This window comes from Scleropages formosus, chromosome 2, assembly GCF_900964775.1.
Source record: "Scleropages formosus chromosome 2, fSclFor1.1, whole genome shotgun sequence".
NCBI classification, from domain to species: Eukaryota; Metazoa; Chordata; class Actinopteri; order Osteoglossiformes; family Osteoglossidae; genus Scleropages; species Scleropages formosus.
In genome coordinates, this window is record NC_041807.1 from 15,246,730 (window position 1) to 15,368,625 (window position 121,896).

Here is a 121,896-nt window from a genome sequence, read left to right on the forward strand (position 1 = left end):
GTGAGTGAATAATGCACCATCTTTTTCCGAATGAGCACGCGCTCTAATCACAACACATGAAATCACACAACACACATTGGAATGTCCAGCATTTTGCTCACCTAGATGCTGTAACATGACGATGGAATAAAAAAATAATTTATTCCGAGAACGAAAGAGAAACTTATTAAAGGTTAAGCTGTTAGAAAAGTGGTGCTAAATGGCAGATCCTTTCTGTTACAGTACCTAACATGTGATCCAGTCTAAGCCAATCACCATCATGATCCATTTTACTGTCCTTCCATTGCTACGTTTGCAGGTGTAAATAAAGATGGCAGTGCCGTCCCATCAATCACGTCCTCCGTAACACGCTGAGGTACAATCAATGGGCGTGTGCATATGTGCGTTGCGAGGCCTTGCTGCATTATCGGAGCTGATCGCTGTGCATTAGCATTACTGATATGTGTGCTCCGCAGCATTATGGGGAATTAAGTGGCTGACTATCCTAAGCTCCGAGAGCCCTAATTAAAACAACACGTCTCAGAGTGACGGGAGAGTAACGGAAGGGTTTAATTAAATCTGAAAGACTGCTTATTGGACAAAAGCGTTTCATTAGGTTCAGTTACTCCTGCGGTGAGACTGACACATTTTCGGATGCGGTGATGCATCCACGGTGGGAAATCGGTTGATAAAAACTTTTTTGTTTACCTTCGATTTCCAGTCTTAATTCCGAGATCCGCTGCATTTAGATAGATGTCTATGCCAGAAGCGTAACGTTTTTTTTTTTTTTTTTTGACCCTTTCGTTCTTAGCCTTAACCCACCAGCAATATACCTCCTGTGATATGACCCAGCAACCTTTTGGTTATAAGTCCACACTTCTTGTTGATGCCCAGTTGTTGATTATTCCAACCCTCCTCACTGATGCTGCACTGAGAGTGAAATGACTTGGCGTCTTTAACCAGCGGCAGTAAAAAAGATGATTGACAGCTGGAACTGACGAGGGGAAGTATGCAGAGCAAGAGCGGCTGGCAACAGAGTCCTGGTGTCATGGAGTCCATTTGTACCTGCGGAACGCTGAACACTTCCCTGACACAGGGATCTGCCAGAATGATTCACAGTCCCCTGAAAGGACCGTGCTGCAGCTTAGCCCGCCCCACCCTCTGCTAAAGGTGCTAAATTTATCTTCTCTCCAATGTGATGAATTAAGTGCCAAGGTGAATTTTAAATTCCAAGACGTTTCCATCCAGTCAAGTGGACTATGGCCAAATTTCTACCATTACCCTCCTTTAATTGTGAACGGGTTGTGTCTGGGTTGGGGGTGCATGTTCCACGTAGATTCATGGACTTCCTGCTTTAAAGATGTTGGAGTTGTGCGTGGTCCCTCTCACCCCTGCATGACACAACACAGTTTGCACTGTTCTGCTCGTGCCACAGCTGATGTTTGCCTTACTGTGCAGAGGGTGTTAAATCAGACAAGCGCAAAGTCACCTGAATGTACACAATGCTCATTTGCATATCATTGTCCTTGCATCTTGCCAGCTGAACTATTGAAAAGTGGTCTCAGTTTCAGAAGGCGCCATCATTTCTCCAGAAGACAGATCCTACTGGCAAACCAACCTGGCAGCTGCTATGACATCAACATCACATCGCTCATTCCGGGAGTGTAATCAAGACCGCCACAGAGACAAACGTGGTTGTCGTGCTAATTACCATTTGTCTGGCACTGGGAGATGAAACCTTTGCACATAAGCCGCTCGCCAGTTAGGGTGGGGTGGAGGACTCCAGACATTTGACAAACGGCTGGCTAATAGTAATGCAGTTATCTCCTTGAACTCCCAGAACTCTTCAACAAAAGTATAACATCAGAGCATCCTAAATGACCATTTCAAGTGCAGGTGTAATGCGCTGGGTCCTCTTATAATACACTCTATGTGCTGTAAAAGGTAAAAGGTAAGCTTGAATTAACCGTCATAGTGATGTGATTGATTTGGCCAGGTAATTGCAGCCAGGATAGTACCTGGACTGAAATGGATTTATTCCCATCCACACGTTCAGTGCTTTTCAGTGCATTTTAGTACTTAGACTTCTGTGTTTTTGATGTAGTAGCCTATCAGGGAATTCATGAAGTACAAAGCCTCTGCCTCTTGGTATGCAGGAGGTAAAACATATTGCTGTCTGGACATCCCAGCTCTGTCCTAAAACGTAATTACACATGTTCTGAGCGACTGACTCTCTCCTTTTATGGCAGGGGTGGGGTGCGCTTTATTTATTGTTGATGGCTCTAGCTGCTCTGGACGGCAGGTGACAGGCTCAACAAGAAAGGCAACATTCCTGGCCCTCGGAGGGAGTTTTATAAGTTTTTTCTGTAGATTCTGCTCAGCTTATTCTGCAGGAAATCAGCTTGGACTTCTCCAGACAACTGGCCTGAGAGCCTTGCTGCTTTACCAGCATGAATGTTGTTATTGAGGACCACTGCAGAGAGACAGACATCTGCGGTTCTTTTGCCAGTTATTTACCAGGTCCCATGCACTTTTGGTCTATCATCTGAATTTTCTACTAAGTAAATCAATCATCAAACATTGATAATATGAACAATGCGGTGCCTTTTGAAAGTACTTGCCTCCTGCCCGGTTTTCTCCATTATTGGGTATTCTTTCAAGCAAATGTTTTCAGTGCTAGAGCCGTTACTTATCATTAGAAAAAAAAGGGTCCCTAAGTGATTAAATACCACAAAATTGTCCATAATAATTACTTTCACTCATACATTTGTTAAACAAATTATGTAATACCCAATACCCTTTGTGGAAACGGTAATTCTCCCAGGAATCAGTAACTGTTTACACCACCTTTAGCAGCAATAACTGCAAGTAGTCATACCGTTGTTGATCACTCTTTCAGAGCACGATAAAGGAATTTTCAACACCTGCTCCAAGCAGAAAAGCTTCAGCTTTGTGATACCTATGGGTTTTGTCAGAACATCGGTGGGGTGAAGGTGTTTCTAAAACTCTGCATTTTGCTCTTCACCTATCTTGATGTAGATTTGTTTGTGTCGTTCAAATCAATGTCCTGATGTATGATTCAGCTGTACTTCAGCTCAGTGCATGGACAGATGGCATGACATTTTTCCGTAGAATGCTCTATTGAAAAGGAGAACTCATGGTTCTTTCAATGGCAATATATCCTAGCCCTGATGTTCCAAAGCATCCCCAAATAATGGCACTACCATGAATGTGCTTCACCCTTGATAGAAAGTTATTGTAGAATGTGGTGTTTTCGTATTTTTCCCAAATATAATGTGTCCGCTGTTGACCAAAAGGTTCAGTGTTTGATGCTTTTGTTCATAGTACATTGCTCCAGGACTCCAGAGGATTATTTAGCTGCATTTAGTGAAAAATGAGGTTAGTATTCTTGGTCCTCATAGAAAGTAGTTCTTTTTGCCTAAAGGTTGTTGATATGTGTCCTCTTTCACCCAGTGCCTTTCTGATGATTGAATCATGAAGGCTGACCTTTGCCAGGGCGAGAAAGGTCTGCATTCATGGCCTAGATATTGTTAAAGGGTTTTTTGGCTTCCTGGGCAACGTTACACTTTGGTCACATGTCGGCCGCATGGTCACTGTTATCCCAGATGTTCTTCTATGTTCTTACTATGGTTTAGTAAAACTCTAGAACCCTAAGTATCATTTTTCCTGGGTTGAGTTTATAAGGGGAGAAACTTTTACACACCTGAAGGCTGCCAGTTTCATTACTTTTCACACAAAACAAATGAAGGAAGCATTAAAATTTTCTGTCTTTTTTCTTCGTAGTTCTCTCTATAGTAATGCAATCCAAGGAAATATCATGCCGAATTCACTGTGAAAATTATCTCAATACGCAAAAACTTTTTTCATGCCAATGACACTGTATTAATCAGGGTTGTAGAGTTAATCCTTGGCTCTCGCTCTTCTCAAGAAGAAGCTTTCTGGGAGGTGACTTGAAAGGTGACATAGTAGCCATGACCTTTTTTGCAGGATCCTCTATCCCTTACACTGGTAGATCCGGTCCCTTTCCTCTCTTAGGCTTAGTAGCCCTTATTATCCAAAGGCTCCTCCACACAACCATATGGCAATATTTCAGAGAGATCCAGGTGAGCCAGTCAGTAAATTCCCATATGTGCATCTCTCTGGCTGAGAATGCAACTTGGCTGTATCATGGAGCTACGTACTTTTACAAGCTTTGAGAAAGAGAGGATATTGATATTGCTGAAAATCTGGTTCTAGCCTTTGCACTCCTGTCTGTACACATGGGGCCAAATGTGAGAGCATGAGCAGGCTAAAATCAGAAACCACTACATGAAGCTGAAAAGCTTTTTGGATTGCACCTATCGAGATCCGTCTTTCCAGGGACTTGACATTTGCTCATCCGGTTTTTTTTTTCCAGGTATGAAATGCCCAAAATAACATCATTGGCAGCAGTAAAATATTAACCATTCACAGACCAAAAATTCTTGGTTAATTTGTGCTTCATAGTGATGTGCACCTTGTCAAAGATGTAATGATGTGTATCCTGCTGAAGGGAGGCTGTAATGAAGATCTATCCAGGTATTAGCCAGTCATCAATTGACTGCATGTACTGGAGTGACCAGGGTTACAAGCAGCACAGAGTCATGTGTTCAGGTTCAGTAGGCTGACCCTGTTCAGCCCAAGGGCATGCTGTCTTTAAACAGCACGTTGCTCTTTCCGATCCACGTGCCCACTCGTGTTTCTGTTTTCAATTGACTCACTTTCAACACACCTTCTCATGCATGATCCTGTTTCCAATCTATAAATCTCATCACACTGCTCATGTTTACGACCGAGACACTGTTTCCGGTCCACACAAGTGGTGTCCAGCTGATACACTTACCTCACGCATGTTGCTGTGTCCTGCCACTATACCTCACTGACATGTTAGTTTTAATTCAACGCGTTTTTCTCATTTGTGTTTCCATTCCCTGCCCACGTGCCCCACTTTAGGTGAGTTCCTCATTCCAGTCTACACACCTAGCAAAGCTCACTGGTGACTCTGAGAACACATACCCAATAACTGCATTTCACTTGACTAAATCATAGTAAAGGATCTGAGCAGCGTGATTGTTTCTCCCCTGAAAGAATGGCCAGTTATGGGCTTACGGTTTGCTTGTCTAAGCTAATTTTTTCCTCTGCATTACACTGCGTATCGCTGTCCATCATAAGTAAAATTCACCAAAATGAAAAGGAATTATTTTGGCATTTCTAAAAGCCAAGTGGGTTTTAGTTTTGATTTACGAAGTGCAAAGACTTGCTGAATTACAGCCCAATTAGCAAACATCAATAATTAGAAACTGCGGGGGATGATTCAAGGGCAAAAAGAAACAGGTTAAAGGTTAAAAGAAAATAAAGGTTAAAACACTTGTCTCATACCTCAAGGGGACAATCACTTGACCCAGTGTTTCCAGATGAGGAGTCCTTGGGACACAGCAATCTGAAGTACACACACACACACACACACATTTTCAGAACCGCTTGTCCCGTACGGGGTCACGGGGAACCGGAGCCTACCCGGCAACACAGGGCGTAAGGCCGGAGGGGGAAGGGGGCACACCCAGGACGGGACGCCAGTCCGCCGCAAGGCACCCCAAGCGGGACTCGAACCCCAGACCCACCGGAGAACAGGACTGCGGTCCAACCCACTGCGCCACCGCACCCCCTCCAATCTGAAGTATTAACTTGAAATTTTAGTTTACGGGGAATAAAACTGATTTTCTTTGCTAATGCTGATGTGTTCAGACAGAAATTAATTTCAGGACATTACATGATTTTTTCAAATAGGTTCTGTGAACCAGCATTCATTAGTATGATATGTGCTTATTTCTAGGTGCCCAATTTTGGAGGAAAATGTAGGCCACTGGGGGGGGGGGGTGTGGGGACATGATGTGGTGTGGCATGGCATGGTGTGTTCAGCTGGTGCCTGCTGTGTAGCAGGTCTGGGGTTCAAGTTCTGCTTGGGGTGCCTTGCAATGGACTGATGTCCCATCCTGGGTGTGTCCCCTCCCCCTCCAGACTTGCACCCTGTGTTTCTGGGTTAGGCTCTGGTTTGCCTTGGGACAAGCGGTTGTTGACTATGGATGGATGGATGTAAGGCAGTGAGAGCCCTTTAGGCTGTGATGATGTCCTCATTGCACAGGCTGTGCTTTGAGGGCTATTGTGGAATCTGATTAAATGATATTGCACCAAAGAGTCTGGGAAAGGGGGTTGATGTGCATCAAGTCAGCTGGAATCCCCATGCGTGAGATAGTGAAAGTCATTCCATCTTTTAATTCATTTCCTAGCTGCTGTTGGGGAGGCTGGTTTGTTAGGTTCTCATTTGCCAAGAATTTATGAGCATTGATGGAAAGTTGGACAGGATATTTTTTTTTCCTGCAGTAAAGCAAGTCGGGTGGTTCGGGAATGCCAATGTTACAGGAAGTGCTGGACTGACAAAGTTTTTTTCCTGCATTTATTGGGTAATTAAATCCTCTGCTTGTCAGAAGCAGACACAAACATTAAATTTGCTTCAATCATTTAGCAAATGGTCAAGGAGCACTTGAAAAATTTAACTCGGAGCAGAGCTGCGTGGTTCCTTTACGAACACTATCGCAACCCTCGCCAGTATGACATTTGCAGATTAATGGACTACATGCGTAAACATTGGATTCTGAAGGTGATCAGCAGCAATTTAGACAGAGAACTCTATACCCTTGGCGCTCTCCTCTTTGCTGTTTCTCAGTAGGACAAGTGAGGGAGGTTCTCCGTTGCATTTTAGTCGTGTGTGAAATGAATAACTATTAAGGCTTATTTTCCCCTCGGCTGACCTGGACATCGATAAATAGCCCACGTCTCCTTCAACACTTTCTGACGATGTCATCAGTGACGCTTTATTTCAGCGTCTACGGCCGCTGGAAGATTTTATCAAGCTTGTCGTCATGTGAATGCTGAGGAGAAACACCAAAGAGTTCAGCTGAAATGAATGAACAAACATTTTGCACGTTGAATTCGAAAACCCCAGTCAAGCAAGGATTTGGCTGTGGCATTTACTTCATAAACAACACATATGCTTGGTAGTTGGTTAGCGCTGCCCTTTCCCATCAAAAGGTAGAGACGACAGAGATTTACCCGTAGTTTACTTGCATGGTACTCCTGCAGGTCCTTTTCATACAAGGCAGAACTGAAAGTGAGTAGTGCGTCTCTGATTTACAGGTCATCGTTCGTGCTCAGCGCTCCGACTTGCTCTTCCGAAGGGAGCAAAATGAAGTCACGGAATAATAATGTAAATTAATAGGGCTGTGTTCATTCTCCTTTCTCAGCTGCTTTTATGATTCTTTCGAAAGTTTGGCAGATGCCAGTCTGCTGCTAATTACAATGCATCTATTCTGACGTCGGTAGGAATCTCCTGCCGTCACGGAAAAATTCTGAGCAAATGTGCTCCGTGCGCCATCTGAACCAACGGACTCCGATGCCTTTTATGTAGTGCGTACACAGACCATCACGTGTAGAAATCCATCAATACGTAGAAATATTAATCCCCATACATGCCAGCTTTGTGTATTCATCTATCGACATGAAAAGCAACCTTTGCCTGGCAACTCATGTGTCATTGCTGAGTTACAGACACTTTCTGTTTTCCCTAAACCAATCTGATTATCTTTAACACTCGAATTGGTTTTTTGATTTTGCAGAGTGGCGGCAGTGGTTTTGAACTCACAGGGAGTGAACGTGCGATTGAATTTAGCGAACGTGGCCGAGATGGAGCCCCTTGCTGGGCTCATCTCCACCCTCGGTGAACAGTGCCTCTAGGAGCAGCGGTTCAGCGACCTGTGAAGGCCTGCTGATTCTGCCAAACCCTTGTTGCCGTGCGCACGCACAGGTGTGTCAATTCACAGGTCCGCTCGGTTGTCCTCGCGCGGCCCGTGACTAACGCTTCTCGGCCGTTACGCGTCCCAAGCGCTCTTACGGAAACGCAGAAATGGGCGTCTGACGTTCAAGAGCCCGTTCTCTTTTTAGAAGGAGCGTGTCGGCTAAATACGAACTTAGTCGCCACTTTGCGTTCATTCTTACAGAAGATAGATTGAAATGTGTATGGCGTTATGCAGTTCTATTCAGTTTTTATTTTTAGTAACCATCTTGGTCAGGATCACACATTTCTGTTTTTGACATTTTTTGACACCCTGCAGTGGAAAAAAAAAATAAGGAAAAGTCTAAGTGAATTTCAACATGTAAAGGAAACAGTTTTAATTATGTAACAAGTATACACAGCACTTGAGTTTCCAGTTGTACACTTCTGCCACCTGCTGGCCAGTTTTATAAAGCTCCTGAGTCCCATTGACTTGTTTTGCTCAGAGTCCCATACTACAGTATATGGACCATAGGACACACACACACACACACACACACACAACTACTATGTGTGCATGTTCCTGGGGCAGTCTTGGTCAAAAAATTGTCTACTAATCATGGACTGATTTAAATACCTTTTAGCTATAATGCCATTTCCTTTGCAGAGTAGTGTGGCTGTCATCATTTACATCACATCTGATACATGAAATAATATCTCTTTCTGCCACCAGTGGAAACCTTGTGTAATTCAGTCCATTCATTTCCATTATTATTTGTCTAACACCTTTCTCCTTGATAGCTTGTAATATTAGGTGGAGTGTATGTGCACGCAGGAGTTTGGACCATAACCCCACCTGCTAGATTGCACCTCAGGAGGACTCAAGCCCCAGGTGCAGCCAACAAAGCCACAAGTCTAAGTGGACTTTGGGAGAGAACTGGCCTAACAGCGGAATGATGTGGGGTTAAGTTTGTCTTTTCAAGGTACGTGAGTTTTGTTGCAACCAAAATCATTGTTCTTTGACGGTGCACTGTCTGTGCTACTTGAATAAATTTAAAGTCCTCCCAACATCTGCTGCCTGACACCTTGACACATCTGGACAAGACATGCACAGTGGTAGGACATGGAAAAATACAACTGGGATTTAAACCCCAGACCCTCAGCCTGAAACTTGATGGCTTTAGCCACTGTACCAGCTGTTGACCTCCTCAGCATCTCAGGCACACTTGTGTCATGTAATTTACCCAGTTCGTATTTTGTCTGTTACTCATTTCTTGGCACTTAAAGTGACTGGAATTTGACTGCAACACAGTATCATGCACCTGCTATAGTTTCAGGTTTGAAATTAGTCATCAACTCTTTTCTAATAAGTAAAGTGTTGTGGCATCACTGCATCTGAAAGGAGGTTTGAGAACATAAATGAAAACACAACTGAAACCTTGCATTTGACAGTAACACGGGACATGTCACTAGTCAAATTGATAAGAAGCTCAGTCCTACAGCCACCTCTCTAGTGAGCACAGGGAATAGAGGCCATCATGTTGAAAGGTGACCAAACTGTTTAAGAACTATGACAAGACCCAGCAGCCAGCTGGAAGGTCCTACTCATGTCAAGCTCAATGAACCAGAGAATTTATCCCAGAATCCCCTGCAAAAACACATGTGTCACTGACTCACTCCCTTACCTTATTTGAATATGTCACATCATTGCAAAAAAAAAAAAAACAGCATAAAGTTTCGCTCCACTGAAACAAGCACTATGAATGTAAGCCACCCTGAGACATACTCGGGCACCAAGATGAACAAAAAATGCTGGAGCTTAAATATTGCCTTTCCACAGTCGACAGAAATGTACAAAGTGACTGCCTGATGCACCCATCAGCTCTGGTGACAGACAGCCCTTAGAAGCTGAAGGATGCGTGGGGATTAATGGCTGTTGCTGCAATTCCAGTGCTTCACCACATCTCTCAAGCCTCGTTATTGATAGTGCATCATGAACGCAAGCGAGTTCCTGATCTTTACCGCATGAGGTTAAACACAGCTACCCTCTCCTTTGGCAATTGCAAGGTAAACTTTAAATGGGACAGACATCCAGTAAATCTAGTTAAATGGACATGTGCCTTATCTAATGTGAATATTAAAGTAGTGGTAATGGTGCGGTGAAAGGAGGCCAACAAATTGAAGAGTATGTCTCACCTATGGAACAGGGCAGTGGAAAACACAATCTTATCAGCACCAGATACAGGGTTCCTTGATACTGCTGGTTGCCGTGAGCAGAAGATGTGGAAGGCAAGTGATGCACCACACTAGAACCACCCCTCCAATGAGAAATTCAGATGGGAGTCAGGTAGCAAAATCATAAGAAGTGTTATTTAATTGTTCCAAACCTCCAGACAAAAGTACACAGCATGCAAGTAGTGAAATGTTTCAACAATCAGATGAACAGTCCCAAACCACCAACTCCAAGAAGAGATTAAATGTCAAAAACACCCAGATACACAACACTAGTTACAAAAAAAAAAAAAAATTCACAAATAAATACAGGATTAAATTTGTTAAAGTAGTTTCTACAGAAATGTTCTAACAACAATTAAAAAGCCAAGGTGGCGATAAACTTTTTTTTAGAACTCCCCAACATCAATCCTCTTGTCACGGAACTTGTTCCTGGCTTTTGTCCGAGCTTTGAACACAGCTGCGTTGTACAGGTGCTGGAGAGACAGGGAGAAAACAGCGTCACTAGTGTGTAGTTCCAGGTCCAAACTGCCTCCAGTTATGCATCCAACTTATCGTAGAAGACAGATTACCCTTTCAAAGCGGGAGAATTTCATGGCCTTCAGTGCAGCTGAATCAACCATCAATGGTGGGCCAAGCTGAAATACATCACGTATGAATTCGTTCGCCTGTGGAACACATGGTAATTAGAAAAGCAGTTAAGCCACATTTTAGAAAATCATTTATGCATTGCACTAACGTAGAAAAAGGTGTAAACCACGAAGAGTAGGGACACTACTACCCACCTGCAGGTGATAGTTCATTCCCGACCCGACATATTCCCGGAATGTGTCGTACATCCTCTTCCTCACCCAGCTGTTGATGTACATGCGTTCTGTGCCAAAACGGATTGTCTCTGTCTGGAAGTCTCCCTCCTGTTACGCACAAGAGGATGTATATATCAAGATGGTGCTCGTCTGACACCACCCTGGATTTCAGCTCCCGGAAACTCACCTCAACAGCCCTCAGTACATCCCTGAAAACAGACCTCTGCTTCCTCTTGTCTGTTTTGGCTCGATGCTTGTTGCAGTCAGTGGCCAGAGAGCTTAGCATGGCACACAGCATCCCCAGGTTCTCATACTCAAACTCCTAGAGGGAGAGAGATGTTACATCTGCTCTGCACAGCAACAGAGCCTCATCATAATTCAGAGTACGGCCCGGCAAGAGCTGACTCACAGCGTCCAAGTCCCTGGCCAACTCAAAGAGCAGGGCGATGGTCTCCCCGGCAGCGATTCTCATATTCACATCGTCACACTCAAGCAGACTGGGAAGCTTCGGCAAGTGTCTGAAAAGCCCGTGACACATAATTACACACCGAAAAGGAGAAAGGGGGGATAGATGCAGGAAGAAACCTGAGGACACCCAACAGGTGTGGGTGGGTCAGAGCCGTACTTGTTCAGAAGTCTCCTGACTTCAGTGCCAGAGCAGATGGTCAGCAGCAGCGCCCAAGCCAGCAGGGCTTGAGTGTGAAGCACGGTAGTTTGGGGGCTGAGCGCTACACGTGTCCCATCATCCCTTGTGTAGGACTTGCTGAAGAGGCTCTCCAGGCATTCCATAGTGGCGTACACATCCTAACGTGTGCAACATCACAAGGCAGGCGTCATTTCAGTTAGACGGAGGCAGTGCACGTTAGAGACTGCGGGCCTCACTGGCTACAAGTGGAACCTGGAAAACACTGCTAAGCTCAACATCAGCTAATGATACCTGCAGAATAATGGAAAAAGGCTGACATCCTCAAGTGGGTACAGTTGTCATACCTACATTGGAAGTGGTGTAAAAGTTTAGAAATATTCTATGACTAAATTGGCAAAGGGGGGGAAAAAAAACTGGACTTTTAAACAATGGGTCTTAAGATTTAGAGCAAGATTAACAACTAGGCAGCAGTGAACTAGTGCAGACAGTGGGAGGAGCTAATGGGACACTCACAGAAAGCACATCACTTCATTGACACTGTCCCTGCCCCCCACCCACACCTCTCGCTCAAACATATCCTGCTTCCAGGTTCAACAGTATAAATTCTAGTGCTCACTATCAGCATATGCTCACTTAAACTTCTTACTTGAGTGATTTATGGTGCTAAAACCTGCTTACAATCATTTACTCATTTATACATATGGCAATTTTTCTGTGTCTGTTCATGGCAAGTACCCTTCTCAAGGTTGCACAGAAGGATGTGGGTTTCAAACCTGGATTCTACTGACTCCACCACAGAAAGGAGTATGAAAGGGTGGGGGATGCCAAAGCTGCATTTGCTAAGTAAAATTTACTGTTTCATTATTGTAGAGAATAAAGAAAACATGTTAAAACGTGCACTGTGCTTACCAATGTATCATTTTCAGCAATCAAACTGCAGATGCCCAAACTTGCTGCACACTGAAATAAAGTGTGAGGAAACACATGGGAATTTACTGGGCAAAAACATTCCAGGTATGACACTAGAGTTTAAAGTATAAAACTGACACTGCTTTAGCCAAAACAGTGCACTGCAGGAAAGCAGAGACACAGTCCAGTACCATGAAGAGTAACTGACAGCACACTGTGATAGCACTGGAGTAAGACAAGGGTGAAGAAAGTCTCACCGCTTGTCTGGCCTGAACGTTGGCAGTCCCGTCAGTGAGGATGTTCCTGAAAATGGGCTTGAGCGACTTGAACAGCTCCTCACTCTCCAAGCCAGAGCCCAGCTGGATGCACAGGAGGCAGGCCAAGGAGGCAGCGGCTCGTTGCTCGTCCCCCTTGCCTTGGAGGACAGTGGGAAGGCCAGGTTTGAGCCAGGATTTAATGAAACCATTATCTACACGCAGCACAATGCTGACTGTTGTGACACAGAATCAGACATCTTTGCCATCTTATTCACCTTAAATTCAACAGAAACACATCAACTTTAACGCAAGCTTGCATCGCAGTACAGCTGTGGCCAGAAAGTGTAAGGGTGGCAATATAACTCAATTCACTCAAGTTACAGGTGCAGAAAGCTCATTGATGGCTACAGGAAGTGCTTGGCTACAGTGATTTTGACCAAACTCACTAATACTACATCTTGCATCTGAATGCCAATGCCATTTCCTTATTTATAAGGATACATTAAATTCTGAATTGAAAGCAAAGGTTCTCTAACGGATACACTATAATGTGCTCGATGGGGTCAGCTGGTGCTGTAGTTTACATTTACTTATTTAGCAGACTTTTCTCCAAAGGAACTTCCAATTAACTATGTAGTGTTATCAGCCCCATCACCTTGGTGAATAAGGTGTCTTACACTGTTAGATACACTACTTACACTATGGCACTCATCCATACATCAGTAGAACACACTCCCTCTGTCACTCACTCACTATGGGTGAACCTGAACAGGATGTCTTTGGACTGCGGGAGGAAACCCACGCAGACACAGGGAGAACATGCAAACTCCACACAGACTGAGCAGGGATTGAACCCATGTCCTCTTGCATCACCCAGGCACTATGAGACAGCAGCGCTACTTGCTGTGCCACCATGCTGCCCAATTAGTCAGAGTTATTGCCTCTAGATGCAAAGGTTGCTGATTCAAATCTGGCCTACTGCTGTAGTACTCTTGAGTAAGGTACTTACCCTGAATTGCTCCTGTAAAATTACACAGCTCTATGAATGAGCAAATAATTGTAGGTATCCCAAGTCACTTTGGAGAGAAGCATCAACTTGAATAAATGTATGATATTAAGTGACATATAGAATACTTTGGTTAATTTCATTTTTAACAGGAAATTGAGTCATTTGCAAAACGTGTAAACGTGAAAATCACTAACATTGCAAACTTTTGTGTCCAGAAACATTTTCAAATGAGTCATGTTACTTATTAGAGCAGAAGTAACTGTACATACGATGTATTTTAAGGTTTCACCTTTCTTTAAGCAACGTTCTATGCCGTCAGTGATGGTCATTCTCCTCTCCAGTATAAAATCATACAAGATCTTCGTTGCCAAAGCAGTCTTCAGGCTGTCCAGAGCACTCTGCCTGGTTTTAGCACTGTTGGGAGAATGAGACGGCATCATTATTCAAACTACACCAGTCACACCGATTATTTATCCAACAATAAACTGTTAGCCAGCTGTGAAGTAAACACTGGATGGGATTCCAGTCCATTGCAGAGCAGTCCCACACACAAAGGACAATCTGGAGTCACCAGTTCTCCTGAAAGGTGAAGGCACCAGTGCTACCTGCTGTGCCACCATACTTATTATTGGTGCTGAAACTTAAACATTTAATACAAACCAGCAACAAAGTACAATTTTGCTTGATTCAGTAACGTTAAAACCCTCTGCCTCAGTGAATTCAACTTGCCTTTTGTCCATTGTGCCATCTATGTATTCCTGCAGCTTGTAGTGTAAATCCTCTTGGGTTGCATCATCTCCGGTCTCCCCTGTACAGAATGAAGCAGAGACCTAGCATGTATACATTCCTTCTCCCACTGCGAAACACAAAAGGCTGTGCTTTAACTGAGGTGAGCTACAATCACCTCACTGCAGGACAAACAGCAAGGCAGAGGGGCTCATGTTTTTTCCTGCTGATGCGCTTGCGCCGCCGTCAACACACCGAAGTGGCTCCGACTCGAAAGTAGAGGAGGAAGGCCTTTGCAACAGTTGCCATGGCAGCAAGCGGCGGTTCCTCACCTTCGTCCGGCACGCTAGCCCCATCACTGAAACTGCTGCAGTGGCTGAGCGTTTCCACGGAGACGTCCTCGTCGCTGAATGGCTGCACAGCAACATGCTGGCCACCTGCCCCCCAGGGAAAGGAGAGGGAGGGGTAGGAGGAAAAAAAAAAAAAAAAAAAAAAAAAAAAAAGGGGCATGTTTTAGCACAAGCACATCTATAAATACAGGGGTCCAGTGTTCCCCGCACAGGACACACTGCACTGGCAGGTGAGAAACCTGCATCACTCACCATGTGAGACAGGGCAGCAGAGGGATGTGGACACCAGTGTCCAAGGCAGAGGATCTACCAACTCGAAAAGGTCACATAAGCTCGAATGCCAGCAGCAACAATACACGAGCCTGTTGGAGACACTGCTGCCAGCTGGGAGCGCACGCTCCACTCCCACACTATCATAATGACTATGACCACTGTGTAAGCACAGCTGGCGGCCACGTGCCACCGGCAGTACTCTCCGCACGTGCTAGAGGAACAACATCTCAGCAATCGCCTTATTCGTAGTACAAACACTAGGCCATATTCGCGGGTAACACAAGCGCCTGTGCTGTGCGGGACAGACTGTGCGCGCGGCAGGGGGGCACAAGCTGCTCACGTGGCGGCCCGGTGCCCAATAGATAATGCGCCGTCTAGCTGCGGCGCGCGCACAAGCCTCGCGCACCGGCCCCTGGCGCGAGAGAGGACACGTCACTGTGCCGCGTGTCTCCGAGTGGACAGGCTCGAGAACGGGGCGTTAACCCCTCACTTACAAATGACACGCCAGCGGCCGGGTCACTTGAAATCACAGGATATATTGAAATCATAACAATACATAATATCTGGGTTAAGAATTGTTTTATTAGACTGAACTGCACTAGTTCAGATGAAGCGGGCAATATTATTTTCAACCTGCGATTTGAAAATACACCTTCAACTTGACCTCAAATAACCTATGCACACTGACTGACTGACTAGTCCATTATTATTATTATTATTATTATTTATTATTATTAATGAAGCATGAGATTTCGGGACTTTCCAGCTACTACTTGAATACCTACATGATCATCATGTACATCTTTTCTTCCATATCATAGCGTATCCTTCGCTACAGAACAGATTTACTCTTTTTAAAACCATCTGATAAGAAAAACAATATTGATTCTATACTGGAGCGACCTAAAAATTGAGTCTTGTTAAGATATTCGTGAACTTAAGGTCCAGAGGCTTAAATTTAGCTAAATAAAATACAGGCCACAAATACTGGGAATTGTAGTGTCCTTTACGTGGCCCAGTAGTCCATTAAAAGACGTTTCATTATCATAGAACTACAAATCCCAAGATTGCTCGCGCGCCAGACATTATCTTGACCAGTCACAACCAGTAATCACCGTCCCCTTCCTTACCTCGCTTACTTCTTTTCTTCGACCGTGGCATTTTCTTACAAAATATTCAACGATACGAAAGAAAAGGAAAAAAAAAATCAGCCAATAGACGACCAGTTTTTACTGTAATCTCTATTCAAATAAAAAATTTCAAGCAGCCCTGATGACGGATAAAAATTGAAAGTGTTCCCGGTAAAAATCTGTGAACCAAACCGACACATTTTCCCTCTAACAGTAGGGCTGAGGCGGATGCCGCTGGCACCTAGGTTTTATACGGCTGGCGTCACATGTGAAAGTGGGCGGTTCTTCGCGAGGAATCGCCCAGTGTCGTCGCTCGCAGCGCCAATCCCATTAGAGGGAACCCATGTGTTTATTGGCTGCGGACCGCAGCGGTGTGACGTACGACCAATACGTTCTTTCTCACGTGGAACCGCCCTGCGTCAGAGACTGTCAAACCAATAACGTAGTTCCGTCTTTTTATTGGCCGTTGACCTCGCTTATGCGACGCCGCAAAAATACAAGTTCCCTCACGTAGGAAGCGAGTCAAAAAGCGGAATGTAAACACTTCTTGGTAAAAAAGAAAAAAAAAAAAAAAAGATCTCAGTAATGATGACATTATGTGAAGTGCCACTGGGCGATTTCGCGGCGAGGCATCGTCGCAGAATGAAAGGTTTTATTATATAACATAAAACAACGGTTTATTATGTGAAAAGTGAAAAATGATGAACACCATTTGAATTTGGCATTTGATTTGTTGGCGGTGCGGCGTTACTGTAAACCTGGGCGGCGCTGCTCCACGTGCAGAATTGGCGGGGCCCAAACACCCCACCTATCCTGTAACGTAGGCTACGGGACTCTTTTTTTATTTGGATCGAGAGACATACTTGTTGCAGTCTAAATCATCATATCAGCTATTTTAAAGCCTAGCTAAGCACCGTTTCCGAGTGTAGAGTTAGGGTTTTTCCTCAGAATGGCGTGTCGGGAAACGCAGTTGATGCAATTTGATGTAAAGGCACCGCCACTAAGAGAACCCGCTAGGAGGGAGTGCGATGCACGTCTGACCAATCGAATTGGTCGGCGAACAAGTTTACGTGTTGCCATGGCAACTTTTCCTCCTTTTAAGACGTGCGCAATTACGTAGGGGGTACCTTTGATGCTCTAAGTCTTTTTTAAACTGCGCAAAATTATTGATATTATTTAAAGTATTACCCTATCTCCAGACAATCTGAGAGAAAAGGGGAATTATCATAACTTTATGAGGGTGTTTGGCACACAATTTCTTCCAACTCTCCAGACAATTTGAGAAAAAAAGGGAACTATTATAACTTTATGAGGGTATTTGGCACACAATTTCTTCCAAATATTCATATGCTCTACGGATGTCAATTAATGCCCTTTTTATTGAAAAATTAATGGATAAAAATGTTTAACAGTTTAAGTCTTTGGAACAGAAACACCAAAGGAATCAGGGCATCACAGTGGTGCCTCACAGCATCAAGGCTATGGGTTCGGGCACAGAGTTCAGTGTTCGCTCAAAATCTGTGTGGAGTTTGCACGTTGTCCCCATATTTTCGTGACCTTCCTCCAGATTCCTGCCACAGTCCAGAAATATGCGTGATACGAGTCACATGAATTGGTGACACTAAATTGCTCTTAATGGGCACGTATGTGGGAGTGAATGAGTCATGCAAATGACAGTATGACACGCGGTATGTGTGTGATTGTCCTGCGATGGAGTTCTTCATCTCTTATGCTTCCAGGATAGGCTCTGGACCACCACAACCCTACAATGAATAATTAATTAGTGACCAATTAATTAGTTTACCAGAACATCAACAATTCCTAATCACCTTCCTAGTAGTTTCGAGATGCATAGAAACATTTGTTACATTGCAGGAGTAGTTGTGTAAAGGACTGATCCGGGCATGATCTTTATAGTGCATGAACATTTATACCTTACATGAAAGTAAGAGATGATGGGCAAAGTGAGTCTGGAAGAGATGAATTTTAAAACCCTTTTTAAATGTGGACAGAGATTCAGCAGTTCTGAGCAAGAGGGGGAGGGCGTTCCACCGCAACGGAGCCAGAACTGAAAACCTCCGTGCCATACCTTTGATGCGTGGGACCACCAAGCAGGCAGATGTGGAAGAGCATAGCAGTCTGGTTGGCGTGTAGCAAATGATCAAGTCTTGCAGATTGCTGGGAGCCATTCTGCTGATGCTTTTGTAGGCCATAACCGTGCACTTAAATTTGATCCGGGCAGCTATAGGAAGCCAATGCAGAGAAACGAGTGAATGAAAAGGAGAAACGCGAAATGTAAAAGTCACATGATGCAATGGTGGCGGCCAGTGTTCCTGCCTTGCAAGGAACGGGTAAAGAAGAAGGAATATATAGTTTAATTGGCTACGTTTGTAGGCTCTCATTAGAGCTTTGGGAGAGAGCCGCACAGACACCAGCACTTTCGCTTGTTATTTTCTGAATACGAAATCAAAGATTAAAAGGGAACGGTTCTCTTGTTAAGGCCTCCTGTTTGCAAAGGCCAGGAAACGGGAAGGTTAGACATGACTGAGCCTCTGGCAGCCAGCACGCAATTTGAACATCGTCTTTCTCTCTTGCTTGCAGCAGTTGGAGGATCCCTTGTAGTTTAATTCAAACGTCATAAATATTCATAGGTTTGAAGACCTTCTTTTATGCCTTTTTGAGCAGATACTTTATAAAGCTTGGAAACGGCAGTCCATGCCCTCAGATGTAATGCATTGCCTTGCTGAACCTCAGCGCTTACACACCTGCTGCAGACTTATCTCAGAGTGATATGTAATGTCCTTCCAGCTGAACTAATGAATCAAATCTAGTGCATTTCATCTGGGACAGGCTTAGAATTTTAATGATTGCAGATCAGGGGCAAACTGCCTGATACTGAGGTTTCAGTTCAAGAAGCATTCAGGCTTACAAGGTTCACCTTGAGGTATTTTAGAACGTGCTATGGTTTGCTGAGTGTTCTTGCGTTCTCCTCAGGCCCGCGTGAAACTCGCCATGAATCCTGGAGCCAAGACCGTGGGAATGAACTTTAAAGTAAATATTCACACAGGCAAACATACTGTCCGTAGGAAGTGACTGCAGCTCAGAGCTGATGCTCAACAGTTCCGTGCAGCAGCTGGAGAAAGCGAGACTGTCATTGATGAGCCTCCTGTGTGACGCACGATGCAGGATGACGCACACAGCACTAGGTGGCGCCCTCATTCAAAGTACAGTGATCACCAAGCTCCTGATCATGGGTGAGTTGTGTGCATATACAACTGGAATTCAACCGCTGACGGAGAGGCATTAATTATTGAGTCAATATGTTGCATCCATTGTCATGATTCGTTCAGGGCCCCGGGGTCTCTGCGATAGATAGGAATCAGAATAAAGCGCTAACAGGGTTAGACTGAAAAGCGGTGGATTGGCTTAAAAACCTCGCCAACCGATAACGGACCACAACTTTGCCTGAGGTCCGCAGGTGATCTGCGTGTAACTGCAGAGGAGTCACGCCACCGTGGTACGGAGTGTATGGGAAGGGGAAGCTGATGATGCTGAATGGAAGTAGGACATGAAGCCTCAAGGCCCTAAAGAGGGAACACTGAGTGTCCCTGTTGGCTCTGAGTCACCATCCAACCCACTCATCCCGCACTGACATAACGTGGCCCTTCGTCATTCCACGGCCAGCAGCAGGTACCAGCTATGGACACATACCAAGCGAGGAGCCTTTCCATCTAAATATCCACCCACATAATTGCATGAAATGATAAGTTGCTGCATGAAAATGGGCAGCAGCTGAGCACCATGGTGGTTTTGTTTGAATCCCAATTCACATCCTATAGCACTGAGTGTTAGAAGGCACTTTTTTTCCATTTCGTCTGGACCTTGTTCACAGATGGGGAGCTGCTGTCACTTCTTGCGTGCTGCTGCGGTTAAGACGGCCCTCGCTGGGTCGGATTAGACGGGACAGTAAGTGTGACCGTTGTCTGCGCCACGTCAAAGGTTGTGAATGAAAATAGCAGCGAACACGAAGCAGCAGGAAATAAACTGCCGTTTGCGGAAGGGCCACAAAAGCAACACCTTTACCAAAGCGGACGTCGTCTGTGGGCCGCTGTCTCTGCCGAGAACTCGAGTGTGTCACTGTCTGGCAGGAGGGCTGCTTGGCTGCTCTTTGTCCTCCCGTTGCCAAATTTCCACCGCCTCCTATTCCAAGACTTTCAATCAGGGGTGTTTCTGAAGTGAGAGCAGCACAATGCGTTCCATTTCCTCAAACTCCCCCGTCTTCAGAAATTCCTTATTTGTTGCGGGAGGGAGGAAAAGGGAACATGTTGGCACGCAGGCTTTATGAAACAACTTCAGGCTTCTATTTAGAGTTCATTTAAATGACAGCCAGAAGCTGTGATGCCAGCTAGTTGCTATTCATCCTATTGAACTTGGGGGAATAAATCCTGGTGTAGATGTTTCGCCATCGACGCTTTTGATCAAACAGGCCATGGGATTGGATGCTGCTGCGAAGCTTATCAGCAAACAGGACCGAACCAAGCGACGGTTGGCTAAACTCATATGCAGCACGTTAAATTCGAGAGGGGCTTCGTGCCTCCTTCTTCAAATGAATATTTCATGTTAAAAATTGCGAGGACTTACAGGGCTAAGCTAAATCTGCTTTAATCATTCTTTTGGACCAAAAGCTTGATCTAGACACATGGCTGAATCAATGAAGTTTGTGAGAATCAGTACTATTGAGCTCATTAGGCATAAAATTGCAAAATTACAGCATATACAGGAGATACATAATTAGCAAATGTATTACTTCTTATCTAGACTCTCAGTGTTTTTACTCCTGGATTATTCGAGATGGGAAATTGATGGTCATATTCAAGGTAACAGTTGTACCGCATCACGCGGTTCTCACGGACCTGTGGAACGTTCACACCTGATCTACTGTCCATTTACTGTCCACATGAGGATGGCTCTTTCCAGAGTGTTCCAAGGAGGAGCAGGCCTTGGGCCCGTGTTATTACGCGTATGAGCGGTCGCCTCTGTCGGAGAGCACAGACATTGATTTGAGCACTTTTATTTAGTGTCCTTTGGCTGCGAAAGCCTCATCTTTCAGACAGAAGGGCCAGACTTCACTCCACTTTGACGGATGATGCGAAAAGCAAGGCAGCTACAGGGTCTAATAAATGGGCAGCTGGATGGGAAAAGAGTTTCCAAGTTCTGCTGCTGTTGTGTAACACAGCGCTGACAGATCCTACCAAAAATATTTCTGAAAGTGCTAGTATGTGATCACATGTGGTTACAAAAACAAGGCTTTTCAGTGTATTCTTGGGCTCTGATCACATCATAGATGCTGACAGGACTGTTAGTCCAGCTCAGGCAGAAAAAAGTAGAGAGACACTGTGACTCCACAGAGTGGAAGCCGCTGTGACCGATGTATGCACGAGCTCCCGTCAGTTCTCTATGGTATGATCGTGTCTAAACAATAAAGTCCCTCGTGGAGTAATGGAGAGAATGGTTTTGCACCTATCCCTGTAATACAGGACCAGTTTAGAACATCTAAGAACAGTTAAGAACAACATTAGGACTGGAAAAATTCCCCTAAAAACAGGAATGTCATTTAACATTCCTACCCCTTGCTTTCACACTTTCCTCAGGATCTTAGCTGTGGTCCCAATTCATGATCCTCTAGTTAGTCATCACGAGGCATCCCGAGAATGTTGTCTGCAGCAGCAGCAGCAATTGCTGCCCTGCTGATGGTACAATTTATGAAGCAATCGAAGGAAAAACACACGGCGGTTATTGGGAACATGGCATCAGATACTAATGTCAGTGAAGATTCCCAATAACGCTGTGGGATCTGGGCTGGCATTCCATGCGTTGCTCAGCTGGAGTTATGGACTAGGGGTTTAAATTACAGTGAGCGTGTGGTTTTGGGGAGCTGAATACAGTTCTCGTAACATACCCATCATGCACGTTCTTTCGCTGATGTTTTTGCAAACGAACCCTTCCACCTAAAGGTCCTTTCATGCGATACTTAGGCCAGCGGCCTTAACGCAAACAACATGAGTTGATGCAGAACGTTGTTCTTGGCGGCGCATCTTTCTCGTTGAGCCTTTTGGTCAAGCTTCGTTCGATGATCCGGTTCTTCTGATTGCGCGCTTAATCCTGCAGGAGCCGTCAAGGTTTTGCGGCAGCTTCCGGAACTTGCGGGAACATCAGAAGTTTTTGGAACCCCCATTATGTCACCTGCAGCGCAGCAAAGCGAAAACATGTTTCAGTCACGTGTTAGAATCGGTGTGACATCGTGAAGAAGAGCCCGTTTAAACTGTACAAACTAGGCTTTATTTTCCTTTGTCTCTAAGACGTGCACTGAAAATATGCGGGAAAAAATCCCCTTGAAATCCCCAAGATGCGTTGTTTCCCGTATTTTCTGCTAATGGCCAGACATCTCCGTTTAGTTACAAAATACATACCGGAATCGCTGTCAAACACAGGCGCATAAAAATAAAAAGTGAAAGCCCGCATTCTGTCATCGGATCCATATAAAAGTGGATGTTTGTTTAAAGAGTTTATTTTTTTCATATTACTGTCTCTGGCATAAGGTGAGTTGTCCTCTAGAAGTTGCTTAGCAACCTCTTTGCCTTAAAGACTGATTCTTAACAGTTATTGCCTGGATGATTTTCAGACCCTTAGTGCAGATCCCTCATTTTTCACTTTTACTTGCCTCTGAAATTGTTGATAAAATTGTTTCGGAAGAGCCAACGCTATATTAAATCTGAATAAGCCTGCAGGCACCTGGGTGTCGGTAAATCAGCGGCAATATTCTCAAAATCTGTAAGCACGGTTGTTGATATTTGGGAAACAAAGTTCTCATATTTAACTCACCCAGTTTTCATTACAAAATACAAAAGTTAAATTTGAAATAGACTGTAATGAAATTGAAAATCCACTATAATGCTGCATAATAATGTTACAGCGTTATGAAGTCCAAGTCCTTTTTATTTCTAATATGTATTTAATCAATGTTTAATGGCTTGTTGACACAATTTTTTTTCTGTTCTTTTCACAGCGGCGGAGTGTGAATCTCATGGCGTTAATTGTGTCTCGCAAAGCATCGCTGCACTAATCTGGGACAGCAGCAGAAGAAGGACAACGGAAACCACACTGGTGAGAACAGTGTGTGGTGGCAGCGCATGAACTGGGCCACGGAGCTCAGAAATGCGGCAGCTGGAGCAGGGAGGGCGGCGCGGCGCGGCGTGCACGTGGTTCGGTGATGGGAGCGACCCCCTTCCGTAGCGGTCATGCGCGAGAACGTTGACGAGAAGACCGGGGACGCCTACCCCCGGGTCCCTCGCCGGGACACACTCGCGCTCAGGGACGAACGCGTTCGGTCAAGTTTGGACACGAATCTTCGTACCTGGGTGAACTGGTAAAGTGTGAAAAGTGAAGGCATCGTGGGATCGGATCCAAAAGGGGCCTTTGCAAGGGTTTCAAATGAAGAACAGGGAAGGGAGGAAGGACTGTTTTGTACCGCATGGTCAATGCTGGGGCAAGATGGTTAAGGGCAAATAAAGAGGCATTTAAAGAAAGAGTGTGTTCAGCAGCAGGGTAAATTGAAAGGGTTTTGCTGGATAAGCCCTTGAGCACCTCTTCGCGTGTCGGACAGCGGCATGGAGTTATTTAGAGACTCCATCTCAATAAGTGCCATTTAACCTGCTGCATGATGACACACAGTCTATACACAGGTGGCACAATGTGGCACCAGTGCTCCAGCATCACACACGCACACACACACACACACACACACACACACACACACACACACACGCTCCTCCTCGACACAGTGACTAAATCAGGCCAAGATCGCTCCTGAATCTTCTCCTGCTACATGCTGCTCTCCAGGAAGCAGAGCGAGCTGCGCCGACAGCACCCCTGCGACGGCCCTCTTTGTGTCTTCTCCACTTTTCAACGCTGGTTTGTTTCAATGGCCATCCTGAAGAGACAAGGTTCATCGTTGCTGCGCAGTGCGGCTCCAAGCACCGGGAGCAGATGAACGTGTCAAACTGCAGATCCTGTAATCATATAAAGATCTGAGGGGGGGGATGAGGGGAGACAGGAGACATGTAGAACAAGGGCAAGAAAGACAAAGAGGAAGAAAGAGGGAGACAGCGACGCAGGCAGCCCTGAGCAGTATTTAAATGAAGCTGGCAGGAAAAGGCTCAGCTGGGCCTGGATCTCGACGTGCGCGCGCCCCGTACGCTCTTAGCACAGAGGGAAAGGCACAGTGTGCCTTCGACAGGCCGGTCCGGGACCTTCCTGTCCTCCTGCTGCCGGTCCACACGCTGTCACTGTGCCCTTGAGCAAAGTGCTCTGGTTCATCTCCGGCTCCTTTAAATGTGAGACGAGAAAATGCACAGGAGGCACGAAAGTCCCTTTGCACGAAGGCATCGTGAGTAATATACATATATAAAATAGGTGAATAATCCACGTTGTGTTGAAAGATGCACAGGAATTTCTTATAATGCTGCTTTGCTGATCACAGAAACCGCAGCTGCCTGTTTTTTTTTTTTTTTTCCCCTTCTCCAAAATTATTATTAGAATTAGGAGGTGTTGCATTTTTCAGACTGCATGAAATCCATCTGATGTGCTTTGTTAGCTCAGTTACCTCATGCACTGTCCCCAAGTTTCTGAGCAGTCAATAACATGATGGTTGTTTTTACTGAAGGTACCTGACGCAACAATAAAATATATATATTTTTGCTGAGATACTGACTTAAAGGAGGAAACTGACTTGCTGCTTTCGCTTTTTCCAGACTGTCTGTACTTCTGCTGGGTGAAAGGGGACTTTAATGCCATTGACTCTCAGCATGACAATTTAATTCAATCCCCTCAACCTATCTTTTGAGATAGATAGATAGATAGATAGATAGATAGATATATGGAATATGCTTTATTGTCCCATTTCTGGGAAATTTGTCTTGGACAACCATGACAAGAGAAAGAAAAAAGATAGATAGATAGATAGATAGATAGATAGATAGATAGATAGATAGACTGCACTACAAGCTCACAAGCAGCAAAGTGACAATATTCCATTGGTTTTTCCACTCGGTTCAGCATCTTTTGTTCTCGGCAGTAAAATCTGTCATCTCTCCCCAAATTGGATCCAATGGCACAAGAGCTCTGTAAACTCATCCGCGAAGCAATACAAGAGATGGACTAACACGGTGTGGACAGCTGATTGCACCATGAGGGTAATATACCCATGACCTGTCACGGTCACACCGCTATACTCGGCAATACAAATCCGTGGATGACCAGTGTCTCCTTCTGTGCTCTTTCGCCGACTGCTTCCCTACAGCGTTAAAACGCCATGCAGTGGTGCTGTTACGGCGCCCATCAACACTTGAGATCTATCCCCGGCCGGCGGCGGACGGTGCGAGTCTGTCGGTGCAACACGGACTAAGTTACTAAGCTACATCGGGCGACAGCTGCGAACTCCAGAATAATACATCTTAAATTAGAGGTCATATGCGAAGCGGTTTTGGATCCCAAGCGGCACACTGAACAGAGCTCAGTGTGGCCCTGACAGGCACCATTTGGTCACCCTGATTTCAGAGTCTGTAGGCTGCAGCGTCACCCGTCTGTCCGTGTCGCTCAGGCTGAGGGTTCGGGGTTCCACTACGGGCTTCGACCGCATCACAGTAGCCCTGCAGGGACAAGTCCAGCTGAGCCGTCAAATGTTATGTCCTATGTATGTACCGCACGAATTTTCCTTCTACTCACAGTTCTGCAACTCTCATATACATATATTTACGTATGCGCTCCCATGTGGCGATTTCACACGTATGCTAATACACACACAGCTTTGTTTTGTTTCCATGTGTACGTGCTTGAACGTGTTTTGACTTCGCTGACAGCTGACAGGTGACGTGTGACAGGTGACACGTGACAGGTGACAGGTGCTGGAATGTTTGTGCAGGAACCATGCTGGCATCAGGCCCAGGTGTCAGGTGTGTTTGTATGTATTCAGCAGGCCTTTCCTCTTCCCTTTGTTCTGTTCCCTTTGGGTCACATCAACCAGGATGATGGAATGAACCGCAGTGGCGGAACGCTCCTGCTTTTCTTTGATCTGTTTCAGAAAAATGCTCTGTCACCGGATCAACACCAGCGGAGCTGAAATCCAAGTCAGGTTCTCACATGTTTCAGAGAAATGCAGGACAATACAATAGGGTACAATAACTAATAAAGGTGTGATACCTCTCTGCTCAGCCTAATCGATGTGGCCCGAATCTCTTTGTTTTTTTGGAAATTGCTACAACCGTTTCTCCCGAGCAACACCGGGCGCAGGGCCGAAGAGGGAGGGGACACGTCCTGGACAGGATGCCGCTCTGCCACAAGGGACCTCAGGCAGGGCTCAAACCCCAGACCCCTCACATAGCGGGCACATGCCAAACCTGCCGCGCCACCACGACCCCCTGGCCTGAATCGTAAATGAGCTAAATCATCCCAAATGACAGGTAACGGATGGGATGCACAGTCCTTCTAAATGAAATGCAAGTGTCTGGTGACTTTATGGTGACTTTGCGAGCCGTAGGCCGTGTCACGGCGATGCCGAATCCGCCGCTTCAGCTGTCTCTTTTTTTCTGCTCCCAAAAACGCTGCAGCACAGCGGGGTTCTTCCGCTCCGCCGATCAGCGCGCAGCGAGAGGCACGCCAGGTAAGAGCGGGTTCGCGGCGGCTCTGCGGTTTGCAAGGCATAAGGGCGGAGCGAGGTTGTCACCCCGGTTATAAAAAACAAAGTGCTTCACCCTGTTTTGCTGGGGCACTGTTGGTTGCGAGGGGCGTGGCCACAGAGGCAGCGCTGCACCTTACCACTTACCGCTCCACCTAAAGCCTCAAAATAACCGAAATGAGGGGTTTCGCCACGGCCGTCATGCGCAGGCAAATGCCCTGCGACGGGCACTTGCTCTCAACGTGTCATTTTCTCAGAACGAGCGTTCCGCCCGCCACTTACCCACCGAAGGCACATTTTGGGCCACAAGCCTTGCGTCTCCTTGCTGTTTAAGGTAACGGGTTAAAAATATTCCCTAAGAATAATGCGTTCAAGTGAGCGCACAGAGTAAAGGTACTTCTGGCTTCCTGTCGCCGCTTCCAAACGTGCCGTCGTTCATTATTGAAAAGTGCGCAATCAAAGCGTGTTTATTGCGCGTCTCTGCTCTGCTCGGAGCTCGGAGCTCGGCGCAGTATCTTGAGATTTACAGAGGTCCCCGCTTTATCGATGAACAAGAGAAACATGAAAGCAGCACAATTACCTCGTGAAAAGTCCCGCGCCACGCTGAGCGCCTCAGAAGAGGTATCAGCGCTGCTGCAAACTCGAGCGGTAATTGGCCCTTCCTTGCTGAGAGTGATTGCGTATTCATAGTAAACTGTTCTGTATATTGGAAAAACAGGTTTTAAAAAAAAGCAGAGCTCTTTAAAAGCACATTGAAACACTCAGATGCACAAGCAAGGCTCTCATTTAGCAGATTTTGCTCGCGGAAAGTAAATCGAGAGCCGATCTCTTATTCACGATTAACGCGCCAAATCGTTGGCGCCGTTCCTCCGCACGCTGCACCTCGTAGGCTTACTGCAATTTCATCCGCATGGAGACACCAGTCATCTTCCTGACCTGCTGCACACCTGGATCTGTCTTTCAGGACCTGGGAAGAGGCACTGCACGCTGGGTTTTCCTCCGCCGGGACACTCGCCCTCAAGGTCAGGAGGCCGGATCGTCGCTTAGCTGCAGGGTAACGTCACGCTAAAATGCTCAACCGACAACCCCCGACACCACCCCAGACCCTCACCACCAGCTTCAGCTTCAGTCCTAACCCCCGGCCCTGCCCCACAACCCACCATAAGTCGTCAGAAGATGCCATTTCCTGTGATGTTTGGGACTACGAGATCAAAAGCAAAGCTGGGGACTTTGACAGATGAAAACCAGCTGCGTTTTTTTCAACATTGCTCAGCAGCAGAGGGGCCTTTTGTAGTTTAGGGCAAATGGAATAGATTTGGAGGGGGGTGCGGTGGCGCAGTGGGTTGGACCACAGTCCTGCTCTCTGGTGGGTCTGGGGTTCGAGTCCCGCTTGGGGTGCCTTGCGATGGACTGGCGCCCCGTCCTGGGTGCGTCCCCTCCCCCTCTGGCCTTACGCCCTGTGTTACCGGGTAGGCTCCGGTTCCCCGTGACCCCGTCTGGGACAAGCGGTTCTGAAAGTGTGTGTGTGTGTGTGTGTGTGTGTGTGTGTGTGTGTGTGTGTGTGTGTGTGTGTGTGTGTGTGTGGAATAGATTTCATACGAAGGGCGATACGTTTGGAAGGAGCGCCGTTTGTAGGGCGCCTCTAAAGAGAGCCGACATTGTTTGTTCTTCGCTGCAACAGTCCCATCAAAATCCCATTACTTCCACTTGAGTGGAGTTTGGGGGACAATGATCATCGGTTACGGCGAACAAGCTGCGTAAACACTGGCAGCACAGCCTGCGACGCTCTGATCGGGTCCAGCCGGAAATGCGGGACGCTGGTCACTCTTGCAGCTGGATTGTAACTGTTAATTGTGACACAGACACACGCGCCCGTACTTGGATGACAAGCCGGTTAAGCGTGCACATTTGATCAGGACCACACGAATACACAAGCGGTTTATTCAACAGAGAACCAAGTCTGAACTTCACACGAAATTCATTTCCCAAAACAAAGCAGCACATGGGTATACACGCTCCACACTTTGAGGCAGCAGAAACACACCGGTCTGGGTGGGATGCCCGCTGGCTGCTGTCTGCTTCCTGCGGCTCGGAGATCGTGCCGAAGTGAGCCGTTTCGGCTCACGCACCGCCACCGCCTCAGCCATATGGCAGCAAGCTGAGCCGGCGCTACCTTATGGCCCGTGCAGAGCGTTTCCGCTAGAGGCTTTTATGCAGATCTTATCACTTCACAATGAAGTGCTCGCAGCTGCTGGTCCCCCAAATGGAAGGTTGTTCGGGGCTGTGTCGTGTTTACATGCAGGAACATTGCCTCGTGGACCGCTCTGACTCAGCCTCACTTTCGCACATGTTCCGTTATCCGGGTGACTCCGCCCCCAAGATCCCGAAGACACACGCGGAGCAAGGAACCTGCTGCCTGAGCTCCTGAGTGAACGACCCCACATGGCGGCAACATGGCCAAGTGCTGTCCGACAAGAACACGTTTATGGAGGTGGAACGGGGAGCCTGATGGCTGGAAGAGCAAAGGGTCACCATCACTCTGATGACCTGCAGGGCCCCTCCCGGTATCCAGAATCAGGGAGAAAGAGGCTTCCACTCACCCCCGCCAGACAGCATGGTGAATCTTTAATGGTGGCATTCGCAGATATATCATCACCCACTGCTGGCCTCATGATTCATTCATTGGCGAGAGGCCACTGAGCGCTCCGGCACCCATCAGAGAAAAGGCGCAGGAGACCCCGGCACACAAAAGCCCAGACATACGCGCACACACATGCCGAATTTCACATTCTCACCATAGAAATTTACAGAAGAGTTCCACATGACTGTAGACGTCTTTGTACAGCGGGTTTGGGGCGTTTGCCACAGCAGTGTCTGTCAGGGTGTCTTTTGTGTGTCACAGACTCTGGTAATTTGTCCTTCTACCAGACAAAGTTCCAAATACACACAGATGGCAGCTGAGAAACAGCACCCCTCTCCCCCAGCATGTGAGGTGTAGCCCACTGGCTGAAGAAACACCAGCTACACACACTTGCGAAGCACATTTCCTCAGTGCTGTGTTGTCCTACACCCTCATTCATTCTTTACGCTCTTCCTGCAGTGTGTCTGAGTAGGACATGCAGGTGGGGTTGAAACCTGGGGTAGGTGGGAGGTTTTGGTTTCGGTTCTCGTATCATTTCCTCAGCGAGCGCTTAGTCATGCCACATGCACACACTAACACCGTTAGTGGGAAACTGAATGCCATGTACGGGGCAACCACACAAACCGGAGACCCGTCGGCCAGTCGGAGGGCGCAGACCACAGGGTCTCTAGTGTGCTTTGTCCACCCGCTTAACAATTTATACCACTGCTGATTCATCTGCTCAGTCACATACACACACACACACACACACACCATCTGAAACCGCTTGTCCCATGCAGGGTCGCAGGGAGCCGGAGCCTAACCCAGCAACACAGGGCGGTAGGTTGGAAGGGGAGGGGACACACCCAGGACGGGATGCCAGTCCGTCGAAAGGCACCCCAAGCAGCACTCGAACCCCAGACCCACTGGAGAGCAGGACCGGGTCAAACCCCCTGCGCCACTGCACCCCCCTCTGCTCAGCGACACAATGACAATAAATCATACATAGTTACATGCCGTGGAAACGAGGTGAACCAAAACCCTGCAACTGTTCCGTATTACACCGACTTTATGTATATTTTTTTCTGAGGTAGAAATACAAACACAGAGAGACCGATCTAAGGAAATGAAGACCATAGTCCAGTTACATGAATCAAACCTGCCAGCGGACACACAAATGACAGGACTGAAAGAGGTCCGTGCCCACCGCCTTCCCACGCCTCTGCCTGTTCTCCCAAAAACATGCATCACACATGACAGAAACATGCAAAAGACATGTTTTTGTGCAAACGTGCCAACCTGGTAAACGACACTCAGTTCCACCTGCACATTCATCAAGTGACATTTGTGCACCTCGACACATCAGAAGGTTTCAGTGGCAAACTGTGTTTATTTAGCTGTCTAATTTACTCAAGAGACCCCTGAGCCATGAACTCCCCCACCCCCTTTTTATACCAAAACCCTTTCATAGATTCCTATGCCTTCCTCTGAATTTAATTTCTTCAAAGCAAAAGCAAGGGGATTAATGGAAGGTGCATCTGTCAAACTGCATTGTTCAGCTCTTTGATAAAAGGCATACTGTGTAATACTGCAATACACATACTCACGAAAGCATCTCTCCTATGTGAATTCTGTGTGTGCTCTGCTGTCATATGCATACATGGTAACATATGAACGTGACCTGGCTACATCACTTCCAGAGAGGTGACACATTGTCACACACACATTTATACAAAAGTCACAATCTTAGGGGAGCAGAAGCTCATGTAATGTTTAGGGTGCTAACTTGTAACCTGACCGATTTTGGTTTGAATCCCAACTCCGACTGTGGTACCATTGTTGGAGATTCTTACCCAGAACTGGATCAGTGCATTTATTCATTTAGCTGAAGCTTTTCTCCAAAGCAACTTACAATGTTAAGGTCACGATTATTACACACTTACAATCATCTACCCATTTAAAATTTATACAGCTGGGTAATTTTACTGGAGCAATTTAGGGTAAGTACCTTGCTCAAGGCTACTACTACAGCCAGAGGTAGAGATCAAACCTGCAACTAAAGGCAGTGGCTCGAACCACTACACTACACTACCAGCTGTCCACACTAAGAACCACCATGCTGTTTAAACGTCATAAAATCATTGTCTTATCAGGTTGACTAATTACATTAAATATTATATGACTGGAGGTCTGTCCATTGACAACCTGGCTCATGAAGCCCGAAGGTCGTCGTGGTCGTAGTCTTTGAGCGGCTGTCAGCGAAAGGACTACAAGTCCCATGATGCAGCGCGGCTCCGCCGTCCGTCCGCGGCAATGCTATAACGGGCGGCGCAGCGCAGCGCAGCGGCTCGCTGTCAGAACAATGACTCCCGAGCGGAGGAGAAGGTGCCTGCGCTGAGGATGCGCTGCCTCCCGCGCGCTCTCTGACAGCAGCCGCTGCTTTCGCGTCCTTCCCTCCACGCGCAAGCCGTAAACATGTGGATACCGTCGGAGCACGAGAAATACGGCGTGGGTGAGTGTCACCCCCGGTCACCGCGAAAGTGGAAAAGTGTGCGCAGCGCGCACCACCACGGATGAACTGAAGGTGAAGGATGGAGATGCGCCCCGTAGCGGTGGAATGAGGGGCGCTGGGGTTCAGGGCGGACTGACACATGGGGCTCAGAGCCCATGACTCATGAGGATAAACTGGTTAATTGTCAGTATTGGCGGAAGAATGAATGTCACTGCGGGTGTCTCCGTTCGTAAACGTGTTTATCAATATTGCCGCGTGAAGTCAGACACGAGACGAGTCTCAGCTGAGCGGAGTGTGAGTGCGATCACACACACACTCCTCGTAGCAGTTTTTATTGTCGGCTTAGTGTGTGGTGGGTGGTCGCTCTGTTTGCCCTCCCTTGTTCTGTGTTTGTTTTGTGTGTGCGGGGGGTCCTGCAGGGTTGCAGTGCGGTGAATGACACTTTGAGCTCGGGAGTCTGATGGTGATGCGACAGCTGGGTAAAAAGAGGATCTTTCACGCAGCAAATCCGTTCCTTCCTGTCTTTTTCCCTCACTTTTCCGCGGCGATTTGCGATTCCCCTCCATTGAACCGAGCGCACTGTGCCGAAGAGCCCCACGGAAGCGTGCGTGGAGTGTGTGTGTGTGTGTGTGTTCTGCTGTGCTCTGCTGGATGAGCCCTGTGGCTTGTGCAGCATCAGCTGTTGGGACAAATGAGCTCTGTGATCAGATGCTTTTCCAGGAAAATCACAGTCAACTTGGCTGTGATTTATGGGGCTTATTGTGCTGTTGTGCCGAACTGGGTTTCAGCCTCTTCAGGCAAAGCAAGAGTGAGCTAGTGAGTGAGTGGATGAATGGATGAAGGGCCACATTTCGGAAGCACGTGGACTCTGGTTTCATTTGAAAATGTTTTGTCTTTGCCCACCTTTCCTGGAGGCAGCAGGTGGCATAGCGGTTAGAGCTGCTGCTTTTGGGCTTACAGGCGAAAGGTTCGAATCCCTTCACCTATGCGGCATTGCTCTACTAAGTACCACCCAGCTATGTATACCATGGTAAAGTGTTCTGGCGAAAAGTGACAGCTGAACAATTAAATGTGTTTGGAATTTGCTCTGTTACGGATGCGAAACTGAGCAAATTCAGAACGCGGTGGTTAATCTTGTGGTAATAACTGCTGTTTCACAATCTGAAGGTCCTGGGTTCAAATCCCCCCTCCTGCTGTAGTACCCTTAATCAAGGTACTTATCCTCAACTGCTACAGTAGAAATGCCCTGTAGTCTACATGAGTAAATCAGTGTGAAGTTGATAGTCTAATGTTCTCAGTTGCCTTGGAGAAAGGAGTCAGATTTAAATTAAAAAAAAAATGTGTAGCAATAGTTAAAAAATTGTTGTAAGCCACCCACATGCAGTGCAGTCAGCTTTGTCTGAGGAGTCCTCTGGCATTCTGCTCTCCAGTGTCCTCCTTTCTGTCGCTTTTGTCATGTTGTGTTTGTGCTACGTTTGCGAAACATCTCCCTGGGAGACTCATTCATTGTCTCCCAAAGGCTCTTATGCATTGTGCTGCACCTGAATGTGGTGCAGATACACCGGTGCTGAACTGTAACAGTAGAAGAGTCCCGTCTGCAGTTGCTCGCAGGCTCAGTTCCCCACCGGGAGCTCGTCTTTGTGAGGGGAGGTGCGCGGAGCTCTGGGTTCGATGGGATTCGCACAACCTGGCAGGAAACTTTCGTTATAGTGTGTCTGCAAACGAGATGCGTCTGCTATTCGCCCCCCCCATCACAAATCAAAAGCGATAAGGTCCAAGGTCCGTTTGAGTCCCGGCTAGTGGTAGACAGGTCGGAGAGCGGGGGAGCAGACAGCTGCAGCGAGGTTCACAGCCAGGTACCGAAGGAGTTGCTGTTGGAGCGGAGTTCATGTGTGTAAATGTTGAGTTGCTCTCTTTGAAAGCGTTTGCTGTGCGTGTGAATAAGGAGATCAGTACTAACAGGAAATGTGGCAGTAGGGCGCGGAGAGGGTGTGGATGTGTGAGTGCAGAAGGACCTTGATTTTACAGGGTTTACTGCAAGAAAGTGGATGCAAACTGCTGCATGAAGCTGGTGCGTGGGGGGTGGGGGGTGGGGGGGGGGGTTTGGAGCCCCAAGTCAGAATGTGTTGATACAAGGAGATGGGACCCAGAGACCTTCTAGACAGACTTCTCCAGACAAGGACACATAGGGGTAAGAACGAGCTCATAATATGGGACAGCTGGTAGCGTAGTGGTTAGCGCTGCTGCCTTCGGACCCAAAGGTTGCGGGTTTGAATCCCACCTCTAGCTGTAGTACCCTTGAGCAAGGTACTTACCCTAAAATTACTCCTGTAAAATTTACCTCTATAAATGGGTAAATAATTGCAAGTCGCTTTGGAGAAAATCATCAGCAAAATGCATGAACGTAATGAAAATAATGCTCACTATAACAAACGTCAAAAAAAACCGCACTGGGATGTAGACAGTGTGCTAATTTTCAATTCCCTTCATTTTTTTTTTTTTTGTTCATTTTGACTCTAGTTATGTTTGTAAAGATTTATTCCAAAGGGGAACCCTTTCGTGAGAACATCGTGCGTAAATGGCATTGTGCCTTCGTTAAGGGGATTGTGGATCATTATCCTGTTCTTAGGCAAACTCGAAATAAAAGCTCCCGTTGTGATGGACTTGCTTTGTGCAGCCTCCGCATCTCCTTTTGTGGCGGTTCATTCTCGTGCATAAAGTACCCAGGGAATGCAAGAAATATTCCCACGTTCACGTTTGCGTCTGGCTGTTGATATTTTCGGCTTGTCGTCACAAGATTACCGCGCACGGGGGAGACGTTCGTCTTCGCACGTTTAATTTTGGGAAGCTGACGCCATGTGACAAAATGCGGCGGGAAACCAGCTTCATCATTCATGATTTTTAATTATTGGGAAAGTATTGTGTCTTTGAACCCCTTTGCGCTGCAACGGTTCCTATGCGACATTAATTAAATATTGAGCAGGAACTAATTTCACCTTCTCAGGGATAATACTCATGAAATTGGGGATTTAACACAACCACTTCACTGACACCAAACAGTATGGGGTAATTTGTGAAGGTCTGTAATAAAATATTGTTCCACATTTTCCTCTCTAGATTTCAGCAGCTTTTCCTGCTTGTTTTCAGAAATTGCAGGAAAAATGATTTTTCATTATTGATCATCTGAGACCGTGGCCCCCGAAAAGTATCCAGCTGGGGAACAGTTGAGTGGACAGGATTCCAGGCCCTTTTGAAAAAGGATTGAAATGTCTGTTTTCCTGCGAAGGAATACATGAGTCTCGGTATGTGTGAGAAATAACCTAAAGGCAGATTTTGCTTTAGTTTTACTGTTTATTTACAAAAGCCTAGTAGAGAATATTTCCGCGTATAACCTTCATTCTCAGGAAAATTGATACACTATCAAACGCATAATTAATTTGGTGGTTTTGCTCGGGATAGAGCTGAGAACATCAGTTTAATTTTGCGTGAAAGAAAGACTAACCCAGCAGGAGCCGAATTAGGATTGCGATGACATCGCACGAGGAACCGACACCGGTTTTAAACGGGTTCTTGGTCGATAGTTTGGCATTTCCAATTTCCCATGTTTTTTTAATTGACTTTTAAGAGTTGGGGATTGAGGAGAGTAGCAACGTTTTTTTTTTTTTTTGTTATTAGGACCCAATTGAGTAAAATTGTCGAGGGATCACATCCACATGTGACAGGACATGACGTCACTGGAGTGGGGTGAGGAAAAGGTTAGAACTGAGTGGGCACTGAATAGTAATTAATACATGATTAATAAGGTAAATGAAGGTACTGGGCAATCAGTAATGATAAATTGCATGAGCTCAGTGAGGATAAGCCGTTAAGACGGCTTGGTTTATTAATGATCGAAGGGGCGACCGTCACTGGCTCTCATTTGTAATGTAAGTGCAGCCAGTAGATATGAGGTTCTGTACCCTTTCCAGGACTGGATCAGCACCCTACCCCCGTCTTGGCTGCCACTCCTCTGTCCCAACGGGGCGCTCCAGATGTCCAAATCCCAGTTTTTGTGCTTTTCAGAAAGTTACTGCAACAGTAGGCCACAGACCCGGTACCGAACACAGAATGGGCGGGGGGGGGGGTCATATCCCTTAGATCTTGATTGATCCAAACATGTACCCCTGTATTCAAGCAAAATTCCCCTGAATGCTATTGCTAATATTATTGTCCTCCCCCCCCCAAATGTCTCTGCTTACAGGACCGTTTCGTTTGTAACCAAAAGGTCGTGGTATTAAACGCAGAGGTGGATTGTGGAACAAGACGCTGGTGCCCCGTACCCTGCTGTCCCTGCGCGTGCCCCGGCCGCGGTCCGCTGGGTAGCGCCGAGCGGCTGAGAAAGATGCGTGGCCTCGGACCGGGAGCAGGTTCCGTGCACCGGGAACACGGGGTGGGGACGGGGCCCTGCGGGGACACAGTCACCAAATGAGTAACAGTTCATATGACTCCAGTGTGGAACGCTTCCACATGTCTCCCGCTGTAAAAATAAAACAAGACCTGCTCCTCCTCATCCTCACAAGACCGTGCACGGCATTATGTCTTTTTTTTTTTTTTTTCTCCCCCCCCCCCCAAGTGCAGCCTGGGAGTGACATGGTGTAATATTCTCAATTTAAATGACAGAAACTCCCAGCATTTCCATGTTCTGTGTGGAATTTCAGTAAATAAGCAAACGGAACGATCGTCTCCTCTTTCCTGTTGAGAGGCGTAGAGGAGCCAACCGATTCTGTCGTTTCTCACCGCGAAACATTGAGACAGATGCCTCTTAAAGGTGTAAATAAAACATTTTCCTTACTGCCAGGGGCTTTGCTTTCCCCTTTGCTAAATTCCCACAGATATTGAATGGTGGCTTTTGTTTTTTTTTTTTTTTTTTTTTTTTAAAAGGTCACTCGGCTCACGGTTATTTTTCCTGAGCCCTTCGTTACACCCGGAGGTGTCCGGTTGAGGCTGGGCCGAGCGCGCCGCGAACCGCTGGGGGCTGTTGGAGGATCGCCCACTCGCGGTGAAGCGGAGTTACAGGGTAGGAGCCCGTTGCACGCCGGGAGGTGTCGGGGGGGCCCCCTTCCCTGCCCCCGGCTCGTGTTCGGCGTGTCTCGGCAGGAAGCGGGAGGTCGTGGGGGCGGAGTGCTGTTGCTGTGCCGTGCCGCGATGGGGGACGGGGGGTACGGCCCCCCGGGGACCCGAGGCATGTTTCCCAAGGCCTTGCGGCTGGTAATTGCATCTTCATCCATTGCCCTGTTGCGATCATTAAGGAATAATCCCAAGCGGAAGGAGCTGGAGCAGTCAATAGTGACCCCCCTCCTCCCCCCCAGGGGAGCGAGATGGCCACCGGGGCGGGGGGAGCTAATTGTGGCACGGTTGTCGGATGCAGCCCATATGTCCCTGCGTCCTTTTACTGCCTTTTTTCCCCCCCCGCACCCTGAAGATTTTAACTGAAAAAAGGTTTTTATGAAGGCGCGGAAGCCGTGCGAGGGGTGTGCGTTCGTGCAAAGGCTGCTTAGCCTAATTCGCGTCGCTCGGAAAGACGAGGCCGGCCTTTTACTGTCCCGTCCGCATGCCCGTCACTTTCAGCCTTATTGCCGCAGCCCGTCGTGATCCTGCTCTTTTGTGTCAGTCGCTGCCTGGTTTGGGTGCTCAAAGAACCCACTTTATTGTGGATCTGTATGAGCCGTGTAATTTTTTTCTTTTTTTCTTCCCCCCCCGCCGTAGAAATGAGCCTCACCATGTTTTCGTTGAACTCGCAGTTGCAACCCGTGTTTACCCTGCCCCCCCCCCCTCCTCCAATGGCCTGACCTTTCATATTAGTGAGACGGCAAATCCCGTGGCAGTCGGCGCACACACAGTCTGATGGCTCTTATCAAGCTCACGTGTTGGCTGAAGCGCACCTGGGTACCTCTGCTGACGGGCAGGATGGGGAGAGGGGCCCTGGAGAGGGTCGGTGTTCGGGCAGTTCGTCCACATCTGTCCTCGCACGACTCCAGGGTGGACCTTGTGTCGCTTCACGAACCTGGCGATGCATGTAACCCGCAGATCCGGGGTTCGTCTCGCCCAACCACCTCCGAATTACATGAGTTGACTGAAAATCCTGGAGTCCTCTTACAGCTTCGGTACGTGACAAACAAGTCGCCCCGCTTTTCAGAAGGGTTGGTTCCTTTTCACAGCAAGCTTGTTTGGACATGGGCTGCTTCGCGCACTTTGTACCGTTCCGTTTCTGATACCTCGTGCTTTTCTTTGCGCTGCATGCGTCCTACTGTGAGGGGGTGTAGTGGCACAGTGGGTTGGACCGGGTCCTGCTCTCCGGTGGGTTTGGGGTTCGAGTCCTGCTTGGGGTGCCTTGCGATGGACCGGCGTCCCCTCCCCCTCCAGCCTTGCATCCTGTGTTGCCGGGTTAGGCTCCGGCTCCCCGCGACCCCGTATGGGACAAGCGGTTTCAGGCAACGTGTGTGTGTGTGTGTGTGTGTGTGTGTGTGTGTGTGTGTGTGTGTGCGCGCGCGTTCTGCCATTATATTTAGAAATAAGCGTTTCACCACACTGTTTTTGCTGAGAAGGCCAAAAAATGGAGAAATGACTTCATCCGTGTTTCTGATTTTTGGTTCCGTACGAAGAGCGGGGGCGTCGGATGTGTGGAACTGGATCTTCTTGGAGCTCAGCTCGAACAGGACTGTTATCCTTTTTAGACATTCTTTCACCTTGTGATTCCTTTTGGCTTTGAGATACCCCTGTGCTCAACAGCTTCTGTTGAGGAAGCAGATGAAATCTGCAGATCTCTATTCATTTAGCTGATGCTTTTCTCCAGAATGACTTAGTGTTGTGGTTGCAATTATTTACCCCTTTACATCACCAGGGTAATTTTACTGGAGCAATTTAGGGTAAGTACCTTGCTCAAGGCTACTACAGCCAGAGGTGAGGCTTGAACCTGTAACCTTTGGGTCTAAAGGCAGTAGTACTAACCACTATGCCACCAGCTTCCTGTTTGGCATGAGGCTGTCAAATTATATATAGGCATCGTTGATTTACAAATTGTATTTGAAATTTCAGTATAACGGCTCTTGGATTTTGATATCTGATATTTGCATTTGCAGAACAAAAAAAAATTTGTATGTTATTTAGCCGACGCGTGTCCAAAAAAAAAAAGCTGGTAGTTTTAGAAAGTTGTTCACAATAAACACGCCATGCTCAGTGGATCCCTCTGTGGTTTATTGCTCACGCTTTCCAAGAACTGATCAATTTAAAAGAAATTTGGGAATTACCCATGAGCAGTAAGTCTGTTTTGTATTGTTCTGAAATCATGGCTGTATGTGTTTTACAGTGTTTTAGTGATATCTGGGAAAATATGTTGAGGTGTTTTTTTGGATGGGCTGGGAACACACAGTTGATTTTTGCAATTTAAAATCATGGTAAATTGGGTTCAAGTGTCAAATTTTGATATCTGCACTTTTTTTCAGGAAGGGATTAACTGTAAACTGAGCGATGCCTGTATTTCCAGCTGTGTTCAATTACAGGTAAATAGTATGGTAATGAGGACAGTGATGACAGTGATGCTTTTTAGTGCTGCAGTACAATCGGTCTGAATACAAAAGCATGGTGACAGTGGAATACATGTGGACAGAGTGAGGTGGATTACAAAGCTCTGGACCTCATGTGACGCCGGTGGAGCTGCACGAGTGTTGACAAGGCCACTGGTGTGTGTGTGTGTGTGTGTGTGTGTGCGCACGCGCGCGTGTGTTTTTTTTTTTGCCTTGGGGGTCATAGGTGTGCTTGCACTGATTTTCATCACATAGATGCTGTTCAAACAAGGGAGCAAGGTCCAGACCACAGGATCACTCAGACTGATCTTCTGGTATCATCCGGTTTACTTCACTTTGCGTCTGGGGTTCTTCTACTTCGTTCTGGAGAGTTCCGGCCTCGGACTGGAATCGGTCTTTGTGTGAAGCGAGAGGTCACTGCAGTGCAGATTCACGGGAGGGCACGCTGATGCTCATTGGCAATGTTGTGCCGGAGATGGGAGCAGTCGCTATGGCAGCCGTGATGCTTGAACCCCACCCACGTAGGGGGTGAATAATCAATATGCGTAATAGACGACGGAAGCGGTTTGCAAATTCGCACGCTGTACTGCTGCTCAGGCTCATTTTAATTCTCTATTTGCATTTTATTTCTCCCCACTGACCCTTTACCTTCATCGATTGTAGATTTTTCAGTGGAGCTTTCCATGGTGGAGATGTGCCCCCCGAGCATCTATTGCACCCTGGTGGTTAGACGGCATATTGAACGGATTCTTCGGAGTAATAAACCCATCCAGTGCTGAATCTGTGTTTCCAAGCTGCTCCGAGCCACCCGCCACGAGGACCGGCAGCACGGCCGCGTAGGTTATCTTGGGGCCTGCGAGCTCTTGGCAGCCAAGATTAATGTAGCCGGCAGGCGAGGTGCTGGCGGAGGCACCGATTGGCCCCGTCCCCAGCTCCCAGCTCTCCTTCCTCTGCGGACGGGGAAAAGAACCAGGCTCAGGGAGGAGGTCACCGTCCCCATCGCTGCCTTTCCATTTGCTCTGCTTTTTGCTCTTGTCAGGAGCACCCTCCACGCCTTATCCGGTGTACTAACACATCTGGAATCATCTGAGAGTTGAGCTTTTGCTTGAACTAATTCTGTTCTCTGGGGACCAGCAGCAAGGATCCATCTTGGGACTTAAGTCTGTGGCCCTGTGCTCGTGCTCTTTAACCGCCACGCTGCCCGTGTTGCCGGTGCCGTGTTGGTCTGGCCTGGTCCTGCCTCTGATGCTCCAGTTCTTGCTTTTCTGCTTTGATCAAGTGAGACGGAACAGGATCTGAGGGCGAAGCTGTTTCCCATTGTTAGAGTTCCTCTTTGCTGCTCTGCCGCCATGAATATTCATAAGCGTGAGGTGTTGCATGGGGATGTTATCGTGGCATCAGACACATCGGCCGCCCCACGGAGAAAGCAGGCCAGCCTCCAGGTACATGAGGAATTCAGGTTTGTAACGGCGTGAAGAAACCGCATTATGACTTTAGCTAAATGCACCCATCCCTCGCCCAACAGGGTTAATTTGTTCCATGAATTCACCCTGTTAGGCAGAATCCTGTTGCAAGGGGTCGGATTACCGTTCTTGCTTTCGGGAAGAATAACAGGTTCCCGGATGGAGAAATATGTCACAGGAATTGAGGAAAATACCAAAAGGTGATTTATTTATTTTTTTTATTTATTTATTTTTTTATTTATTTATTTTTTAAAGGCAGGGGGTGCGGTGGCGCAGTGGGTTGGACCGCAGTCCTGCTGTCCAGTGGGTCTGGGGTTCAAGTCCCGCTTGGGGTACCTTGCGACGGACTGGCGTCCCGTCCTGGGTGTGTCCCCTCCCCCCTCCGGCCTTACGCCCTGTGTTGCCGGGTAGGCTCCGGTTCCCCGTGACCCTGTAAGGGACGAGCGGTTCTGATAATGTGTGTGTGTGTGTATTTTTTAAAGGCACGGCTGTGATAATGCTGACGTATTTTTTATTAACTGTGATTTTTCTTCCCCTTATTATCCGAATCTTTAAAACTGATACTATAAAGTGTGAAGGATGGTGAATAATTTTCTTGTACACTCTTGTCACTTTTGGACTGTGCTCATAAGGCACACGAGAAATGTAGTATATAGGATTCACTTAAATTTTTTATTTTTTTAGTGCTCTCTTCCTTCTCTTTCTACCTGCACTTTGTTCTTTGTCATTTTTTCCTCATGCTGAGAATGAGACTCTTGACCATTGAGAAATACTTATACTTTTGCCGTACAAATCCAACAAATTTTCACCACCTGTTAGCTTGTGCTTTATTTTTAAAAATTGTATAAATGGAGCCAGATAATTCAGACTTTGCAATAATATTCAGCTTCTTTCCATGTTTAGTGCACTTAATGCTTTTTAACTTGTCTTTTTTTTATATATATGTAAAATATATATATATATATATATACTGTGTATATATAAATTTTTATTTCTTTATTTTTTTTTCTCCCCCCCCCGAATTTATCCTTATGTCTTCACAGCATTTCTTAAGAGACTTTTGTATAATTTTTCCCCTGGATGTTTATGATAACAAGAGCACTGTCTTTCACAGGACAGATAAGAGGCACTGTGTAATGTTTCACGCTAGGTTATCTTTATTTCATCGCTAACTCTAGGCTTTATTTACGAAAGTGTATGGGCATTTGTGTTTATAGAAGCTGTTTATATGAGTAATAATAATTACATGCATATACAGTTAATTTGTGAAAGTGAGTGTTGAATCTGCTGATTTAGTTGTGAGTTGTTTCCCGTGATTAATGTTGTGATTGAGACTGTCTGTGCGGAGGTTGGATGGATTTTGTTATGTAAAAAGTGTAGCATCTACATGCTTTTCAGAATGAAAGACGGAGTAGGCAGTGAATAAAATACCTGTTGTGGAAGTAAAACGACCTTTTAACTGAGCAAAAATACCTTTGTACTGAATAATAAGGCCATAACATGAAAAAAATGTTTCTGGTTCTGATTCATTCCTGAAAACCGACTGAATATCTGAAAAATCAGAATGAAATGATGTTTTCCATTGTTTTTCATGGGAGTAAATGCCAATTTGATCCAGCGCCATTCCAAGTTCACCCCAGAATTACCCTTAATGATGCCTAATATGGGAGGGCTTGGCCTGTGCCCACCGTGTGGCGAGTCTGGGGTTCGAGTCCTGCGTGGGGTGCCTTGCGACGGAATGGCGTCCCACCCAGGGTGTCCCTCCCATCTTCGGCTCTGCGTCCTGTGTTGCCAGGTTAGGCTCCGGATCGCTGCAACCCTTCTTGGGACTAGTGAGTGAGAGTTGCCTAGTATAATAAGGGAAGAGTAGACCTTAGTTCTAACCTTGGTAAGAACAGGTCCTGCACTGCCAGGTGTGCATCATCATGGGGTGGGAGGAGAGCCGAGCGGAGCAGGAAATTCACCGTCAAATGCTGACTGGACCAGCGTTCGCGATCACTCATCACAGTCATTAGTCATGATTATTAGTCACGGTCGTTAGTTACATCATTAGCGGTTAGGATTGCGATTGCGGCACCGGGGCTACTTGATTCCGGTTGACTGGATTTTCAGTCCACTGCAAAGAATTGTGGGATGTTCTGAGTGGGCAACATGGGTTCAGAGAATACCTTTTCGCAGCTGATTTGTTGAAAGTGTTATGAAAGGGTTGGTAAAGTTATGCTTCAAGGTCAAATGAATGTGAGAGATCCTAGGTGGTGGTCAGGCAATGAGGGTTGGGGTTGGGGTTGGGGTTAGGGTTAATGAGTCCTTCTAGCAGAACATATAGGCACTGTTTGGTTTTTGCTCAGCGCCGTTGTTTAAAACGCTCGATTCGTTTTCCGGAAAGAGCCCCCAGGAGCTGTTGTGTTTGACTGGAAAGGCACACGCTTTGTCTGTGCTTTTAAAAGCCTCCTTAATTAAGAAATTCAGCAGAGCCTCCTGTTAAACGTCCCACATTTTCCTTTAAATAGTCTTCTGGGACGCTTCCCTTCGGAAACGCGTATCTGAGCGAGAGCTTATTTGGCCTCTATCGGAGATATTTCGTAAAAAAACGTTCTTTTGCAGACTTTATATAAACAACCGAATTGTTTGAAGAGGTTTGCAGTTGTTTACGCTACGGCATCTCCCTTCCTTTCTTAACACGAGCTTCAGTTGGCCCTCTTTTTAAATCCCGCACAAGGTTAAGAGGGTCGCGGAAGATCACGATGGTATTGCTGCTCCTGTCCTTCGCCTCGGAGCTCCGTGGATCAACAGGCAGCCGGGCGGCTACGGCCACCGCCTTGCAGTTGAAAGTCCCAGGTTTGAAGCCCACCTCCTGGTTGTAGTACCTTTGGACAAGATACTTACCCCGGCTTCGACACAGTGAACTACGCAGCTTCGTGAATGGCTTATTCCCTCTCGGTAACTTCTAGGCAAACCTAAGTTGATTTGGAGGAACAGTGTCTGCTAAATGAGTAAATTATTTATTCTACTGTTCGGGAAGTGCAGTACCCCGATAATGCGATTTAACATTATTAACGTGGTATTTGCAGAGTTCTTTTGTCTTTTTTATTTGCAAGTGCTGTAATTGTTTAAAGACGAAGGAAAGTGGCTTTCTTCGCTCCGCCCTGTCCGATATTCTCGTGTAACTTGGCTGCGCCCTTGTGAATAATCGAGCTCGGAGCACTTGCCCGTTGCGGAAGGCCAAAACAAAGAGCGTGAAGCACCGTCCCGGTAAAGTGCGGTCATTATGACCGGCTTTGTGTCCACTGAACAACCAGTGAAAAGCAGACCAGAGAGGGACTTTGGAGAGCTCTCTTAGTTCTGTCTTTTCAAAGTGGCACATGGATGTTCTGTAGTGGTTTTACCTTTATTGTCCGCCCTCGTTTTGAGCTTTGGATGCAGCACGGCATTGTTCAAGAGGCTTGCGATTCAGTGGCGAGGTCCGTTTGTCCGATGTTTTTCGGCCGTAGGTAGGTAGCCTCCTAATGGACTCTTGATGAATATTCATGAGCACAGCTCAGCTGTGGAGGTGCAGGTGGGTCTCGCGAAGCTCTGAGGGACAACAGACGAAGCGGACGAGGTGAAAAGCCACCCGGAGAAAGTAATTCTGATTCGCACCGAGTAAAATCAGCCTGCGATCGTGACCGGTTGAGTCGGTGTTTATCGTAGGCTGTCGGTAGGTTACGGTTTCGGGGAAGGCAGCTGGATGGTTGTTTTCGTTTAGCGATGAGCAGCCGTGCTCTGAATGACACTTCCCATTTCAGAGAGCCCCGGGAGACGTTACCCATCCACTCCCTCGCCCCTCCCCGCTGCGCCCCCAGCTCTCCGCTCCTCATTTCCTCATGCGCGCAGGGGGCCTCTGCGTGATTTCATCACCCCCTTCGTTTCCGTTGGAAGCGATGCTTTACATAGGATTCTGTTTCGTGACTTCGCTGCTTAGCCAGCACTGCTTCTAGGAATCTCCGTAACGTCTCTATTCCTATGGAGCTCGATTTTACCGGAACGGTTTCGGGTTGAGTGACTTGCTCGTAGGGGGTGCGGTGGCGCAGCGGGTTTGGCCGGGCCCTGCTCTTCGTTGGGTCTGGGGTTCGAGTCCCGCTTGGGGTGCCTTGCAATGGACTGGCGTCCCGTCCTGGGTGTGTCACCTCCCTCTCTGGCCTTTCGCCCTGTGTTGCCGGGTTAGGCTCTGGCTCCCTGTGACCCCGTATGGGACAAGCGGTTCAGACAGTGTATGTGTGTGAGAGACTTATTTGCTACTGTAACAGTAGAGGGCCGCACCAAGCTTCAGGTCCACATCCATGTACTAAACTTCTGTATGGGGGACAGCTGGTAATGTAGTGCTTAGTGCTGCTGCCTTTGGACCCACAGGTTGCAGGTTTGAATCCCACTTCCAGCTGTAGTACCTTTGCAATAGGAGAAATTGCCCATCTGTGTAAGTGCATTAACGTTATAAGTCGCTTTGGAGAAAAGCGTTGGCTGAATGAATAAAAATGTCATTTACATGCATCTTCTGCTGCCTCCAGTGACTAGGAGTGTAGCCAGTAGGTATCAGAGACATGTTTGGAAGCCGTACAATCCTTCAGAAAGAATCATTGCAGAAGAGCCAAAAAGAGACGTTCAGTGGCCAGGAGCCGTGAGACAATGGACAGGCGTAACTCCCGTGTAACGTGGGGTGGGCACAGCCGGTAACTCCCACAGGCGACCCTCTTTATTGTGGAGAATAATAGGATGAGCCCTAAATATGATTACATGTGGGACAGCCATACAAAGGGAAATGTGTTCTCTGGTCTATGCTTTTTATTGTTTCTTTCAAAAGCTCATTTTTAATGAAGCGCTAAACAATACTTGTGCCATGTAGTGCGCAAATGTGTGAGTTAACGTCTCCGTGTTGAATTCTTTGAATCGAAAGAGAAATTGACAGAATGGGGGATGTTTATCCTGCATCTCTGTGTATTGACGTGTGCTTGTGTTATACATGTACGTCTGTTTGAGCTTAAAATTTTACTCTTTCCGGCAGTTATCATGTTAAACATTAGAGTCTGAATAAGATCCTATCATTGATTTCCTCCCCCCCAACTGTTTCCCAAAAGTCATTGTTATTCGAGCTTGAATTACAATTGCTGTCCCAATATTGGTTTGTGTAAAATTTTCACTCTAATTGGAGACAAAGCACCTAAATGGGCAAGCAAGCATGGGCAGACAGTTGTATTAATTCAGTTAATTCAGAGCCTTATTAAACGTTAGCGGTCCTGCACACAGTTGACAGCTACAGTTATCTGAAATTCGAGGGCTTTTGGGATGAAAACGAAAGATTTGCTTCTGAACCGGTGGCGAAATTGAAGTCCTCGGTTGAAAAATCAGGAGGCACGTTCTACTGAAAATGATCACCATTTGAGTGATGGGCTTCCAGTAGGGCAATTCTGGGAAATTTCACATGGAATTCCATAGAGATTTCTGACCTGCCTTAAGGAGTCGATAACAATAGCGAAGGAGACAGGCTGAGCAGCAGTCTACCTTTAAATTGACCGCTTTGCCACCCCCAACGGAAGCGGCGTGCTCCGTCCGCCTTGCTTAGTCAACGCTGCAGTGGTCAGGTTTGCTTTCCCGTCCTTACGAGAGCAGTTTGTACCTGTAAAGGAACTGTAAGGCAAATTCTCTAAAATCAGAGACTTAATTGCTATTAGTTTCCAGTGTCCCTCAGCCCCAAAATCGACATCCATTTATGCAAATGTCTCACCAAATCCCATTGAATTGGGCCCCATTACTTGAGTGGTTAACGTTAGTTATCGTAACGCAACATACGGTAGTTTTTCCTTCATGAATTCCTCTACAGTGCTGTATGGCTGTGTACCTGGGCTTGTTCAGCTCTTTCGTAGCTGAACGCTCGTAAAGAAAATAGACATACATCATACTCAGTGTTCATGTATTAATTCGACTTTTAATGCGAAACACCGAAGAAGGAAAAATGAAGACAAAGAATATACACGTATTAATTACTGAACAAGTTGCTGTTGCTTGGACCGTTGATGAAAGGGCCGTGATTACCGGCACTGTAATGGGTAACGCTGGCAAGCAAGGCTTAATGGGCACTGAGAACTTACCGCAGTGCAAGCCAGACTATAACTGTGAAGAAGGCGTAGCTTTTGGGAGGTGTACGTGGACTGAAGGTGGATTTCGCACGACACGCTTCATCAGCCGAAGTCAGGGTATCCAATGAAACTCTACATAAAGTGGAACTCTCTTAACCTGAATTGCCATGTCTAGGGGTATGACTGCTTAGCCAGTGTTGTGTTGACAACCTTAAGCTGGAATGATTGCGAAAATAGACTTGTTTGTTGAGTTTGTTGGAGGGCGTGGCGGTGTGGGAGGTTTGGGGTTCGAGTCCTGCTTGGGGTGCCTTGTGGCTTGCGTCCCCTCTCCCTTCGGCCCTGCACCCTGTGTTGCCGGGTTAGGCTCCGGCTTGCCGCGACCCCGCTCGGGCCAAGCGGTTGCAGATGTTTTGTGCGTTCAGTTTTGTTTTGAGAAAGCAAATTCCAACCCGTATGATTGTGTCTCGGGCTGAGCTTGCAGGATCGTTTGTTCCTTGTCTTTTCCATCTTCCTGCGTTGACATAATGAGTGCGGAGGGTGAAAATAATGAAGCCTGAATGGATTAAATTTCAGCGCTCGTGAAAATGACGGTGTCCCTTCGAAAAGGCACAGGAGTGGCGAGACTCCTGCGTTGTCATTGTTTGATGTGATAGCTATTAAAATATCACATGTTCCACCTAACAGCCCCCTCATTTCCTCACATCTATATCACTCGTTGGTTACTGCAGAGTGGGCAGTAAACTACTTGACATGTACAGATACATGGCTCCAGCATATAATTGGACTTTTAAGGGGGGAAAAAACAAATCTAATTCTGAAAACCTGGTCTGTAAACTCACCTTTTTCACTCTCACTTCGCCCAAGATCTCTCAAGCTCATTATGGTGTAAAAGTTCATGCAGCGTAACTTTATGATCATGCCCAGATAAGCCTTTACGCACAGCCGCTACTCCTGTATTGTATGTAAATGTTTGTGTACCTTATAATAAATTAAAAAAAAAATTTAGTACGAAGGTTGTCAGGATTCATCTATCCTGTGTTTTGTGCACCTACTTGATCGATGAACATCGGTGCATCAAGTGGAAGGTAACAAACTAGGTTTACTTAAGAATCACATGTCTGCAGCCATGTCTCTTTCTCCTAATGTAATGCACAAATTTGTATTTTCGCTGAGATGTACATTGTATTGGAGAAAAGCATCTGCTAAATGAATAAATGTAAATATAAACCAAACCGACTAGTAGGTTGAACAAAACTGTGCCCGTGATTTTGCTTCTTATGCAAACACAAGTCTTTGACCGTTCCTCTTCATGGATAATGCAGGCTATTCTTTTTTTTTTATGTTGTAAAAATTAGTTTTACTGAACTCTGTATAGATCACCTTTTTGAAGTCATGGATATTTGTATAGGAAGCAAAATGACTGTATTCTGTTTGCTGTTATGGATATTTAGAATGAGCAATCCTTTGAGTTATTCACCGCTTTCCTAGCAGCTGAGAATCAGATTTTCAGTCTTATATATTTGGTTTGTTCTTTTCCAGCCTTTTCAGAGCAGTTTTCATTTGAATGTCTGTCTGCATTACAGACGTACTATAGGATTTAGTCATGAAAGGCTGTGAAAAATTGATTCTTCATGTAAATAGCTGGGAGGTGCTCCAGCGCTACGGTATACTTAAAAGCTTTCAGCTATAACAGTACTGCTGTTTCTGCAAGAAAAAAAAAAAAAACAGCTTATCCATTTAAATAATGCCTCACATTATAAAAATCCACACATAGTTAGAATTTCAAGGTTTTGGAAAGGGGCACGATCATTTTCGGGTTTTGGAATCGGGTGCAGCGTCGAGGTTTCGCTCCAGCGTTGCTGGTGTGTTACCTTTTATGGTATGGTGCGGTCCACGCGCTCCCCGTTCAAGCTGGGGAATATGAGCCGCTGTCAATTTTTGCGGTGGAATTTTGGTGAAGGGCCTGCCAGACACCCCCCGACCGCCCCCCCAGCCGCAATGTGGCCTGATGCCATAATCCGCTTCACACCAGTTGCCCTAATCCTGTGTAGCCTCGAGCAGATATCAGCATGATACCATTATGGCTCATAGTGACGACGTAGTTTCGCAGCATCGGCCGGGCCTCACCTGCGAGGCAACGCCAAAAAGCATGGAAAATAAAGATAAATGGGCAAGAAGAGGAGCAGCTGGACGGGCTTATTGTGCTGCTGAGGTTTTTATATTGCATACTCTTTTCTTTCCTGCAATGTGGGAAGTAATAATAATGACAGATCTAAAAATAGTAGTACGAATAACAGGAAGGGGGAGCTGGTAGCGTAGCTGTTAAAGCTGCTGCCTTTGGAGCCAAAAGTTGCAGGTTTGAATCTCATCTCTAGCAGTAGTACCCTTGAGTAAGGTACTTGCCTAAATTGCAGCAGTAAAAAAAATTACTCCCCTGTATAAATGATAAATAATTCCAAAGTTGCTTTGGAGAGAAGCATCAGATAAACAGAATGGGGCTAATAATAGCACTGGTACCACTAGCGATGGTGCTGAAGAGAAGATCCGTGTTGGGCCGTAGGACGCGTTACGTACAGGTTGGCGGCAGGTGTTCAGTCTTGACTGCGAGGGGATGACATGTGGATTGAAGGCCTTATCCTCTGAATCTTTTCGAGAGGACGCCGAGATATAAATATGTCGGCAGCCTTGCACGAGGGTCCTTTGGGCTCTTCCACGGGTTGCCTGAGGAGACTGCAGTCTAGACCGAAATATCCCCAGGTGAAGCGGTTCTACGACGGAACGCAGCTGTTTCCCTCGCCGTATCATCTCATAGCTGAATTAGCTCCGATGGGCTGGGTTTGGGGTGTTTTTTTCGGCTATTGTTGTTCGGAGAGGATATGCCCAGGAGATGAGCCTTGCGTGGAGCGGGAGCTGTTCACCCTGAGGCTGAAGCCTCACACTCTATTTGTTTTCGGGTAGCACCGATCGCAGCTTGTTAAAACTCCACCTTTATCTACCTTGAGGGAGAAGAAACTCCTAAATTGCAATTTTTTTTTTTTTTTTTTTGGTTTCTACTTTCGCCTCCTTCCTCCACATTAAAGAATGGTTTTGCTCTCCTTATTGAAATTTTTCTCACTCCTTACACACTCTCTGGCGCATGAGGAGACACACACTTCGCTGCTTTTCTGTTCCCTTTTACCCCTTCAACATTTTTTGTTACATATGCTTTTAACTTGTGCAAAAGGCTTGCCGAAAACCCAGCTGTGCAGTAAAATTGGGCCATTTTCCCCCCCCAACTTCCCTCGCACTGCTGCCTAACTGACACTTTGACTGCATGCGAAATTTGCCGCGTGCAGATCTCGCGGTCCTGCCAGTCTAATGCGGAGCATCGAGACAAGACTAGCACCTCTCCGATGATGCCGTTACCTTGCTATGGGGGTGTTTAATGTGTGCAGCAGTGCCCGACTGCAGACGGAAGCACTATAATGTGGTGCCCTCCTGCTATGAAGGATTACACCAAAATGTTGCACGTTAGGGTTAAGGTCACCTAACCCTAACCCTAACCCTTCCTATCGGTCTTTTTTAGCATCATCTCCTGATGGGTGGAAAATCAACAGGACCTTCAGCCAAGCATGCCCTAACAGTCCTTTGCCCAGTCACGACAGAGTTAAAGTGAACATGTTTTAGTCAAATGCTTTAAGGTCAATGACTAATTTCAGCACTTTCCAGAAAGCCTTAATTTTAAAACCTGTAGTACCATTCATCACTGTTCTTAAGTCATGGAACAGCATACTTGGAGAGATGCTGATTTATTAATTTGCTCCAAGCAGCAGTGCAGGCTGACTGGTTTCACAGCTGCTGGTTTGTCCTGGGGTTTCTCTGCGGCTGGCATGGGATTCGGCCCACCTTCCGGAGCCTCGGCCGTCCTTGGGAACTCGGGGTGGTTTGGAGCCTGGGGAGGGTGTTACGGAGCGAAATGCCCGAGCTCAAAGCTCGACGCAGGAAAGGAGAAGCATTCTGAAGCATGCGTGTGCGGTCATATTCCATCACCGTGGTCTAATAAAATCCAGTAGGATGTTTTGTCAATTTCGGTTCCGTTGAATGACCTTTGTTTCCGCCTCTGTTAACGGTCTTTGCAATCCTGTACATCCTGTGGATTTACTGAGGAAGACAAAGCTCAGATTTAAGAACAAACTGGGGGAGAAAAAAAAAAAAAGCCGTGTATTTCTTGATCCAAGTCGCAGCACCACACCCTGATGGTACCCTGTAACACTGTAGGTTCTTTACTTAGTATAAGCTCTGGCTTTTGGATGCCAACAAATATGTCCCACATTTAGGGTTAAAACCAGATTTCTGTCTCCACCCATAACCTCAGAGCAAGTAATTTCTGAAACAAAGAAATGGCTAAACCAGCTTCACAGCGAGCTCCAACAGTTTTCAATGGCTGTGATGCTGTGGCGTAACACTGGGAAAGAGTAATGTTGTACACTACATTTACAGCTATTCATTTAGCAGACACTCCTTTATCCAAAGCCACATATGACTCAAATGAAACTCAACAGAAGTGCATTTCACCTACAGACTAAAAGATATAGACATGTGATTGTCAGTCAGTTTGTCTGATGCCATCGTTTACACCAGCACACACTACGTGGGGAGCACATATAGAATTTATATGAAACACAAAGGTAATTTTGCTCGACAATGTAATGCAACCTTATGGGGTTAGATAAGAGGTCCAGACAGAAGTGAGTCTGAAAGAAGTGTTTTGAGACCTTTTTGAAAGCTAAGAGGGATCCAGGAGTTCTGAGAGAAGATCATTCCTCCACATTGGGACCAGAACCGAGAACCTTCGGGTTTCTAGTTTTGGACCTCTCCTGTTATGGGACCACCGAGGAACCATAGCTGGAGGAGTGTAGCGAGTGATCAGGTCCTGTAGATATTGGGGCGCAGATCTTTTGGTGGTCTTTCCAGGGCAAACTCAACTTGTGCAGCAGCATATCAGCTGGAGAGGTTTGGTGGAGGAGCCCAGGAGTCCAGATAGGAGCGAGCTGCTGTGGTCCAGGTGGGGTATCGCCACGGCGTGGACCAGAAGCTGTGTAGAGTTTGACCATTTCTGCCACTTCACCTTCACGACTGACACAGTGTTCCGGAAAGCGGTCATGGTTTCAACCCCACATCCGTTGCGTAATAACCTCAAAAGCAGTCGGTCCAGGACTGTGAGCGGAGAGCAGTGACCCAGTTGCGCCCTGGCTAGACGCCGTGGTGTCTGGTAATTCCTGGGCACAGGTGCGCGACCCGACAGCAAACTCTCACCGCCATGACACGGACACATTTTCATACGAATCGGTGGCTGCGTAATCCAGACGTCCTTAACAAGATTCATTATGACCTGAAACAACATCTTCGGGTTGGAAAAAAAGATGGTAAGAAGTGAGATGCTGATTAGTCGATGTGCTGGGCTGGGCTCAGCAGCTCCTGCAGGCGTTGACAGATGTGCGCACCTGAGCGGGCTGGGCCCTTGACCCATCCTTGTGCTGGTGTGGGCGCCTGCTGGGCTCATCTCGCTAAGGCTCGGATTGAAAGGTTTATCCTGCAGCTTTGACGCCCGGCCAGAAGGCAGCTGCGTTTGGAAATGAGGAAGTTGCTTGACCGTAATGGGCTTTACACAGTAATCCACTTAGGAGACCAGTGCCGATGTTTGTTTGTTTTGACCGCCTCGTGAACTGTTTTTTTTTTTTTTTTTTTTTTTTTTTCTTTTCTCCCCCCCCCAAGTTTCTGTGTGACCAGTGATCAGAGTGACTTGCCCCATAAAGGCAATGTCTTTCCTGAAGGTGACATTATCCATAAACACGGCAAGTCCTGCCATCACTCGCAGCAACAGAAAGGACTTGGATTGATTAGCCTGTTGTGTTTATCGCTGCCTTTTTTTTTTTTTTTTTTTTAAAAAAAAAAAAAACCACGATGGAATATTAAAATGACCACTCAGCAGTATCATGCACCAAAGCACTGAGCAGCTTGTACCTGTGTGCGCGAGCTCTGATGTGGGTTCAAATCCGGCTCAATCTCTGTGGCATTTTGCGTGTTCTTCCTGTGTTTGCGGTTAATTCCTCCAGGCGCTCTGGTTTCTGCTCAGCGTTCAAAGGCACGTGTTTCAGGTGAATTGGTCACTCTGAAGTGCGTGAGGGAATGAGTGCATGTGGTTGCCCTATGATGGACCGCTGCCCCATTCATGGTGTACCCTACTTCACACCCTTCGCTTCTGGGATAGGCCACTGCGACCATGTACTGGACGAGCATTTATTGGCGATGGAAGGGTGTACCTGAGTAGGTTTTTTTTTTTCAATATCCCTAAAATAACCTGAGGATGTTTCTTTTCTCAGTACGATGACACGTGTTCTGGACGCAAAGGTGTGGTTTGCTTCATATCACTAATCTGCTCGCCCGCGACTTTCTTCCGCTGTCATTTCCGTTGCGTACTGTACAGCGGGCAGGCGAGGGACGAGTCTCGCCGGCGGCCGCCGTGTCCCCGTACCGTCCGCGGTGCTCGCCCGTGCCGAGCCATTGTAGGAACTTCATTAAGTCAGGAGGGCCGCAGCGAATGAGTTCCGCTCCAGTGACTCTCCAGGCTTCTGCTTTGTAAGGTTTTCCTCCCGTGGGCAGGACAGCGGGACCGCGATGCTCCGTGTTCAAGCGAAACGGCCGAGTCTCCCCGCAGACCCCCAGGAGGAGGAGGCATCGCCGTCAAGGGGAACGGCGCCTTTCTTATTCGTCGATCTGCCGCCATGCTTGTTTAGACCTTTTCCGTACTGTGGCAGGACAGTCCACGCGGTCCTTTTTGACCCTCCCTACAGAGAGGAACCGCGGTCCCCGGTAGGTAGTGTTTTGTCGCGGGTGCCTTTTCTACACGAACATCTCAACCTCGAGCTTTGGCCTGCAGCTCAATCCACATTTTCGTTTTCGATCAGCCCCCGACGTACGGACGGGCCGCAGAACGGGGCATTTGACATCCCCGGCGAGTCGAACGTGACGAGGTCGGAGTCGACGGTGAGGACAGGACTGCCGTTGGACGTCCTCGCGCGCGTTTGAGCTGCACGGACGTCAGAAAGGGGCACCTTGACAGCGCCGCGGATGGCGTGCCGTTACCTGCGCTCGCGTGATGAGCGGTCCTGCATCTCGGAGGGCTGTCGAGCTGTCCTTACAAGTCCGGCGTCCTTAATGCGATTCAGTTCAGTTCGGTTCATTTTTACAGAGCGCTCTTCTCACACAGTGACACAGAATTCTGAACAAAGGCATAAGACAAATAAACAAATAGTTGGCTATGGACTCAATAATTAAATTATCCATGTAGTTATTAAAGCTGTAAGCAAGGCTACCGGCCATGGAGGAAGGGAACAAAAAAAACTCCTAACCGAAAGTGAGGGGAGGGGGGAAAAAAACCTCTGGGGGTCCAAGTGTCAGTGCCCCCCTCTCCACCCCCTGGGGCATTCTAGATTAAAAAAAAAAAAAAAAGACTCAAGTCCATTTACAACTAATAATAACATCGTAGATTTGTATTAACTTGATGTCCCAGTTCACACAGGTATCTTTCGTCCATCATAGCAGGTGGTCATCAGCTTCGGTCGGCATAGGATGCTGGTATGACGGCTGGCCGGCTTCCTCGGTTCTTATCGTTTACATTTACGTTACTTCATTTATCAGACACTTTTCTCTAAAGCAACTTCCAACGAACTCTATGTCGTGTTATCAGCCCACACACCTTATTCACCGCGGTGACTTACACTGCTAGATACACTACTTACACTGGGTCACTCATCCATACATCAGTGGAACACACACTCTCTCTCTCTCTCTCTCTCTCTCTCTCTCTCTCTCTCTCTCTCTCTCTGTCACTCACACACTTATCGTACGGAAACGATGCCGAACAAGAAAAGAAATTTTTAGGAAATAATGACTTAATGAGATTGGAGCTGTTAATGCAGAGGGGAAGAAGCACAGACAAGAGGAATTGCACTGGTTTACATGCAACCGTTGTGTCCGCAGGCGACCGGAAAGGAAGGGCTGGAAAGCCGGTGCGTGACGCGGTGGCCCTACTCGTTCGTCCTCCGTGGGCCGATTCAGTTGAACTCGTTTACTCGTCGGCGGTGTCTTGCATCTTTCGGGGTATTACGAGACGCTTCGGCCTCGGACCGATTCCAGCCGAACGCTTCCAGCGATGACGCCGCGCTCCGGCAGCTGGAAAGCAGAAGCGGCCCTATCGCTGTCCGCGGTCCGCCAGCTTCCTACCCAGCATCTGTCGCCTCTTTTGCATTCGCGTTTCCGGCCCGGCGGGTCTTTTGATCGAAGGCTGCAGGGATGTCCGCGCGATCCGTCCGTCACTTAAATAGCGGTGGTCAGGCTCGGCGGGCAGGGCGTCGTCATTCGTGTCAACTGGACACCTGGTCAGTGAAATCTTCACCGCGGGGGTGAGGGACCGAGGTGTGGCCGCCGCAAGGATGCGTAGTGGTGCTACGTGTTTCTTGTGTTGTGTTGAGGCCTAAAGTGAACCGCTAGAAATCGCCTGCAGCCTGCGTGTGTGTGTTTGTTCTCTTGCTCTGTTTCTTTTTCCCCTTTCTCGTGCTCTCGCTCCCTCTGGTTTCCCACACAGCGTTACAGGCTCGGGAATTTGCACTTCAAGGCGCGAGTCGTCTGCGAGCAGCCGGTGCCTGCGGTTGCCACGGAACACGCCATCGCCTTGGTTACGGGAGGCAGAATGTTCATTTCGGAACATGGCACCTCCGGTTTTCTGCCGCGATGTTTTGCATAAAGGAGGATGAAACGGGGGAATCGAATAATGGAGACTAAAAAAAAAAATTCCGCCGTTTACTTGTAAAACGCTCCGTGTCTATCTGGGATCGCGAAACGCTTTTCTCGGTGCCGTTCTGAAGATTTAAAACATTTTTACGTTCAGGAAGGCCCGCTGGAACCAGACAGGTGTTTTTACGCTTTCTCTGCAGCCGGTCCACCCACCCGCAGCCCTTACGCTGCACTGATGACTTTCAAAGGCTGCTCATCCCCCTGCCGACAGCCCACGTTGCCCCCCCCCCCCCCACTTCCGTTAGTCACCTCTGCGAAATCCAGGTTTCATTGTGTTCTCCCAGGCCGGCGGGTGCACGTGGGCGCTAACACGCAGCAATCTGGCCGTTCTGGCTGAACAATGAACGTGCTCTTCACCCGCCTTCAGACCCGTCCCTCCCAGCCGACGCCGGAGGAGAAGATCTCGTTCCCGGAGTGGGATTGGGGCCACAGGTCATCCCACTTCGCTTCTGGGCTTGTGGAGAAGAGGGCCTGGAGAGGGTATGGTTCACCTTCCCACACGGCTCCTGCTCCCTCCCCCACCAGCTCCCTTCTCGCTCCCATTCTCAGGCTGACCGGAGTGGATGTGTTACCGTGCTGGACTGAAGAAACTGCCCGTTTTGCAGCTTTTTGGGTTTTTTTTTTTTTTTTTGAAATACCATCTCACTGCGCAACCTTTTTGCTCCCTCATACTTCTGCTGCACCTGCCTGTTGCATCGTTGGCCAACTGAAAGTACAAGGGGTGGCAGACGCCCTGGCGTGGCATCCAGCGCCCATGGACAGGCCAGCAAGGTTTTATTTGCCCGTGTTCTGCAATTAAATATACAGCCGTGGTCAAGGGATTAGGATGCAGAGGGAGGTGGAGAGCACGTTTGCTGCGGAGAGTCTGACCCATATCTCTGCTTAATCTGAGCCACTTTTTTCAAACTGTCTTTTTACTTTTTTGCTGTGATGAGGTCTCTCAATTTGATTTTCAGTACATAAACATAGGGGGCGGGGTGGTGCAATGGGTTGGACCGGGTCCTGCTCTCCAGTAGGTCTGGGATTCGAGTCCCGCTTGGGGTGCCTTGCGATGGACTGGCGTCCCATCCTGGGTGTGTCCCCTCCGCCTCCTGCCTTACACCCTGTGTTGCTGGGTAGGCTCCGGTTCCCCGCGACCCCGTATGGGACATGTGGTTCAGAAAGTGAAAAGTACATAAACATTTGCATGTACAGTAAAATTCCTTCTTTGACCTCCGTTCTCTAGGTAGGCTGTGGCACCCCAGTACCGCGGGAATATTAATATTACGTTCGGAATGTGCTCGTGCATGGGTAGCGGCATGCGGTTGCGAACGTGCTGCAGGGAAGCGCTGCCGTTGTACCCTTGGGCAAAGTACTTAATTTGAAATTTCATCATAAACATACATTTGCATAAATGTGTAAAGTCAGTAAATGATGCCTATTAGTTTTTATACTGCAACGGAAGCTGATAAATGAAGACGTGGTGCAGTTGGATAATGTGGAGGAAAAATAATGACTCCGCACACCCCCTTTCTTCTTGTTCTCCTTAATTTTTCAATTGAATATGGCTCTGGACTCATCCAATGGTAGAAGGGGTAGCTGGTGGCCCAGTGGTTCCCTCTACTACCTTCAGACCCAAAGGTTACAGGTTTGAGCCCCAGCTGTAGTACCCTTGAGCATGGTCCTTATCCTGAATTGCCCAGCTGTATAAATGGGTAAATTATCATCAGTAGCTTAACACTGAGTTGCTTTGTGGGAAAAGTGTCAGATAAACGTAGAATGCTGGTGTTTTTAACGTGCATCTGTACGTCTCGAGGAAGGCTAGGGTTCGAAGCGCAGCGTTTGCGCTGCCATCCTCGACGCACTCCTTCACCTTAAGGCCGACGGATGAGTTGCGGATGTGGACCGTTGCAGTGGTCTGGGTCGTTGAGGAGATGCGTGGGAGGGAAGGGCTGGGCTGTTGGCCTGTTATTAAACCGACGGCGCAGGAGCATGTCGAAGCTCCGTGTGTTTTGCTTCCCGTTCCAGTCGAAGCTCCCGCTCTGACTTTTGCTTCCGTGGATGGCCAGCCTGCTGAAGCGCATCATCGTTTCCCTAGATACCGGCCATGCGCGAGGTGAAAGGCCGTCAGAGCGGCACGCTTGTTCTCCCCTCCCGTTCGCGGAACGCAACAGACCGGATCGGTTTCGTGGGTCGGGAGGAGGCCCGCGTGATTGCGGCGTTGCCGAATCGGCCCTCGTATCCGGACCACACGGGGAAAGCTGGGAGGTCAGCGCTCGCCGTGCTCTTACCGCGGCAGTTCGAGGTGACGGGTTCGACGGGCGGCGGAGTATGCGGTGAGGTCACTTTGAGAGAGGAGCTCACGATTGCCGCACTCGAACGCGATGCTCGTGCGGCGTGCGGTCGATCGTCACCGACACTTTGCGTTCCATACGTACTTCATGAGAATGCACGGTTGAGTACGCTGTTGGGGCTGGACGGTATTTCTCCCTTCGTTCTGATGTTCGACGTTCGTCTTTCCAAACTGGCCATGGGAACGTGGAATCGCCTGCCTTTATACGCGTTCCGCGACGCGAACGTCGGGGGGCGTTCCGGCCCGTCGCGGGGGGTCGAAGGCTCCCGAGCTCGTTCCAGCCCTCGTGAAAAGCGTGCGCTTGGTGGATGTTTAGCCGTGCCGCCGTTTCCTTGCCCGTTTTCCCCGGCCGTGGTTTGAAATGCTAATTAAGGGTCCCTGGAGTATAGACGCGGACCGAGGGGTGGGGGGAGGCGCTGTTAGCGGGCGTCGCTCCTTATTAAATATCACTTACGCTTTATTAATTGCTTGGATTGCTTTGCCTGATGTGGGCTGGTTTGGTGTGATTCTTCATTTACAAGCGGGAGCGCGCCGCAGAGACGCGCGGAGAGCGAGGCCCGGACGCGGACCTCCAGATAAATAATTCAGGTTTATTTGCCGTCGAGGTCAACAGAACCTCCTCCCATCACCAGCCATGAATTTGCATGCTAATGACTGTATGAATAATGCATTATTTTGCAACTGGGTACAGCGGGGGCTGTCAGTATAGGAGTGTGAGAGAAGAGGTGACATTTAAACGAGGTTAAAAGCAGTTTTACGACACTTTTTGGAATACTTTTTTTTTTTTTTTGCACTTCGGGTTCTGTGCTACTGGGAAAAAAAAAAAAAATTACCGTGGTGATGTATTCTTTGTTTTCTGTGGTCATGTTTCATATGGGACAGCTGGTAGCATAGTGGTTAGAGCTGCTTCTGTTGGACCCAGAGGTGGCAGGTTTGAGTCCCACCTCTGGCTGAAAGACCCTTGAACAAGGTACTTACCCTAAATTGCTCCAGTAAAATTATCCTGCTGTTTTAAATGTGTAAATAAGTGTAGGTCGCATTGGGGGGGGGGGGGGGGAAGTATGAGCTAAATGAAAATATAATATTCCTATCATAAGCGATTCTGTCAGCACGTTGGAGCCTATTGCTGTATGCAGCACTGATTATTTGTTCAATTACTGTTTCCCTGTATGGTCTCCACATCTCAAAACCATAAACATCCCAGAAGAGCTTCGACTCGTTGTGGAAGTCAGCAGCCGAAAAGGGGGAACGCAAACGAAAAAGATGTCATGCGAAGACAAATATTCATGTTAAGAATATTTTATCCACCATTTTTCATCGTAAGTAAAACATCAATGGGAGAACTAAATATTGACTTAAGAGTCGCATCCTTCTTAAGACATGTTTCTCTGAGCTCGTGCCTCGCTGTAACGTGGCCGTATCGTTTACGGGCCTTTAAAGACGTCACGGGTCCGCAGATGAGCCGCGCCCGACCGTAAGAGGCTTACTCCGGCAAATCGCTGCATCATTTTTCAGTCTTTGAGTTGAAATCTATATGTAATCCTCACTGGGGTTCCCCCCGTGGCGATTCCAAGCGCGGCGGCGTCCCCTCCGTGGAACCCGAAAACGATCGCTTTCGGGATTAAATTTCGTAACGAGGCGCTGGTGCATGCCGCGGGCGCGCGAACGCGATGCCGCTCGGAACGCTTCTGCCAGTAAGAATTTGAGAAGTTGGCTGGTGGGGTGTTGTCGCACCTTGGATGCGAGGCTCTCGTACCTGTGGGCGTGTAAAGCATCCTCCTGTCCCTCTCTTGTGGCTGGCTGATGGAACATGACAGCCTCTGTAGCAGCACCCCTCAGATCCTTGTCCCATGAGAGCTCGTTCGAGGATGGGAACTGTAGGGATGAGCAAGCACGGCCTTTAATCAGCTCTCTCTCTCTCTCCGTGTGTGTGTGTGTGTGTGTGTGTGTGTGCGCGCGCGCGCGCGCGTGCACGAGCAAGTGCAGGCAGCTTCTTGGCCTTTCCTCGCCCTCCCCATGAGGCAAGCACGTGGTCTCCCTGCCGAGCGAGAGCACCTTCCCGGCTCCGTCGCGGTCGTAGCCACGCCACGGCTGCGTGCAGACAGACAACAGCTGGGCTCTGGATTACCGGGACGGATTGGCGAGCGCTGCCGCCGATGAACTTCCTGCTCGGTGAATTCTCTCGCAGCCGTGACAGCAGCTGCACATGTGCTGCAAACGGCTCTGTGCTTTGCCCCATTAAAGTGTGAAAGTCGGATCGCGCCGCAGGGCAGACGGCGCCGGAGTCAAAGCCGGACAGTGACCCGAACCTCTCCGGGAGCCCTGGCCGTCGTGACGCGCTTCAGCGAGAGACGCACGGGTGATGGACGGGCGGGGGGAGGGGCTCGCTGTCGGGCTGGCAGGTTGCGCTTGGGCAGCAGGCCCTGTCCACTTTCATTCGACATCTCGCAGATGAGAGCTCTGCGCCGAACGGAACAGCGCCGGGTCACTGATTTCGGGTTGCGGTGCATCGTGGGTAATCCTCCCAGGGCCCCACCGGCAACAGCGAAGGTCCTTTAAATCTGAGATATAGTTGCGACGAAACCTGCCGTCTGGTTATTTCTTTTTTCTTTTCTGGGCTTTACAGCTCGCTGTGGTAAAATTTACGGTAATTTTCAGGTGAGGTACAGGTATAGATTCCATTGCCTTTGAAGTGTGCAGTGGAACCGTGTGAACGCAGGATGGCCCCCCCGTGGCCAGAGGATGGACGTCGCCCTGAAGCTCACCCTCCTGTGCACGGGTGTCCGCTGTGATAAGGCTCCAGGTCGACTTCGCATCAGCCTCTCCTTGCTTTTTAAGTGTACGGCAATGGGAGCGGGCCGGTACGTGGTTAAAGGGAGCCAGGGGTCAGGACCAAACATCCTGACCGCACTTGTTCACCAACTGCCCAACTGGGGGACGTGTCCCATCCGGTGCCCTTATATTGGAACGGTTGAAAAACGGCAATATCTAGTTATGTTAGTAAAATGATGGTGGAAGTACCAGCAAGTCGGACGCACCTTGCCTCTTTGGAGGGTATAAACGCTGGGAGAAACATGCAAACACCGTCTTCCCTGAGCAGGACTCAAACACTGCACTCACTGGTGTGCTGTAAATTAGTGCCATAAAATGGGTGGCATGGTGGCAAAGCGAGTAACGCTGCTCTCTCGCAGCACCTGGGTGGTGCGAGAGGATGTGGGTTCAATCCCTGCTCAGCCTGTGTGGAGTTGGCATGTTCTCCCCGTGCCTGTGTGGGTTTCCTCCGGGTGCTCTGGTTTCCTCCCACCCTCCAAAGACATGCTGTTCAGGTTCACCCATAGTGTGTGAGTGACAGAGAGAGTGTGTTCCACTGATGTATGGGTGAGTGACCCAGTGTAAGTCACCGCGGTGAATAAAGTGTGTGGGCTGGTAACATTACATAGTATTCAGTGTAAGTTGCTTTGGAGAAAAGTGTCTGCTAAACAAATAAATGTAAATGACATGTTACGCATAAGAAATGAGCAAAATGGAAATGAATTAAAGAACTTAACACATTTAAAAATTTCATGTACTTTTGCATGATATATAGTGCAAAATGTACAGTAAAGACCAATAGGATATTTTTTTAGGCCCTTATTTGCAAATGACTCATGAATATTAAAATGATTAATTGTACACCTGTAAGGAATGCGCCACCTGTACGGAGGCCAGGATTACTGGTAGGTCGCGCAGATCCGGTCCGAGACGGAAACGTTAACGAATACCTACGAATGAGGGAGAAGGCTAGAAAGAGCCAAGCGAAAGCGGTCCAAAGATGCCATGGTTTGTAAAGCGCACCTCACATGCAACCTTAACCACTCAATGACTATATTTGAAATTCTTCAGCCTCTAACCCTATAGAGTAAATTGGTAAAACCAGGTTCTTACCTGCTACATAAATATGGTAATCCAGTATGGTCTGACTCGTTCCCTTTTGATGAGAAGTGCCTAGATGGCCTTCGAAAAGCCAATAAAAAAAACGCGCGCACACACACACACGTGTATATATATTATATGTGTATAATATGTATATGTATATAATATAATGTGAGCATCCTGAAGTCCAGTACTTCAAACCTCCACCTTCCTCGGGGCATCTGTGGGCTAACAGGTGTTGTGTGTTTTGCGTTTCAGTGCTGGCCAGTTTCCGCGGAATGGGTCAGCATGGACTGCCGCTGGAGATCGGGGACACGGTTCAGATTCTGGAGAAGTGTGAAGGTGAGTCGCCGGACCGTGACGCGGACACCCGTGCGCAGCCACAGCTGGCAGATGAAGAGGAGATCCAGGGCACTTCACACACACACACTCTCTGCGCTCTTCAGTGGGTCAGGGTTAGGGTGTGTTTCCGCGCTGTGTTTTTTCCCGTCGGCACTATGCTGGAAGAGTACCGTCCTCCTGGGGGCGGCAGCACTGAGGCCCGGCTTTGGCACTGACACACTTAGTGGTTTCGGCTTCCTCTTCCCCGTGACTTTAAAGCCACCGCAGCGGAGCTGGAAGCAGTACTTCTGCAACCAATCCTTTATTTGATTCTCTTCGTGAACTGAACTAGGGGCTAAATTAGCTCGTCGCTGTCAACTTTTTGGACTAATTGCGTTCCGTCACAGCGGCGGAGCGGTCCTGCCGGGGCCACTGCTGCTGCTGCAGAGCCGTGCAGTGGCTGTAATGAGGCGCGGTTTGTCTCCCGTCCCTCTGCCTGGAGAGCTGGGTTCGGCTCCGGCAAAGTAGACATTTGACGGGCCCTGTCCGTCGGCGCTGAACTCTCCAGCGGGGCGACATCAAAGCCTCTGATACTCGGCTTGGCGAGCGCTGACGGTCGGCTGTGCTGTCGACAGCCTCTCGATCTCGGGGGGGGGGGGGGTAAATGGAAAGCGGAAATCCTCCTGTAATTCACTGTGAGACAAATGACAGTAATGCAGTTTTTTTTTTTCCCCCTCTGAATCCCAGGGTAGAGACAGGTAGTGCAGTGTAGCATTCAGTGGGGATTAGAGCTGCTGCCTTTGGGCTCAAAGGACCCAGGTTTGAATCCCAATCCTGCTGTTGTACCCCATGAATTGGTATCATAAAAGCTGCCCAGCTCGTGCAAATTTTTATAATGTGAATGGGCTCTTATGGGGGAGCGGTGGCGCAGTGGGTTGGAGCGGGTCCTGCTCTCCGGTTGGTCAGGGTTCGAGTCCCGCTTGGGGTGCCTTGTGACGGACCGGCGTCCAATCCTAGGTGTGTCCCCTCCAGCCTTACGCCCTGTGTTGCTGGGCTAGGCTCCGGCTCCCCGCGACCCCGTATGGGACAAGCGGTTTCAGACAATGTGTTGGCTCCTACAGTGCTGTGAAAAAGTAATCCCCCCCCCCCCCGTTGAATTGTGATTAACCATGTTTTTTTGGAAAGCTGAGTTAAATTTCACTTGCCACACCCAGGCCCGATTACTGCCAGACCTGTTGAATCAAGAAATCACTTAAACAGAACCTGTCTGACAAAGTGAAGCACGCTAAAAGATTTCAAAAAGCAACACATCACGTCACGATCTGAAGAAATTCAAGAACAGATGAGAAACAAAGTAATTGACATGTATCAGTCTGGAAAGGGTTACAAAGCCATTTCTAAGGCTTTGGGACTCCAGTGAACCATGCTGAGAGCCATTATCCACAAATGGAGAAAACTTGGAGCAGTGGTGAACCTTCCCAGGAGTGGCCGGCCTACCAAAATTACTCCAAGAGCACAACGACGACTCATCCAGGAGCTCATAAAAGAACCCAGAACAACATCTAAAGAACTGCAGGCCTCACTTGCCTCAGTTAAGTTCAGTGTTCATGATTCAACAATAAGAAAGAGACTGGGCAAAAATGGCATCCATGGGAGAGTTCCAAGGAGAAAGCCACTGCTGACCAAAAAGAACACAAAGGCTCGTCTCACATTTGCCAAAAAACGTCTTGATTATCCCCAAGACTTTTGGGCAAATATTTTGTGGACTGATGAGACAAAAGTTAAACTTTCTGGAAGGTGTGCATCCTGCTACATCTGGGGTAAAACTAACACAGCATTTCATAAAAAGAACATTATACCAACAGTTAAACATGGTGGTGGTAGTGTGATGGTGTGGGGCTGCTTTGCAGCTTCAGGACCTGGACGACTTGCCATAATTGATGGAACCATGAATTCCGCGCTCTACCAGAAAATCCTGAAGGAGAATGTCCGGCCATCAGTTCGTGACCTCAAGCTCAAGCGCACTTGGGTTTTGCAGCAGGACAATGATCCGAAACACACCAGGAAGTCCGCTCCTGAATGGCTCAAAAAAAAAAAAACTAAATTAAGGTTTCGGAGTATCCAAGTTAAAGTCCAGACTTAAATCCGATTGAGATGCTGTGGCATGACCTTATACAGGCCGTTCATGCTCGAAAACCCTCCAATATGGCTGAATTAAAACAATTCTGCAAAGAAGAGTGGGCCAAAATTCCTCCACAGCGATGTGAAAGACTCATTGCCAGTTATCGCAAACGCTTGATTGCAGTTGTTGCCGCCAAGGGTGGCACAACCAGTTATTAGGTTTAGGGGGGCAATTACTTTTTCACACAGGGCCAGGTAGGTTTGGACAGCTTTTTTCCCTTAATAAATGAAATCATCATTTAAAAACTGCATTTTGTATTTACTCGGGTTATCTTTGTGTAATATTAAAATTTGTTTGATGATCTCAATCATTTAACTGTGACAAACATGCAAAAAAATAAAAAAAAATCAGGAAGGGGGCAAATACTTTTTCACAGCACTGCATGCTACATTTATTCATTTAGCTGAAGCTTTTCTCCAAAGCGACTTTACAATTATTTATGCAACTGGGTAATTTTACTGGAGCAATTTAGGGTAAGTACAATGCTGAAGGGTACTACAGCTGGAAGTGAAATTTGAACCTGTGACCTTTGGGTCCAAACATAGCGGTTCTAACCAGCTGTGCCGGTATAAATGGATAAATCGGTGTAAGTAAATGTTTTACTCTGTCTGCTCACTGTCAATAATATCTCCCCCCAGCTTCATTCACGTTGCTGTGGGATGTGGAGGAATGAGGATTGCAGGGTGTGTGAAGCGCATCCATTGAGCATGTCTTTAATTCTCTCCAGGGTGGTACCGCGGCTTTATTCTGAAGAACCCAAACGTGAAGGTGGGTGACCTGTTCTTTTCGCTTCTTTCTTTTTTTGGGGGATTTAGGAGGATCTGTGCTTTTCCGGGAATCTGACCCCAACCTGTGGGACGGGGTCAACAGAGCCTTATGAATTCATGAATGTGGATAGTCTTTTGGCTTTTGAAATTGTCGGGTGCGCGCAAATACACACGCACCCCCGTAAGTACTGTGGCGTTACACTGATATTGGCACATATGCACCCCACATCTGCCCGTACAGGCAGCACGCTGTTTACCTGCGTTCAGATGCACAATTGTCATCGGTTAACCGGGTCACTGTAATTGTTTAACTACTTTGAAATAATCAGCTTGTGTGTCTTCCTCCTGCAGGGAATTTTCCCATCAAGCTACGTTCACTTGAAAAATGCTCACATAAAGAACAAAGGGTAGGTAACAAACCTCTAATGAGGAAATGGGTCTCATTAAAACTGCCAGTCCGGGTTAGGGTTGCTTGCGCCGTTGGATCGAGGGTCGATCGAGGCCGCGACAGAAGCGATGTTTAGCGCTTTTTGTCTGCGGCTTACGTTGCGTGTTCCCGGCTTCCCCGAATGCCGGATTGCTGTTTATTTATACACGCGTAATGAGAGGGCACGTAGTGTCTGCTTATATTGAATTTTTTTTTTTTTTTTCCTTCATATTTGAAGCTTTGTTCGCGTGGCCTGCGTGTGGGAGGGCTGTGTGCTGTGATGGGCGAAATAAAAAGTGGCGTCACTTCCGTTCCCCATCTGACCCCCAGGCAGTTTGAGACCGTGGTCCCTACAGAGGATTCTGTCATCACGGAGATGACGGCGACTTTGCGAGACTGGGGCGCCATGTGGAAGCAGCTCTACGTGGTAAGTTGGGGGCGGGGGCGTGGCCTGGATGTGACCACAGCCGCCACCCGTCAGCCCAATCGCAGATTCATAAATGCGACGCAGTTCCCGCGCCGGTCCTCACCGTTACCTCCACGCTCAGGGTGGTGGTACCTGAAGTGTTTCGTCAACGCTCTTGCTGTGCTGGAATGTTTTTTGTCAAGTGGTTGTGTGCTTTTGAGCATGCGCGTTTGGCGTGTGTGACCCCCCCCCACCCCGGTGAGCAAACGAACCTCCCCGTGTCTGCAGAAAAATGAGGGTGACCTGTTCCACCGCCTGTGGCACGTGATGAACGAGGTGCTGGACTTGCGCAGACAGGTGCTGGTGGGGCACCTCACGCAGGATCGCATGCGGGACGTCAAGCAGCACATCACGGCACGTCTTGACTGGGGCAACGAGTGAGTGTGACGCCCACGCGAGCTGGTGGCGCCGCTCCCCAGCTTCAGGCCTTCACTGCACAGTGCTTTGTGATGAAGCCTGCTTGTTGTCCCGGGACTGGTCCCTTGGCATGATGCTTGAGTTGCTCAGCTCTTCTGCCAGCCTTCTGAGTTGCTGATGTCATTGTTCTTTCTTTGATAGACAACTGGGTTTGGACCTTGTGCCAAGGAAGGATTTCAGTATGGTGGACCCAGATGAGATCAGCGTCACGGAGTTATACAAGCTGGTAGGTGGATCGCCATACAGAGAGGCGGCATCGAGCTGCGGAATCTAGCAGATGTCAGAGTTCACAAAGCTGGACGGTCTGGCAAGGAGTTCGCTGCGATACGGATGTGCGAAATACAGGTGGATCGACGTCGGCGAGGCTGGGATTGGCGGGTCGCAGTAGAATAGCGGGCCGAGGGCCGGTTTATGCCTCTGCCTCCGTCCAGATGCCATCTGAGAGCTGCGTGTTTCCATGGCAACCGTGACGAGTAACGCCAAGTCATCTCGGAAGCCAGACGCCGTCAGTGTAATTGGGGGAACTTAGTCCTGCTGGCCAAACAAAAGGGTACGAGATGAAAGTGGAAATGGGTTAGATCTACGGTGCGAGTCCAGGCACGGGAGCAATTTGGAGGAATAGGGCTGAGATGAAGAAAAGCTCTAGCGTCAGTCGCGGTTGCAGAAGGACCTTTCTTCCGGCCGTGTGGTTTTATTTGCCGTGTGCTATTATGCACTTAATGAACTGGATTACATTACGTTTGGCTTCGAATAATGTTGCAGTGCTCATTTTTGTTTTCATTTAGTCTGGGTTCATATGTGAAAGATGGCCCCTCTTTCTAACTGCGTGGTGTCCCCCGTTATTTTGGCGTAAGTTTGTCACTGTAGGAATGTTAATGACACGTGATATGGAGCCGAACAAGTGGAGGATCGGAACGGTGCCGATCGCCGTCGAAAGATGCCTCAGGCAAAGCGGTGGGGGGGGGGGGGGGGGATAAATCCGTCCGAGCCGAATATAACTGGCCCTGTGGAGCAGAGATAAGGTCCGCTGGGTGCAGGGGGAACGGAGTTCAGCCTGTGGCGCGGCGCAGCGCAGCCCCCTTTCCCGTGTCCTGGAGGGAGCGTACTTGGAAAGCTGTGCTTTTCTGCACCGGCCTGTTCGTTCCATGGCAACAGTGGTATTTGACCTTGCTGCGCAGACCACTGAAAATCCACCCCGGTCTCCTCCGTCACCCAGTTAGCATGGCGTAAACTCCTCGCCTTGGCAGACCCCCGGGAGCCTTCCGGACAAGGCTTTCAGAGTCTGATGCGCCGTGACTTCACGGGCTCACAGAGGCTCGGTGCATTAACCGCAGCCTTTCACGGTTGGGGGGGTTGCTTCGCCGGGGTTCCGACCGTCAGGGGTGCGAGGGTTTCTCCCTGCTCCTCCTTGCCTCCACCAATGGTTTATTCAACACATCTGTACCACGTCCACCAGTACGGGGTGACAGGAGGGTGTAGAAGCAGGACCGCTGTGGTATTTACTAACCCTGAAATTAACAAGAATATATACATTTTTAAGCACACACTTTCTGAACTGCTTGTCCTATACAGGGTTGCGGGGAACCAGAGCCTAACCTGGCAACACAGGGCGTAAGGCTAGAGGGGAGGGGACACACCCAGGACGGGACGCCAGTCTGCTCCAAGGCACCCCAAGCGGGATTCGAACCCCACACCCACCGGAGAGCAGGACCTGGTCCAACCCACTGCGCCACCATGCCCCCCAATCATTTTTAAGCAAAAAAGCCGATTTCTACTGGAACGCAATAGATGTGTTCCTGCAAGATCTCGCCCTATGGAAATGCATCCAATAAATATAACGGGGCTTATGGGGACAAAACGGTTGGGGGGGGGGGGTGGACCTCTGAAACCCTAAACGATCATGTCAAAGTAATACCAACTTTAATAGCAATCCTAATAAAAGTGTTGGCACAGCTAAAAAAAAAAAAAAAAAAAAAAAAAACACGTTACATTCATAATAAATGAATGCTGCAGTAAACGTGGGACTTGACATTTTAAAAAAAGCGAAGATGGCTCGAGCATAACGTTGACTCCTTCCAGCCAGTTACGCAACCAATATACCACGTTCTTGCTTCCTCGTTTTCAGTAAGAAGGAAGACGTTGTGAAAATAACAGGTAAACGGAGGAGAGCCTCGCGATCGGTGCTTCGGGAACGCAGCACGTGGGAGAACTGAGCGTCGCGTGCGTTCCTCCGCGGCTCGCTGCGTTCAGCTGCGTTGCTTTTAGTTCAGCCCATTTACTCGGTGACGCAAAACATAAACATGTTTGGGTAAACCAAAGGAAATCGTGTGTAAGGCAACACGGCTTTTGCGTTACGCTGACTTAGTTCCGTTATCCGCGCATCCTACGGGGCAGCTGGTAGCGAAGTGGTTAGAGCCGCTGATTTTAGACCCCAAAGGTCGCAGGTTCGAGCCTCACATCCAGCTGTAGTACCCTTGAGCAAGGTACTTATCCTGAACTGCTCCAGTAAAATTACCCAGCTGGGTGAATAAGCCAGTAGCCTCAACGCTGTAAGTTGCTTTGTAGAAGTGTCGGTTAAATTCATATACTGTATGTATGTAAATATAAATTATTCATGCATACACAAACAGGAGTGCTGTAAAAACCTACCCTCCTGACATCGATCCTCGCGTCTTAATTTTTTAAGTGAATTTTTTCGGGAGTGGCAGTAATTGGTTCAAAAAGGACATTTTTTGGGTTCCATTACACATTTACTAATTTTGCTGACACTAAAGTAATATACCCATTTATATAGGTAATTTTACTGGAGTAATTTAGAGTAAGTCCTTTGCGCAAGAACTCTTCAGCTGAAGTTGAGATTCAAACCTGTGGGCCCACAGGCAGCAGCTGTGGTCGCTGTGCTGCCAGCTGCCCAATATATGACCACGCAATTCGTTAGAAAATGTTCTTGAAGATGTATGAAACTACGGTGTGGGTCTGCGTGGGGCGCCATCCACTCAAGAGGGTCATAACTGCAGCAAATCAGATTTCATAACCTTGTAAGAACGGCATCTGAACCAACGGTCGGTCATTAAAATGCAGCAGGACTTTCTTGCTTTCTACAGCCTATTTCTGGGAGTTTTGATGCTAATTTCTGTTCAGCCCCGTTGCATTGTGGGTAGCGATACTGCGCGGTACTGCAACCTGTCTGTCTCTCTGTTCATCCTCTGTCCTCCTGCGTGGACAGATGGAGCACAGGCACCGGAAGAAGGAGATGCCGGTGCAACCCAACACCCATCACCTGTTTGTCCAGGTGAAGAGCTTGGTGAGCTCCAACGTGGGTGAGGAGCTGGAGGTCTTCTTCTCCATCTACGACGGCAGGGAGAGTCGCCCGCTCAGGTGGGGCTTCCTCACCTTCGTGAGACACACCAAAGCAAAATGTATTCCTGTTTATTCATTATCCCACTCCTTTCTCCACAGTGACCAGCAGTGTAAAGCTACTTAGTTTTTTACTCATTTATACAGCAGGGTAATTTTTTTATTGGCACAATTGAGGGTAAAGGATTGGTCCTTCATAAATCCATGCAAGTGCCTTAATAAGATTGTTATGAAGTATGAGCTGGTATAAGTGGTTATGCAGTATTGAACTGATGCCCGTGTGTCTGAAGACCCAGGTGTGAGAAGAAGCGTGGTGCTTTTTGTAGGAAGGGTGGCATCACGTTTTAATACTCATCGTACCAGTCTGGCAGGCACCATGTCTTTGGGGACCCTTCACCTGGAACCACATCCCATTAAAGGAGCTGAGTCTGTTTTTTTTTTTTTTTTTTTTTTTTTTTTTTGTCTCCAGCTGCTGCCAGATTTAGTGGCTTCTGCACAGGTTCTCACGTTACACCCCCTGCACATTTAAGGGGTATGGGGTTTCCGTTTCGCACTCCATCACATCTGTCCTGCTGTAGCTCCTGTGTGTGTGTGTGTGTGTGTGTGTGTGTGTGGGTTGCCCCTCTCTTCACACACCCCACACAGCTGTGTGATGGGGGAGGGCGCTTCTGTTCTTTTGCCCCAGCGCTCATTGATGGACATTTCCAGGCTGCGGTGCCTTGACCTTCCTGCGCGCAGCTCCTACGCGCCGGTTCCGTCTCCCCCTGGGGCCGCGGCAGCCTGACCCCGAGCTGTCAGTATCCGCTGCTCCGCCGTAGCATCCGTTTTTATCCCAGGATCTGATCTCCTCTCGTGATATTTATGTCCCGCTTATAATGAGATACTGAAAGTTGGCCCAATTATCAGGCGCAGCAGCTGTTTTCTCGAGGGGTACCGATGCCTCCGTCTCCCTGCTTGACGGCTCTGAAACCTGCCCCGCGAACCGTCGGACGTGACCCACCTCCGATTCCCGGAGAAACGCTCCGCGTACGTACGTGCCTTCGCGGGAATTAACGCGCGCTTTCCGGAAGTTTCCTTCGGACGCGGTAGGTGAAAATGAATGCGGTTCCAACTCTTTAAAAAGTGTCGGCTGCAAAATGAGTTTCATCTCCTTCTGGTTACTCTTAATTTGCACCTTCTCGTCGGCGATAATGAAAAAGAGCCTTTGAGTGAATTGCCTCTGTGCGCGGTAATTAGGCCCTTATTGTCCTAACGTATTCCGGTGGCAGCGAGTGCACAAAGCATAAAGAGTGCTTTACTTTTGCTTGGGTAGCTCACAAATCGCGGCGCTCGTTATCGACTAATGTTGCTGCATTTGTAGCCTCGCTCCTTTGTTCGTTTACCGCTCTTACGTATTCATTTTTTTAAACTTTCATCACCATTACGGCACGCCTAAGGAGTCCCGTCCCGGCTTCGAGTTCGCGCCCGTCGGCGACGGGGCCCGCCCGTGGCTAACGGAGCTATTGACGCTTTCCGCCGGGCTTTCGGCGCTCTTGTTACCCGCTCGGCCGTGGCGGCTTTAGTCGGAGCCAATTTAGATGAAAAGTGTCCGGCTTCTCGACGCGCCCCCGTAGCCTCCTTTGGCGGTCCGTGGATGCTGAGCCTGGCTTAGCGCTGCCTCGCCGCTCTCATGAGAAGGAACGATGCCTCTCCGGCAGGAGGACGGGGTTAACAGGTGTGGCCGACACGTCGATCGGAGACCCTGCTCCTGCCGCGGTCGAGCCAGACGCGGCGCACGCCTGTAGATCGCGGCAGTAACTGGAGCCCCAGGTGTCACCTTCTGTGTTTTAATTAACCGCGGCGAGGGCCGAGACCTCACGCGGCTTGTTGGCCAGGTGTAAGACAGGGGGCTGTAGTCGCTATAGGCGATGACGCGTCACGGGGCGTGCTCTCATTTCCGGGCGAAAGGTCTTACGGTCTGGGGTTTTATACAGTCATCCCGTATTATTATTTATTTTATTTTTATTTATTTATTTTTGGCCATTATTTATTTTTTTTTTTACAAGCTCTTTCTCCAGATTTTCCTGCCCGTTTTTGTCGCCCTGACATGAACGAGGAGTAATAAGCATGCAAGTGGTGGGGTGGAAGTAGTGTGTAAGCATGGGTGCACCCATTGTGGGGAGTAATTATTCATACTTTAATTATGTGAGCTTGAAATACAAAAGGAGAGGAGGAGGCGGCTCTTCTTATGACAGCGTGCCTGTCACCCGAGGGGGTCTCGCATCACCGACGAAGCCCTGGCGTGCGCCGTTCACTCGGCTGTCAATCCTCCCGCGCGCCGAGGCCTAACGTCAGCAACACGTTGGCTCCGTTTCCTCTTTTCTGGCGTCGCCCCCTAATGTGCGCCTTGACTCTCCTGCCACCGAAAAGAGCGTTACAAACCCTAACCCAAATTTCCCCGGGTCGCCTTTAACCTTTGGTTGTCTCGGGAGCCCTTTCTGTGTGTGTGTGTGTGTGTGTGTGTGTGTCCCGTTTCCATTAGTGCTTCAGCTTGTTGGGCTTTCTGTTAATCTTACTGTTTTTATGTTGTGTTTGGAGTGTCCTTACATCTGTATTTTGGAGGGAAAAGAAACCCAGAGGAGCGGATGATAACAAACAGTGTCTTCCATGAATATTTTATCGATTGCGGAAATTAAAGCGTAATTTCGCGATGTCGGAACGTGCGGGACGCCATCTTTTTTTCATGACGCGCTCTAAATTATTCATCCTGCGACGGGTGTCCCCCGGGGCCCCTCGGCGATCGTCACGGCCGCCCCTGCGGACGTTGCCTGGTAGGTAATGGACACGCCGCACGGATGCGGAGTTTCGGAGGCGCGGCGCCCTCCCGCTCGTAGCGGCTCCGCCGAGATCTGAGATCTGTCTTCACGTGCTTCCCTCCTGTCTTGCAGCGAACGCTTCTTTGTGAGACTGAACAAACAAGGAGTTCCCAAGGTGTCTGAAAAACCGGAGAGGCAGTGCACCCTTTTCGTGGTGAGTCCTCGCCCGAGCCGATCGGCAGCAGGCAGGTCCCAAATCGACGAGTTCACCTGCTCCTCGCGGAGCTTCGTTTGCACCTGTGCTACCTGACTGAACCAAGACGGTTGTTTCGGTCCTCATTTTCGCCTCGCTTGCTTGTTCGAGATAGTAGTGACCATGCGGCCAGAGACTACTACGCTCTTCCGCGCTACAGTACCGCCTCCGTTGGGGCCGTTCCGCTCTGGCGCCGTTATTTGAGTCCTTTGAGTAATTTACCATAGTTTACACACTTAAAAGAAATACCACGAAACGGCTGAATTGGTGACTTCTCGCCGTTTCATTTAACGCCCCCGTTTGTCGAGAGCTCATCTAGAACGCCAGTCGAGGCGTTACTGTAACTGGTCCGGAGGCCTTCCTGCTCTTCTTTTCCCCTTGGATCGGTGAGTCGCGGTTATTAAACGATAACGCATCTCTGCTTTGTTACGATTTGCCTTTTCTTCTAGGATCTGGGCAGCAGTGACCTAAGAAAGGACGTTTACATCGTGGTTCACATTATAAGAATAGGTGAGATTGAAGTCTTTTGGAATAGGAGACATGTAAGTGGGGTATGAAGAGGGCATAGCTGTGCCGGGTTGGGCATGGGTCGGCGGAGCAGAGCGTGAAGGCCAGTCCTCCTCCTCCTTCTCCGTGTCGCAGGGCGCATGGGGGCAGGGGAGAAGAAGAACGTTTGCAACGTGCAGTACCGGCGACCGTTCGGCTGCGCCGTCATCAGCGTGGCGGACCTCCTCACGGCCGACTCCAGGGACGACCACCTCCTGAAGGTGTACACGTGAGTGGCCGCCCGAAGCCGGGGGAAGGTCCGCGGTCGAGAACGGGGGTCGGGCTCCGTTTCGGCCATCGGCGCAAAGACGGAATCTCGGCACCTTCGGCCCTGCAAACGGGCAGAAGCGGTTAAAAATCAACAGATACTGAGTGAACTTGAGATAATTTTTCTGTTTGAAAACCGATGCAAAGCAGATCCGTGGCAGAGGACAGAGGTTAACTGCTGCTGGCCTTAGAAACAGAAGCTGTTTACTGGCTAACGTCTGACAGCCGCACAGAAGGACTGACAAAGATATGAGGGTTTTTTTTTTTTTTTTTTGTTTTGTCTTGTGCATAATTCCACATTTTAGTATGCGTTACATGACAGATTTGGGTGCAGAGTGGGAGAGACTGAGTAAACCCTCTCAGAATGAGGTGTTTGATGCTGTTTGATGTCAGGCGTTTTGACGCCGTTTCGTTCTCCTCAGGTGTAACGCCGAAAACGAGTGGTTCCAAATACACGACAACATCATCCGGAAAGTGAGCTCCAGGTACAACCTGCTGGGCTCCAGCGCAGGTAAAGGACTCTTCCTCCTTCGCTTCCTGCTCTCGGGGGCTCGCGTCACTCAGCTGGAAGTGAGTGACAGCTGCAAAATTGGGAATGAGAAAGAAGCGGGGCGGGGTGCAATGCTCGCCTTCCCGAGGTGCTTTTAAAAAAAAACAAAAACCTCAAAGCCTGGCAAAGCGAGGTGCATCACGGAGGGTTCGAGGCACCGCAGAAGCGCGGGCAGTCGCACGGCTTCTCGGCGAGACGTCACGGTTTCGCCAAGCCGCCGATCCCGTGCAGAATGCGTGCGCAGCAGTTTCGGCGCTGCCCTGAAATGGGCGTTTAATTCAAAAACAGCAGGCTGTCACCCTGCCTTGAATAAATGGCATATTATAAATTGCTAAGATTGCGGTGCCACGCTTTGCCAGCAGCGAGGGTGCCCGTGTTGACATGTTTATTTCTGGCACTGCCGTCTACAGTTCCAGTCCAGTTTTCCCTTCCTTACGCTGGCGGACCACCAGAGACATGGAAATCTCTTTCCCGCACTGTTTAACGGTGGCGAAAAGAGCAACGGGAACCTTATCAGCCTCTCATATTAAAATCTAATATCTGTGTTAAATCTAATATGTGTTCTAGTAGACTGTGAAAATTACTTTCGTAAATGGCTTGTCTGTTCGGCGCATTTCAATACGTTTGCAAATCCTGCTTTGAATGAGGTATTTAGGCGCTTTATTTTTTTTGCTCTCCCCTCTTTGTCTCACACTTTCAGTTCAGAATGTTAGAGAAACCAGGAGAGCAGTTTGAATTTCAATAGCAGGGGAAGAAAAAAAACTCAACGTTGGAGGCATATTTGCAATTCCTTGACATACTTGGCCGACTCTAAATAACAGGCAGCGGATTAATAACTCGGATTTATGGAACACGATGATCGCGACGATCGCCATCTCAATGAAGATGCTGCAGAACTCATGGTGAAGAAATTAGTTATTAGCGCAGAAAAAATTATAGCATTGGGTAGACGCAAGAGCTGAATGTCAGAAAGGTGGGACCGTTGGAGAACGGAATTAAAAATCCATGAAAATAGGGGAAAAAAAATGGAAAAAGCATGAAGTTGAGGATGAGAGCTTTGTTGAGAACGTAAAGGTTCTTTGCAAATAAGATCAGTGGCATCTAACTCTAATAATGGGTACGGAACTGTCATTTGTCCGGCCTTGGTTACGTGGTCATTGCATAAGAGGAAGCGATGACTGCAAACGCAAGCAGAGGTTTTCTCCAACACGTGGACACACCTCTCACCTCTTACCCTCCCATCTTTCACCTCTCTACCAAAGAAGCACGGTGGCCAAAAGGGAGAGTAGGGGTGAACATCGCACCTGGAGCTTTGACCCCTTTGGCTTTCTAACCTCAGAGTCTGTTGGAGACACACTGATAGGAGAAGTGAGACCCTTGCAGACATCCGGTATTTAATTCTGCTTTTGAATGTGTCTGGTTCCCAAGAACCGCATGATGGGCTGGTATTCACCCAACCTGAGCCCCTAGACACATTTACATTTACATTTATTCATTTAGCAAACGCTTTTGTCCAAAGCGACGTACATCTCAGCAGAAGTACAATTAATGCATTACATTGAGAGAAGGAGACATAGCTCCAGACATGAAGTCTCAAGCAAACCTAGTTTCTTCCCTACCACTTGCTGCACCGAAGTTCATCGTTCAAGTAGGTGCATAAGACACAGGATAGACAAATCCCGATACCCACACCAATTTTTTTTTTTATTAAATATTATAAGATACACAAATGAGCAGTGCAATATCAGAGTAATGGCTGAATAAAGGTTGTATCTGGGGATGCTTCTGGAGTTACGATGCATGAACAGTTACATCGTAGATGATCTGAAGAGATCTTGGGGGAAGTGGATCTGGAAAAGGTGGGTTTTCAGACCCTTCTTGAAAACAGAGTTTCCGCAGTTCTGAGTGACAGGGGAAGGTCATTCCACCACAACGAACTGAGAACCTCGAGCTTTACCTACCACACTCTGCTCGAGCTGCGTACAATGTGGACCAGGCAACAAATGCATCTCCTAAGACCTGTAGGGCTCCAGCACTGGGTGTGGGTGTGTTCTTACCCCTCCAGCTTTGAGCGTCTTCTCTATAAACGAGTCGGTACCAAGCGAGCCGCTTGTCCCTGCTTGACAGGTGGCCGATGCGGTTTTAACAGCGTGACAGCTGCGTTTCTCCAGGGGCAGGAGGCCTCACATGGGCGGTCTCCTGAGGATGACGAACAGGTGTGGTGGCAGTGACTGAGTGGAAGGACAGGGTGAATGAGAGGATGCAGGGAGAGCAGTGCATTCAAATGTCAAAAAGTATCACAGGTGTGGTGTAAAGAGTCAAAAAATGCCATTATGGATGATATTGCCTTTTAGGTGCCAGTGGAAAGGGGCGAAAACGCTAATGTTTCTCAAATGTTGCCGCTTAATGCTCCAGACTCTGCAGTAGGGTAACTGACGCCCCTTCTGTGTAAAGAGACTCTTCCATATTCCTTGAGCGATGGAAAAAGCCAAACGTTTCTTAAATAGCGAAGAAATACAGTAAAACAGAATTGAGGATTTTTTTTTTTTTTTTTTGACTTCCCTAAATAAGTCAGTATATTTAGTGTGTGTGTGTGTGTGTATGTGTGTGTGTGTTTTGAGATGGAGCAGGCTTGCCCTCTTCTGGTTACCAATGTCCAGCTGCTCTGCCCTGCTGACCAGGCCTCCAGCAGTGTATGAAGCACTGCCCAGCAGTGGTGAGATGCTCCTGTAGAGCTCCAGGCAGGTGTACTGTCTCTCTCTCACACACACACACACACACACACACACACACACACACACACACACACACACACACACACACATATTGTCCGAAACCGCTTGTCCTATATGGGGTCACGGGGAGCCGGATCCTAACCTGGCAACACAGGGCGTAAGGCTGGAGAGGGAGGGGACACACCCAGGACGAGACGCCCGTCCGTCGCAAGGCACCCCAAGCGGGACTCAAACCCCAGACCCATCAGAAAGCAGCACCTGGTCAAACTCACTATGCCACCGGACCCCTCCGTAGGTGCGCTGTCTCCCGGGGAAAACTAGAGGAAAAGCAGATTCGCTTTTGAGAAACAAAGTGAGAGATATGGTGAAGCTCAGAGCCTTCGGCCCTTGTTGCCCTCATGCTGCTGTGAGTTTTTATACACTGTGCGCATGTGTGCGTTCCTTCTTCTCCCCATTCAGGTCTGGCCGTCTCCCTCCAGCTGCTCCACGGGGACATGGAGCTCATCCGACGGGAGTACATGACTCTCTTCACCCGTGACATTTCCATCAGCAAGAAGCTGGGCTTCTCCGATGTCATCATGCCAGGTGAGCAAGGCCAGCGTCTACCCTGCCCCGTCCAACCCTGCACGCAGCCCATTTGTCCAAGGTCCAAAAAGAGAGGCCAAGTAGGCTTTAAGGGTGTAATAAGGCTTTGAAGGTTCCCTTCCCTCGTCTTCTTGGACCTCCTTGTCAAAAGACCTTTTGTACCACGTGGATAACCTGTGTGGAACACCTTCTCATGCGTTCAAGCTTCCCAAGCAAAGAATCATTGTGGAAATTTCCATGAATTCATTTAGCGGACACGCTCCATCGAAGCGACGTCCGGCTCGGAGTAAACAAAAGTGCATTTCACCGAGACAGAGCTTCAAACATAGTTATGAAAGGATAATTACCGTATTGCGTAGCGTGAGCCGCTTTTGTTCGCGTGCCCTGTACCCTCCGCCCACCAGGCTCCCTCCCTTCTTTCCTTTGTTCTTCTTTTCTTTCTGTCTTCATTCTTTCCTGTCTTCCTTCCTTCGATCCCATGGAACCACTGCAACAAAGGGTCTTCTCTAGTCGTCCTTAATTGCGCTTCCCGTCGCCGCCCGCCTCTCCTTCATTAATCCATCTGTGACAAAGACTCTGTGACGGAGGATTCGCCCTCTGCCTTCCTGCGTTCGCTCTAAATGGGCCGAATGTGTGAATGTACATTTGTTCTCAGAGTACAGTGTGACACCCTGACGTTCCAGGAGATGGTTACGCCTTCCTCGAAAGTCCTCCTTACAGTGAATTCCTATAACCAGAACACATAAGTAACATTAGTTTCAGCGTTCAAAATTCTGTTGTGTTCCTAGGCCCCAAAACTGACACTCGTTTACGATAAAATGTCACCAAATCCCATAAAAATGGACACGGTTACTCCGATAGTCAACGTTTTCATAACGGAACAGAACGAGACAGTTTCCCTTTATTAACCACTCTGTAATAGGTCTCCCGTTTGACTGTATATCTGCACTCGTTCAACTCTTCCATAGAGATGACATATTGCACACTTAGCGTAGGTTCCTCCTGGTGCTCTGGTTTCCTCCCACAGTCCAAAGACATGTTTCAGGAAAGGGTTGACTCTAAATTGCCATTTGTGCCACATTGCTCTGGGGTACAGATGGGTGAAACACTGCACAGCTCGCTACGGTTAATCTCACCTTTATCCCGAGTGATATAATATATCAACTAAATTAATAATGATTGTTGCATTGGAGAAAAGGAACCGCTAAATGAATACGTCAGTGTCTCGTACCGCTGAGCTGATGGGAAGCACAAGAAATCCAAATTCACTTCCTGTAAATGTGAACAAATGCCTAGTAAGACACAATAAGGATATTAAATGCAACTCCTCTTAGTCACATCTTTGTAACTCATATTGGTGCATCTTGGGACATGACTGCAGTTGGTTTCCTAGAAGCTGTTTTTATCGAAAGCATTAATGTAAAGCTTACAGTTGTGCTGTTTAAAGTGTGCTTTAAAGCCGTTTGGTCTCAGTTCAGACTGCTCAGTGTCACACCGTAATAAGATGCGAAAGAGGAGATGGGTCTCCCCTCTATTCAGGCAGGCCCGTTTCCAACTCCAGCGAGCACTACTGCTCATCTTTTCGTCCCCCGATACCCGACAAGTTGTTTCGCCCTTGACGCACTGCGATACAGGCTGCCCTCCAGCTGCGGTCCTCTTCCAAGGTGGCGCCAAGGCACAAGAAATAGATTTTAGGCATGAACCAATCGTCCGCCTTCTTGCCATGAGCTGCTCGCACTAACTAGGAAGTGCACTGTTACTCTTTTATTAATTAAGTGCCATATCTGGTTGTTTTGCAGGTGAAATGAGGAATGACTTGTACATCACCCTGGAAAAGGGAGAGTTTGAGAAAGGCGGGAAGAGTGTCGCTAGGAACGTGGAGGTTACGGTATATGTGCTGGACGTCGACGGGCATGTGATCAAGGTAAAAAATTGTCGCCTTGGGTTTTCCTTGAATTACCGGGTAGTTCTGCGAAAGGCGAACTGCGGCGGATATTGGAAGTGCGCACGCCGCATGTCCCTCTGAAAGTTCCTGTGGATGTAGGCCAGGACAGCCGGACAGGGAGAGGATATAGGCGGTGGAAGGGCAGGGCCTGGCCAGGAATCTTGATGTTTCTCCCCTCCACCCGCAGGGTTCGGTTTGGGCGGGGTCCGGCGAGCCGGGCACAGACCCCTTCCACTCCTTTGTGCTTTACCATAACAACAGCCCCCGATGGGCGGAACAGATCAAGCTACCCCTCCCTGTGGACATGTTCAGGGGGTCCCACGTGCGCTTCGAGTTCCGGCACTGCTCTAGTAAGTGACCCACGGGGTCCTCTCCCCTTCCTCCGTGTTACGGGTTCAACGGGGAGAGCGCTGTGGATGCATTTCTCATTTTTCATTAGTAGTGGCAGGAGGAGCATCATGTCCATCTGGTGTAGCCTAATGGATGTATAATTCACTCTGTCATGACCCCAAAGGAGGAGGTGATAAAATCATTGCAGGCAAATGAGTTAAAATTGATGTCATTTTAGTCATCCACCCAAGTGAACTTCTTGGTTGGCATATAAAGTCGCAAACGCTATGACGATGTATTTTTCTTTTTTAATAAGACATTTTTTCGGAGGGGATGTGGCAAGGGGGTCGAGTCTGAGAGATCACGAGCAACTGGAGTTCTCTGATGTAGACCGGAGTTGCCGTTTTGTAGTTTAAAGCTCCAGGTTGGTCGGCTTTCTTTTTGGTCGAGGTTTCCTGGTTTACAACGGTAATTGCCACTGGAGGCACACGCTGTCGCGCTGTCACCCCCCATTCCACTCTGCCATCCTCTGCCACCGAGCTCTGGTGGCCGCTGATGTTAATTTGGAGCTACGTAGTCATAGTCATGAAGGGCTCCCATCGGTCTGTCATACGGAACCTTAACTCCTGCCCACTTGAGCTTAAATTAAGTACTAAACATTTTTATATAACCAGGCACCGGCCTCCCACAGACCTTCGGGTTCATGAGACTCCATTATCATTTAGAGGAAACGCATTAAAAGATAGACTATTGATTGCATGGTCTGGCCAGATCGTTACACCGTGTCCACAGCTCTTACAGAAAGTCGTTTTATTTGTGTGCGCTGTGGGGTGGCGGCCTGCGTTCAGCATATGTCGCGGCGCAAGGGTGATGGAGATGGTGACGAGACTCTTGTTTCCAGCGAAAGAGAAAGGGGAGAAGAAGCTCTTTGGATTTTCCTTCATCCCCCTGATGCAGGAAGATGGGCGGACTTTGCCCGATGGTACCCATGAGCTCATAGTCCATAAGGTAACTCTTTATTTAGTTATTCATTAATTTTCGCTCCAAAGCCACATACAACGTTAAACTCCTCGCAAAGTTTGACTGATTTCACGGCTCGGCGACATCGGCGGAGCGCTTTGAGGTAAATATCGAGGGTACCGCACCAGGAAGCGGGATTCAAACCTGGGTCCTTCGAATGCGAGGTGGCAGCTTTAACTACCGCACCCCCTGCTGGTTCAGACGGTATTCTCCTCTCCGAGAGACACGCCCGGCTGTCTTGTCTAGCAAGGTCAACAAAGTTTCCGCTTTCTCTTCCAACTGAACGCATTTCATTCCCACGCATTCCGGGAAGCCTGCTGATCGCATGCAGTCTATTTGTTTTTCTCTGAAAATTAGCATTCATTATTATTACAAGGAGGGGGGTGCAGTGGCGCAGTGGGTTGGACCGCAGTCCTGCTCTCCAGTGGGTCTGGGGTTCAAGTCCCGCTTGGGGTGCTTTGCGGCGGACTGGCGTCCCGTCCTGGGTGTGTCCCCTCCCCCTCCGGCCTTACGCCCTGTGTTACCGGGTAGGCTCCGGTTCCCCGTGACCCCGTCAGGGACAAGCGGTTCTGAAAATGTGTGTGTGTGTGTATTATTACAAGGGAGGGGTGCGGTGGCGCAGTGGGTTGGACCACAGTCCTGCTCTCCAGTGGGTCTGGGGTTCAAGTCCCGCTTGGGGTGCCTTGCGGCGGACTGGCGTCCCGTCCTGGGTGTGTCCCCTTACGCCCTGTGTTACCGGGTAGGCTCCGGTTCCCCGTGACCCTGTATGGGACAAGCGGTTCTGAAAATGTGTGTGTGTGTGTGTGTGTGTGTGTGTGTGTGTGTGTGTGTGTGTGTGTGTGTGTGTATTATTACAAGGGGGGCGTGGTGGCGCAGTGGGTTGGACCGGGTCCTGCTTTCCGGTGGGTCTGGGGTCTGAGTGCCGCTTGGGGTGCTTTGCGATGGACTGACGTCCCATCCTGGGTGTGTCCCCCTCCCCCTCTGGCCTTACTCCCTGTGTTACCGGGTAGGCTCCGGCTCCCCGTGACCCCGTATGGGACAGTCGGTTCAGACAGTGTGTGTGTGCTTGTGTGTGTATTATTGCAAGGTTGCTCATTCTGACCCGTTGCGTGGAGGATCTGGTGCCGACAGTGTATTCTTGTATGCGATGTACCTCTTGTGCCACCAGGGTAATAAGGTGTGAAATACTGGAGGAACCAGAAAATATCAGTAGTATTAAATGGATTTGTGCACAGATATTGGAAAGATGCTTTAGGCTTGTTTGAACACCGGGGGGACATGGTGAAACGACCTGTTGTACCTGGAGACAATTAAGAACCTTCCAGGTGGAGAAACCAGGACTTCCGTGGTGGGGTCCTTTAAGAACATTCAACACAGACCGCGCATGATGCTCTGTCATCCCTCAGAGGCCTCTCTCCTTCTGCGGCATTAAAAGTTCTATCATTACTACGGTGATGAGGCAGAAAAGGATGTTGAGGGTGAATTTGCATGACCTGATTCTGGGCGAGAAGTAGAGCAGTTTGTTCAATGCGAAGTGAAGCACTTTGAAACCTTAGAGCGAGGGGAGGGTATAAAACTGTTGTCAGAGTACTGTACCAAGCGACAAATGCCCACGCGGTACATTGGGTAAATATTTGCCCGCCTGAAATTTTTTGAGCGACGTGCTCTTTATTGTACTCTAGAACTCCTGGACCAGTTGCTCGTTGCGCCCCTCTGAATCTGAGGGCGAAGGTTCACGTTTTCATTGTGAAACTTCACGTCTCCTTTGTCTTCAGTGTGTTTTTAAAGGGCCAAATCAGTGTCTCCTCTGTGCTGAGGTGGATGGAGTGAATCAGTCCACCTATTTTCACTCTGCGATTGGTCGGTTCTTTACCCGTTGGTGTCAAAATATGGTTAAATATGGTATACCTAGATGAAATTAGGGGGCGCGGTGGGTTGGCCCGGGTCCTGTACTCCGATGGGTCTGGGGTTCGAGTCCCGCTTGGGGTGCCTTGCAATGGACTGGCGTCCCGTCCTGGGTGTGTTTCTTTCCCCTCCATCCTTTCACCCTGTGTTGCCGGGTTAGGCTCCGGCTCCCCGCGACTCCATGTGGGACAAGCATTTTCAGATGGTGTGTGTGTGTGTGTGTGTGTGTGTGTGGGTGTGTGTAGATAAATGAGCCCAAAGTTTTTCCGCACCCCCTGAATGTCATCAGACTAGTGGGCATGATGTAGGGGCTGCTGCTTCTCTTCTCAAAGAACCCAGTTTCAAATCCCACTCTTGCTGCAGTACCTTTGATTAATGTACTCACCATTTTTGACAAGGTGAAAAATTACCCTGCTGTACAAATAGGTAAATTATTGTAGGCGGGTTAGTACTGCGAGTGGCTTTGGAGAAAAGCGCAAAGCAAAATGAGTAGAAGTAAAAGTAATGCAGCTGAACGAATGAGTGCCCCTTGCTCTGTCTCGCTCCGCCAGTGCGAGGAGAACGCCAGCCTGCACGACTGCTCTCGCTACCTCAAACTGCCCTTCTTGAAAGCCAGTCTCCTGGCGAACAGCCAGACTGCCAAAAGCACAAAGGAGTCCTTCTGGATCACCTCGTTCCTCTGCTCCACCAAGCTGACCCAAAACGGTAGCGCCGCTTCGCAAAAAAAAAAAAAAAAAAAACGGAGGCACCTCTTTTAACGCATTTTAGGGTGCAGTCACTGTGTGATAAGTGCTTCTTGTCCTCCTCCTCCAGGTGACATGCTCGATCTTCTCAAATGGAGGGTCCATCCCGAGAGAGCTGGGGACAGCCTGTCCAAGCTGAAGGAGATTGATGGCTCCGAAATAGTGAAGGTGAAACTCGTGGGTCTTTCACTTGGTGTTCGCTTGTCTTGCAGTATTTTTTATTTATTTATTTTTTTAATATGCATTTTTTTTTTTTTTTTTTTATCTTGCTCGTTCAACGATCCGTTTCAAATAACGGAATGTGACAAATTAACCGTACTTCAGAACCACGGATCTGCATACAGGCCTCTTCTGTTGGTTTGACGCACTCGTCGTCTTTCTCTCCGAGTTGCCTTGGAGAATAGCGTCTAAGTGAATAAATGCAAACGTTAGCATATCGTGCCGCTACGCGCGATTTTCCAGTGTTTTTAGCTCAAGGGTACATCGTCCGAGTTTTATCCCCTAAACCTCCTCTGTTGTACTTGGATACCACCGGGTCTGTGCTGCATGTTATTAAATCCGTTCTTCTCTTCCGTAGTTTTTGCAAGACACGCTGGACACGCTTTTCGGGATTTTGGATGAAAACTCTCAGAGATATGGGCTGAAGGTGTTTGACTGCCTTGTAAGTGTTGTTCCCTTTACGGTTGTCGCAGGGGAGCGCCGGCTACGCGCTCCGTTGCGAGCGGTTTGACCGCGGGAACGGAGCGCTCGGACAAGGGCGGGGAGGCGTGGCGGTTGAGGTGAAGTGAGGTCTTGTCTCCGGTGGGACTGCATGGGAGCCCTGGTTCAGTGTTTAGCCACCGTCTGGATGTCTTGTCTCAAAGGGCCTTCGTACCCCTGTCGTGCTCCGCAGTTTTGAACGGTGGGGCCCGATGTCAACTGCTTCCATCTGCACCTTCTTCGGTACACCATCTACACATCTACCGCCAGGCGGAGTCCCGGAAACATCCTGTACCTCCCGCACCGTCCTTGTCAAGCTCAGCTTCGTGTCCCGCGGTGCAGGACTCGCCTGCTCTTAACATCCACCGTCTCTCTTTCTCTCTCTCCTCCCCCCAAGGTTCACATTATCAACTTGCTGCAGGACAGCAAATTCCAGCATTTCAAACCGGTGATGGACACCTACATCGAAAGTCACTTTGCGGGAGCGCTGTCCTACAGGTGGGCTCAGGGAAGGCTATGCCGTACGACCGCTGACCCGCACCGTAGAGCGTGGGCGACTGCTTGCGGCTCCCTGCTCTGACATTTACAAACGCTGATTGTATTAGTCTGGCCCTTCGCCCCGATAACACTGCATTTGTTTCCCCGTCTGACAGACTAATTAACTAGGAAACAATTGACAGAGAGTAATGGCTCCCTCTGGGTGTCACCGATCTGTCTCAGTTGGAAGTAAACACTGAGTCTGCCCTCTGTCCGGGCTTGTGAAGAGTCTTCCTTCGCGATAATTATGCCGGCATCCTATCGTCCGTTCCGAGATGCCGGATGTCACTCTCCCCTCAATACGAAGCGGAGCTTTCTAATATGTCAAGATGGTTTTTTTTAACGCTGAAGCGCAGGGGCACGCGCAAACGTAGCGGTAGGTGCGCACGTCCGTGTTGTCTGCTCACCTGCGGTGTCTGCGCAGGGATTTGATCAAGGTGCTGAAGTGGTACATCGACCGCATCGTCGACGCTGAGCACCAGCAGCACATCCAGGAAGTCCTCAAGGTGAGTACACCCGCGTCGCGCTTCCGACGAGATTACTGCTGCCTGCAGGGTTTTAACCCCTCTCTGCTTTGTGAATTACTGCAAGTGTTCTCACTGGGTGTCTCTTGTTTCATTAGCATGGTTTTTTCAGTATTTATGCTGCATTAGATGCATGTAAATGAAAAATGGAACATTTCCGGTTTTTAGTGCGTAAAGGATGCGCCGGGACAGGTAAGAATTTCGTTTTAAAGGGGGGTGTTTATTCAGGGTCGTGCGGGGAAGGAGACAAAGAGGGGGACGGGGACCGGGTGGACCGTGAGGGGGCTTTGAGCGTGGGGTTGCGGTCGGGGTCGTGATCGGGGGCGTGGCTGCGGTCGTCTCGGGTCGCTCCGTCTCAGCGGCTCCTCCGTCTCTCTCTCTCTTTCGCTGGCGGGTCCGGGGGAAGAAACGGAGGTTGCGATCAGTCCCAGCTGCTGCTGGCCCGTCCCTGACTCCGCCCCCTCTTCCGACCGCCCCGGCGCGCTACGCAATGCTTTCTTCCCCCCCCCCCCCCCCCCCCCCCCCCCGTCTCTCAGGTTCTAGCACCTGTTTCTTTCGTCTTTTGTTCCAGGCCTCGGAATACATCTTTAAGTATATAATCCAGTCGCGGCGGCTGTTTGCCCTGGCAACAGGGGGCCAGAACGAGGAAGAGTTCCGCTGCTGCGTCCGTGAGCTCTTCATGTCATTACGCTTCTTCCTTTCCCAAGAGAGCAAAGGCACCAGTCCCATCGCCCAGACACAGGTAAGGTCGTTACGACACCGTTCCGGGAACATACGGCACATCTACTGAAAACATGCCTAGTGAGTACGGTGCGTCCTTGGCCAATGCGACCCTCTCGCGCTGGATATTCATCCTTTAATTTAAGCTGCTATCTGTGAGGACGCACGTGATGCCCTAGAGCATTCTGGGTCCTTTTCAACGTTGCACGCGGCCCTCCCGACCCATAGCTTTAAGCGGGACCAAAGCAAAGCTGCTCTGTACATTTCCAGCATTTTAATTTGATTTAAATGTGGCTCGTATTTCGTGCCGATGTGGTGCCGTGTGGATGATTTTCAATTAGCGACCGAGGCGAGCAATGGGGATTTCGTGTGGCGTCTTGCCCCACGGCCATGCTGCTCCCGCACCTATCTGTGTCGGTAGCTCCTCCCTGCCCCCTTCACTGAGGTAATCCACGGATAAAACTAGGCCTCGGGTAGTTTCTGTCTCAGGGTTTCCGGATGCTTCCTCATTACTGCCAACAAAGCCTGTGGCCTAGTCGCTTAAGCAATCCCCTTCTCACCTGGGCATCTTCTGGGCTCTTCACAAGTCCTTGGGAGCGTCTTCGGAGGCGGTCGTGTTTGCAGTGAGACCTTCTGAATTACGCTTTGCAGACTGGCTGAAGCACCTCCATGTCCAGTGCCCGGGGCTCCCTGTATGTCTGTTGCCTGGGGCCTGGGGCATCCCTGTATGTTCACTTCCTGGGAGACCCTGTATATCCAGTGCTGTCTAGACCAGGCAAGGTAAAATAATGAGAGCTTCTCTGCCCTTGGCATCAGATATGCCAGCTTCTAGGTTATTGTTTTTTTTTTCTCCCCTCATTTTGTTATTTCAGCATGCCGCCGGGAAATATTGCAGATATTTGCAAGTCAGACTGAGTGAATTATTGCTGTTAGCAGTGCAGATGTGCCTGGCCTGATCCTCACACACAGTAGCGTAGGAGTGGGAGTGTAAAGTGGAACTCGGTCAGTCGGTATCCTTCCGCTTTTCATGGTGAGGATTGTGGTGGCAGAAGGTAGAGTAAGTGGGCCCCAAACCTTCCTATCCCATTGTTCCGAGCACGTCCCGCTAGGACACAGCTCCCGCGGGAGGTGCCCAGGGAGCATTCTTGCGCCATGCCCGAACCGCCTCGACTGATTGCTCTTTGTCCAGAGGAGCAGCAACTCTACTTCGAGATTCCCGGATCATCGAACTCCTTACCCTATCACGGAGACTGAGCCCAGAAATCCTGCAGAGAAGCCTAATTTTGGCAGCTTGTATCCACGATCGCGTTCTTTCTGCCATTGCCCAAAGCTCGTGACCATAGGCGAGGATGGGAACGTGGATCGAGCGGTAAACCGAAAGCTTGTCCGAAGACTGAGCCGCCGCTTCACCACGACGGACCGGTACGGTTCCTGCAAAACGACTGATGCTGCACCGATTCGCCTCTCAATTTCACGCTCCCTCCTTCCATCAGTTGTGAACAACACTCCAAGATGCTTGAACTTCTCCACTAAGGGCAGTTGCTCCTGGAAACAACACTCCGGTCTTTTCCGGGGAGAACCATCATCTCAGACTTAAAGGTGCTGATGTTTGTACCGGCCATTTCACACTCCGCAGCGAACCGTTCAAGTGCACGCCGAAGGTCACGCTCGGATGAGGCCAAGAGCATGACATCATCTGGAAAAAGTCGGGATGCCAGCCGTATTACCCCCCCGCTCCCTCACCTCAACTGGACACCTTCCGTATCTTGGCTGTGCCTTCACATCACGTCCACGGAAATCGCAAACACAAGTGGAGATGAGACGCAACCTTGGCGGAGTCTTGACACCCACGTAGAGCAGGTTTGGCTTAATGCCGAGAAAGCAGACACAACCCATGCTGCTCTCACCCAGGCGACGGATGGCAGGCATCAGCGTCCCAGACGCCCTATATTCGCGCAGTACCTCCTATAACCGGAACAACCTTTAGTCCGCCTGACAGCGGAAATGTGTGTTACAATGGAAATGTGGTTATGGAAATGTGCAGCACAGAATGCCAAACGTGAATTCAAAGTGTGAGTACACAACAGGAGCACTGAAAAGGAATTGTCCAGATGACCTGGAACAAAGGTATCATCCAAGTAAAGAATCATAGCAGTAACAATGTAGGATGTCCTGTTTGAAAGCGCTTTCCATGGTGCCAAAGAGCTAAATGATGGCTGTCTGTGTAGGCGGTGTTCCTGAAGAGCTTCCCCACGGTCTACTCCGAGCTGCTGAAGATCTTCACCGTGCGGGAGGTGGCCAGCTTTGTGCGTGACACCCTGGGCAGCCTGGCGGTTGGCATGCAAGCGGACTGCCCCCTGGAGGCAATCAAGCTGCAGTGCATTGCCAAGACGGTGGAGAGCCAGCTGTACACTAACCCTGGTGCGTAACCCTGAAGCGCCATTGTGATGCAGTTCTCGGCATATAAAGCTATATGGTCACACACAGCCCTGCTGTCTAATGTTTAACATTCCCGCTATGGGTGCCTTTCCAAAAATCGTCAATTGGAATTCAAAGAACAGTGTGGTGATCCATGAAATAGATGATGATGATGATGATGATGATGTTTTCTGGATCAGCATTTTAGATGATCAGTTAATTCTGCAAATGAGGTACTCGTAGTTTTCATTCCCACTGGGCTCAACATTAACGGTGGACTGCTCGGGACAGGTAATTTGTATAAGTTTTTTGTAGCGCTACGGTTACAGTCATTCTGATTCTCATTCTGATACCTGTCCAGCGAAGAGGCGCGTAAATTAAGGTATACTGTTAAGGAATGCAATATAAAATGACAACTTCCATCATAATAAAAACCGTGTGATGTCACATTCATCTGCAGTTTTGTTTCAAAATCATTTTCTCACTAGAAAGGACACACACACACACACACACACACACATATCATCTGAAACCACTTGTCCCATGTGGGGTCACGGGGAGCTGGAGCCTGACCTGGCAGCACAGGGCATAAGGCCGGAGGGGGAGGGGACACACCCAGGATGGGACGCCAGTCCATCGCAAGGCACCCCAAGTGGGACTCGAACCCCAGACCCATTGCGCCACCGCACCCTCCCCAGAAAGGACCCAAATTTGTCAAAAAAGTTAAATAACCCCAATACCTTGCAATCTGCAGCAATTTATTTAAGATGGAACCTTTTTTTAAAAATATGCTTCCCTTCATGAGATTCCCAAATTGTCTCGCTTTGGTTATAATTTGCATTCTTTTTTTTGTGTGTGTTTCTTACATGGGAGGGGGTGTGGTGGCGCAGCGGGTTGGCTTCTGCCTGCTTTCTGGTGGGTCTGGGGTTCGAGTCCCGCTTGGGGTGCCCTGCGACAGACTGGCATCCCATCCTGGGTGTGTCCCCTCCCCCTCCAGCCTTACGCCCTGTGTTGCCGGGTTAGGCTCCGGCTTTCCGTGACCCCACTTGGGTCAAGAGGCTTCAGATATTGCGTGCGTATGTTTCCAACATGTTCCGAAATAGGATAGGTATAAATATAATTGGAGAGGTAAAATGTACCTGTCCTGTGAGCAACCACAAAACATTAATGTCAAACTCTGATGTGACAGACTAAATGTTGCTTACTCTATTTTCTATTTCTTAGATAATGCTTAGCTTCAGAGGGGGTGCGGTGGCGCAGTGGGTTGGACCGGGTCCTGCTCTCCAGTGGGTCTGGGGTTCGAGTCCCGCTTGGGGTGCCTTGCGACGGACTGGCGTCCCGTCCTGGGTGTGTCCCCTCCCCCTCCGGCCTTGCGCCCTGTGTTGCCGGGTAGGCTCCGGTTCCCCGCGACCCCGTATGGGACAAGCGGTTCTGAAAATGTGTGTGTGTGTGTGTGCTTAGCTTCAGATGGGTAGTAACTTACAGGTACCTTTCATAAAGCAGAGCGATTGATGTCTCCAACCTTCAGGTGTCATCCTCAGCAGCATCTGCTGAACCTTCACAAAAGCCAAAATACCATGATCAATAAGCACTTTCATTTTGCACCGAAAAGTACCCACTAGATATGCAGTATAATCATCGTGTTGTTGCATCTGGTTTGATGAAGTCGGGTAGAGTATGGTGAGTAAAATTTCTGTGGTTAACAGGGTTTTGAGGTTCTGGTCTATTTGAATAAACCTGTATTGCCAAATATCTATGGGCACTGCACCAATGACTGAGCAGAACATCCTGGGGCAGCTGGTAGCGTAGTGGTTAGAGCCACCATCTAAAAGAACCCAGGTTTGAATCCCACTCCAGCTGTACTACCCCTGATCAAGGTACTTGCGCTGAATTGCACCGATGAAAACCACTGAGCTCTATAAATGGATAAGTAATTGTAAACAGGTTTGTATACAAACGTAACATTGTATTTCACCTTGAACAAAGGTTTGATCTGAACAAATAATAAGTAACGATAATACTGACCACTGTGCTGTTCAGGTGTTTAACCTGCAGTCCCCTCCCTTAACGTAGAGTCGAGGAGCATCCTGCTTCCTGTGGTCCTGCACCACCTCCAGACCCACCTGCAGGAACAGAGGGACCTGGTGATGTGCGCCCGGGTGCTTACCAGCATCCTGTCCCTCCTCAACAAGGACGATATGGTGAGCGCCTCTCTTGTGGACCCTATACCTGCAGGCAGACCGCCCGGCCGGCAAAGTTTAGTACCAGCTACGAGCTGGAAGAACAGCACTGCGTTATAAAGAGGTGAAAATTCAACAAAATATTTGCCCTTTTACTGGGCAACACCAAACTGTCAAATATGTGACCTCCAGGTTCTGGAACGGTACCGTGTTTCGCACCGTTCCGCGTTGGGGGAGTTAGTATATGAAACTAACACCATGTGGCAGGAATGTACTACCCACAGCAAGTGACAGACCTTGTATCATTCCCAAAAAGTACAAGGAAGGATAAACTGAATTTAAATTGATATCGTGGGGAAGAAGGATAGAATGGCACAGGTCTTGTAGATGCAGCTGTGGCTGTAGACACGGTATGGCCTTGGCAAGTTTCTGTAACCCCTGCACACATTGGTCTTTGTTTCTGCGGGCCCGTTTTGTGATTTACAAATTATTAACTGATAAAGAATCCAAATCCCCCAAGTGCGCACGCACACACGCACCAGGCATGCGCACTGAAACCTGTCACATTCAAGATGTTATTTTCTAACTGAAATTCAGACTGCAGTCAGTCATTGGAGCTGTTGGGCTGAGCTTGAAGAAAATTGGAGTTTTTTTTTTTTTTTTTTTTTTTTTTTTTAAATTTAATTTAGTCAAATTAATGTCCAAAGAATTTGAGTGCTGCCAGAGTTCTTCCTGTTGTGAAAAATATGTGTTTTATATTGTGGATTACGATAATTTACATAGAAAGTGTATTCTGCTTGTACAGTAGACAGAGTACAATTATTAAAGCTCAGATTGTTTACCGTTTTGCTCAGTTCTGCCCTTTTGCCTGCACATGTAGCTGCCTACAGAATTGAAATTCACAGGTTGAATACTTAAGAGAATAGTAGCAAACTGCATTGAACTAATTTAAGAAGTTCTCAGGAGGGAAATGGTGCTTTTCGAAACCCTTCTTGAATGTAGGGAAAGATTCTGCAGTTTTGAGGGAAAGAGAGCATTTGTTCACCAGAGGTCTGTTTACATTTCTTTATTTAGCAGACACTTTTCTTCAAAGCAACTTCCAGTGAACTCTATGTAGTGTTATGAGCCCACACACCTTATTCACCATGGTGACTTACACTGCTAGGTACACTACTTACACTGGGTCACTCATCCATACATCTGTGGAACACACTCTCTCTGTCACTCACACACTATGGGGGAACCTGAACAACATGTCTTTGGACTGTGGGAGGAAACCAGAGCACCCGGAGGAAGTCCACACAGACATGGGGAGAACATGCCAACTCCACACAGGCTGAGCTGGAATCGAACCCACGTTCTCCACTCAGGTCCTTTGAGACAGCAGTGCTACTCACTGTGCCACCGTGCCGACCGCATGAAGACTGTAATGCTGCTGCTGGGGTACAGTGAGTGCTCAAGTTCTTTTGGTATTGGAGTGCAGGCCCCCTGACTGTCTTGTAAGCTGCAACCAGTCTTGAACTTTGTGGAATTCTAGATTGGTTGTATAGGTTTGATGGAGAAGACTGGAAGATCAGACAGGAGGTTGTTGTAGTTCTCAAAAAAGAGGTATCACCATAGCCTTCGCAAGGACCTGGGTGGACTGCATGTTGAGGCGTAGGCAGATTCTAAGGGTGCTGTAGAGGAGGTATTGACAAGATCAGGTTATGGCTGCTGCATGCTGGGAAAAGAGGCAATAATCAGTTGTTACTCCCTACCTCTTTATTGATTAGGTGAAGGAGATAAGTTGGTCACTTTCTTTAGGAGCTCTTCAAAGGAGGATGGGCTTGAAAGAAAATGGAAAATATCAGTTTGATTTGTAGATGGTGATCGATGTTCCAGTTTGAGATAGCAGAGGGACGTGCTACAATTCAAGAGGGTATATTTCAGTTCGTTGTGGAGAAGGAGAGGAACAACTCTCCATTTTCTGCATAACAGTGTTAGGAGAAGGTGTGAGAGGCAACGACGGAGCCAACGGAAGTGGTGTAGATGGGAGGGGAAAAAAGGAGGGGGCCTAGTACTGAGACCTGTGGGACACCAGTTAGGAGTGACAGAGGGTGAGAGGGAGAACTTGCCAAACTGCCTAGTCAGATGTACCTGATAGAAAGGAATAAACCCGTTTAACTGAAGATGCTTCGATTCCAGGCTATCGTAGTGAGGAAAGTATGAGCTGGTGGTTGACCATGTATAATACTGCAGAAGTGGAGAATAATGAGAACTGAGGAGAGGGAGGCAGCTTTGGCAGACCGGTTTCTGACACTGTTATGAATGTACAGTAGTCTTGCTGGCACGACCTGTCTTGAATCTAGACTGATATACATCAAGAAGATTATACTTGGAAAGGAATGCAGACAACTTAATGTAGACAGCATACTTGAGGGTTTTGGGCTGTGTTTGGGGTTTTGATTTTTTTTCTTTTTTTTTTTAAATAAATGGCTGTGACAAATTGGTATGTTTGAAGAAACCTAAGGAGAGCGAAGAATGAAAGATTAATGAAATAAAATGAATATTTCGAAGGCAAGTGAACATGTGAGAGAATGGCACAGCAGGTAGCACTGGTGCTTCATAGCTTGGGGGTTGTGTTCTCCAGCTTGGATTCAAGTCTGACTGAGTCTGTGTGGCAATTTGCATTTTCTCCATGTGCTTTGGTAGGTCTGCTCTGGGCGCTCCAGTTTTCTCCCACAGTCCAAAGACATGCTTTTCACATGAAGGGGTCACTCTAAAATGTGTTGTATGCAGCTACGGGGATAGGTGCCGTACTGCCGTCACCCTGCAGCGGACAAGCCTTTGTTGGTCATGGCTGGATGTGGAGGAATAGTCTGTAAAAGAGAAGACATGAGATCAACAGACAGCTGGTAGCTCAGGGTGGGAGCAAGAAGTTGGAGATGTTGGAATGCAGGGAACAAGGCCATGCTGGGGCTACCGCAGTGAAAGAAGTAAGACGTGGAGTCTTCGTGGCTGATAGCATCACTTTTCTCTACAAGGAATGATGCAAAATCTTCATCGGTGAAGGTGGAGGGAGGAGCTGTCAGAAGAGGGGCCATGAGATCGATAATCTGCAGAAAAGTATGTTGTATTATTGGATGCTGATTGTAGCTTATGTATTGATTGATTTATTTTGATTTAAACAAACAACACTTTTACTGTGGAGAGAGGAGAGTGGAGGGGAGAAACAGGTTCCTTATGAGTTGTTAAATCTGTGGAACTTGATTTTTACCATTAATTTCACGTCTATGCTTTCCCTTTGTCTGGGTCAACTGAATGTTCTAGAACACGTTTTGTTTCGGACAGGTGTGTGCCATTAAGTGCTCCTGTCATTTGATTCTGCGGTTACAAGTGGTCCTTGACTTGTGACACATTCGACTTGCAGCCACCCAGACCAAGACAGCCGTCCCATACACCTTATTATAATATTTTTGGGAGTGCATGGGCTGGCTGCAGGTCTCAGTCACCGTTTGAGTGTCTAGCACTGATTGCACTGTGTTTGCAAAACTTTTTTTTTTTTTTTTTTTGGTGCTTTCTTTCAAGTTACTTTTTTTTTTAAATTAATTGCGAGCAGCGTGGGCGTTGTGACTGAGTTCTGGTGGTGCTGGAAAGAAAGAGTGCAGGACAATGGATTTAGCAACAGCGCTGAAAATGATGGAGCATGAAAACACAATACCGTTGTGCATTTATATTATTATTTTGTTAGTGTTATGTCGGGGTGTGCGGTGGTGCAGTGGGTTTGGCCTGTGCCTGCTCTCTGCTGGGTGTGGGGTTTGAGTCCCGCTTGGGGTGCCTTGTGACGGACTGGCGTCCCGTCCTGGGTGTGTCCCCTCCCCCTCCAGCCTTATGCCCTGTGTTGCCGGGTTAGGCTCCAGATCGCTGCGACCCTGCTTGGGACAAGCGGTTTCAGACTGTGTGTGTGTGTGTGTGTGTGTGTGTGTGTGTGTGTGTGTGTGTGGGGTATTATGTCAGCATGATTGTGTGAAATAGGTGGAAAAAGTATAACAAAGCCTTTATACATTGTAACATCCATGCATGATAATTGTTGATATTTTATTATGGTTTATATAATACAGCATAAGGAGATTTGTATCGCAAGATGAAGTCAACTGTCAACGGGGCTCAGGGCCACCTGCACTTTCACCTGAAATACCGAGATTGAAAAATCCGAACTCGAACTGGGACTGGCTGAAGACGGAGTGACAGAGGGGAGCCCTTCTTGCGCCCTGATGTCCTTCTGTCCCGTTCCATCATCCCGTCTGTCCCTTGAGGCATGAGGCACATCTCCGTGACAGTGCTGTACCTGACCCCTGGTCCTCCCCACCCCTCTCCTTGTCACCAGGACCAATCAGCCAGCGAGGAGGTGTCTGTAATCGTGCGAAGTCTGCTGACCGTTCTCCTCAGGACCATCCTCGAGGTGACCAACCGTCCACAGCCTGCAGGAACATCTATGCGCCTGCAGTTCCAGGATGTCACGGTGAGGATGATACCCCTCCCTCCTGGGATGATGATCTGCAAAAAAAGGCCACCCAATGCCCCACCTCCCTGCCATCCCACAGTAATTAAAGTGCAGCCGTCTCTCCTGGAAGACTAATCCCCTGCCGTATCACCACTCAAAGAGGTTACAGAATCTCAACAGCAAACAAGCACAGGAGAAACACGTAGTGGGGGGTTCTGTTCTTCCACTGCGCCCCCTGTTGATCGCATCGGTGCTCTGCAGAGTGACTGCGAAATGCTGACGAGATGTTTTCCGCCGTTGGCCAATTCAGGGAGAGTTTGTGGCGTGCTTGCTGGCCATGCTCCGGCAGATGACGGACAAACACTACCAGCAGCTGCTGGAGGCCTTCCCCACTAAGGATGACCTGAAGGTAAGCGCGCCAGCACCTCCCTAGCCCGACTCCCTTCGTGCGCACGGTCACTTCTGAAAGGCTTTGCGATGACTGCTGGTTGGATTTTCAATTCGTGATCATGATTTTTTTTAAAAAAAAATTTTCCTAACCGCCCCATGTTGCCGTCCCCTATCTGTGCCACCAGAGCAGACTCTTTGTAGCGTATCGACTCGGCTGCTACTTACGATAAACCTGTCTGCACGAGTCAGGATGGATTTAACTTGGAGTGTGTGTGTGTGTGTGTGTGTGTGTGTGTGTGTGTGTGTGTGTGTGTGTATGTGTGTGTGTGTGAGAGAAAACAAATACAGACACAGTACTGATGACTTTGTTTCTTTTCCAGGATTTCCTGCTGCAGATATTCACAGTCTTTCGGATTCTGATCAGGCCAGAGATGTTCCCCAAAGACTGGACCGTTATGCGGCTCGTCACCAACAAGTGAGATTCCGCTTAGCACCTAACCCGCATGGGTCACCGGTTCTAAACTGAAGCCTTGCCCTTTAGCCTTCTCTCCTTGTGAAGACAGAACACGAGGGCTGAGGAGAAGCACGGATATTTCTTTGCAGGTGTAGTTTTAGCTTCCTCTTACGGTTTGATGTGCGTCTTTCCAGCGTCATCATTACAACTGTGCTGTACCTGTCTGATGCCCTGAGAAAGAACTTCCTCAGTGACAACTTTGACTACAAGGTGAGAGAACCTTCTGGTCAGATGGGCGTTGGAGAAGGTCGGTACCCGCCATGAGGTGCAGGTGGTTTGAAACTCCTTGGCCTCCCATGAAACCCCCTCAACATCGGACCCCTGTGGTCTGAGTTATTTAAAGCAGGAAGGCAGAACTGTGGGATTTTTGAAAATGCTCAAACCCTGAAGGATACCAGAGGTCACAGCAGGGTCTCGATAAACACTCATATTATATTGTATTATATTATATTATATGGAGCCGCTCTTTGGTGGGCTCACCACCTGCCGGAGAGGACATAAGGGGCCGGTGCGTTGTGATTTGGGCAGTGGTCGGGGCCGAGTGCCCGGTCGACCCAAACCTCGGACGCCAACTCTGGCTTTTGGGACTTGGAATGTCACCTCACTGGCGGGAAAGGAGCCTGAGCTAGTGCAGGAGGTCGAGAGATACCGTCTAGATATAGTCGGGCTCACTTCCACTCACAGCTTGGGTTCTGGAACCACTCTTCTTGACCAAGGGTGGACTCTCCACTATTCTGGCGTTGCCCAGGGTGAGAGGCGGCGGGCGGGTGTGGGCTTATTAATAGCCCCCCAGTTCAGCCGCCATGTGTTGGAGTCTACCCCGGTGAATGAGAGGGTCGTCTCCCTACGCCTTCGGATCAGGGAACGGTCTCTCACCGTCGTTTGTGCTTATACGCCTAGCGGCAGTGTAGAGTACCCGGCCTTTTTGGAGTCCCTGGGGGGCGTGCTGGAAAGCGCTCCCACTGGGGACTCTGTCGTTCTACTCGGGGACTTTAACACCCACGTGGGCAGCGACAGTGACACCTGGAGGGGCGTGATTGGGAGGAACGGCCTCCCTGATCTGAACCCGAGCGGTGAGTTGTTATTGGATTTCTGTGCTAGTCACGGTTTGTCCATAACAAACACCATGTTCATGCATAAGGGTGTCCATCAGTGCACTTGGCACCAGGACACCCTAGGTCGGAGGTCGATGACCGACTTTGTAGTAGTTTCTTCTGATCTTCGGCCATATGTCTTGGACACTCGGGTGAAGAGAGGGGCTGAGCTGTCAACTGATCACCACCTGGTGGCGAGTTGGATTCGATGGTGGGGGAAAAAGCTGGACAGACCCGGCAGGCCCAAACGCATAGTGAGGGTCTGTTGGGAACGTTTGGCGGAGGCCCCTGTCAGAGAGGTCTTCAACTCCCACCTCCGACAGAGCTTCAACCAGGTCCCGAGGGAGACTGGGGACACTGAGTCCGAATGGACTATGTTCCACACCTCCATTGTCGGGGCTGCAGTTCGGAGCTGCGGCCATCAAGTCTCCGGTGCCTGTCGCGGCGGCAATCCCCGAACACGGTGGTGGACACCGGAGGTAAGGGATGCCGTCAAGCTGAAGAAGGAGTTCTATCGGGCCTGGCTGGCTCATAGGACTCCTGAAGCAGCTGACGGGTACCAGCGGGCCAGACGGAGCGCGGCTCTGGTAGTTGCCGCGGCAAAAACTCGGGCCTGGGAGGAGTTCGGTGAGGCCATGGAGGAAGACTTTCGGTCGGCCTCAAAGAGATTCTGGCAAACCGTCCGGCGACTCAGAGGGGGGAAGCAGTGTTCCGCCAACACTGTTTACAGTGGAAGTGGTGCACTGCTGACCTCAACTGAGGATGTCCTCGGGCGGTGGAAGGAGTACTTTGAGGATCTCCTCAATCCCTCCGACACGCCTTCCGTAGAGGAAACTGAGGCCGGGGACTCGGAGGGGGACTCGTCCATTACCCTGGCTGAAGTTGCTGAGGTAGTCAAAAAACTCCTCGGTGGCAAGGCTCCGGGGGTGGATGAGATCCGCCCCGAGTTTCTCAAGTCTCTGGATGTTGTGGGGCTGTCTTGGCTGACACGCCTCTGCAGCATCGCGTGGAGCTTGGGAACAGTGCCTCTGGACTGGCAGACCGGGGTGGGGGTCCCTCTTTTTAAGAAGGGGGACCGGAGATTGTGTTCCAACTACAGGGGGATCACACTCCTTAGCCTCCCTGGGAAAGTCTATGCCAGGGTACTGGAAAGGAGAATCCGACCGATAGTCGAACCTCGGATTCAGGAGGAGCAATGCGGTTTTCGCCCTGGCCGTGGAACACTGGACCAGCTCTATACCCTCACTAGGGTGTAGGAGGGTTCGTGGGAGTTTGCCCAACCAGTCCATATGTGTTTTGTGGACCTGGAGAAGGCATTCAGCCGTGTCCCTCGTGGCATCCTGTGGGAGGTACTTCGGGATTATGGGGTTCGGGGCTCGCTGCTACGAGCTGTTCGTTCTCTGCATGACCGGAGCAGGAGCTTGGTTCGCATTGCCGGCAGTAAGTCAGACCTGTTCCAGGTGCATGTTGGACTCCGCCAGGGCTGCCCTTTGTCACCGATTCTGTTCATTATCTTTATGGACAGAATTTCTAGGCGCAGCCAGGGAACGGAGGGTGTCTGTTTTGGCGGCCGCAGGATCTCGTCTCTGCTTTTTGCGGACGATGTGGTCCTGTTGGCTTCATTGAATCAAGACTTACAGCGTGCACTGGAGAGGTTTGCAGCCGAGTGTGAAGCGGCGGGGATGAGAATCAGCACCTCCAAATCCGAGACCGTGGTCCTCAGTCGGAAGAAGGTGGATTGCCCCCTCCGGGTTAGGGGGGAGCTCCTCCCTCAAGTGGAGGAGTTTAAGTATCTCGGGGTCTTGTTCACGAATGAGGGAAAAATGGAGCAGCAGGTTGACGGACGGATCGGTGCGGCGTCCGCAGTAATGCGGTCATTGTGCTGGTCTGTTGTGGTGAAGAAGGAGCTGAGTCGTAAGGCGAAGCTCTCAATTTACTGGTCGATCGACGTTCCTACCCTCACCTATGGTCATGAACTCTGGATCATGACCGAAAGAATAAGATCGCGGATACAAGCGGCAGAAATGAATTTCCTCCGCAGAGTGGCTGGGCGCACCCTTAGGGATAGGGTGAGGAGCTCAGTCACCCGGGAGGAGCTCGGAGTAGAGCCGCTGCTCCTCCGCATCGAGAGGAGCCAGTTGAGGTGGCTCGGGCATCTGTTCCGGATGCCTCCTGGATGCCTCCCTGGGGAGGTGTTCCGGGCTTGTCCCACTGGGAGGAGGCCTCGGGGCAGACCCAGGACACGTTGGAGAGACTACGTCTCCCAGCTGGCCTAGGAACGCCTTGGGGTTCCCCCAGAGGAGCTGGAGGAGGTTTGCGGGGAGAGGGAAGTCTGGGGGGCTCTGCTTAGACTACTGCCCCCACAACCCGGTCCCGGATAAACGGAGGAAGATGGATGGATGGATGGATATATTATATTATATTACATTTCTTGGAGGGGGGTGTGGTGGCGCAGCGGGTTTGGCCGGGTCCTGCTCTCTGGTGGGTCTGGGGTTCGAGCCCTGCTTGGGGTGCCTTGTGATGGACTGGCTTCCCGTCTGGGGTGTGTTCCTCCCCTTTCCAGCCTTGTGCCCTGTGTTGCCGGGTAAGGCTCCGGTTTGCCGCGACCCCGCTTGGGACGAGCGGTTTCAGTGTGTGTGTGTGTGTGTGTGTGTGTGTGTGTGTGTGTGTGTGTGTGTGTGTGTGTGTGTGTGTGTGTTTCATTGGATTACACCTGTGTCCAGAGCAACTCTGAATGTTAGACTATGATTCCTCGGATAACCTTATTGAACAGCGCCCCTCTCTGTAGAGGTGACGGTCCTCTTTCGTCGTTTCCTCACTCCTGGAGTCAAAAATAAAACGGCGCCATAACTGGAGTGGCGCTCCAAGTAATGACATGTACACCTTGCTGCTGTTTTTTAGTCACAATGGAAAAAGTCAGGGAGATGTTATATTTAGCTTTTGCACACGATACACGTGTCTTATCACTCATTTAGCGCTCCCTCTGGGACTGCTCCACAGAAATTGCCGCTTTATCATGTTCTCCAGTCAGACAAGCCGCTTCGGAGAGATCTGGTTCGTTGCGCTTCCCTTGCGCTCCGGGTGACAGCCAGGGCAGGCGAGCAGGGCATCTCACGTTTGATCAGTGAGGAATGGTAATGCATCTTGAAGAATGTGTTACCTCCCGTTTGGCGAGGCCTGCTGGCTGGGGACAGAGAATTGGGCTCTGTGTGAAGTGTGAGTACGCTGTTAATGAGCGGCTAGCACTTCTGCCTCAGCGGTGAAGACTGAGAAACACCTTTGGCGCGCACACACACACACACACACACACACACACACACACACACACACACACGGCTCCTGCCTGTGCTTTGGAATGTGCCAGACCGAACTGTGTGCGTCTTCTCCTCCTAGGTGTGGGACTCGTACTTCTACCTTTCAGTGATCTTCATCAACCAGCCGTGTCTCCAGCTGGAGACCTTTGCCCCGTCGAAAAGGAAGAAAGTGCTGGAGAAGTGAGTCGTCAACGTCCACAGTCCAGCATGAGTCAGTCCTTAGTGTCCTTTAGCTGATTTCTTCATGCGTGGTTTTTTTTTTTTTTTTCCTCTCCTCCCTCTCTGCAAAGGTATGGTGACATGAGAGTAATGATGGGGTGCGAGATCTTCAGCATGTGGCAGAATTTGGGTAAGGGAAAATGTCTTTCTCGGATTAACAGACAAGATACCAGAAAGTAGTTTTGTTTGATTTTAGGATCCAGAAAAAAACGCTGAGATTGTCGCAGCATCTCCATGTCCAAGCATTTTTGGCCAAGGGCTGCAATAATTATGAATTGGTCTGAGGGCCGTGCATGTAAAAAAAAAAAAATCATTCCAAGTGCTGTGTGTTTGAATGTATAAGTGCCAGCTAGTCTAACCCTACTCCTGGCAACCACTTGGGTGGTTTTCCGGGCAGGGAAAGAATGAAAGTGGTCAGCGACATACGGAATTTTAAACGTCTACATTGAAAAATTAATTTTATTGCATTTAAGTACAGCGTGGGTCCAAGTACGCATCTAACTATTATCCTGAGATTCAGTAGAGTTTATGCAGTAGTATTTGTGGTGGGCGCGATATGTGTTAATTTTACGGATGTTCTTGCAGACTCCATTGCGGGAAACGGCGGGCTGCACGCGGCCCTCGGGCCGCACGTCGGACACCCCGATCGGTCACTCTAAGGCCCCGTTGATTCCCGTGTCCCCCTTTGTCCCTTCCAGGACAGCACAAGCTGAACTTCATCCCGGCCATGATCGGCCCCTTTCTGGAGGTCACCCTCGTTCCCCAGCCGGACCTCCGCAACGTCATGATCCCCATCTTTCACGACATGATGGACTGGGAGCAGAGGCGAAGCGGCAACTTCAAACAGGTGCCAACGGAGGAATGGGGTTCAACGGCTCCAGTCCTACACGCCTGGATGCTCGTCTTCAGCCAGCTGCTGTCTGTCGAAGCTGCCGGGCTCCTCCCGTGGGTTCTGACCGTGGAGCAATGCGCTGACCTGCTGGCAGTTTTAACTTTTACGTATTCCGTTGAGCGCACGTGACAGCAGCTAAGCACCCTTTATTTGTGTTGTTGCCTGGCAGATGCTCTGTTAAAAAATCAGAAATATATTAAGAACCTGGTGAAGGAGTAACAAGTAGATTTCCTACCTCGGGTTCAGTTAAACACCTTAAGTCTTGTTCCCTAATTATTTCGTTACCTGCGCCGTGAGGGGGGGGGTCGGAGCAACGGGCACCGCGTTCCTCCTCTCGGCTTTCCCCCCCGAACTCATCAGAGCGAGTTTGTCGCACGCCAGGTGGAGGCCAAGCTCATCGACAAGCTCGACGGCCTCATGTCGGAGGGCAAGGGGGACGAGACGTACCGCGAGCTCTTCAACAGCATGTGAGTCCCGGCGCCATTCGCTTCGCGCTCACGCACCTTTCGGCGCGAACGGCGATGTTGCATTTCATCAGCGCTCCGTTGTTACTGTCCGCCGTCCGTCTTGCTCTCCTCCCGCCTTTAATCTCGCGCTAACCACACTAACGCAGTACTTCACGCGCGAGTGCAGTTGCTATTAAAACACTAAACTGCCTTTATTCTGTCGATGCTTCCGGGACTAGAATTCCCCTGTTTGGACCGTACCCGAGGTAAGACGCTTGGCAAGGTGCCCGCTTGCGTGCGATTGTGTCTCAGTGCGTGTCTCCCTGCCGCTGATGACATGACTCTCTGTGTGTGTGTGTGTGTGTGTGTGTGTGTGTGTGTGTGTGTGTGTGTGTGTTTCAGCCTGCTGAAGAAGATCGAGCGGGAGACGTGGAGGGAAAGCGGCGTGTCTGTTATTGCCACGGTCACGCGCCTCATGGAAAGACTGCTGGACTACAGGTGCCACACACACACACACACACTCCGCGTCTGTCCACAAACATGGCGTTTTATCACTTTGCGTCACGCGCACATTCTTGCCGTCATGCTCTACGTCCCCTACTCCTCCCAGTGGGTTTACCTGGAATCTTCGGGTATGTGTGTGTCTCCGTCTCTCTGTCTGTCCGTCCGTCCGTCCGTCCGTCACAGGGACTGCATGAAGGTGGGCGAGGTGGACGGGAAGAAGATAGGCTGCACCGTGAGCCTGCTGGTCAGCAACTCTTCCTTTGCACTCTTTCTCATTGTGTCCCGGTCCGCTGAGACCCCTGATGAGCAGCGACGGGCTCCGAGGGCCCGTCTGAGAGATGCTCTCCACAGCGCCCCCCTCTGGCCGACAGCTGGTTTCTGTGCTCCAGCGCTGCCCGCCGGGTACATGCTGATCGCTGCGGCGGGCCGTTGCATCATCCACGTTCTGTCTAGCGCAACCATCGGTAGAAAAGCACATGACGAGCAAGCCCGCGGAATGCGTGAACGTCGTGCTTGCCTGCGCGCCTCCGTGTGTGCGTGTGTATCCCTGGACCGCTCCAGCCTCTCTGATGTTCTGCTCCCGCCAGCAGCGTTTCTACATTTGTGTGTTTTGCCACCTCCCCGATCCACCCCCCCCCCCCACCCCCCCTCACGTTTGCAGAACTTCTATAAAACGGAGCTGAACAAGGAGGAGATGTACATCCGCTACATCCACAAGCTGTATGACCTTCACCTGAAAGCGCAGAACTACACAGGTAAAAGGCCGAGCGCGTTTGCACGCGTGTCCCTGCGAGCATGGGCACGTCCGTGTGTCCGTGACAAAGAGCACCGGAGTAGCTCGTCTCCCGCAGTGACGCGGTGTTGTGTTTGCCGCCGCCCCCCTCCCCAACCCCCAGAGGCTGCCTACACGCTGCTGCTGTACGACGAGCTGCTGGAGTGGTCCGAGCGGCCGCTCCGCGAGTTCCTCAGCTACCCCATGCAGAGCGAGTGGCAGCGCAAGGAGTACCTGCACCTCACCATCATTCAGAACTTTGACCGTGGGAAGGTGAGCAGGTTCCGTGGGGAGCTGGGCGGACCCCGGTGTGGGCCCATGGAGGAGACCAGGCGTCGTCGGCCTCGCCAGGAGAAAAATAACGTTCTTTTAAATGGACTGGAATGACTGTCTGCCCTCAGTGACACTCTGTTTCTTTCTGCTCCTCTCTGCTCCATGCCATAACTGGGTACATATTCACAGCCATATGTGAGGAACACCACCAACGGAGCTGAAAACTGTAGGGTGGAACATTGTCCCATGTCCTTAATGAAAGGACAGGTCTGTTGTGAGCGGCGTAGACTCTGATGGATTCTTTGTCATCCACTGCCACCCAGTGGTAGAGCAGCTGTACTGTACCGTACTGCACTCTGCGGAAAAAAATGTGCGAAAATATCTCCGGGGTATAAAATGCCAGCAGGGAGAACTGTAATTCCTCTCTGCGAGGGATGATGACGATGATGATAGTGCTAAAAGCTGCGTGTAGCAGTTTAGTTTGTGGGGGTTGTAACAGATTGTTTGAATATGTCTTGATCCGTGTTATTTTCAGTGCTGGGAGAACGGCATCATTCTGTGCAGAGAGCTGGCAGACCAATACGAGGCCTACTACGACTACAGGAACCTGAGCAAGATGAGAGTGAGCCATTTCTCCTCGCCTCGCTCCTTATTTGTTAAAAGTCTGCGAGAACGCCTTGAATTTAGGATCGCACCCCGTCCTCTCGTGTTACGTAGATGACGGAGGCTTCGCTCTACGACAAAATCATGGAGCAGCAGCGTTTGGAGCCCGAGTTCTTCAGGGTCGGCTTCTACGGCAAGAAGTTCCCCTTCTTCCTGAGAGTAGGTGTCCGGCCTTCTTCCGCGAATCCTCATGACCGGTCATTCAAGTGAAATCGATTCGATTCTCCCGCAAGGAGGTCTTTGCGGTGCGTGAAAGTGACGCGCATCCAGCCGAGACGCATGCGGCGCCAAAGTAAAGACGACAACTTCCACTAGGTGGCGCCACAAACTGATTTTTGTGCTCTTTCCACATGTCATAATGGGTAGGATTGTGTGAAGTGTATGCAGACTGCAAACATGCCTTATTCCCCCCATAGTAGGATATATCGCTGGTGAGGTCTGGATTCATTTATAGCTCCTATGAGGATAATTTTATCACGGTGATTGTTTGTAATTTTCTTACAATAGCCTCGCAGTTGTTACTGTCAAATTGTACGGCGCAGAGAAAGGACGCGAGCCAGATTCGCTTTACGTTCGCCTTCTTCTGATCGCCGGCCCCGCCTCCGACCTCCCGCAGAACAAGGAGTTTGTGTGCCGCGGCCACGACTACGAGCGGTTAGAGGCCTTCCAGCAGCGCATGCTGAACGAGTTTCCGCACGCCATCGCCATGCAGCACGTCAACCTCCCCGACGAGACCATCTCCCAGGCGGAGGCCCAGTGTATCCTCCTGGCGGCGGTGTCCCCGACTACGCAAATGTGCTCTGCGTTTGTCCTCGTCGCAACTGTGCAGCTGAAGGGTCCGTTTCTCTCCGCTCCTTGAGCTGTCGCGGCCATTATTTTAGCCCTTCTTTTGCCGCGTCGGCCGAGACCGACGTTCCTTGGGCCGCGTGACGAGAGACGCGTGCGCTTTTTGTGCGAAGCTCGCGAAAAAAGCGGTCGGCAGACCTCTTGATTGCTGAATCGAGAGCGAACGATGACGTTGGGTCTGGGACACCGAGTACTGCGGTTAATGATGTGATGAAGAGGTGAAAAAGGCTACGGCTGCTGCCTTGAAGACGATGTCAGGAAAATTTGTTGCGGCACGTCTTTGAGAAGTTTCTCGAGCGCTCCAACACACACACACACACACACAGGATAATTTAGAGTCACCTGAAACACACATCTTTGGGGGGCTGGTAGGGGACAGAGACAGATGACCAGAGCACCCAGAACGAATCCATGTGAACACAGGGAGAACATGCACACTCTACACAGCCTGAGAGGGGGTTGAACCCACATCCGCTCGCTCAGCCCGGGCACCGGGAGGCACCAGCACTATCCGCTGTGCCACGATGCCACCGAGTTCAACCGCAGGGCGCTGGACTTAACCTGACAACATCTTCCGATAGGGTTCGGGCTGGACGGAACTGAAGCCAGTTGCTGTGATCTGAGGCTGCGGTGATTTATTCGTGTGACATTTTCCCAGTAGAGCGGCGATGTCATTCTTTGCGGCTTCACGGAACCGCATGCGGCCGCGTCCGGTTAGCTGCGTAAAGGTGCAGCCGCCATTTAAGCTGGCGACCCCGATACGAACGAAGGGTAGAGGGTGAGAGGGTAAGACCCGTTTGAGGAGCTGACCTGAGACGCTTGTCAGTTTGTCCTCGGTGGATTGGAACGGACAGGACTTATTGCGGAGCGCAGGTGCTCCGCATCTCCGTCCTTGTCCAAAGCGTGCCAGCGTGGGCCCCTGCTGCACTCAGCGTGCGGATCTGCGTGGCGCATCCGTTTTGGCACAGTCTGGCCCGGCGAACCGAACAGAGCTGACGCGCGTGGGAGCGCGGGCAGCTGCGCCATCGGGCACCGCTGCCGCACAGCCGATGGCAGAGGGACGCGCGCCGGCGGCTGAGTTTCAGCACCCAGGACAAGCGGCGGAGGCCTTTCCTCCTCCGTCCAATACGAACTGAGACGTTGCGTATTCGTGCCCGTAAGTATTTGATTTTGAGCTGCCGGAAGACAAATTGCAGCGTCAACTTAATTAATGACCTCATTAACGCGTGAAAGGAGCCACTCGTTCTAGATGCTTTTTTGTGGTGTATAGACCCAAGGCGTTCCTTTTTTTTTTTTTTTTCTCTCTTTTCAATCGCAGTCATTATTTGCAAAATGTTTCCAAGCGCCGTTGTAGTTATCGTCCACCTGCGCAGCGCAGAGGGAGGATGCGGCTCAAAATCTTTACGTTCGCTCACCGATAACGGCAAAATCGGCCCAAGTAGCAAGGTAGACATTTACGCACGCTTTATCACGTAAGCTTTGACAGCATATGGCACGAAAAATGTGTAGTCATCAAAAAAAAAAAATACAGAAATGCAGGCTGAACTGTTGTCGGAGTTTTTTTTTTTTTTTTTTTTTTGGCCTTGACCGGAACTGATGTAGACTTGCAGATCTACGCCGTGAGCCCGGTCCCCGAGGCTCAGGATGTGCTGCAGAGGGACGGGGTGCCCGACAGCATCAAGAGCTTCTACAAGGTCAACCACATCTGGAGGTTCCGTTACGACCGGCCCTTCCACAAGGGCACCAAGGACAAGGAGAACGAGTTCAAGGTACGGGCCCGTGTCGGCTCTCCGACGCCACCCGGGGCTCGGGTGAGCCCAGGTGAGCTGTGACTAGAAGGGAGCATCCGAGGCGAAGTTCTCCCGGAGGGCTGTGCCGTGTGCCGTGTCATTTGTCTCCGCTCTCGGCGGGTATCCGATCTCAAACGGAAAACGGAAAAAGGACGGTCTCCCCTGAAGGGCTGCGCGTGCGCAGGTTGCTTTTCAGCGGATTTCGTTTGAAAGGCAGCGATGCTTGATGCGCATTATGCCAGTACAAACAGATTTACGCATTGCTCTTAATTTGGCGTAATCCTGCAATAACGGAATGACCTCTTGCGTCCCGAGACTCCCGCGCTTTGAAAAAGGCGACGCAATACAGTAATGCGTCGTCCTCTCAGTAATTTATTCCTTCGCCGTACATCCTTTTTATGTAAACATTACAGTGTGTGCCCACTGCTGTTAAATCAGCATTAGAGAGACCGTGAAGAGGTTTACTGTTTGTTTTCGGGGGGGCGGGCAGGGCAGTGGGTTCAGATCTTTACAGTTTTATATGTGTGCAAATTAATGCATAAATCTTTATGTCTCTGTGTGTGTGTGTGTGTGTGTGTGTGTGTGTGTGTGTGTGTGTGTGTGTGTGTGTGTGTGTCTGCAGAGCCTGTGGGTGGAGCGGACCACGCTGACGCTGGTACAAAGTCTGCCAGGCATTTCCCGCTGGTTTGAAGTGGAGAAACGCGAAGTTGTGAGTTTTTAATTGTTATTTTTTGCCATTAACGTCAGCGTCGTCTATTTCGGAAATATGCAAATTCCAGTTTACGCTTTTTTTTTTTTTTTTTTTTTTTTTTTTTTTTGCGTTTGCTTTTCTTTTCTACATTTGTGTTACTGGACTTTTTAGCGGAGCGGTAAAGGTTGACTTCCTCTCTCCAGGGTATAACTTCAGCAGCACAGGGTTTGCATTTGTTCGTTTCCTGGGAACAAGCTCAGCTCATTAAATACGCCACCTGTAGCCCCAGCCGTTACATTAGAGCGCCTTCTGTCGCGCTTACGCAACAAGTCCTGGGACGCTCTTTGGGACCCCTGCGAACGGGTAACGGTCTCGGACCGCTTTGTCTGCGATGCCGAAGGTGACGGTCTGCCGACCCCCTTGCCGATGCAGTACGCGCACCGCATCTCCAGTAAGCTGCGGTTTCTATCGCTGCCGATGCATCGCTTTCTCCCCGGGTCGTTTCATTTCGTTTCGAAGGCCCTGCAAATACCCGGCGGAACGCTTCCGAAAAGCACGCACGAGTTAGATGAGAAGTGCATTTTTGCCTCCGTGTGCCGTTCCTCCCTCCCAGATGGAGGTGAGCCCTCTGGAGAACGCCATCGAGGTTCTGGAGAACAAAAACCTGCAGCTGCGCAGCCTGATCGCGCAGTGCCAGGCCCGGCAAATGCACAACATCAACCCCCTCACCATGTGCCTGAATGGAGTCATCGATGCTGCTGTCAACGGGGGGCTTGCCCGCTACCAGGAGGTAAGTCCCACCCGAACCCCTCCCGGCCCCTGTTCGTGCCCTTTCGCTATATCCGACAAAAGCCGTCTTCGCGGCGGGCACGGTGCGATGCCCGTAACTTTGGGACGCAGCTGAACGCGCTTCGACTTCGGGGCTTCTGTGGTCACGTGGCCCCGGGGCGCGTCGGGTGGGCTCGGAACACGTCTGTATGGAGACGTGCGCCCGCCGCTCCCGGCCCCCAGCTCCATGCCCGTTCCCAGATAACGGGGATTGCCGCCATCAGCTGGCTGGTTAGAGGCCTGCTGGGTAGCGGTTTATGCAGGAGGCAACGTTACAACCCATGTGTTGGCTCCTATTCCGTACCAGCAGGAATTGACTCCGAAATATCATTTATTCCGCAGCGATTCTGACAATTGTCAGTCGAAAGCATTACAAGAAAGGCGTAAGTCAATTACGGTTCGATATCTGATAACGTAAATGGCGTTAATGCCCATTGCACCGCAATGAGGGAAGCAGACAGAGGACTAACTTTCAGATTTATACTTGCAATTTCCCTTTGTCCCCAAGGGAGAGACCGACTCTTCTTTTCTTTTATTAGAGAAATCTTGTTATTCTCCTCTGCAGTTTTCTACTTATCTGCCGCTTTATTCGACACTAAGGGTTTTGCTGCTTTTTCCAAATCCAACAAAGGCTCGGTTCTTAGGGGACCCGAGTTGCTTTGAATAATCAATTTACTCACATCCCGATTTCCTTTTAAAAAAACTCTCAATTTTGGAATTCCTGCCATTCACGAGGAGAAAAATGATTATTACCGATTAATTCCCGTGGAACCTCTGTGGGGAAAAGTAGTAAGACCCCTCGCCGATAAACACCGCGTCTTCATCGCAATAATGCTTTTCCTCAGCCGCCTTTTTACACCTTTCTCGTGCGACATCTAAGTATTTGTTCGGCGCCATTGGGGGCGATCAGCTGCGCAATGACATTACAGCGATCGTTTCGCTCTGCCTCGTAGTGTCTTTCTTTGCATTGTAACCAGTCTGCTTGCTGTGGTGTTGCGAGTGACCAGAAACACGAAGGGCAAAGCGCTGCGATTAAAACCCGTACAAGAAATAATAAACGGAAACGCGCTGCTGCCAAACTTCGTCTGTGTTTCGATCGGGTGGACGGGACGCTTTTCCAAGATGAGCGCGGTCGTTTACTTCGTTCCCATCGATGCGGTGTCACCAGGGAAGCGGTCGTTATGGGAAGCGGAGATTTGCGGAAAAGGAGAGGAAACGGCAAGACGGCACTGAGCACTTGAGCCAAAAAGTATCGGAAGCCTGTAGCTTTCCGTGTCCTCGCGTGACCCTGGGTTTATGAATATTTCAGACCCGTTTGCAGGAACAGGGCGCTCGCTGTTGTCACCGAACAGCTGTGACACGGGAGCGTGATTCGGTCGCACAGCGAGACGGTGCTTCCCTTCTCCCGCAGGCCTTCTTCGCAAAGGAATACGTGGCTAGTCACCCCGAGGACTGCGACAAGATCGGCCGACTGCGGGAGCTCATGTTTGAGCAGGTGAGCATCAAGGAGCTGCGCGCTACAGCACAGGTTCTAGCCTTTACCCGAGGGACTTTAAGGGTTATTTTAAGCCCCACCTTCAGAACTCTTCTGCATTTACTGTACCGCAGACAGCGTAAACGTGATTAGAAAATGAGTATGTGTGTGTAAGGGGGGTGCGGGGTTGCAATGAATTTGCCCAGGTCCTGCTCTCCGGTGGGTCTGGGGTTTGAGTCCCGCTGGGGGTGCCTTGCGATGGACTGGCGTCCCATCCTGGGTGTGTCCCCTCCCCCTCCGGCCTCACACCCTGAGTTGCTGGGTAGGCTCCGGCTCCCCCGCGACCCCGTATGGGACAACTGGTTCTGAAAATGTGTGTGTGTGTGTGTGTGTGTGTGTGTGTGTGTGTGTGTGTGTGTAATAGTGAACTGGACGCTGTGAGAATTCCAGGTTTCCTACCCCAGGGTGCAGCACTAGTAAGGTGTCTTTCACAGGCCCATATCCTGGAATTCGGCCTGGCCGTTCACGAGAAGTTTGTGCCGCAAGACATGCGGCCGTTGCATAAGAAGCTGGTGGATCAGTTTCATCTGATGAAGTCAAGTCTGGGGATACAAGTGAGTCTCTGTCCCCGGATCTGTTAAAGAAATGGATTGAAATATAAATGAGCAGAGTTTGAGGAGCTGCTGGTGCTAGAGGTATTCTCCCAGTCTTCCTGCCTTTTTCATCAGGAGTGCCCGGCCTACATGCCCTTTGCCAACGGAAGCCCACGGACCTGCAGGAACTCGGTGCCCAACCTCATCAGCCCCGATGGTGTGCGGGTGGTGGCGAGACGCAGGTGAGCGTATTCTCTCTAATACCATCTCCAGCTGCGATTCCACCTCGCGTAAAGGTTTCACCACTGTTGTCTGACCATGGGAAGAAGGCTCAGGGATGTGGTTTGACTCCAGTCCCAAAGGAAAGAGGCATCACTGTGCAAATTATCATGGAACTGCCTGATATGCAAGTCCAATTCAGAGGAGGCTGAACAACAAGAGAAATTTGAGGTCATGGTGAAGATATGAAAGTAGCTGACAGCTTCTAACCCTTAGGGTCAATAATCAACAGCAAGGAATCTAGCCATTACACCTTGGCAGTAGCGCAGTGAAAGATCCGGAAAAGGTCCTCCGATGTGCTGACATAGCCAAAAGAATGAAGATTAGGATTGTTCAAACAATGGTATTTTCTGTAATGTATGGGTGTAAAAGCTGGACATTGAAGAAGTAGGATAGGAAAAACATGGTCTGTGTTGAAGGACATTTATACACACCACATACAGCCAGAAAAACAAGCAGATGGACCTTAGCAGGAAAACTTGGGGCTTATAATGCTTGGAAAAGTTGTAGGAAAAACCAGAAGTGGATAACCAGCAAGCAGATGGATGGACTCAATCACAATGACAGTGGAGCAGATGGATAGACACCCCTCTCAACCCTGAGGACGCAATGCTGGGACAAAACATCCTGAAAGTGCTCTATTTATGTGGCTTTCAAGAATCGACGCTGACCTGGCAGCGCTTGAGTGTTTTGTTACCAGAGTCGCCTTGTTTTCTCTTGTATCTTCTGAACCTGGACACAAAGTCCTACAATTTGACAGGAAGAAAATATTGCCACCAAATTTTTAGCCTTAGTGCAACCTTCGTTTTCAAAATTCCATATTTAACTTCACTCCGTTCTTTGCTGTGCTGCCAGTCCGCTCAGTTACCCGGCCATCAACCGGTACTCGTCCTCCTCGCTGTCATCCCAAGCCTCCAACGAAGTGAGCAACATCACGGGCCAGTCGGAGAGCTCGGACGAGGTCTTCAACATGCAGGTAGCACCGGAAACCACTTCCACAGCTCATTTGCTGTGAATGTGAATTGTGATACGATATAAATAATTTTTAAGCTAATAATTTAGAATGAATGTAAAGGTTGAAAATGATGAACAATAAGCATTTCCCAGAGGTTTTTTTTTTTTTTTTTTTTTTAAATCTGCAGCCGAGCCCGTCTACCTCAAGCCTCAGCTCCAATCATTCTGCCTCTCCCAATGTGACCAGCTCTGCCCCATCCAGCGCCAGAGGTCAGCATCCAGTGAGCACGCTGCACTGTAGTCCGACGCCACCTCCGATCGCTGATCATAAAAGAAAATATATGAAGACGTTTATGGCGGCACACGCTCTTCCTTTGGCAGATCCCTATAATCGAGGGGCCACCGTAAAGTGCTGTAAGGCTATAAAGTGTTTGTAAAATAAGTGGAAACTAATTCCTAAATTGCCTGCGTGAAATCCATCCCGGAGCCATTCTCCACTAATCGGAGCAATCGAATCCAGTCCAGCTGGCTGCGGTGGGGGGTGGGGGGCTGCTTACGGTGCTCTGTTCTGCTGGGTTTTCTCTCCGATGGGCGGCGTGTAAATGTGCAGCACGTGGAACGTGGAGGCGTGAGTTCTGGGCTGGTAGGTGGAGGTCTGTATATTCTTGATTCTGGGCTGACGAGCAGAGGTCCTGCATTACACGTCACCATGGTAACTCTCGCCCCCACCATCAGGTTCGCCTCTGCTGTCTGACAAACACAAGCATTCGAGGGAGAACGCCTGCCTCTCGCCCCGGGACAGACCCTGCAGCGCCATGTACCCCAACCCCCTGGACCCTGCACAGGTGCCTGCGTTTGTGTGCGACCGCATTCCAGTGAATTTGCAGTGGCGTTCGCGAGAGTGCAGCGCACAGATTCCTTGAGCCCACGTTAGGCTGTTGCAGTCCGATCGTGAAAGTTATTTAGTGACGCCGGCGGACGCGTCTCATTCCTTTTCCTCTCGTCTCAGCAGCAGGTGCTCCCGCGTCCCGTGGGGGAGACGGCATTGCCACGGAGTGACCCCAATCTCTCGGCGCCAGAGAAAGGTACGGGAGCTCCGCGTCCTCTCCAAAACCGAGCGCTTATTTGCTTATTTCCCCCTTCAACAGGCAACTGTGTTTCTTAGGAGCGACTGCTCTCCAGGCAACATGTACAGCGATTGGATGTAGCGTCACGGGGGAAACGGTTTCCTGGGAAACGGACGTGCTCCGCTCCAAAGCGGTCCTTAGTTTCCAAGTACGCCGAACGCACCAGACGTGACGCAGCTTCACTCCGATGCCGAGCGGTGTTTGGGCCCGGACTTCAGAGTCAAAGTATCTCATTTTAAATAATAACGCAGCCATGCTGGGGTGCAATGTGTTGCAGGCAACTCAGACCTCTATTAACCTTGGATGATTTATCATTTAAAATAATTTCTTAGGCCAGCCGAAGAAACACAAATACAGCTCAGAGCTCAGCTGGAAGTGGTGTTATTTGACTGTCAGAGGCTTTATTTTTTGAGAGAGGAAAGGGCTCAGTGGCCCAGTTCAATTTTCATCTCAGTCTTGATGATAATTAGGACAACTCCGGATTACATTTGTGCCAAAATAAGGAAGAATCTCGCTTTGATCATTCTGCTTTTAAACCGATTGCTGTGTTCCACAACACGCAGTGAGTAAAGATGCTCAGTTGAAGGGTTGCGTTTATATTTTAGGGCAGTATTCACGGACAGACGTCAAATAAACGACAAAAAAAGTAGCTTAGAATTCCGGCGTCGCTCGGAAAGCACATTCCGAACCTTGCTCTTTGATCTGCTCTACATTGGAGTTTTGAAGAAAGACGCGACTTCAGAAATGCGGCATCATTTCGGAGAAAAAGAAAACCACGGACACATTGCGTTTACGTGAGGATTTCGTCGTGGAGGTGGATCGCAGTCACTGTGAGAAGTTCTTCGTATGCAGCGTCTGCCCTGCGCTCCAGGGATTACGAGTTGAAGAAGTGATGTTTAGTTTCTGTAACTTCTGTTCGTTGGAAATTTTGGAGTAGATGCACGGCCTACGGAAGCATTCGTAATAACCAGTTTGGGCTGCGAGTTGAGTTCCTCTTTAAGATGACCCTGATGACGCCGTTGCGTTGTCTGAAGCTGCATTAGGACGGAAGAGGACAGGACACTTTATTAATCCCTGCAGGGAAAGTCACACACAGGAGCTCCACATGACGCACGTCACGGGGGCAGCCGGTAGCGGAGCGGTTAGAGCTGCTGCCTTTGGATCCAAAGGTCGCAGGTTCGATTGCCCCCTCCGGCTGTAGTGCCCTTGAGCAAGGTACTTACCCTGAATTACTCCAGCAACATTACCCAGCTGTATAAATGTGTAAATAATTGTAACCTCAACCCCGTGAGTTGCTTTGCAGAAAAGCATCAGCTAAACGAATAAATGTAAACATATCAAAGTTCAATTATATTGACAATACAATAAATGACCAAATAACTGGAAAAAAAAATGGCAATCAACCTTAACAAATGTACTAGAACCACATTCCTGTTGCTTTTCTCCAAAGCATCTTACACTCTGAAGTTACCTACAGTTATTTTCACATTTATGCAGCTACCCAGCTTTACCGGAGCAGTTCAGTTTTTGTGGTAAGGGTGGGTATGGAAGTGGTTTATCCTTACCTTTTCCCTGGGGACAGAATTTTAGGTTGTATTTGAACCTGCGCTCTTGGAATCCGGAAGGCAGCGGCTCTGTACTCTACGACATGAGCTGCCCCAACACAGTGCCTTCTAGCGCACCCCTCCGCATCACCTCGCGATCAGCCAAAAGAGCCTTTGTGCACCGCAACCGAACTATCCGGTGACTAAAGGAGTTGACGGCGACCACCTCTTGGAGGATTATGAGCCATTATCCATAATGGACTCAAACTCACCCTCATCCTGGCCTCTTGGGGTCACACAAACATTGGCTGAAGCCACTTGTCCCAAGTGGGGTCATGGCAAACCGGAACCTAACCCAGCAACACAGGGCGTAAGGCTGGAGGGGGAGGGGACACCCAGGATAGGACACCAGTCCATCGCAAGGCACCCGAAGCAGGACTCAAACAGCAGGCTCACCAGGGAGCAGGACCCGGCTAAACCTGCCACGCCCCCTCTGGGGTCACACCCAAGACACAGTCTGATTTCTTTACCAGCTTGTCGAGTCCGCAGATCTCGCCAGTGGAGATGTTTCCCCCACAGCGCACAACAGCGTAAAAGAAGACGCTGGCAACTACAACGTGGAAGAATATTTGCAGAATATTTGCAGCACGTGCAAAACGACCTCCAAAAACATCCACAAACGACGCATCGCAGAGTGGTATTTGAAGTCGGAGGCGTAGTTCCCTGGGACGTATCTCTGTTGCTGAGCGCCGCATCGCGGACATCATTCACCTCAACTGTAGGCCTGATGCGGAGGAAAACATTGTTCTGCGAATGAATGTATGGTACAGAAAGTGAAAGGATTACAGACGTGTAACAATGGAAAGACTGATGTAAGAGTTAATTAAGCGTGTAGGAGTTGAAAGTCAAATCGCTGTAGTATTTTCACCAGTCTAGACAAACTCTTTCAAGGGCAAAAGACGCGTTTGTCTGAGCTCTTTCTCCGTTGCAGAAATGGGCCGCGTTTTCCCATTTATATCTTTCACGTTGAATTGATGAATTCCACCCCAGTAGCTGGAGCTGAGGCAGCACAATGGAAGTTAGCACGCAGTTTTGACCCCCTTCCCCTCCTAGGCCACTGTCGAGTCGGCAGCGTACGTTGCGCCGAGTTGAATTCGGTTGAATGGTTTTCCTGGTAAGAGAGGGTACGGAAATGGTTGACCGCTGCCTTTTTCCACGAATGTTTTTGGATTGCGAACAGGGGAAGAACGGAAGGATTCGAACCTACACCTCCACGCGCAGCTCGGGCACCGCGAGGCATCGGTATTGCCCGGTCGGAAATGACTGCGCTCCTTTCGGCTGCAACGTGCGCCCACGTTACTTGGACACGTTGTATCCGTGCACGATGTTTTCGCTACAGGCTCCACCTGGTGCCCGTCGCACCTGTACGTCGAGCGCCGTCTCAGGCTCCCATCCAGGTCTCCAGTCTGGTTGGCGGCATGTTGTAAAACGCTACTCGTTACCCGTAGCGTCTCCGCTTCATGGATTTACCGCTTACTCTCGTTGTTACACCTTTAAAACAGTCGGGGAATTACCGAGTGTTTCTCAAGCAATCTTTTTTTTTTTTTTTTTTTTAAATTTGTTGTCAACTTAATTGACCAGAGGTGGAACTTTAAGAATAATCAGATCGAAGCGCTGGGAGATAAAAACATTTAGCCAGAAGCAGTTCCGGGCATTTTATTCCCTTTATTTTAGCTTTTAACATTAATCCCAGTGTTTGCCAAGTGAAATCAGCATTCTTAGTCAGTCTTTTCCTTTATTATTTTTTTTCTTACTGCCTCCGGGCATCATTAATTCCCCAATCAAGAGAAAAGTCGACTGTAAGCTGGGCAGTGAGAAGTTGGTCTATCCCCCAACCAAACTCCCACAGCCTTCTACTTCCGTATGATGAGCCGGCGCTCCTTGTTTATGAGCGATGGAGATGTTTCAAAATGCACCCCACCCCACCCCACCGTACCCAGATCTTTACTTGTGAGTGCAGCACAGTAACTTGCCTTAGAAGAAAGACGAAGTTTAGGGCATGAACCGATGCTAAGGGTGCATTTTCCCAACATGAGCAATACACCAGTCTCCTTCTGAGGATCTAATGCCATGATGTTTCATTAGTTATTGTTCATGTTTGTGGTTTTGCTCTGAACAGGTTCTCCAGCCAGGAACCTGAGGTCACTCTCCCCAGTGCCCACGCCTAGGTCTCCCCAAAAGGTTTGTACTCTTCGCCGTGACCTCCTTCCTCCTCCTGAACGGCTTCCCGCAGCTCTCGCTCATTGCACATGCTATAAACGGTGAGTGGAGGTACCAAGGCCTGTCAGCTCACCTCCAGGAGGCTGACCTACATGTGGGTCGTGACCCAGTCCCGCTACTGACAGCCGTCCCCCATCCCGAGCCTTCCGGGGCTCCCCCTTCCACAGCTGGGCCCCCGTCTTCAGTGCCGGCAGCCAAGTGCGGCGCCCAGGAGGCCGAGCTTTTTGGGAAGGAACACATATGGCTCATATGGCCTCCTGGAACTTCACAGGAACGGGCACAAGACGGAGCAAATTTTACACAAAGTAATTACAGACGAGCTTCAAAAATACAGCACTGCCTTGCAAAGTAATCAAGCAACGGAACGCGCAGAAGTAACGAGCGTTTGATTTTTGAACCGCTGCCCGTTGCTGGCGCAGGAGGAAAAGAAGCCTTTCTGACTCGTCGCGCCGAGTTAAATTTGTCGTAAGCGCGCATTACGCCGACCCGCGCTGCCCTCGGTAAACAGCGGCCTTTGAAAATTCCCTGTAGGAAGCGCGGGGTAGAGCATGCTAATGAGCGGCACGACGAGCGCCGCTTTAGGGCCAACGTAACGATTTCCGACCCGGTCTCGTTTCAGCAACGCTGAGACCCCGTCACCAGCCAGTGTCGAATCCCGTCGCGAGCCCTGTTATCGGACCTCCTTGTCACCTGTGCCCTGCGGTGCAAAGTGATTCTCCCCGCGGCTCCCGTCTCTCGCGTCACGCCGCTAATGAGGCACATGCGGCGCGGCACACCGGAGGGCTCACTAAATCTGCTTAACTGCTCTCCACCAGACTAAACCGACTGCACCGGCAGCACCGTGTTAATTCTCTCGAGTCGCGCAAACGGCCCTCGGCACAACCGGCGTGTTCTTCAGCGAGACAAGTCCACGCGGACGCACGTTTCCTAATGCGAGTCGCATCCTGGCGGCTCGGCGGGGTTACCGTGACCTTGCGTGCGCTGCGCTCGCAGCTCTGTCTGCGGCGCGTTCCCAGAAGCCTGCCCTGCGGGATGCTCTCTGTCTTTCTCCACGGCCCCGATCAGATGTTGCGAAGCCCTCCCGTAATTGGCTGTTTGTGTTCCAGGCGCACAGTGTGCGGTCAGTGGGCCGGGACCGCGGGGTAGGCAGCTCTTCGACCACCTTGGGGGAAAAAAAAAAAAAACCCCTAACTGTTGCTGAAAAACAGACATTCCCTTTACGCTGTGCTCTTAGCGCAAGGATCCACACTGGCTACCCTGGGCCCACACAAACATGTCTGGGGTGAGAGTCTGCTTGGCAGGAATGATGGACTTAGCAAAGGAAAGAGGACCGCTGTAAGCACACTTACCGTTTCTGCGTCCGTCCTGATCGTTTCAAAACCGATTAAATTGTTCTGTGGGAATCGGTCGGAACCGCTGACAGATGACAATCCCTTATTTATGTATTTACTCAAACATCTTCATATTCGGCAAAGCAAAATTAATTTTTGTTTTCAGCCTCCGTTTAGGTGGATTATTTAAAAGAAAGCCAAGTGTGGTGTTCATTAAGCACGCGATTACAGAAGAGAATGACGTAGTAATGACTGCAGTTCCCTTAAATCTGTGCTGCGGAGTTCTCTGTAACCGTAACTCTAACCCAACCCCCTGCTGCTATGAATCACTCACTAATACCGTTCCTCTACTGGTAACTTTACTGCCCCCTACTCCTCCACCTCCACCCCCGCTCCCTTCTCTGAGCTTCCCCTCCCGCTGCTGCCATTGGCTTCCGCTCTCATCCGCACTGTTTTTCCACTTACTTTTGTTAACTGCTTGTCCAGCTTAGGGTCACAGTAGTCTGGAGCCTATCCCAGAATCACTGAGTGCAAGTGTAAGGCTGGGGTTTGGGGGTTACTGTTTCACAGAGTAGCCACACGTGCGTGCGCACACACCCATTTACACACTACCTCCAATTTACCATCACTGGCTCATCTGGCTTGCAATGTCTTTGGACTGTGGAAGGAAACCAGAGCACCTGGGGGAAGCCCACATAGACACAGGGAGGACATGCAAACTCCACACAGACAGAGCTGGATTGTGACGCAACGGTGCTACCTGCTGCACCGCCGTGCCGCCCTTGCACTCTTTCGATAGAGTTTAATTGTCTAACGTTGGTGCCCATCTCCCACAGAGCTCTGTGCCCCCCTTCACGCCCTCCCCAACTGAGTGCCAGTCAGGTGGGCTGGTGTCCAACTCTCCAGTTCTGTCGGGCAGCTACAGCAGCGGCATCTCATCGCTCAGCCGCTGTAGCGTGTCGGACGCCTCAGGCCTGGAAGCCCCTCCCCCCGGCGACCCGACCGCACTCACCAGCTCTGTGTCCAGCGGCTCGGACGAACTCCTGCGCAGGGAGAACAAGACCCCGCCGCCCTACAGCGTGTACGAGCGCACCAACCCGCGTCGCCTCGTCCCCCTGCCCCACAGCCTGTCCATCCCCCCCGGCACAGACCCCCCTGCCCTCCCACCCAAACCCAGCCAGCTACGTGCTGGCAGGCTGGACTCGGAGCCCCGGCGAGGCGAGCAGGCCCCCCGGCCCAGACCTCTGCCGAGGAAAGTGTCGCAGCTATAGCGCCGCCTGCTGACCACCCTGGCACGTTTTGCACTCAAAACTTTCTGGTTTGGTGATTCCAAGTTTGTAAAGATACAAAGGAAAGAGATTTTAAAATCTGAATTTTTTTTTTTTTTTTTTTTTTTTTTTTTTTAAAGCCGTCGTTCAGTTCACTACTTTAGCCTCCACCTTTCGGTCTTGCTGGGTCCACGTCAGAAAACGCTCAAGGCTCTGTAAATATACTCGACGTATTTCCGTTAACGTAACGATCACCAACGCGTGTAAATATCGAATTGAAATCGCATTTGTTTGCCTTAAAAATGAAACCTACAATCTCCACGTTGGAACTAGTCTTTACTGTCAGTAGATGGTAAAAAGGTGCTCAGTGTTTCCTGCCTGTTTTCTAAGTACAGCTCAGTACCTAACCCTTCCCTGCCTCAAGTTTAGATGTATGAAATCTGCAGGGGTTTCCAAAGTACTGTGCCAAAGGAACATGAATAGTGTGTGTGTATTCCAATCTGGCGTGCTCTCTCTCTCTCTCTCTCTCTCTCTCTCTCTCTCACACACTCACACTCACACACACACACACACACACTTACTTTTGTATAGCTTAACTATTCCATGACGTATGAACGCCCTACAAGGTGTACAAGGCACAGCTGAATTTTTCCACTTAGAGTACAGGGAGTTTGCTTGCATGGGGCCTGTACAGAGCAATAGAAGCACAGTAGTTTTGGGGGGTGGGGTCATAAATAGGCAAAGCACAAAGTGCAAGAACGCTTCAACGGGACTGAAAACGAATCATCTGCTCATGGGGTGATCCGTTTCTGACCAGCGAGGGCATTAGCACATGTGCTGCGTGAGGATGCATCCAGTACGTGTCATAAATCTTATTTATTGTGATGTCAGTGTAGCCTGGCAAAGCCCTGCACTCCGGAGGGCCCCTGTTCCGATAGCCACGGAATTCCGTTCGTTCAACCTGCAAAGCGGTGTTTCCCGTGAAGAAACGTTTAGTTACGTGTTTGTACGGCCGAACATTTTTTTAGACCGTTTTTCTAAAGAGTTTCGCATAGAGAAGTGATCTCTGACTTGGTGTTCTTTAAACGGTGTCAGTTTTATAGTCCCCATGGAGCTCCGGGCCCGTGGTTCAAAAATATTTTTATTCTAAAAAAAAAAAAAAATTGTTTTGTAAGACATTTGTGGACAATATTGATAGATTCATTGACATTTTTCTTCCCCCCCCTCCGAAATTAACCACGATGTTGATTTTGTTTCACTTTTTATATTCTTTGTGAATTTGGGATTTAAATATTTCCATGAATATGTATTTGTGAAAATGTAAATTACAACATGAGATTGCTATGAGTATGCTAAAATATCTTGTTGAATACAAATATTGTACATAGCGCATTTTTAACAGTGTAGCCATATGAATTTACGGCTTTGAATGTTGCAAGGAAAAACGTAAAATAAATGTTTAATATCTATGTTTCAGTGACTGTAGATAAGGAAAAGTGATGCAGAATCAGATCAAATTCATGTGCTTAAATACAAACCCAACCGAATAAAAACATTTTAAAACATTTTTGAATAAACTTAACTTTAGATGTATTCTTTGTCAGTAAGTTAAGATGAAATTTTATTTTATCATATTTTATGGCACTTTATTCAAGATGTAGAGAATGTGCTTGTTTTTCTCGGTTGCTATATGGACGGATTACACTAAATGCAGTTTGTGAGTCATTTTACACAGAACTTTTTGAAATTGTAACATAAGTACAAATATACAAATGTATTCATTTTCCATGTCCTTGATGCAATGTTTTTTGCAAGGCTGCATAACTGGGCTTAAGTTATTCTAACAATCAAATCACAAATAAAATTAACTGGAATGAAGTTCTGTACTTACGCAAGTGTGTCGTTTCACTGGATTGCAGGAGAGGAGTCGAGTTTGCGACACTTTTTTCCAGCTTTAGTCTACATCTGTTGGATCAAAATGTTCAGCCAGTTAGTGGTTCTTCAGCAGAAACGGAATGCATTTCTGTAACTCGTTCAACAGCCCTTTTAGCGTACCTACTCTCTGGTTTCTGGTTTCCATGTGAACACTTTCCGGCGTATCGGTGGTCAGCAGAAAGGCGGGAATAACTGCCGGCCGCATGACTGACTCCGCCGGGCTTTCGCAGCGACGCAAGTCGTGTTTAAGATCCATTTCTCGCAACTTGGCATGGTAAATTCCTGCACTGCCTTTCCTGGGCAGAGCTAGTCCTACGTGAGTGACGTGCCTTTTGCTGAGAAGCGGGATATCCGAATCGGTCATGCTCTCTCGAACCAAATAGAGGCCAGCGCCTCTTTCAAAGTGCTCTCTTTTGCAACCAGACTCACTCGATGTCATGC

At 49.1% G+C, this 121,896-nt stretch overlaps 2 protein-coding genes across 3 annotated transcripts; one reads left to right on the forward strand and one right to left on the reverse strand.

Annotated features, from left to right (window-relative positions):
• Positions 1 to 10,105: 10,105 nt before the first annotated feature.
• Positions 10,106 to 16,405, reverse strand: ifrd1 (interferon-related developmental regulator 1). The gene is made up of 12 exons (XM_018747041.2): positions 16,185 to 16,405; positions 14,764 to 14,868; positions 14,435 to 14,513; positions 13,995 to 14,119; positions 12,697 to 12,854; positions 12,440 to 12,490; positions 11,510 to 11,688; positions 11,294 to 11,402; positions 11,072 to 11,206; positions 10,864 to 10,992; positions 10,651 to 10,746; positions 10,106 to 10,554 (listed from the first exon to the last, which is right to left on the reverse strand). The coding sequence occupies exons 1-12, from the start codon at positions 16,213 to 16,215 to the stop codon at positions 10,468 to 10,470; spliced, it is 1,284 nt and encodes a 427-aa protein (XP_018602557.1). The 5' UTR covers positions 16,216 to 16,405; the 3' UTR covers positions 10,106 to 10,467.
• Positions 16,406 to 31,876: 15,471 nt separating this feature from the next.
• dock4b (dedicator of cytokinesis 4b) lies at positions 31,877 to 121,384 on the forward strand. Of its 2 annotated transcripts, XM_029246670.1 has the most exons (52): positions 31,877 to 32,048; positions 62,521 to 62,604; positions 65,493 to 65,533; positions 65,884 to 65,939; positions 66,290 to 66,386; positions 66,654 to 66,802; positions 66,984 to 67,068; positions 70,069 to 70,220; positions 73,127 to 73,208; positions 73,697 to 73,757; positions 73,890 to 74,022; positions 74,483 to 74,571; positions 77,805 to 77,930; positions 79,730 to 79,854; positions 80,063 to 80,225; positions 81,107 to 81,213; positions 83,682 to 83,835; positions 83,944 to 84,041; positions 84,451 to 84,534; positions 84,970 to 85,070; positions 85,534 to 85,615; positions 86,205 to 86,375; positions 88,582 to 88,774; positions 90,845 to 90,972; positions 95,318 to 95,452; positions 95,745 to 95,843; positions 96,205 to 96,299; positions 96,473 to 96,548; positions 100,826 to 100,926; positions 101,037 to 101,095; positions 101,664 to 101,812; positions 102,239 to 102,324; positions 102,543 to 102,569; positions 102,706 to 102,801; positions 102,991 to 103,051; positions 103,469 to 103,562; positions 103,704 to 103,852; positions 104,388 to 104,474; positions 104,570 to 104,674; positions 105,132 to 105,273; positions 106,964 to 107,130; positions 107,774 to 107,860; positions 108,456 to 108,632; positions 110,082 to 110,165; positions 110,639 to 110,758; positions 110,873 to 110,979; positions 111,872 to 111,992; positions 112,159 to 112,240; positions 112,706 to 112,815; positions 112,983 to 113,055; positions 116,821 to 116,882; positions 119,089 to 121,384. In XM_029246670.1, the coding sequence occupies exons 1-52, from the start codon at positions 32,012 to 32,014 to the stop codon at positions 119,521 to 119,523; spliced, it is 5,784 nt and encodes a 1,927-aa protein (XP_029102503.1). In that variant the 5' UTR covers positions 31,877 to 32,011; the 3' UTR covers positions 119,524 to 121,384. The 2 variants fall into 2 exon arrangements, with proteins under 2 accessions (XP_029102503.1, XP_029102505.1); XM_029246672.1 differs by lacking the exon at positions 102,543 to 102,569.
• Positions 121,385 to 121,896: the final 512 nt, after the last annotated feature.

Bases quoted from the DNA above. Each gene is read 5' to 3' on its own strand.
- dock4b (XM_029246670.1), top strand. From the start codon at position 32,012: ATGTGGATACCGTCGGAGCACGAGAAATACGGCGTGG. The intron at 79,855-80,062 runs GTAAAAAATTGT...CTCCACCCGCAG, and splicing joins TCGACGGGCATGTGATCAAG to GGTTCGGTTTGGGCGGGGTC. The intron at 103,853-104,387 runs GTGAGCAGGTTC...TGTTATTTTCAG, and splicing joins AGAACTTTGACCGTGGGAAG to TGCTGGGAGAACGGCATCAT.
- ifrd1 (XM_018747041.2), bottom strand. From the start codon at position 16,215: ATGCCACGGTCGAAGAAAAGAAGTAAGCGAG. The intron at 11,689-12,439 runs GTAAGCACAGTG...TGCACACGTTAG, and splicing joins TTGCTGAAAATGATACATTG to GATGTGTACGCCACTATGGA. The intron at 10,993-11,071 runs GTGAGTTTCCGG...TGTGCGTAACAG, and splicing joins ATGTACTGAGGGCTGTTGAG to GAGGGAGACTTCCAGACAGA.